Source organism: Plecotus auritus, assembly GCF_963455305.1.
Source record: "Plecotus auritus genome assembly, chromosome: 6".
Taxonomy (NCBI): Eukaryota; Metazoa; Chordata; class Mammalia; order Chiroptera; family Vespertilionidae; genus Plecotus; species Plecotus auritus.
Genome location: NC_137773.1, coordinates 18,611,883 through 18,745,549, shown reverse-complemented (window position 1 = coordinate 18,745,549; position 133,667 = coordinate 18,611,883). Strand labels below are relative to the sequence as shown.

Below are 133,667 nucleotides of genomic sequence, written 5' to 3'. Positions count from 1 at the left end.
AAATCAAAACCACAATGAGAATCACCTCACACCTGTTGGAATGGCTATCACCAAAAGACAAGAAATAACAAATGTTGGCAATGATGCAGAGAACAGAGAACCCTTGTACACTGCTGCTGGGATTGTAAATTAGTGCAGCCACTATGGAAAACAGTATGAAGAGTCCTCAAATTACCATATGACCCAGCTATTTCTTGTCTGTGTATTTATCTGGAGAATATGAAATAGTAATTTGAAACGATATTTGCACACCTATGTTCACTGCAGCATTATTTACAATAGTCATCATATGGAAATACTAGTAGCCCTGGGTGGGTAGCTCAGTTGGTTAGAGTGTTGTCTCTTTACACCAAGGTTGTGAGTTCGATCCCCGGTCAGGGCACATACAAGAATCAACCAATGAAGTAAGTGGAACAACACATCAATGTTTCTCTCTCTCTCTCAAATCAATAAATTAAAAATTTTTGTGAAAGATATGTAAATAACTTAAGTGCCCATCAACAACTAAAGATAAGCAAAGTATGGTCTATATACTATTACTCAGCCATAAAAAAGTGAAATCCTGCCATTTATGACAACATTGGATGGACCTTAAAAAAGTATTATACTAAGTAAAAGAAGTCAGATAGAAAAAGATTTCACTCATATGTGGGATATAAAAACAAAGCCAAATGAGCAAACAACAACAAAATAAACAAAAAGCGAACTTACAGAGGCAGACAACAGATGGTGGTTACCCGAGGGGAAGGGGGTGGAGGGAGGGCACAACGGAAAGGGGGTCACCTGCAGGGTGATGGGTGGAAGCGTGACTTTTGAGGTGAGCATGATGCAGCATATACAGATGTTGAAGTATAATGTTGTTATAAACCAATCTTACCTCAAACATTTTAAAGATTATTTAATTATAAAGAAGGAAGGAAGGAGGGAAGAAAACATTCTGGGACATTGTTCAGACATAGATCTTAAGTGGAGAGGACAAGGAGGTGCCAGACATGAGAATGTATTTTGCCTTTTTTTTTTCTTTCTTTTTTTTTAATTCTCACTTGAGGATATGTTTTTATTGATCTTTAGAGAGATGAACAGAGAGAGAGAAAAACATTGATATGAGAGAAATAGCATTGATATCAATTGGTTGCCTCCCCTACATACCCCGACAGGGATGGAACCTGAAACCTAGGTATATGCCCTAACCAGGAATCGAATATGCGAACTTTTTTGTGTATGGGACGATGCTCCAACCAACTGAGCCACACTGGCCAGGGCTTGCCTTTTCCTTCTTTTTTTTTTTTTTTAATATTTTTTATTGATTTCAGAGAGGAAGGGAAAGGGAGATAGATAGAAACATCAATGATGAGACTCATTGATTGGCTGCCTCCTGCATGCCCCTACTGGGGGGTTGAGCCTGCGATCCGGGCAAGTGTCCTTGACTAGAATCAAACCTGGGACCCTTCAATCTGCAGGCTGGCGCTCTATCTACTGTGCAGTACCGGCTAGGGCGGGCTTGCCTTTTCTTTAAATGAACTTGGACTGGTGTTGACTTTGGCAAAGAGCTTCCCTCCCCAGCAGTTCCCACTCACCTCTGCAGTGGGCTGCTTCTCAGCTCCTCCAATGTCCGGGCCACAGCTCAGGGCTGCTTTCTCTTCCCCTTCAGCCCCTACCTACCCAGGCGGCTGCAGTCGCCTAACCCTGTGTTGTTACTGGAGTGGGTCAGGAGGCTGGCCTTGGAGATCTAGTTACACAGCAGCCCACTCACTGGCTTGAGCCAGGCACGTGACAAGAGAAAAAAGTCTGCGTCTGTGTGGACTGGAGACAGAAAGTGCCCTTCCTGCCAAAGAACATCTCCTTAAAACCCAGAGGAGATCCGCAGTTCAGGCAGGAGCTTGAAAGAGGGCACTTGGCCAAACTTTGGGCTTTTGTTTTCTTTTTAAAAACTTTCTTCATCTTCCTCAACTTAAGAAATTGTTGCTGTCCCATAGGAGGCAGTTTCAGTAAGAGATGTGGAAAGCAGAAGGCAGGCAGTCCAAGCAGATAAAAAGGTTACATGGACCAGAGAAGCTCATTCTCTCTCTCTTTTTTAATTGCTTTTATTGCTGGGGAGGGCAGGCAAGGGAGAAGAGGTGCATGTGCTTATACTAGTGAGTGGTGCCTTGAGAGGTGACGTTTACATGTTGATTGAAACAGGTGAAATTAGGATCCAGGATCCATGACATGAACTGGTGAGCACCTCTGAAAAGGAACCGAGCTTTTATTTTTAAATTTCTAAAAATTATTTTTGAATAGGCAATATGTGCATCTGATACGAAATACAAAAGGGGCAAAAGAGTGGACAGGAAAAAGTCTTTTCACTCCCTCTCCCCAACCCAGTGTTTTTTCTATCTGTCCATGGCTTGTTTATGTAAATACAAACGTATGTCTGCCTCTCTTCTTTAGAAACCGCATACACAGGTATTCTGCTCCTTGCTTTTTTGATTTAACACTCAAATGTGGAAATTGTTTCATATAGTACCTTTAAATGATATCACATTCTTTTTAATGTCTGCATGCTGCCCCGTTGTATAGGTGTGTCATACTGTATTTGGCTAATAAAGGACCATGAATGCTTGCTCACAAATTAATTACATTTTGTACAACTTGTTCATGTTTTTCCTCATCTCTCCTTTCAGAGGTACCCATATTGTTTTTCATTATTCCAAGTATTTATGTAATGTATATATTCCCTGGCTGAACAAGTCTATCTTGTGTACTGATCAAATTTTGCTCCCTGGAGAGACAACCAAGATGGCGGCATAGGTAAACACCTGAACTTGCTGCTGCGCACAGCCACATCAAAACTACAACTAAAAGACAAAACGGACACCATCCAGAACCACAGGAAGGCTGGCTGAGTGGAAATTCTACAACTAGAAGGAAAGAGGAAAGCACATTGAGTCCGGTAGGAGGTGCGAAGGCATGCGCAAAAGGGGCTGGCAACTGGGTATGCTGTTGTCTTTTTCAATCGGGAGCGGGATACAAGCTCCCGACTGCTCTGAACTCCAGTTCCGGGCGAGACTCCGGGGACCCAGACTCATACGGGGAGAAACTGGACTGTCTGGCATTGGGCCAGAACGCGAGGGCAGCTTTCTCTCAGAGGTGCTTGCAGCGATCATTGTTCCAGCACGGTGCCTCGGGACACAGAAACCCGGGGGCCTCTTCGGGGCAGGGCTGACGGGCAGCCATTGCTGTTTGCTCCACCCTGGTGATTCCCTGAGACCCCGCCCCACCCAATTTACAACCCCACCCAAGCTGTGCACAGAGGCTTTTGCATATGAATGGCCTGGCCTTTTGCAATTTAAAACCTAACAAACTGCAGCTTGGTCAGAGAGCCCCAGAGCTTCCAAAAGAAGGCCAAAGGCTGGACAGCAGCTTGCACTGCTTCACAGCTGGGCCTCATCTGGGCACCTCCAAACCCTAAACCAGGGCTCCTCAAACTTTTTAAACAGGGGGCCAGTTCACTGTCCCTCAGACCGTTGGAGGGCTGGACTATAGTTTAAAAAAACAAACTATGAACAAATTCCTATGCGCACTGTGGGCCCAGGACGAGTCGGCTGCTAAGCAGGACAGGCAGCGGCACCCGGCGGGCCGCATGTGGCCCGCGGGCCGTAGTTTGAGGATGCCTGCCCTAAACAAAGAGGAGGAATCTGCAGATCTCTCCGTAGCTCCTGCTGGGTGGCCTCAGGCAGTGGCTGACTTTGCACCTCCTTGGAGAACCAAGAGGCAGTGTACCCAGTGGTCAGAGTGAGACCATCCAGATTACAACTCTTCACATCCATAAGAGATACACTCAGGGGGCAGACTCAGTGAGTGCCAAAGCCCCACTGAAGCAAGTCCTGCCCCATAAGGGTGTCTCCAGCACAGAAGTTCTCCCATTGTAGACACAACTGGTCCTCACAGCCAATTGGCCTGGAGGTCAATTCCTCCGAGTGATACCAACAGCAATCAAGGCTTACTTACAACAAGACTGTGCACACAGCCCACAAAGGGGTGCACCAAGAGTGTCCACCTCAGGTAACTGGGGAGGCTGAGCCACTGGGCCCTATAGGACACCTAGCACATAAAGCCACTCTATCAACACAGGGAAGCAGCCAAAATGTGGAGACAAAGAAACAGGTCACAAATGACAGAAATGGAGGAAAGCAAACTACTGGATATAGAGTTCAAAATCACGGTTATAAGGTTACTCAAGAATCTTCTAGAAACCTCCGAGAAATCTAGTGAGGCCCTCAAGAATGTGAAAAAGGACCAATTAGAAATTAAGCATACACTGACTGAAATAAAGAATAATATACAGAGATCTAACAGCAGACTAGAGGATCCCAAGAATCAAGTCAAAAATTTGAAATACGAAGAAGCAAAAACCACCCAACCAAAAAAGCAAAAAGAAAAAGAATCCGAAAATATGAAGATAGTGTAAGGAGCCTCTGGGACAACTTCAAGTGTACCAACATCAGAATTATGGGGGTGCCAGAGGAAGAGAGAGAGCAAGATATTGAAAACCTATTTGAAGACATAATGGCAGAAAACTTCCCCTACCTGGTGAAAGAAATAGACTTACAAGTCTGAGAAGTGCAGAGAACTCCAAACAAAAGGAATCCAAAGAGGACCACACCAAGACACATCATAATTAAAATGCCAAGGGCAAAAGACAAAGAGAGAATATTAAAAGCAGCAAGAGAAAAACAGTTAATTACCTACAAGGGAGCACCCATACGATTGTCAGTTGATTTCTCAACAGAAACTATGCAGGCCAGATGGGAGTGGCAAGAAATATTCAAAGTGATGAATAGCAAGAATCTACAGCCAAGATTACTCTACCCAGCAAAACTATAATTTAGAATTGAAGGGCAGATAAAGAGCTTCACAGATAAGAAAAAGCTAAAGGAGTTCATCACCGCCAAACCAGTATTATATGAAACGAGAGGCCCGGTGCACGAAATTCGTGCACGGGGTGAGGGTCCCCTCAGCCCAACCTGCACCCTCTCCAATCTGGGACCCCTCGGGGGATGTCCAACTGCCTATTTAGGCCCGATCCCACACACGGATCAGGCCTAAACAGGCAGTCAGACATCTCTTCCACAATCCGGCACTGCTGGCTCCCAACTGCTCACCTGCCTGCCTGATTGCCCCTAACTGCTTCTACCTGCCAGCCTGATCACCCCCTAACCACTCCCCTGCCAGCCTGATCGACGCCTAACTGTTCCCCTGCTGGCCCGATCGTCCCCAACTGCCCTCCCCTGACAGCCCGGTCACCCCCAAATGCCCTCCCCTGCATATTCCCTCTTTACTAGATAGGGTTTTTTCTTTAACATATTGGACAGTGTACCTGCCGTGGTCTTGACAAACCAGTAAAAATGTAAACCCAAACTAAAAGTGTCATAAAATAAACAGGAATTTCATGAGACCTTGGAAAGGTGATATCATGTGGTTGTTTCTTCCTTTTTTCCTTCTCTTTCTTTTTCTTGATGTTTCATCTTTTGTCCTTTCTTTTTTCCTTTTATCCCCTTTCTGTCCTCTCTTTCTCTTAACTTTTCCGTTGGTAGAATCGTCAGTACTTGAATCTGTCTTGCTTCCAGAAGATGAAGAAGAGGGAAACACACCGTCATCTGAAGAAAAAGATGATCTATGTGGGGATCGGTGGTGTTTCTGGTTTTGCTCTTTTCCCGGTTTGTTTGTCATTTCTGCGGGCCCCGGCATCTTCAGGACTTGTGCGTGGGCACTTCTTATTCATGTCTACAAAACCTCCCTGCCTTGGTGAAAACTGTAGGGGAAAAGGCCTTCCTGAGTGGGCTCAAGCCCTGCCCAAGGTGCTGAGGAACCAGGGTGGGGAGCACCCACCACCGCCCCTGCAGAACCAACCTCCGGACCTCGGGGTACTCTCCAGTAATGTAACTGCAATGTCCCCATTTGCCTTCAGAAATTAGTTGCAAGTTACTTCCGATGTGAAACCCTACCTCAGACATTCCCATTGCGGTTTCTAAAGATTTTAAACAAAACCCATTTACCTCCCTAACCTGGTCAGAAGTTTCTACCCAATGGGAGAGGTTTGCTGGGCAGCATCGTCCAGATACCACCTCCCCCCATCTCCAATCACTCGGCTGGGGGCAAGGGAAGTTCCAAGGCTATAGGTGTGTATGTGGGGGATCACTCCATGGGGGCGCAGGCCCTTTGGAGGCTGACACCCCAGGCTGCCGCTGGGAGGGGATCGCTCTGGGGGGCGCGGCCGCCTCCCAGGCCTACACCCCCGGCTGCGGATGGGAGCTGATCGCTGGGGGGTGGGGGGCGCGGATAGGCGGTGTGGGAGCCTTCCAGGCCCATAGCCCAGGCCGCAGCTAGGAGTGGATTTCGCTAGAGCGGGGGTGAAGGGGGGAGGCGCGGGCGGGGCCGCAGCTGGCAGCGGATCACGCCGGGGGTGCGCAGGCGCCTCGCAGGCCACCGGCCCAGGCCACGGCTGGGAGAGGATCGCGCTGGGGGGCACGGCTGCCTCCCAGGCCAACAGCCCGGCCGCACGCTGCCTGCTCTCAGCGGCAGCCCTCCCTGGGACTGGGGGACTCCGGCGGGCCTGAGAGGACTGGGCGCTGCCATCTTGTGTCTATGGGCGCCACCATTTTTGTCGTGGAGTGACGGTTAATTTGCATACTAGTCTTTTATTAGATAGTATGCTGAAGGGTATTCTTTAAGAAGAGGAAGAAGAAGAAAAAGGTAAAAATAAAAATTATGAACAACAAAGTGACAACAAATACATATCTATCAACAAGTGAATCTAAAAATTAAGTGGATAAAAAATCTGACGAACAGAATACACTGGTGAATAGAATAGAATCAGGGGCATAGAAAGGGAGTGGACTGACAATTCTCAGGGGGAAGGGGGTGTGGGGGGTGCGGGAAGAGACTGGACAAAAATCGTACACCTATGGACAAGGACAGTGGTGGGGGGGGTAAGGGCAGGGGGTGGGGTGGGTACCAGCTATGGGGGGAAAAAGAGGAACAACTGTAATAACCTGAACAATAAAGATTAAAAAAAATTTTGCTACCTGACTTCCAAGGCCCACCTTAATCTAGTTGCTCTCATGTAACATTATTCCTCACTTATACTTTCTAATGCTCCAAGCATCACTATCAAGCACAAAAATTATTTTTCACTAGCCATGTGCAGGCATTTTTAAAAAAAACTTGACTTTAGAGAGAGGAAGAGAGTGAGGGCGGGGGGGGGGGGGGAGAAAAATTGATTGATTCATTATTCCACTTACTTATGTATTCATTGGTTGATTCTTGTATGTGCCCTGACCAGGGATCGAACCCATAACCTTGGCATATGGGGCAACGCTCTAACCAACTGAGCAACCTGGCCAGGTCCACGAAGTGCTCTTGAGGGGTCCTGAGGCCCTGCAAGAGGCAGGTCTGAGTTCCACCTGAGAGCGGACACCACCAGCTTTGTGAGCTTGGTCTCTCTCAGTCTGTTTCCTCATTTGTACAATGAGTGAGATGGGTTAGTGGATCTCTGAGGCCCCTCCCAGTTCTAATGTCTGATAACCTGGAGTTGAAATTTATAACTGTGTTTAAATTTTTCTGGAATACATCCCCTATCCCAAACCCCAAACAAACACATTTGGCTAGAAACTTCCGAGATATTCTGAAGCCTTTGGGTCCCATTGTTTCTAGAACATTACAGAATGTTAGAGAAGTTCAAAATAAGATTTTCAATACTGGTATATAAAAAAAAAATCACAGATTTTTTGAGATCTGGTTGTAACAAGAGAGATGCTGGGTTTGATGTATGTAATACCAGGGATTGGGAGAGACGAAGGGAAGAGAAGTTTAAAACTGCCTACAGAGTCCCAAAAGACAAGTTTTACTTTTTTTTTTTTTTTTTTTTTAAATATATTTTATTGATTTTTTACAGAGAGGAAGAGAGAGAGAGGGATAGAGAGTTAGAAACATCGATGAGAGAGAAACATCGATCAGCTGCCTCCTGCACACCTCCTACTGGGGATGTGCCCGCAACCAAGGTACGTGCCCTTGACCGGAATCAAACCTGGGACCCTTCAGTCCGCAGGCCAACGCCCTATCCACTGAGCCAAACCGGTTTCGGCAAGTTTTACTTTTAACGCTTTCCACTGGCCTGTATTTTTATTTGCCTACCTACAGGAAGGGTTCTATAGCAGGGATCACCTTTCTTCTTTGTAAAGTACTGAATATTCAGTTAGCAGCCTTGGAGAGTTCCACAATAACAATAATCAAAAGGATGTAGTTGCCCTAGCTGGTTTGGCTCCGTGGATAGAGTGTCAGCCTGCAGGCTGAAGGGCCCAGGTTTGATTCCACTCAAGCTCCATCCCCAGTTGGGGGTGGGGGTGTGCAAGAGGCAGCTGATCAAAGATTCTCTCTCATCACTGATGTTTCTATCGCTCTCCCCCTCTCCCTTCCTCTCGGAAATCCTATATAATCCTATCTAATAAAGAGAAAATATGCTAATTGACCCTCACACTGTTGCAAAGATGGCGGCACCCATAGCCAATAAGGAGGGAATATGCTAATTGACTGTCCCACCTTCAAAGATGGCGGCACCCACAGCCAATAAGGAGGGAATATGCTAATTGACTGTCCCACCCTCAAAGATGGCGGCACCCATAGCCAATAAGGAGGGAATATGCTAATTGACTGCCCCACCCTCAAAGATGGTGGCACCCACAGCCAATAAGGAGGGAATATGCTAATTGACTGTTTCACCCTCAAAGATGGTGGCACCCACAGCCAATAAGGAGGGAATATGCTAATTGACTGCCACACCCTCAAAGATGGCGGTGCCCACAGCCACAAGATGGCGACTCCCAGTCCCCTCAGCCCCCAAGCCACCCAGGGCCGCCAGAGGCTCAGGTAACCAGGGCCGGCCGAGGCTTGTGCTGCTGGCAGTGGCAGCAGCAGAGGTGTGATGGGGCATCGCCTTCCCCTGATGGCTGGGTCCCCTCCCGCCCCTGTGGGCTCCCAGACTGTGAGAGGGGGCAGGCCAGGCTGACGGACCCCACCCTCCAGTGCATGAATTTTCATGCACCGGGCCTCTAGTTAATAATAAAAAAAAAGGATGTAGTTAATGAATTCTCAATCAGAATCACCTAGTAAAATTACCTAAATTGTTACTTAATATTTCCATAGGCAACATTTACCATACCTGGGAGAGGCTTTCTTTTTAAAAAATCAAATTCAGTGTAATTAAAAAAAAAGTTAAATGTTTTTGCCTTTACTCCATTCTCTGTCTGTAAGAGTCAAAGTAATCTTTAAAAACATAAATCAGGTCAGGAAAATCCTTCTGGTTTCCCAGTGCCCTTTGAAGAGTATAAGTCTAAAGCCTCCCACACCTTGGCTCACCCGGGGTCTCTGTTTTCCTCTCCAGCCTCACCTTGAACTACTTTGCCTTTGCTTCACCTCTCCGAAGCCGCCCTGGCCTCCTTTTACTACCTCTTACACATAAAACTCACTTTTCCTCTGCCTGAAATTTACTGCTCCCATTCCTCATGCCCCCTTTCTCTCTGATCCCGTCCTGATCTCTGCCTAACTGCATCTTCCTAGAGAGGCCTTCTTTGACCTAAGTAATTCCCCCTATCTTGCCCCAATCCAGTTATTCTGTCACTTTACCCTATTAGTTTCCTTCACGGTAGTTATCAGAGTTTCTCATTATCCTTTTGTTTATTATATTACTCAATGCTTATTTACGTGCTTATTGTCAGTCCCTGGCACCAAATGTTAAGTTGTACAAGGCCAGGAACCATGTCTATTTCATTCACCAGTGTATCCTCCAGTGTCAGCCTGGGCTTCTGCCCCGATCAAATGGCCCATGAACAAAACTGGATGAACACCTAATCTTATATTAGAAGATTCAAATCCTGGTCTTATCTCTGGGAGCTGGGTGACCTTAAATTATTTAATTACTTTCCGTGAAATTAGGGGAATGTATTCTTATTATTGTTAGTAAATTTTGAAGTGTTACTTTAGTAGACTTTAACATCAAAGAAGATCAAATAAGATATGAATAAAATAGATTTGATATCTATTTCTGGATTTAAAAAAATAAACTCTGATCTCATCAGAGATCTGAAGGCTTTTCAGGTTGTAATCAAAAGGTCAAAATAATACTCAAATGCATAGTCATGAAATACGACCTTTGCTTTATATTCAGGGGAAGTTTGATGATGTGTTGATAATTTTCAAGTCAGAAGGTTTTTCTATTATGTAGAAAGAACAGGGACAACATACTGTGAAAGCAGGAAGTTAATTCCAATGATACCAAGAAAAAAACGCCAGCTGGGTGCATTTTGCCGTTGAATGTAAAGATAAATATATAATGTGATAAAAGACATTATACAAAGTGACAGACCTTGTTTACTTTGGAGGTGGGGTGAAGGGAGCACTCCAACAATGGGATTAGTCAATTGACAGGCATCTATACTAAGTGTTTGAGACTTGGGCTCAGAGGGTGATTTACAATGGTACTGTATGCCTGGACATATTTACCTTCTTCCCCATTTTAAAAATATTTCAAACCTATTTTTATTACATTTTATCTTGGCACACACATTACACTTTAAGAAACGCACCCTGTTAGATTTACTTAGAACTGGGAATAACAGAAAGCCTAGCTGGCCAAGGATAGCACCCTGACTGGGTCTTAGGGAGATCCATTTACAACTAGTGTTTCTCAATTTTTTTTTAACCTATACGCTCCCAGCTGATAAATTATTATTAAGTCTTACTTTCTATACTTCGTAGTTCAAAAACAATCTATTAAAAAAATAAATATAGCCCTAGCTGGTTTGGCTCAGTGGATAGAGCGTCGGCTTGTGGACTCAAGGGTCCTGGGTTCGATTCCAGTCAAGAGCACATGCCCGGGTTGCGGCTCGGTCCCCAGTAGGGGGCATGCAGGAGGCAGCCAATCAATGATTTCCTCTCATCATTGATGTTTCTCTCTCCTTCTCCCTTCCTCTCTGAAATCAATAAAAATATATTAAAAAAATAAATATAACATTGTGCTAATGAAAATATTCCCCAACTGCCCTCCCATTTGTTTGGGGCCTTTCTCCCAAAGAGAATCAGTGATTTTGTTCTAATTTTGAACTAGCATAAGTGCAGCATAAAATCCATTGTTTACAACAAACACTCCAACAGCTCCTGCAATACACACCCATCGTGTGTTTTTTTACATTTATCTTCAATAACCTGAGAAATAAACACCATGCTCTAGGTGAAGGTGTGAGGGGGGTGGAGATGTTTCCTGTTGGATTGTTTCAGTGCACACCAGGCCTGAGTGCTGCAGGAAAAAACAAAATTCCAAGGAAGGGTTGTGAAGGCCGCTGCTCTGTGAGAGGGCTCTCCCCTCCGGAGCCTAGCTGTCAGTGGGTGAAAGGGCATGGGAAACCCACGGGACAAGGGGAAGGGGGTGTCCCGCCTGGCTGTTCCATCACAGCATTGCTCAACGGAATGGATGACTGCTAAGTCTGCCGCAGAACTAACAAACCTGGACTGGCTCAGGATTGAGAGACCACCAGAAACATTCATTGAACACACATATTTTCCTCAGCGCGGGGTACTTTTTCCATTTATTAATACAACCGCCTTGTGAGATGTTAGTCACATCTCTTTGTTACAGACAAGGAGGCGACACTCATTTGTGGTGAAGAGTTCAGAGAGTGCCTGTGATATGCTACCCTGGGGGTTGGGGTGGGGGCGCACCCCTGGAGAAGAGTCTGGCTATCTGGTTGGACACTGCTGCTGAAGGCCAGCTCTGCGCCCAGCTTTGGAAGTGGACGTAGGGTTTTGGAGGCTTGCCTTAGAGGGAAATGTTTAAAAGTGGGGAGGCCCAGTGACTCGGTGTGAAAGCCTCCAGGACTAGCACGGTGCTCGTCTCCTCTCAGGAACCGGGAATTGGTGGCCGCGGGCGGGATGTCAGCGCTTTGTCTTCCTTCTCCTGCTGGAGGCCACGGGCAGCGAGGCATCCCGGCCCCGTTAACCGCTACCGGGGCCAGGCGTTGGCAAAAGCCTTTCCAAACAGGATTTATAGGGAATTCAGGACCTCCTAGGCTAGGCCCCTCGCTCTCGCAATGGAAACCTGCGGAGCCTGCCTCGCGTCCACCAGGTCCACGGAAAGCTAGCGACGCCAGGCTCGCCCCAGCTTTCCCAGGGGAGTCCGCGTGCTCTTTGTAACTCGAGTAGGTTCTGGTGGGCCCATTGCTATGGTAACGTTTCTCGCCCGGCTCCCATAGGCTGGGAGGAGGAAGGCGGGCCTCGGCGGACGTCACCCACGCTCGGTTTGGGGGTGCTGCCCCACCCCTAATAACTGTTTGCCCGAAAGGAGACCGTAAGGTAGATCCTTTGTTGAGGGGCCCAGGGAAGCCCATTAATACAGAGTGAAACGTCAGGATCACGCCCCACCAACCTTCCCCAAAATCCGCTCCTACCAAAGATTTGAAGATCCTTCAAATTAGGGAGAAGTAAGCGTTGTAATTTGGGATGTGGTATGGCGGGCCACCTCCTTTGGTCCATCCAGGCCCCGCCCACCAAGGAAGGGCTAATTCGAGACCACGCCCCTCCCTGGTGCAGGGATGGAGAACCAAAATGGAGGAGTTGGGATCAAGATTAAATTGAGTCAGCGCGACTAATCTCGCGAAGGCCTAGGGCGGCTGTGTTCCGCACGCGTCCTCCGAGGCCACCCCGCTCCGCCATTTTCTTAGTTTTGCGCCTGCGCGCTTGCTCCCGCGAGCTCAGCGGTTGGGCTTTAGCGGGGGCGCGCCGAAGGGGAGGAGAAGGCTTGCCCGGCGCGCGCGCGTCGGGAGTGACGCGAAGGGAGCAGGCGAGTTGGGAGGACCGGGTGGATAGAGTGGCACAGCCAGGGCGTTTGTTGGGCGGTACGTAAGGTCGCTCTGGGTACGAGGGCGCTCATCTCACTGGCCCGCTGGATCCTAGGAACAGATCCGGGGCAGAGGGAAGAGAGCGCCGGGTCAGGGGCCGCAACCGCCGCTCCCGCGGAGTCTGCCCGCCAGCCCGCCAGCTCTCGCGGGCCTGCCTGTCAGGGTAAGCGTGCCCGCGCCGACCAGAGAGGAACGGGAAGCAAGAGGGTGTGGGAGGCCCTCTGGGCCTGTGGGAGGAAGGGGAGCAGGGCGTATTGAGAGGCAGGGTGAGCGAGACGAGAAAGAGGCCCATGGGATAGTAGTAATATAAACAGCCTCTTCCTCAGGACAATAATACTCTAGTGACGTGTGCCAGGACTTTACAAAGCACCTTCAATAGGCTCCTCCACTGCAGTCTTCCGAGGTGTATGCTGTTAAAGCCATTGTATAGGATAGGTAGACTGAGGCATGCCGGAGGTTAAGTGATTTATGCAAAGCCCCGTGGCTAGTCGGTGGTGTGGCTTCGAACTTAGGTCTGTCTGCCCCTTCGGCCTGCAATTTGAATTGCTTTGCACAAAAAGGGGGGAGGGTTGAGGAGGAGGAGGTGAGGGAGGAGTGTGAAGGGGGTGGGTCATCCAGAACGGGAGGAGAATGGTGACGGGCCGTTGTGTAGAAGAAAGGACCGAGTTTGGAACCTTGCAGGCTGCCCTGCCCCCCTTCTTGGTTCTTGTGGCCCCGCCACTTTCCCGGCCGTGCTATGGCTTTATGAGCCGGAGCTGCGGCTCCGGAGGAGCCGACGCTCAGATCTGGCCTCCGCGGGTGGTTTTACTGAGGTTCAGTTCAGGGTAAGTTCACTTTGGGGGGAAGGCCGAGGAAGGCGGCGGCGGAGACGACCACCGACTGTGGTCGTTTATGGAGAGGACCCTCTTCCAAGTTGCTGCCATCTCTTCTAACGTGCTTCTGTTTCCTTTTCCATCGTAGGCAAAGGCCGCCAAGCCTTTGTTCAGCCTCTAGCGGAGGGTGGGGGGGATGTGATGTTTATTGTTTTCTTGCACACTTAGACTTAAAACAAAACCAGAAAAACCAAGCATTCTTTTCCCAAGCTTGCTCTGGATTGCTTGCGGAGAAAGCTTTCAGGTGGCTGTATCATTAGTTGCTCTTCAGAGCTTTCCTGGGTAAACAAGCTTTGTTTTGGAGTTGTCTTACTCTACAGGTCCTCAGGAATGATCTGAACAGATTGTACTACAGATCAGCACAGGGCAGGGACCTCAGTAATTGAGAGTGTGTGTGTGTGTGTAAGAGAGAGAGAAAGAGAGGGACCTTTTATTGTACAGTCTAGTGCTGGGAAACAACAGGTATCAATTAGTGCTTGTCTTTTGCTTTCTTAGTGGAAGTAGCTCATGTGGAGTCATTTTAAAGTCAGCCTGTGAGGCAGACATTGCATGCGATCAAATTCATCCTTCAAAATTCCTTAGGGACTTGTATGCATGCATATAAGCACAACCAATGAACACAAGACACGGGGCGGGGGGGCGGGGGTGGGGGAGGGGGGGGGAAAGAGATGAGGGTATGTGCCAGGGGTAAGGGAGGCTGGCGGAAGGTCAATGGGGAATAAAAGGAGATATATATACTGCTATTTGTAATACTTTAAACAATAAAATAAAATTTAAAAAAATTACTTAGGAAGTTGCAATTTTGGAGATGGCAGGCCTGTTTCTCAGTAAATCCAGCAGACTCAGTTTTTCCTTCAGCTTTGAAACTCGTTACTCTTTCTTTGGTCCTAAACCAGATAAAGTACTTAGGTTACCTTTAGGGACTGTATTGCACAAATAGATATTTGAAGAACCTAGTCATTCTGCACTGTGGAGTGTATTTTGTGAGATGCAGGTACTGAGAGGCTTAAAAGGAAGAAGACTAACCGAGGGGAATATTGTGTCTGTGGTTCCCATATTAGGCTCATTCAGGAGCAAGTCCTGACTGAATGGAAAGTGGCAGGCAGAATTGCTGGCACTACTACTTATTATTATTATTATTATTATTATTATTATTATTTTTCTTTTTGGCTAGCATACCCAGTAATTTATGCTAAGGTAAAGGTGCATAATATGATTCCTCTTCAATTTTTTTAAAATGTATTTTTATTGATGTCAGAGAGGAAGGGAGAGGGAGAGAGAGCTAGAAACATCAGTGATGAGAGAGAATCATTGATCAGCTGCCTCCTGCATGCCTCACACTGGGGATCGAGCCCACAACCCGGGCATGTGCCCTTGGCTGAAATCAAGCCCGGGACCCTTCAGTCCGAAGGCCATCGCTCTAACCACTGAGCAAAATCGGCTAGGGCTGATTCCTCTTCAATTTTTGAATGGCACTACATTTAGGGGCTTACATTCTATTGTCTATTTCCCAACAGTTTTCCTAGATAAGGGTTTGGTGCAAGAATGTCTTAACATATTTTGTCAATAGTCTGCTTTTGTGTTCCCCATTTGTCAGGTATGTGGTTAGCTTTTTTAAAAAAAATTCTCTTGCAAATGAAATCATGCTGCTTTTTTTTTTTTTAAATCCTCACCCAAGGATATGCTTTCATTAATTTTTAGAGAGAGTGGAATGGAGAGAGAAAGAAAGAGAGAGAAACATTGATGTGAGAGAAATATTGATTGGTTGCCTTCAACTGTGGATCCAGCCCACAACCTAGTTATGTGCCCTAACTGGGAATCAAACCTGCAACCTTTAGGTGTATGGGACAATGCTCCAACCAACTGAGCCACTCGGCCACGGCATGATGCTGCCTTTAATGTCTCTGAATTTCAGTTTCTTATTTATAAAATGCAGAGGAACACAGCATTGCATAAAGTTGAGAGGCGTTTTCTCCACTGTTATTTTGAAACAACACCATATTTAGTACCAATCATCTATATTTAGCATTATCTTTAAAAGATAAAGACTCATTTAAACATCATGACCACAATATAATGTAACACCAAAAAAGGGGGGTTGGGGGAACCCTCACAAGAACCCAAAACAAAAAGTAAAACCAGCCAGTCATTGTTAAGACTTATAATGGTCTCAAAAAATGTGAGAGCTTACCCCCCCACCCCCACCCCCACTCCACCCCCAGCTGCAACAATAGTTTGTTTAAAGCTGGATCCAACTAAGATCTACACATTTTGATTGGTTGATAAGTCTCCTGAGAGTCTTTTACTATTTAAAAAGTAATTTTAGCCCTAGCCGGTTTGGCTCAGTGGATAGAGTATTGACCTGTGGAGTGAAGGGTCCCAGGTTCAATTTCGGTCAAGGGCACGTACTGCAGTTGCAGGTTCCCCGGCCCTGGTCAGATGTGTGTGCAGGAGGCAACACCTATTCAATGTGTCTCTCTCACATTGTGTCTCTTCTCTCTTCCACTTCCTCTAAAAATCAATGGAAAAATATCCTCGGCTGAGGATTAAACAAACAAAAAATGTTTTCTAGAATTTATTTATTGATTTTAGAGAGGGGAAGGGAGAGAGAGAAACATGGATTTTTTTTTCAAGAAAAATGATTTTGAATATAATAATGTTACATGCAATAAACCTTAATATTTCAAGAAAAATGGTCTTAAATATGTTACATGCAATAAACATTAGTATTTCAAGAATAAAAGGATTTTAAGTGTAATATTACCAAAACTGTACTAACATAGTATGATATCACAAAAGTTGTAGGAAATATTAAAAATCTGCAAACACCAGGATTATTTCTATTCTAGAATATTTTTCCCCTCTGGCTCTATTTTTGTTCATCAGTTTATGTTGTTCATTATATTTCCCAAATGTTGTTGTGGCACTTATTTATGGATTCATTGGTTGATTTTTAAAATATATTTTTATTGATTTCAGAGCGGAAGTGAGAGGGAGAGAGAGAGAGAAATATCAGTGATGAGAGAATCACTGCTCCGATGCCTCCTGCAGGCCCTCTACTGGGGATGAAGCCTGCAACCTGGGCATGTGCCCTGGCGGAATCGAACCCTGACCTCCTGGTTCATAGGTTGACGCTCAACCTTAGAGGTTGAGCCACGCAGGCTGGGCATTGGTTGCTGCTTGTTTGTGCCCACACCAGAGATTGAGCCTGCAGTCTTGGCATAAGGGATGACGCTTAAACCAACTGAACTACCTGGTCAGGGCTATTCTTACTTTTATTTCTTGCAATTTGTTGAAGAAGTTGGATGGGTCTTTAGATTTCCACAGTAGTTTCTTTCTTTCTCTTTCCCTCCCTCCCTCCCTCCCTTCCTCCCTCCCTCCCTCCCTCCCTCCCTCCCTCCCTCCCTCCCTCCCTCCCTCCCTCCCTCCCTCCCTCCCTTCCATTTCTATTGTAGAGAGGAAGGGAGAGGAAGAGATAGAAACATCAATGATGAGAGAAAATCATCGATCAGCTGCTTCCTGCATGCCCCACACTGGGGATCGAGCCCGCAACCTGGGCATATGCCCTGACCGGGAATCGAACTGTGACCTCCTGGTTCATAGGTCGATGCTCAACCACTGAGCCACGCCGGCTGGGCTCCACAGTGGTTTCTGTATTTTGCTGATTGCTTTTCTTTTTCTTTTAAACATCAGTTTATTGTTGCTCTTATGCATTCATTGGCTGACTCTTATATGTGCCCTGACTGTCAAACCGTAACCTTGGCGTATTGGGATGGCACTCCAACCAACTGAGCCACCCAGCCAGGGTGCTGATTGAACTTCTGTGGTGTCATTTAACTTGTTCCTTTGTCCCCTATATTTCCTGTAAATTGATAGTTAAATCTAGAGTTGTGGTCAGATTCAAATTAGATTCCTCCCCCCACCTCCCCCACAAAACGATAGTCATGTGCAGCATAATATTTTGGTCAATGATGGATTGCATATACTATGTACTATGGTGGTCCTATCTATAATAATAAAAGTGTAATATGCTAATTAGACCGGACATCCTTTCAGATGAAGCCAGGGCTATGAGGGAAGCCCGGGTCCCGGGTGCCTGCCAGTGGCTGGAGGGAAGCCCAGGTCCTGGGTGCCAGAGGGAAGCCGGTGCCGGCAGCTGGAGGAAGGGAGGCCTACTCTTCCACGAATTTTGTGCATCGGGCCTCTAGTAAGATTATAAGTGAGCTGAAAAATTTCTACTGCCTAGTGATATCATGGCTATCCTTACATTTAAGTGAAACACATTATTAATGTCTTTGAAGTGATACTGGTGTAAATCTACTGCACTGCCAGTCATATAAAACTGTAGCATATAGCTTTGCCTGGGGGGGTGGGGGTGGGAGTGGCGGGGGTGGGGGGCTCAGTTGGTTGGAGCGTTGTCCCGCACACCAACAGGTTGCAGGTTCGATTCCTGGTCAGGGCACATCATACCTAGGTTTTGGGTTCTATCCTTGGTTGGGGCACATATGGGAGGCAACTAATTGATGTTTCTCACATTGATGTGTCTGTTTGTCTCAAGTAATAAAAACATATCCTTGGGTGAGGATTAAAAAAGTATGGCATACAATTATGTACAGTACATAATATTTTACAATTATAATAAATGACTATGTTACTGGTTTATGAACTTTTTGTGTTATTTTAGAGGGTACTCTTTCTACTTACAAAAAAAAGTTTGCTGTAAAATAGTATATGATGTTACACCTGCAACAGCTTCATACATCTGGTGCTTACTGAATCGTCTTTCTTAATTGCATCCTTTTCTCTTGTGCTTGATTCATTTTGTGTTGTTTTGTACAATAACATATTGTACAGTTTTGTAGCCTGGGAGCAATAGGCTATATATTATCTAAATAAATAAAAGCCCAGCCAGTGTTGCTCAGTGGTTGAGTGTGTACCTATGAACCAGGAGGTCACGGTTGGATTCCCAGTCAGAGCACATGCCTGGGTTGTAGGCTTGATCCCCATTGTGGGGTGTACAGGAGGCAGCCAGTGATTCACACTCATCATTGATGTTACTATTTCTCTCTCCCTCTCCCTTCCTTTCTGAAATCAATAAAAACCTATTTTTAAAAATAATAATCCTAATATATAAAAAGAGGGGCTGTTACGACCGAAACAACCACATGGACGACCGAACAGCAGGCTGCGTGGGGCGACAAGGCTGGCAGGGGGGTTAGTGAGGGGCGACCAAACGACTGAACAGAGGGCTGCGTGGAGCGACCAGACCAGCAGGGAGGTTAGTGAGGAACAACCAAACAACTGAACAGTAAGCTGCATGGGGCGACCAGGCTGGCAGGGGGGTTAGTGAGGGGCGACCAAACGACTGAACAGAGGGCTGCGTGGAGTGACCAGACTGGCAGGGAGGTTAGTGAGGAACAACCAAACAACTGAACAGCAAGCCGCATGGGGCGACCAGGCTGGCAGGGGAGCAGTAAGAGGCAACCAGGCCGGCAGTGGGGGGCAGTTAGAGGTGACCAGTCCGGTGGCGGGAGGGGGGACAGTTAGGGGCGATCAGGCAGGCAGGCAGGCAGGCAGGTGAGCAGTTAGGAGCCAGTGGTCCCAGATTGTGAGAGGGATGTCCAAGGGGTCTCAGATTGGAGAGGGTGCAGGCTGGGCTGAGGGGACCCTACCCTGTGCACCTGGCCTCTAGTATATTATAGTGAAGTGTGAAGTGGGCTATGTGCCATCTAGGTTTCTGTACGTGCACTCTACAATGTTTTTTATAAATACGTTTGTGTGTGTGTGTTACTCCTCACCTGAGGATATTTTTCCATTGATTTTTAGGGAGAGTGGAAGAGAGAGGGAAAGACAGAGAAACATTGATGTGAGAGAAACACATTGATTGGTTGCTCCTGTGTGTGCCCCAACTAGGACTGGGACCGGGGAGGAGCCTGCAACCAAAGTACGTGCCCCTTACTGGAATTGAACCCTGGATCTTTGCTCTATCCACTGAGCCAAACTAGCTAGGGCTGAATATATATTTTTACTGACTTTAGAGAAAAAGGGAGGGAGGGAGGGAGGGGGAGAGAGAGAGAGAGAGAGAGAGAGAGAGAAACATCAATAATGAGAGAGAATCATTGATTGGCTGCCTCCTGCATGCCCCCCACTGGGGATCGAGCCTGCAACCCAGGCATGTGCCCTGACCATGAATGGAACCGTGATCTCCGGGTTTCTAAGTCTACACTCAACCAACTGAGCAATACTTCCGGGCTATGATGTTTGCACAAGAATGAAATTATGTAATGATGCATTTCTCAGACGTATTCTCTCCTTAAATGGTGTGTGACTATTTCATAGCAGTGATGTGTTTTGTTAAGAGACACATGATACCTTGTTGCTTTTTATGATAACAACCATTGTGATTATTTTAACAAGTTTCAAAGCTGAAGTATAATTTACATGTTATAAAACTTGCCCATTTTAATTTATAGTTCAATGATTTTTGGGAAATTTACTGAGTTCTGCAATCATTGTAATTGAGTTTGGGAGCAATCTTCACCTCAGGAAGATACCTCATGCCCATTTTCCATTAAACTCCTATCCTCATCCCACTACTGTAGCCTACTTTTCTGTCTTCATAGATTTGCCTTTTCTGCTTATCCCATGTAAATGCCATTATGATTACTCATTAGGAGTCACATAATAATGATAATTCTATCATTTCATATTTACTTGTTAGCTGTATAACTTCTCTGAAGAGAAACCCTCAGCTGTGTGATTGCTTCGAGGTACAGCTTATATCAGAAAGATAAGATACAATTTTGATTCACTAGCATTCTCCACTGATGACCAATTAAGTTTATTTTCTTAGTTCATTATGAACTAATGGATATAAACCTCTCTGAGAAGTTTTAATACACTGTAGTAATTATTCATAATGATGTTCATACTGTCCTTGACCAGAGGGAGCCTCTTCAGATTGTTTTTTGAGTTATTTTGGTACAAATATAAGAGTATCTTAGCTGGGGAGCCTGGTTCTAAGGGTTTAGTATACATATCTTGCTTTTTACTGCTTGGAGGCCAAAGGCATTTTCCCCTGTGGGTCCCTTTAGTTGCTTTTGCTTTTATGGAAACATCTACAGGACTGATACTTCCTCTACAGTAATTTACGGTTGTGTTTCAAATGACACCAAAAAGGAAGTGAATGGTTTCAGTTAGGGAAATAAGGAAGCTAAGTGGTATTGATTTGACATTAATGGGCTTAGAAATGGCTTAAAGCCCTTTTGCTGGGGAAAACCTTAAGCATAGTTTAGAACCTAAAATTCTGAGTCCTGACATATTCTTTTTTTTTTTTTTTAAATATATTTTATTGATTTTTTTACAGAGAGGAAGGGAGAGGGATAGAGAGTTAGAAACATCGATGAGAGAGAAACATTGATCAGCTGCCTCCTGCACACCCCCTACTGGGGATGTGCCCACAACCAAGGTACATGCCCTTGACCGAAATTGAACCTGGGACCTTTCAGTTCGCAGGCCAACGCTCTATCCACTGAGCCAAACCAGTTAGGGCCTGACATTTTCTTAATTATGATTAGGCTAGTGGCCCGGTGCACGAATTCGTGCACATTGAAAGGGAATTAAGAAGAAGAAATATTTTAATATCGTTATTCTCCCTTTCTCTATAATAGAAGTGTCAACCAAATTCGTGGTCAACAATGACAGATTGAAACACATGTGTGCAACTGGCACCAGCAAGTGCTTTATATGTATTGCGCATGTGCGTATCAACTTAGCCTTTTATATATATAGAATAAACTTGCTTAATTAGACCTGCTTTCTGATGTAGCTAAACTTTTTCCAGCCCATTGAGGCACCCCAACTTCTCTTTCAGGTAATTGTCAGCAACACAGCAGTAAATATCAACACGAAGCAGATTATTATTGTAGGTCATGCAGGGAGAACAAAGGGTAAAATATTTAACTGCAGCAGTATTTGACTATATTCTGCGCAGTGAGAAAACCTGAAATCATTTTCATGGTCCACCATTTCTTCTTTTCAGTCGGGTTAAGTTTCTAAACTTTCTAAATCTCCATTTTCCGGCTAATGAAAAGAAAATAGGATTCTACGGAGTCTCCTATCTACCTACTCCAGGACTTCTGTGAGGATCAAATGAGATGAGGCACAGGAAAACGCTTCACAGACATTTGGTTAAAGTGTGAAATGTTTCCACCTGATAATAAAGCAAGTCATGTTCCTGGGCTGAAGAAACTCCATGGAGGCTAGTCGCTAGGGAGAGGAAGCCAGGCGTTGCTACGTGACATCATTACCTGGCGCCCACAGCGACCGTTTCCAGAATGGGTTGGGCTGTGGGCCACATTTTGCACTATGGGGTCTTGGCAGGGTCGGCTGTAATTTGGTGGGGTGTCGCTCTGAGGTGGTGGCGGGGCCTATGTCCCACTTGGGGGAAGCTGAGTGTTGCTTTGTTGGCGCCAGGTCTGTGGTGCTGTTTCTTTGTAAATGGCCAGTGCGTATCATGGCAGCCCCTGCATTGAGCATCTGCCTCCTGGTGGTCAGTGCGCGTCATAGCGACCAGTCGGACGGTCACTTAGCATCAACTTAGCCTTTTATATATATATAGATAGTAAAGCCCACATTCAGTCTGAGCTTTTGCCCTTTTCTGATGTTTATTTGTTCATTTGCAAACCTGTTATTCATGCCCATTGTGTACCGATTGAAAATGAGAAGAATGGGTTCTGCCTTTAAGGAGTGTCCACCTATATTTGTTAGGTAGATACCACAGTCTACGTAAATTTCAGAATACTTATGGAAAGTCTGCTGTGATTTTAGAGAAGCACCTCAAAGTGTAGTGTGCCTTAAATACATGGAATCTTTGAGGGTTACTGACAAACCAACAGATTAGTTTCTTAAAAGTTTCTCAGAGAAATGATGACACCTGAGAATGCCAATTTTGTTTTCCAGATTCTTACTGTAATTTGAAAGTAGAAAGCATTTTTTCCTTGCTTTTTTTTTATATATATATTTTATTGATATTTTGCAGAGAGGAAGGGAGAGGGATAGAGAGCTAGAAACATCGATGAGAGAGAAACATCGATCAGCTGCCTCCTGCACACCTCCCACTGGGGATGTGCCCGCAACCAAGGTACATGCCCTTGACCGGAATCGAACCCGGGACCCTTCAGTCTGCAGGCCGACGCTCTATCCACTGAGCCAAACCGGTTTTGGCAGTCATGTGCATTTTACTGTTTGTAGGAATTTCATTGTATATTCAGGGAGAAATTCCTAGAAACTAAAATGCATGTGACCATCTTATATTGAGGATCCATGTGGTGGGGTTGCCTTTTAAGTAAATGCTTTTATGATAACTTCCTTTAGTCTTTTTATAACTAAGCATCTTACGTTGCGTTTGCTAAAGTAACAGCATACTCTGAGGCTGAACCATGTGGAGTTTTATCTTGCATAATACTGTCCCCTCCTCAGTTTCCTCCCAGAATATACACCATTCTGGTTTTGGTCGAATTTATACCTGCTATCTTCTCTGTCTTGATTGTTGAATTGCTGCTTGGTTTCTTTAAAATACTATGTGTTTAAAAGTAGACATTAATAACTCAAATTCAAATTTTTCTTGTGATTATTAAGGTTGAAATTAGCAAGTGTTTTACAACTTAAATCACTATTTGCACAAATCTGAAGAGGCACTATAGCCTAGCGGATGTGGCTCGGTGGTTGAGCATCCACCTATGAACCAAGAGGTCACTGTTGGATTCCTGGTCAGGGCACATGTCCTGGTTATGGGCTCAATTCCCAGTAGGGGGTGTGCAGGAGGCAGCTGATCAATGATTCTCTCATCATTGATATTTCTCTCCCTCTCCCTTCCTCTCTGAAATCAATAAAAATCTGTAAAAAAAATAAAGAGGCACTATATTGTTAGTTAATTGCCTCTACTTCTATTTGACTTTTGAATAGTAGGGAAAAAGAATTTCCCTGTTTTGGGAGGAAGGGGGAGAGTCCCAGATCCATATTCATCATATAAGTGTAAAGACTTGAAGTGTGAGAATTTAGGTCCACATTCTTTCAAGCTTTCAGAGCGTCCAGGTACATTTAAACTGGCTAAAGTGATTTCTTTAGAAAAGTTCCCATTACGTGATATCTGAGCAAAGTGCTGTGAAAGTTACAGATAAGGGCATTTTTGTGGTCACGGGACTATTTCAATCTGTAGGTGTTGTAGAGAGAGCTGAAAGCTGGTGTAGGGTAGTGATTTTTACTTCCCTTTTATTTAAAAGGGAAGCCTGGGAAAAGTTTCTTCAGGTTTCTTAATAATTTTAGTTTCTTTAGGTTAAAGAACTACGTGTGTGTGTGTGGAGTAAATAATATGACAGTCTCAATGTTTTAATCAGCTTAACAATAACCCACAACTGTCAGACCAACTGACAGTCTCAATGTTTTAGCTTAAACTGGTAAGTGATGATAAAATATTGTTTTGATGCCTTTGTTTTATTGACATCTTATGCCAGCATGTAAATTTATGTGATTGCACAATGTGTTTTTGAATTTAGGTCAGATCAACCATTGGCTTGCCCTCTATCATAGTCAGCTGAAAGTGACTTCTCAAGTTTCTTCAGGATGCCTGCGGCACTTGTGGAGAATAGCCAGGTTATCTGTGAAGTCTGGGCCAGCAATCTAGAAGAAGAGATGAGGAAGATCCGAGAAATTGTGCTCAGTTACAGTTATATTGCCATGGTAAAGAGCTCTATTCTACTCTATTTGACTCATCTCTGGTATGGATTTAGGGAGTACTTAATTAGAGATTTTGAAATAAGTGATCACACTAAAGTGATGGCATATTAAACATGATAGAAGGTTATATTGCTTTTATGAAACAAGGGTAGCCAGTGTGTCTGAGAAGGATGTAACCTTGATGTTTTGTAATGTTACTCTGTGTTTGAAAGTCTTTAAAGCCATAGGGCATATCTATCTCACAGATATGGTACATTTGTATAGTTTTTAAAACAATTTTTAAAAATTCATTGTCAGCATTTAAGAATCAAGGGACCTACTTAAATTCCAGATTTTTGCCATCTCTGGAAAAATTGGAAAGATCTGGCAGTATAGGGGCCACGTACCTGCCTGACATTGAGTGGCTGAAGAGGGACATGTGTGTATCATGGTGATACCCAGGGCCTCTTTTAAAGGAGGCATGAAAGCACCCACAACTCCTAACCATTTTCATACCCAGTTTGCTTTACTCCTTTTTCCTGATTGGCATTTTCACTTCCCTGTTTCTATATTTTTATTTATATATTGTTCTCAACTTAGAATGTTCTTAATTGCCTATATATCTATCTATAGTTTATCACCTACTTCTATTCATGTCCTGCTAGGATCTCCAAGTTGTTGTGTAAAGCTTTGTGATTTTAGTGCTTCTGTAGATGTCAACAAGATAAGTATTTTAAGATAGATGTTTTTTTTTTGTTCAATCTTGGGGCTTGTCACATAATTTTTATAAATTGAGGTAAGAATTTTGTTTATGAATGATCAATTCAGCATCCACTATTTAGTGAAACCTTATGATGATTTTTTTTTTCAGGACACAGAATTTCCAGGTGTTGTGGTGCGACCAATTGGTGAATTTCGTAGTTCCATAGATTACCAGTATCAGCTTTTGCGGTGCAATGTTGACCTTTTAAAAATTATCCAGCTGGGCCTTACATTCACGAATGAGAAGGGAGAATACCCTTCTGGAATCAACACTTGGCAGTTCAACTTCAAATTCAACCTTACGTAAGTGTCTGAGATACTTCTGAGTATTATTCTTAGGTTTGCTATATTTGTGCAGATTGTGATTTCTAATTGAATTTATTAATTTTAAGTTTTATTTCCACCAAACCCAGGTAAGGGTTGGACAGAGCAGTCAAGCAGAGGATGAAATAAATAATCTCAAAGTAAAGTCCCCCTTAAAGCTCTCTAAAAAGTCAACAGTAAGAAGACAAGTAGTCCAATTAGAAACAGGGAAAAGATCTGAGTAGACATTTCTCCAACGAAGAGATAAAATCTATTTTCCATATATGCAGTGTTCCCTCAAGAGTTCGGCTAGAAGACCAGGAGTTCTATTGCTTGCTATGACATGTGCTGACCACCAGGGGGTGGCAGGGAATGAAGGAAGGCCCCGGCTGACAGCCGGAAGGCTCCGATTAGCCCTGATCGCCAGCCAGGCCTAGGGACCTTACCTGTGCATGAATTTTGTGCACCGGGCCTCTAGTGGCTAATAAACCCATGAAAAGTTGCTCATAATCGTGTCATTAGGGAAATGCAAATAAAAACCACAGTGAGATACCACTTCATACCCCGAGATGGCTAAAATAAAAAAAAACATAAATGTTGGGAGGATGTGGAGAAATTAGAATATTCATGCATTGTTATGGGAAATGTAAAGTGGCACAGCCTCTTTGGAAAACAAATAGTCCAGTTAGAAAGGCTATTTCTCAAAAGATTAAACAGAGTTACCATATGACCCAGCAATTCTACTCATAGGCATATGTCCAAGAGATTTGAAGAACCAGCAGTTCTACTCATAGGCATATGTCTAAGAGATTTGAAACCATATCCATGCAAAACCTTGTATGTGAATGTTCATAGCAGCATTATTCATGAAGGCATTATTTATGAAGTTGAAGCAATCCAAATATCTGTGAACTGACAAATGGATAAATTAAACAGTATATCCATGGAATTGAATGCTATGGAGCAGTAAAAAAGAATAAAGTATGGATATATACTATACATGGATGAACTTTGAAAACATGCTAAGGGAAAGAAGCCAGACACAAAAGTCCACATATATGATTCTGTTTATTAGAGATGTCCAAAATAGGCACATCTAGAATCAATTAGTGGTTCTGGAGCAGGGGGTAGGGAGATTATAGGATAATGGGGAGTGATTGCTTAATGAGACGGGGTTTCTTTTTGAGGTGATGAAATGGTTTATAATTGGTGGTGATGGTTGCAAATATGTGCTTTACTAAAAACTATTGAATTGTGTATTTTAAATGAGTGAATTGTGTAGTATGGGAATTATATCTCAATAAAGCTATTTAAAGTCAAGTCACTTTCCCAGTTAAGAGATCAGTATTTGAATTTCTGCCATTTCTTTACTGGTTGACGTTGGGTCAGTTATTTTCCCTTTTGTAATTCAGTTTTCTTATCTGTAAAAGAGGGTTAATAGTATCTTTCATAATAAAAATAAGATACAGAGTGGGTGCTAATCAAAGGTAGTTGAAACAAGCCTATTTGGTAGTGGTAAAATTTTGATGTAATTTAAAAAATGTGGTAAAAAATAAAATTTACTGTCTTTGCACTGTTGTGAAACAGACCTCCAGAACTTTTTCATTTTGCAAGTCTGAAACTTTATACCTATTAAATAACAATTCCTTTTTTCCATCCCCTTAGCTCTTGTTAACCACCATTCTACTTTCTGTTTAAGTGGGACCCTACAGTATCTATTGTTTTATGAGTGGCTTATTTCACTTAGTATAAAGTCATCAAGGTTCATCCATGTTGTAGCCTGTGGCAGGATTTTCTTCCTAAAACTGAATAATATTGCATTGTATGTATATGCCACATTTTGTTTAGCCATTCATCTGTTGGTGGACGTTTGGGTTTTCACCTCTTGACAATTGTAAATAGTACTGTTGTGAAGATAGATATGCAAATATCTCTTCAAGACCCTGTTTGCAATTCTTTTTGATATATGGTAATTCTTTTTGATCATATGGTAATTCTCTTTTTCAGTTTTTGGGGGTAATGTAAATTTTAAGGGGCATGTTGAGGGGAGACTGTCACTTTGCTGATTGATTGAGGTGGTGTTACTGTATTTATTATTAGGCCCCAGTAATTTTAATTTTTAAAATGTTTTTATTGATTTTTAGAAAGAGAGGAAGGGAGAGGGATAGAGAGATGGAAACATTAATGAGAAAGGAACAACATCAATCAGCTGCTTCCTGCACCCTCCTCCTGGGGATTGAGCCTGCAACCTGGGCATGTGCCCTGAACTGGGAATCGAACAGGCCATCTCTTGGTTCCTGAGTCAACACTCAATTACTGAGCAAGACAGGCTGGGCAGCCCAGCTCTTTTTTTTTAATCCTCACCCGAGGATATATTTTCCATGGATTTTAGAGAGAGGAAGGGAGAGAGAGAGAGAGAAACATCGATGTGAGAGAAACATTGATTGGCTGCCTCCCATACACAATCCCTGGGGTTGCACCTGCAACCTCGGTATGTGCCCTGACCATTAATTGATTCCATCAGCTTTCAGTGTATGGGACGATGCTCCAACCAGCTGAGCCACACTGGGCACAGCTAGGCTCCAACACAGCTTTGTTTAACTAGGCACCAAGAGTATTTGATAGCTCAGGAATAATTTTTTTATTGTTGTCCATGTGTTTTGAAGATTTCTTTGACTTTCAAAGAATTATTTTAGGAGATAATCTGGATTGTTCCTTTAACTGCATTTTTCTAGTCCATTGCCCAAAGCCTGTTATTTGTAACACTAGAGGCCCGGTGCATGAAATTCGTGCACGGGAAGGGGGGTGGTGTGTCCCTCAGCCCAGCCTGCACCCTCTCCAATCTGGGACATCCCTCTCACAATCCAGGACTGCTGGCTCCCAACTGCTCTCCTGCCTGCCTTCCTGATTGCCCCTAACTGCTTCTGCCTGCCAGCCTGATCACCCCCTAACCACTCCCCTGCCAGTTTGATTGAGGCCTAACTGCTCCCCTGCCAGCCTGTTTGCCCCTAACTGCCCTCCCCTGCAGGCTTGGTCACCCCTAACTGCCCTCCCCTGCAGGCTTGGTCACCCCTAACTGCCCTCTCCTGCAGGCCTGGTTCCCCCGCAACTGCTCTCCCCTGCAGGCCTGGGTCTCCCCCAGCTGCCCTTCCCTGCAGGCCCGGTTGCCCCCAACTTCCCTCCTCTGCCGGCCTGGTCACCCCTAACTGCCCCCCCCCTGCAGGCTTGATCGCCCCCAACTGCCCTCCCTTGCAGGCCTGGTCCCTTCCAACTGCCCTCCCCTGCTGGCCTGATTGCCCACAACTGCCCTCCCTTGCAGGCCTAGTCCCTCCCAACTGCCCTCCCCTCCTGGCCATCTTGTGTCCACATGGGGGCAGCCATCTTTGACCACATGGGAGCAGCCACCTTGTATGTTTGAGAGATGGTCAGTTTGCATATTACTCTTTTATTAGATAGGATAGAGGCCTGGTGCACGGGTGGGGGCCAGCTGGTTTGCCCTGAAGGGTGTCCTGGATCAGGGTGGGGATTCCCTTGGGGCGTGGGGTGGCCTGGGCGAGGGGCCTGTGGTGGTTTGCAGGCCAGCCACGCCCCCCCCCCCCCCCCCCCGGCAACCCAAGCGGAGGCCCTGGAATCTGGGATTTATTTATCTTCTATAATTGAAACTTTGTAGCCTGGAGCGGAGCCAAGCCTCCTGCTCGCTCCATGGCTGCAGCCATTTTTGTTGGGATTTATGTATCTTCTATAATTGAAACTTTGTAGCCTTGAGTGGAGGCCTGGGCCTGCCAGGGTGTGCGGAAAGCTTGGCTTCCTCCATTGCCGGGGAAACCCAAGCCTCCTGCTCACTCTGTGGCTGCAGCCATCTTGGTTGGGTTAATTTGCATACTCGTTCCTGATTGGCTGGTGGGCATGGCTTGTGGGTGCAGTGGAGTGATGGTTAATTTGCATATTACTCTTTTATTAATAGGATAATGATAATATAATATGCAAAATAATATAATATTTTTATTGCAGGATTTGTTTGTATTTAAGATGTTTATATAAGGTAAAGCAAAAGATTGTAATTCAATACCAGTTTTAATTTAGTGAAAAAAATTAAAATTGTGGTTTTCTTTCCAGTTATCTTGCCTAAATTTATGTGAAAAACAAAAGAAAGGAAAACAGTGAAATCTAATGGAAAATGAGTTATTTCCCTTCTTTTGTGTTATTCTAAATATTCTTGTGTTTAAATTGAGGGATATATCTTTACAGTGAAATATTATGCTGGAGTTACAAAGACTGTGATACGTCTGAGTATTGATCTGGAAAGATGAACTGTGTTATAAAGATGAAGGGATGGAGGTGTGTATGTGTAGGCAGAGAAAATAGTCTGCAAAGATATATAAACTGAGTTGTTAACAGTTATTATTTCTGTGGGGGACTATAAGAACACTAGGGGCCCAGTGCACGAATTTGTGCACCTTGAAAGGAACTGTGTGCCACAAGGCTGAGGAGGGCACAGGGGCAGGTCTCAGACCATCCTTCACGCCCCCACCCAGCCTCTCCCACCGCAACCCCTGGTCCCCTGTCTGCCGGCAGCCCCCGCACCTGCCGCTGCTCCCATGTGCTGACAGTGCCGGCCCTGCTTACAACTGATGGCAGCATGGAGAGATTGGGGCTGGCACCAGCATGAGCAGCAGCTGCTGCCCCAATTGCCCCTCAGGAGCAGGGGGAGGTGGAGAAGCCCTCAGGGGTGATTGGGGCCGGCGCCGGGTGCCAGCAGCGGGTGCAAGCGGGGCTGGCAGCAGGTGCAAGTGCCTGGCAAGACTGCGGCATGCGAGAGCAAAGTATTTTCAGTAACCACCAGAGGCTCACCCCGATGACAGCGATCGGCACCCCGCCTTGGTCTGGTGTCCCCGCTCACCTGCTCCACCATCCTGCCACAGCTGATACCTGCCATGTTCCGCATGTGCCCCCTGGTGGTCAGTGCACATCATAGCGACCAGTTGTTAGGTTGTTCCACCTTTCAGTCTATTTGCATACTAGGGTTTTATATATATAGATTAATTTTTTTCATTTCCTTCTATTTGAGATTTTTCTTTAAACAGTGGCAAAATGTGGATATTTTATAATTAGGACATTTATTTTATGGCAAAAATCGCATTTTTTTTATCTGTTAGAGATAAGATCATCTACTTTTTATGCTTGCTGGAATACTGGAAAAAAGGAATTGTATTCTTAAATAAGGAAAGCATTTAAAGAAAACTTGTTCTATGATAAGTGTGATATACTGTTACCCACTATTTCTGCTACATTATCCATCAACTAAGACGTGAACACCTTCTTTTTTAGAGAGGACATGTACTCTCAGGATTCCATAGATCTCCTTGCAAACTCAGGACTGCAGTTTCAGAAGCATGAAGAGGAAGGGATTGACACACTGCACTTTGCGGAGCTGCTTATGACATCAGGGGTGGTTCTCTGTGACAATGTCAAATGGCTTTCATTTCACAGGTCAGCTCCAGAGAATGTGTAGCTCTCGGTTTGGGAGCAGGGAATTGAATTCTTATGCTCTCTTCTGTTGGTCACTAGCAGTTATGAAGTTGAAATGGTAACTATTACTCATGTTAGATTTTCAAAAAACAATTTGGAGCTCATATTGGTTTGTGTTACGCAGTAATGGGCTCTATCATGTAGCTGCCAGTGGGTGTATTCCGAGTGGAAAGTGGTGGGTGGAGAGGATCGAAGCACTTGGTTGTTTATTCTTACTATTTTTTAAATATATTTTTATTGATTTCAGAGGAAGGGAGAAGGACAGAAACATCAATGATGAGAGAGAATTATTGATTGGCTGCCTCCAACATGCCCCCTACTGGATTGAGCCCCCAACCTGGGCATGTGCCCTAACCAGGAATCGAACCAGCAACCTTTTGGTGTATGGGATGATGCCCAGCCAACTGAACCACACTGGCCAGGTCTATTGGTTGATTCTTGTATGTGTCCTGAGTTGGGGATGGAACTCGCAATCTTGACGTATTGGGATGATGATCTAACCAACTTAGCTACCCAGCCAGGGCCAGTACTTCTGAATTTTTCATGAATAAAACACACATTTATATATAAACCTTTGAGTTTTCTTCCATATTAGTTTGTGTTGTTTTTCAATGGAATGTTCAGATCACAGTAGGATAAACTGCTTTGGAATACTGAAAGGTGGTAGCATCATGAATTTTGTGAAGTAAAGTTTTGAACGCGGGGGCCTAATAACTGCTGCTTTTTCACTTAGTGCCTCCTCTCTCCTTGCAGTGGCTATGACTTTGGCTACATGGTAAAGTTACTTACTGATTCTCGTTTGCCAGAAGAGGAACATGAATTCTTTCATATTCTGAACCTTTTCTTCCCATCCATTTATGATGTGAAATACCTGATGAAGAGTTGCAAAAATCTTAAGGTACAATATGTTTTTTTAAACTAGTAACAACAACAAAAAAAGCCAAAAAAGCAGACTTATCATCTTGCTTTGTTACTTGTTCAGCATGCATTCTTGAGTACCTGCTAGATGCCAACATTGTACTAGACAGGTTGTATATATAGCTAATTGCCACAGGAATTTATGTGGTTATTGTCTTTAACCTGGGCCTGAGGGAGCTCTCTGCTTCTCTCATAAGGCAGGCTTTCTTCACTCAAGGCCTATACCAGTTGGTAACAGGCGGTGTATGTGCAATTTGTCAGGAATGGGGTCTGTAGTGTACCAGACTCTCAGAGGAGTTCTTAACCCTAGACCAGCAATTTTCAACTGGTGTGCCGCAAAACATGTAATACCTGACTATTTAGTTAAAGGCATTGACATCTTTTCCCTTAGACTGTCAAATAAAAAAAAAGACAATAGCCAACACATAGCTGTCCAATGTGAATGCCCTGTCTAGAACCAGGAATATATAGGTCATATAATAAGCATTGCGTTTTATTGGTCACGGCACATAATAAGTTAGTATCTGATTGATTAACTCTTGGTACTAGGTATCCTTATATACAATTATAAACACTTGATTTTTGAAAAAGTCACTTTGGAGCCAAAAGGGTCAGATTGACAAAAAAAATAGTATGCTGCATAATTTTGGCAGTTAATTTGTGTGCCATGAGATGAAAAAGGTGGCTTCTCTAGATAGTTTAAGAACTCACTACCCTAATACATTATTGATATGAGGTTTGCTGATTTGAATTAGATTGGCATTTACTACTACTTTTTTTCTTTTAAAATAATTTTTATTTGACCTTAGAGAGAAAGAATGAAGGAAGAGCAAGAGAAAGAGAGAGAAGGAGACATCGATTTGTTGTTCCACCCACTTATGCATTTACTAGTTGCTTCCTATATGTGCCCTGACTGGGGATTGAACCCAAAACCCTGGTTTATTGGGATGATACCCAGCCGGGGCTGGCATTTACTATTTCTTAAGCTTTTTTTTTTTTTTTAAAGGAGTTTGCCTTTTTATTTTATTTTTTTAATATTTTATTGATTTTTTACAGAGAGGAAGGGAGGAGGATAGAGAGTTAGAAACATCGATGAGAGAGAAACATCGATCAGCTGCCTCCTGCACACCTCCTACTGGGGATGTGCCCACAACCAAGGTACATGCCCTTGACCGGAATCGAACCTGGGACCCTTCAGTCCGCAGGCCGGCGCTCTATCTACTGAGCCAAACCCGTTTCGGCTTAAGCTTTGTTTTATAGCAATTAAGATTTCATGGAGAAGAGATCTGACAAAATTAATGATAAAGAGAAAAAAGGAGTGAAAAATGGAACATAACACAATGTATCATTTGGAGGGCTGGGGTAAGGCCTGTTAAGTAAATGGCCTGTTCCATCACCAGAAGAAATAAACTCAAGAATGGACTTCATTGACTTTAGTAGGGGAGTGTTGGGTCTGTAATATTGTCTTTGTTTTCCTTACATCTCCAGGGAGGTCTTCAGGAAGTTGCTGATCAGTTAGATTTGCAGAGAATTGGAAGGCAGCATCAGGCAGGCTCAGACTCACTGCTGACAGGAATGGCATTCTTCAGGATGAAAGAGGTAAGGCAAGGAGATGGATGACCTTTGTGGGCTGAGGTTTGTTGAAATTTATAGTTTCTATTGGAAGTTGATGACTACATTGAGAGCAGTTTTTTGTTTCTGTTTGTTATGATGTTCAATATATTAAATATAGTTTGGAAAGCAAAGAAGCATTCTGAAATGGAGGCCACTCAGCATGCCCAAATCAAAAGTATATTTGGTGTTCCTAGCAGCTCTAATTATTTGTTTTTCTTCTGATTTCTATAATATGAACACGTTTGTTAGACCACCCACTTATCCTACAGCTGACATCATAATCAACAGCTCTAAGGTTAGGAACAAGACAAGGATGCCCACTCTTGCTACTTTTATTCAACATGGTATTGGCAGTTCTAGCTAGGACAGTTGGGCAAGAAAAATAAAAGGCATGCAGATCAAAAAAGAGGAAGTAAAACTCACTATTTGCAGATGACATGATATCTATGGAAGACTTCACCAAAAAACTGTTAGAACTAATAAATTCAGTAAAGTTGCAGGATACTAGCCCTGGCAGGATAGCTCAGTTCATTAGAGCATCGTCCTGATATGCCAAGGTTGCAAGTTCAATCTCCGGATAGGGCACATACAAAAAGCAACCAATAAATGCATAAGCAAGTGGAACAACAAATCAATGTCCCTCCCTTCCTCCCCTTCCTCTCTCTCTCTCTCTCTCTCTCTCTCTCTCTCTCAAAATCAATTTTAAAAAAAAGTTACAGGATGCAAAATCAATATACAGAATTCTATTGTGTTTCTTTACACTAATAATGAACTATCATAAAGAGAAATTAAAGAAAAAAAATCCCATTTATAATTGCATCAGAAAGAATAAAATACCTTGGAATAAATTTAACCAAAGACCTGTACACTGAACACTATTAAGACATTGATGAAAGAAATTGAAGATGACACAGATGAGTGGAAAAATAATCCGTGCTCATGGCTTGGAAGAGTTAATATTGTTAAACTGTCCATACTATCCAAAGCAAAAATTCCAATGGCATTTTTCACAGAAATAGAGCTAACGATCCTAAAATTTACATGGAACCACAAAAAAATTTCAAATAGAGCAATCTTGAGAAAGAACAAAGCTGACAGCATCATTCTTCCTAATTTTGTTCCCCAAAGTACTCTTTGCAGTGTCTGGAGACATTTTGGTTGTCACAACCTGAGGGTTAGGCTGGAGGGGGCGGTGTGCTACTGGCCAGGGATGCTGCTACACATCCTACATTGGACAAGCCACCCGCACCCCAACGAAGTCATTCTGCCCAATAGTGCCAGGGTTGAAATAATGCTCTGTTATAAGTGGTTAATGTCCATTATCTCACTCATGACAACCTATTATAATATGACTGTTTTATAGATAGGGAATTGGGGCTTAAGTGAAGAACAGAGTTGAAGTGACTTTCCTAAGGTCACACAGGGAGTCAGTCTGTAGAGCCCAAGCTCTCAACCATTGCACTGCCTGCTAAAGAGAAAGGACGAAATGGGACACTTGTACTTAAACAGCAGCAGCACAGGGATCCTAGCAGTAAAAGAACTCATGGAAAATAGGTCTGTTCACAAAGGAGCGTGGAAAGGCTTGGAACCTTTCTGTATGGAATTGATTTCTAGTTGGTCAAATTTTGAGGGCTCTAAGAGAGCCGGGAAGTACTGATGTGGTGGTATTGAGACTTGGCATGATTCTTACGACGGGTTCTCTGTCCTATTCTGCAGTTGTTTTTTGAGGACAGTATTGATGATGCCAAGTATTGTGGGCGGCTCTATGGCCTGGGCACGGGAGTGGCCCAGAAGCAGAATGAGGATGTGGACTCTGCCCAGGAGAAGATGAGCATCCTGGCGATCATCAACAACATGCAGCAGTGATGGTGGCGAGGCTCTGCGGAGCGGGCCCACCCCAGAATGGTGCTTACTGTGCTGACTGTATACTTATCTTCCTCCCCAAGAGAAACCGCTACTTTTGAGCAAGCTGTACTTAACCATCTCCACCGAACAGAGAGACTTTTGTTTTACTAAAGACAAAGAAGTCTTTTAGATCCAGAAGAGGGGAGTTTGCTCTGAATTTGTAAACAAGTCTTACCTATTCCTCATCCCTAGGCCTCTTCTCCAGTTGCCTCCTGCCACCAGCATCCATGGCTCATTTGACACCTTTTTAAATACCCAGGACGAGTGAGAAACAAACTAGTAAAATGTATATAACTCTTACCTGTTGTCATTCTTTTTCTTTTAAATTTGTTGCTAATCTCTGATGAAGACTTACTATGATTCTCAGCTGAGCTGAGGGCTTCCAGGAAAAGTAGAACAAAATGGTATTCTTGTTAAGTGTGGGTGATAGGTGTTGAGTCTATTCCTTTTTTTTGACCCTTCTCGAGGACATTTGCTTTCCTCATGGAAATGAATTACATGCTCAGTGCTGAAATTTGAAGACCAGGTAATGATAACTTACCTTAAAAAATTCTATTGAACTTGTCTACTCTTTATTCATAAGGAACACCAGAGTGGGCATTAAGTTAGCCACTTAAATGTCTTTATATCCTATTGTGCCACTGAAATTTGCTGTCACACGTGCATCATTTGAAATCACTTTATGTTTTCATGTAACAAAATCATAGATTTGATCCTGAAGGAAATTAGTTAAGATCAGATTTTTGGATCGTAAGTCTGTTGTGATTTCAGATGGGCATTTGTATTCCCCCACCTTTCTCTTTTCCGCTTTTCCTTTTAGCAAACCTGAGAGGTTAGGGAGATGGATTAATTTGAGTGCCAGAAATGTGAATCTTCAAAAAGTTTTAGTAGTTCATATAAACAGGGCAGTAAGGAATTTGCTTTATAGAGTTCTCGTGGAGTAATATCCCACAACTGGGGTAGAAAGCTCAGGACTGTGATTTTTTCCCCAAAAAAACTAGTCATTTAAAAAGTACACTGTATTTTTTTTTTCTTAAATGACAGTATGGACAATTTTGAAAACCCAAAAAACCCATTTGCAATGGTGGAAATGAAACTGGTAACTCACTGAAGTGGATGAGTAGTCTTGCATTTTAAAAGCTTATAGAAAACTCAATTTGAAATGATTAAAAAATGTCAAGTATTATAAGCTGGTATTTAAGATGCTTGTAAATATATTTATGTTTTTAATTTTGTATAATAAAGATTTCTTTTTAACTACTGGCATGCAGGTTTGATCTTTCATAGCTATGAATTCCTGGCTCTAGAAATGGACATTAGCGGTTGGTAACAGAGCATCTTGTGTATCCCCAAAGTCTTGCCTCCATTTTCCACAAGGTGGCTCGCATACAGGAGGCTTCACTTTGAAGGAAGCTTTTTAATGAGCAGCTGTGTAAGTGGAACATTTCACACTTGTTGCTGATTATTTGGCCTTACTTGGAAACCAGTATTAACTCTATTTCCTGGGACCACTCATTATATATGTGGTGAATTAGCATGTTAGTGAAATTCTTGCAGAAAAGCCATGAATCAGTTCGGTTATTGGGAAAGAGTGCTCCTCGTCAACCCCACCCAGCTGTCTAATTATTATGTTCTAGCAACTGGGATATTACGGAAACATCTGTTCTGACAATGTCCAACTATTTAACCAAAGAAAAGAACAGGCCTCAAAAGAATGCTCATTAGTTTAAAAATAAATAAATACAAGAACAAGGGTTTGTAATTAATTAGTATGTAGGGTCCATTATGCATGATCCAAAAGTCGGAGTCCAATGATCCAAAACGTACATATACAAAATTCAGAAGGAATATGCATTTTTCTTGGAAGATCATCTGTGGCTTCAATCTAATTCTCCTGTGATCCAAAAAAGATTAAGAACAACTGAAACAGTAATTTTCTGAGCTATTTTGATCACCATCAAAATTGAAGGGCTAAGACTCATTTGAGTTAGTTATTTGTTCTTCGAACACTTTAGTAAATGATTTGTTCAAATAAGCAATTACATGAAACAATAAAACCAAATTTTTGACCTAGGATAAAGACTCAACATGATGCATAAGGCCTGTTTCACATTCAGTAGAAGTAGTAGTTAGTAGTAGAGTAGAAGGGGAGAACCAAAGTTAACAAAATTTAAAAAATGATACCAATGGTCATAAACTACAGCAATTCTATCTCAAACAAGAACGACATTGTTTACGATCAGGGGAAGCATTTATAAAGGTAGCTTGTGTATAAGAACATAACACTTTGGACAAAAGTTTCTCCTCTTTGGATGAAATCTACATAAGGCTTTAGAGATGACCAACAATTACTCTTGCAGGTGTTCTAACAACTACTGCTGGCTTTTGAAGATCCTTTAGTAGGGAACCACAACTGAGTCCAAAGTCAGATTCTGTTTTTAAGGGTAGAGTTGATTCAAACTTGACCCTCGTTTTGTATTATTTGGATCACTGCAAAAACATCTAGGGATCAGAGCAAATGCCTAGCAGAGTTCGTGAAAGGTGTCAGACGTTTTGAATTTGATGCAATTTATTTTAAAGGTCCTTGGACGTTCACGTGCAGAAGGTCTGGCAGTGTCTTTGGTAAACTTTAGTGCCGCCGTATTTCTGAAGCAGCTCTTGGGCCTGTTGCTGCATTTCCTGGGTCACGCTGCCAGGACACTGGGACCCGATGTGAAGCAGGACCAGGCAGCACTCCAGCACATCTGGGAAGGGCCAGGTCTGAAAGATGAAAGTGAAATGAAGCATTTGCAAAAGAGTCACAACACCTGCATAGAAGGCACCAGTAACACAGAGTCTTTCCTGACACTTCTCAGGCACAGCTGGGCCATTTCTCTCACGATGTCTTGTGAGAGAAGACAGGCAATGTCTTGTTATTCATCAGTTAGTCTAAGGCAGTGGTCGGCAAACTCATTAGTCAACAGAGCCAAATATCAACAGTACAACGATTGAAATTTCTTTTGAGAGCCAAATTTTTTAAACTTAAACTTCTTCTAACGCCACTTCTTCAAAATAGACTCGCCCAGGCCGTGGTATTTTGTGGAAGAGCCACACTCAAGGGGCCAAAGAGCCGCATGTGGCTCGCACCAGGGCCACATCCAAATACATTTATCCATCTGTAAGCTATCAAATACATGACACTAACTTTAATTTTACTTTACCTTCCAGTTAGAAAATTTGTTAGATTTCTCTGAAGATGAGGTATAAAACTGCTTCTGTTGTCAATAATTCTACTCTCACAAAACATTTCAGCTAACCAAAGGCAACTAGATTCTAACTTATAAGCACATTTCTGGAATGTGTAGAGATTTCAGAAACTGAAAAGCAGATGATTTTAAAGAATTTGGTTATAGTCAATTGTAATGTTTTACCAAATGAACTGCTATAAATCTTACCTTAACACTCTCAGGAAACTTAGCTATTCTCTCATTCGCCTCCGTAAGCCTTTTGGTTAATTCAGGTAGAGAAAGTGGCTCATTTTTCTCTTCTTTACTGGTGAATAATAATGAAAAGTATAAGTCATAAATGTTTTGCCCTAGGTAACTTTTATCCCAATTGCGTATAAATAAAATTCATTTATCACCTGGGTCTTTATCTCCCATCTTTAAAAAAGTTTAAGCCCTGACTAGTTTGGCTCAGTGGATAGAGCATCGGCCTGCGGACTCAAGGATCCCAGGTTCGATTCCGGTCAAGGGCATGTACCTTGGTTGCGGGCACATCCCCAGTGGGGGGTGTGCAGGAGGCAGCTGATTGATGTTTCTCTCTCATTGATGTTTCTAACTTTCTATTTCTCTCCCTCTCTGTAAAAAAATCAATAAAATACATTAAAAAAGTTTAAGAGAAGGCAATTTAATATGATGTGACAAAGTTTTCAAAATGCAATATTATTCCTTATATTCCAAATCCCCACTCCTTAGACATCCAATGAAAATACAGGACTCTTAGGGGGTTCAATCTGCAGCCAAGAGCAGAGGGCCTAGATTTATTTGGGGAATGGTTAGAGCTGGGCTCATGGAGTGTATGTATGCACATTTTTCCTGGAAGAGTGTGTTAAGCTTCTCAAAGGGTCCTATGATCCAAAGGGTAAGAGCTACTGGGTTAGAGAACTTTTCAGTGTTTTTGTTATTAAAACCAAACCTAAAGCTGCTTAGAGTGTGGTAGTTTATTGGAGAAGTAATTCAGAATTCTGAATCAAGATTTCAGTGGGAGTATTTTTAGAGCAATTAGTATAAGGACGTTAAAGCTTCTTAATTTTAATTTGTAAAGTTAATAACAGCTTTAAGTTGATCAGTATTCTAATTACTATGTTTTAGGCACTGTGCTGGGGGACATAAGGTAAAAGGCACTCATCAGAATAACCAATCAATAACTTAATCACTGCAAACACCCATAGCAAAGTGCCTTATAATAATGCAAGCTCTACAGTGATTGGTGACAGGCTACTGTCATCCATCTGGTCCCTCTTTTCAATGGAAGTGATTAGGATCCTACAGCATTTGATCATTTGATTTCTCTCAGTTCGTGAGCAGTTCTGTGTACTACCCTCTTTGTGTATTTTTTTGTGATAGTACAGAACAACTAAATAGTTTTCATTAGTGATGCAATAATACATCTCATTTTACATGATTAATTTTTTGGGGGGGAATCTACTTATTAATGCACAAAGGTGGTATTTTACTGTACTACTGTTAATAATAATTTTGTGATTTCATTTAATTCTTAAGCAAAGGTAGGAGTTGGTATTCCTATTTATAGACGAGGGACCTAAAGCTCAGAGACAGACTCTTGCCTGAGGTCACAGCAGGGACAGGACTAGAACCCACATTTGACTCCAAAGCCTGTGTGTTCACCACTAAATCATGCTGCTTCCAAGTGTCCTGATCAATCTCGTCATGTATTGATTGTGCTGTGACTCTGGGAGAACCCAGGAGGGTATTTTTAATTCCATCTTGTATTGACTCAGTACTTACCCCAGGCTCTGAGGACTAGAGAGGGGCTGTTCGGCTTCCTGTTCAGGGTCATTTTTATCAGGACCATTCGCTGTGGATTTGCAGAATTGACTCTTCTGGTGTCGGCGGATCATTTCTGCCAAGGTCTCCTGAACTTCAGCAACAGTTCTCTGTGAGTTTTGGAAACTGGCGTGCTTTTCTGAAAAAAGCTCCTTACAAGTGTTCAGCATTCGCTTACTTTCTTCTGTGAGTCTCATGTCTAGTCCTGGAGGCTTGCTTGGCTCTGGCTGAGGAGCTTGGGGGTCAGTTTCTTCAGAGCTGGCATCATCCAACCGCTGGCTTTGTTCAACAGAGGTTGTCCGTCTATGAGCAGCCCTTACCCAGACACTAGATTCAGGGCAAGGCCTGGAGAGAGACCACCAGAATTCATACAGACGCCCATAGATAAAAAAGGCCTCCAAACTTTTGAAAGCTGGTGTGGCAGGGGACTGATGGACACCCAGCTTGTCTCTTAGGTGATCACAGCCTAGGAAAAGAAGGAAAGGACGTGGGGTTGTGCATTTCTGTATCGGCCAGAAATCTGGCCTCCTACCTGCATGTCATTTCCTATCGCCTAAGAGACTCCAAGAAAAGGACAGCAGTGATCTACCTCCCACCAAAAGCCAACCAAAGCTAAACATTTACTGGCTCAGGACAATGTTCTTTTGCTACAGGCTACGGTCATGATATAAAATGTATTCAATCTGTCCGACTGAAGGCTCTGGGGATCCTATTGTGTCTGTGGAAAAAAGTCACAGTGATTTGGTTCAGTGACTATGCAACTCAAGTATGTCTATCTGTTTTTATAATCCTCACCCTAGGATATGTTACTGATTTTAGAGAGGGGGTGGGGCAGGAGAGAGAAACATCCATGTGAGAGAGAAACATTCATCAGTTGCCTCTGTACATGCCCTGACTGGGGATCGAACCCACAACCTAGGTATGTGCCCTGACTAGGAATGGAAGCTGCAGCCTTTTTGGTGTGTGAGACGACACTCCAGCAGAGCCACCCAGCCAGAGCAAGAAATGTCTATCTTTTGTGCTTCTCCAGTCTTAATAATTTATGAGTATAATGCTATTTCTCTTGCTCTTAAACCGTGTAGAAAGTAAGTAGGAGGCGTAAGGTAGGGCCAGGTAAAGGGCTCAGACATTCTGGCTGTGTCTCTTAGGAGTCTAGGTAAGACAGCTCACACTTTCTACTAAATGACACAACCAGCCAATAAGCACCCCAGAGCCATCTCTCAGTGGTGTGCGTGGGGCATTTACCCTCAGGAAGAAAGGCTGAGTGCACTTCCTGCATGACGGTGAAGTTCCCCGAGTCGTAGCTCCGGACCACAGCCCGAAGCAGAGCTTCCACAGCCTTGTCCCAGGAGGCCACCTGCTGGCTCAGCACTGCCAAAGTCAGGTCATGGCAAATGTGAAGCAGGAGCTGGAGGGAGAGGCCAGAGTCTGTTAAACATCCCCCCACAGGAGGCACTGGGACGACACCTCAGTGTTCCCATTAACTGCACTTGGACAGAAGTACACACCGTCGACATTTAAGAAAGGTCCTCCTTCCACCATTCATTTTTGCTTCCCTATCTGAAGCTTTCATATCTAGCTATACAACAACGTATACTGTCTGAGTAAAAGTCTACTCATGTTAAGAAAATGCCTTCACATTTGTGTGCAATTAAAACAAAAAGTGCATTTCTGGAACTAAAATCTATAATTAAAAACAACAAGAAGCAAATCTGAACTATAAGAAAAATTATCAATTTTCAGTGAGCAGTTTGACGAGTGTTGATAAATATATCCATATCCATATAGATATATATGCTGTAACTACAACAAAAATCAAGACAGGACATTTTCATCATTGGAAAATATTTCCATGTGCCCTTTGCAGCCACAGTTCCCTCTCCCCAGCCCCTGGCAACCATTGATCTGGTTTTTGCCACTATAATTTTGTCGTTTCTAGAATTCATATAAATGGAACTGTAGTCTTTTGTGTCTTGGTTCTTTCACATAATGCTTTTGTGTGTTAGTAATTTGTTCCTTTTTACTGCTGCACAGTATAGTATTCCTCTGTATGGATGTACCACAGCTTGCACATCCATTCACCAGCTGATGGACATTTGGGCGGTTTCTAGTTTTTGGCTGTTGTGAACTAAGCTGTAATCATTTGTGCACAAGTCTGTGTGGACACCTGGTTTTGTTTCTTTTAATGAAATATCTAGGCAGTAGATTGCTGGGTCATTGGGCACATGAATGTTTATAAGAAACTGCCACACCGTTTTCCAAAGTGTCATATCATTTGAGGAAGTCTCGTTCATCAATAATATAGTAATGTCCCCTCATTTTCAAAAGAGAAATAGGTAAATTGAGATGTAGGTTCATAGGACGGGTAGAATAGTTACAGTGAATCAATTGGATCTCTGGGTAGATTTGACAAACAATGGTCATTGCAACAATCAATGAACAAAATGATACACATGTTCTGATGTAGGGGCTGTGTTCGGTGCCTAGGTTAGGGAAGGGGAATGGGACTGAGGAACAGAACATAAGGGATTTCAACTGGATTGTATTTCCTTTACCAAAAAACAAGCAAATACAAAACAACCCCCCAAAATATTATGAAACAAAAATGACAAATGTGAACATTTGTTAACTCTGGTTGAACATTATTCTCTCTGCTTTCCTATATATTTAGACTTATTTTTTCCTTTTAAAAGGGAATGTCAATAAATGGTGTCACCCCTGTAAATAAAAAAAAAAAGGGAATGACGATTTAAATCTAACTTCAAAGCTACAGAGCTTTAGTTAGTCTGAAGGGATCTTTCCAGGTTCCTGGGCCTGCCTTAGTCTTTTCTGAAATGCAAACTGGCATCGGACTTGTTTCCTTATTATAGTAGGCATTGACGAAGGAATTCCTACAACTGAGTGATTAACGTGAGAAGCTCATGCAGATGGGTACCTGTTTGAAGGGAGTGTTATTTGTAGCAGATGGGTACTTGATTGTCTGCAGCTGCTGCAGTGCTGCCTGATACTGCTCAGGGGTGTCCAGGCTGAAGGCGCTCCTCCATACTGCAGTCACCCTCTCCGGGAGGGGCCCTGCGATGCCTGTGGACCAGGTGTTGTAAGACGAGGGAGAGCTTTCACCCTCTGACAGCTGCCTTTCCTCCCGGTGCTTAGAGAGCAGCTCAAGAAGGCAGAACACCAGTCTCTGGCCCTGGAACCCAACAAAGGAGAGGAACTGTTATGCAGGCAAAGTGCTTGACTAGACAGCCTCCCTGTTTCTCAGTGTCCCCTTGTAGCAGCCAGACCCCCTTAGTGACTGCCTGCCCAATGTGAGTTGTACCTGAGGGGGAAAGTGATCAAGCAGACAGCTTTTCCAGATACCCTTTGGAGGAATTCCTTCCATAGCCCTTGGAGCCCAAACAACCATTTTTATAACGTGGAACCCCCACTATAGCCCTGCCCACTGCAATTTAAGACACAGATCAGCCAAGATTTGTGCCCCTGTCTGAGAAAAGATGGTCTGGGCTCATCCGTTCCTTCTCTTGCCCAAACTTGAAAAAGGGAGTACAGAGAAGAGCCTAATGGGCAGAAGGTGCGGGAGCAGACAAACGGTGTAGATCGGAGCTGGAGCGGTGGGTGGGGCCATGTCCAGACATTTAACAGAGAGAGTCGCTGGAACAGAGCAGAAAGCCAGAGAAAAGCCTGGGGAAATTTTTGCTGGTTTTTAGTTGCCACGAGATTCCTTGTGTGCCCCTGTAAACACTACTTTCTCAATGACGCGTGGGAAGGTCTCTGTGCCACGCTGCCAAGATAACCCTTATCAGAACAACATGTAGCTTAATCTTACAGCACCTAGGTGAGAGTGCTGCCTTTAAAGTCATCTCAATTTTGATGTGTCACAAAAGGCAGAGGAAACACACACACACACACACACACACACACACACACACACACACACAAGGGCAGTGGAAGCCAGTCATCTTTAACCACATGGGCACAAAACATTTACCCAAAGGTTTCAGTCTCACACTCCCTGGTGGCATACAGCTGAAGAGGGAGCCACAGGCAGAGCACCATGATTTCTGTTGGAGCCAGTCCCCCTTCCTCTTCAGAGACCCCCCTCGTCACTGATGTGCTGATGACATCAACGAACAACCTCTACGCTGCCAGCCCAGGCAGGGGCTCAGTTGACGAGTCTATTCATGGGTGTTGTACACAAACTGATGCGCAATGGGAATTACTGTGAATGACCACATTATCTCCTACTTTGCATATGGCAACTGACAAGCCAGGGTACTTCGGTGGGATAGTATGTGCAGGACACCTGCCAATGAGTACAGCTTGTGTAACTGGGCTGTTCACCCGGAGTTTGATGAGAAAAGGACGTGGGGCCCTTTCTTCTTAAATATCTGAAGATGCAATAACAGACTGACCTGCAGACTTCCATGGAGCTGCAGGGCTTCCTGGGCTCCCACCCAGTTCCTGGCCAGAAGCAGCTCTTGGGCACATCTGAGAGCCAGGGACGCAGACAACTCATCCTCTCCCACGATGGAAGCCAACTCTGCGGCCGTTTTAAGCGATGCTGCATCCCCCTTTTTGGCCAAAACTTTGGCTGCATCATAAGCGGAAGCGGCCCCTAAATAGCTATAAACAAAACTCAAAGTGTCATAAACAGATCTCCTATTCCTCTCAGAGGGTCAAATCATTTCTTTCTGTGGGCCTTTCCTCGCCCCTGTGCCTTCCTGTGGTCCCAGGTAGCCATTGTCGCCGGCTCTCAGCCGAGTCCAGCCAGCAGAGGAGAGAGCCTTATATGGATCAAGGACATAAAAGAATCTTAATACTTGCTGAATTGAACCCAAGCAAAGGAGTCATTCTCTCCCGTTTTTCTTAATTGATGGTGCAAGATGTCCCTAAAAGAGATTTCTTACTGCTGCTGGGGTTTTGTGAATAGTTAGGATGCTGTACATACCTACCAAGGAGGTAGATCTTGATGAGTCTTACAAAGCTGATTTAATACATATGTGCTTTTTTGTTTTCTAGACACTTGACCTCCACCTCTAAGCTGACCACTCTCATTCTGCTCTTCTGTGACAGCTCTTCTAGGTTTGGTGCACTCCTGTCTCCCCCAGGCTTACCATTTAGCAGCGACAGCATAATGGCCATCTTTTTCAAGGATGGCTCCCCAGCTGAGGTACAGGTCCTTCAGGATCGGGTCCTCAGGGCGCAGGCGGGCCTTGGCAACTGCAATAGCCTCCCTAGAGGCAAGAACAGATAATTAGCCAATCTGAAAAGAAAAGGCTTCTCTGTAAGGGGCCCCTAGGAGGGGCTGCAAGATAGGACAAACCATCCCTTTTGAGGTGTTCCTACTTAAACCACATGCTGGTGCTCAATTCTTCTCCCAGGTCAGCAGATTCCTGGGGTCCCCAAGGCCCTTTTGGGTGGATGAGGTCAAAACTATTTTAGGGGCTGGTCTGCCTGTGGAGTGGCCTTACTCTCTGTCTCACTGCTTGCTTCACTAACAAACTCACTTTTACTTTAAGCCCTAAAAAAACCCCCCCAAAACCCACCTGTTTTAATAATAATGATGCTAAGAGGTTATTTGCCTTTTCTCCCTGTGTTGACATTTGCACTGATTGTGCAAGAGCAATGGAGGATAACTGCTGGCATCTGAGCAAGAATCAAGGTAGTGACCCTTGTAGTTTAAAAAGAGAAAGGTCCATGTCCTTGATGAAGCAGTAAAAATGAGTTAGAAGAGATCAAACAACCGGAACTTAAGGGGAAGGAAGAAGCTGTCCAGAGAAAGAGCTCCAGAACTTCCTTTAGGGATCCTATTGAGTCTTTGGCTAAACATAAGGCCATGCATGTGTGGGAACCTCCTTAAGGCTGGACAAAGAGAAGTCAGGGAATAAATCCCTGAGCTTACTCGGGGACTGGGGACTTTTGAGTTTTGACCAGTCAGACATGAAAGTTCTGATTTATTGAACATACGAGGCATTCAGTAAAGACAGCAGAAGGTAGGAGGACAAACTAATTCCAGAGTATGGATTTCTTTAACCTGTCCTAAGGAAAGCTTCAAAAAAAGCCTTGAAAAGATCAAGCTGATTCACAAGCAACTTTACTGATTGCCAAAACAGAGTTCAACACTCCAAAGGAAGAAAAATGAGGAGGGTAAACAGAAGTCCCACCAAAGCCATCATATCAAATGGCTTAAAATCAGTGATGGAGAAAGTACTGAAAATAGAGAAAAAATACATAGTTCCTATATAACAAAGATAAGAGGAGGATGAAGGGGCCAAAATGGGTCAAATATATGGTAATGCAAGAAACTAGAGTACATAATGGATGTGGTATTTGAAGTTGTACAGTTGAAATTTATATAATGTTATGAACCAGTTACCTCAGTAAATTAAAAAAAAAATGCAGTAGAGTCATGTCAAAAACAATGCAAGCCAAGAGAAAACAGAATGACAGCTTTGAAGTACTGACACACAAAGCTGTGGATGGAATCTGTCACCAGCAGAACCACACGACAGAGAAAAGGTGAAGTTCTTTAAGCGAAAAAGGAATTGATAGCAACTGGAAACTCAGATCTACATAAAAGAATGAAAAGTGCTGGAAATAAGTATGTGGGTAAATGTAAACAATGTTTAAAAAATGATTTAAAAATGTTTCAACAACAAAGAGTAGGAGGAAGGAAAGAAATATGGTATTTGTGAGAAGTGGTATATTATTTGAAGGTAAACTGTCATAAATTAAAAATGCTTATCCTAAACCCTTAGGTAATCATTAAAAAATTACAAAGGAATATAACAAATAAGCCAGTATCCTATATAATAAAAGCCTAACATGCTAAGTGTCCAACCAATCAAAGCGTAATATGCTGATATGCTAAGGCTGCTCAACTGCTCGCTATGACAAGAACTGACCACCAGGGGGCAGATGCTCTGATCGGTAGGTTAGCTTGCTGCTGGGGTCCGGCCGATCAGGACTGAGATCAGGACTGAGACAGACGGGATGGACACGCCCTGGAGCCTGCCTGTGGTCCCTCCCCAGCTGGCCAACCTCCTCTGTCCCTCCCCGGCCCCAATTGTGCACCGTGCACCAGTGGGCTCCCTCGGCCTGGCCTGCACCCTCTCACAATCTGGGACCCCTTGGGGGATGTCAGGAGAGCCAGTTTTGGCCCAACCCCACAGGCCAGGCCGAGGGACCCCACTGGTGCACGAATTCATGCACCGGGCCTCTAGTTAGAGATTAAAAACAAACAAATAAACAAACAATATTCAGTTGATAAAAAACAAATGGGAGAAAAAGAAATAACAGCACAAATAGCAAGATGGTAGATTTAAATCAATCATACCAATATTTATATTAAATGTAAATGGCTAAACATTCCAATTTAAGGAAGAGACTATCTGACTTGATAAAAAAACAAGATCCAACTATATGCTGCATCTAAGAAATATTTTGCTCCTTTTGTTTGCTGGTACTTACATATGTACAGTCTTGCGCCACATAATGATGTTTTAGTCAACGATGGACTGGAGATATAATGGCGGTTCCATAAGGACCATAATTGCCTAGTGACACTATAGCCATTATAAAGTCATAGTGCAATGCATTACTCACGTTTGTGGTGATGCTGGTGTAAACAAACCTACTGCACTGTAGGTTGTTTAAAGTATAGCACATACAATCACATGCAGTACATAATACTTGATAATGATATCAAATGGCTGTTACTGGTTTATGTATTTACTATACTTTTTATTATTACTTCAAAGTGTACTCTTTCTACTTATAATGTGCTTGATTTAATCTCGTGTTTTGTATAGTAATGTGCTATACAGGTTTGTAGCCTAGGCTGTACCATATAGCCTAGTAGATGTGTAGTAGTAGTAGGCTATACCATCTAGGTTTGTGTACATGAACCTGATGTTCACAAAATGATGAAATTGCTTAATGATGCATGAATGTCTCCCCTGTTGTTAAGCAGCATGACCTGGACAGGAAAGATTTATACCAATCTCAGGAAAATGGTTACTTCTAGAGAAGGGATGAGGACAGAATTGGGGAAGAGCAATTCAACTAAATCTTAAATATTATACTTAACAAACAACCACAACAACTGGGACATATGGAGAGCTTTTGGGGTGGCTGGGAAATTCTGTCTCTTCATATATGGAGCTAAAGGGAGTTCTTCTTTTAATAATCCATTAAGCAGTTCATTTGTCTTACGTTGTCTTCTCTATTTGTGTTAAAGTAACAAAGGAGCTTACAAAAGTAAAGTTTAAAAAAAAGATCAGTGGCGTACATTGATAAAAGTTAACATTTGTTAAGTATAGGTGGTAGGTGCACTGATGTTTGTTAAGCTAGTATACATATATTTCTGTATGTTTCACACGTTTAATTACTGTAAAGGTTTTATGCTAGAGCTGTTAAGTAGATTAATTTCATGGTATGTCCAACTATTACTTCAACTGTAGGGTTATACAGACCTGTAGAAATGGTGTGACTTGAGCAGCTCCACAGCTTCATACACTTTGTGAATAGAAAGTAGGTGAGAGGCAGCCTTGACATACTGATCCTGAAAACACAACTGTTTGGCAAAAGCTTCCACAGCCCACAGCCACACATGGTAGCCAGCTTAAAAAAAAAAAAAAAAAAAAAAAGTGGTCAAATAAGAAGCAAGTTTAAGGAAAAAAAAGAAAAGCATGTACATATGGGTTGAAAATACCTTTTTAGTTACTGTATTAAGCAGAACATTTAGATAATTCAATCGCCACTATAGATCATTTGCTTCACCTACTCCTCCCTACACCCATGTAAACTGTTTCTTTGATTATGTAATAACACAAAACTAAAAAGGTACCAAAAGTACAGAAGTCAGGGTAGTGGTTACTCTTGTTGGGGTGTGTGGATACTGATGGAAATGGAGCACGAGAGAAGGGTGCAAGTAATGTTATGTTTCTGAATGGGTGCTGGTTACAAGGGTGTATTCAGTTTGTGAAATCCATGATACACTTATGTACTCTCTGTGTATGTGTGTGGGAGTGTGTGCATCTATCTAAATATATAAGAGCCTAGGCAACCGGCTGACTGGCCAGTAGCTATGATGCACACTGACCACCAGGGGGCAGACGCTCAACGCAGGAGCTGCCCAGTGACAGCAACTTTGCAGAGTGCCCTCTCGCACCCCACAACCCCTCAGGGGATGTCAGACTGCTGGTTTTGGCCTGATCCCTGCAGGCCAGGCCGAGGAACCCCACCGGTGCATGAATCTGTGTACTGGGCCTCTAGTATTGAATAAAAAGCTAAAAAGCTGGGCATGGCATAAAAGGTTTCCTTGTTATCCTAGCATCTTCCCAACCATATCATCCAATCCTTTCCTCAGAGATAATCATTATTACTAGTTTCTTTTGAAACCTTTGGAAATATAGTCTATGAATACACAACCATACATCTATACTAATAAAAGCTTATGTGGTTGTCATGCCTTCACGACGTGAGGCCCTCACACTGTAACAGTCCATCACCAGGAGGCTGGTGTGTAGCAGCTGCATGTGGGTGGGTGGGGCTGCGTGTGCGGCGAGGTGCACGTGGTGGGCGGGGACGTGACACTGCGTACGCAGAGCCACGGAGGCGGGTCCCGGCAGCTCCGTGCAGTGTGGAGGTGGGACCCCTGACTCTGGCCTACCTCTTTGGGGCAATCCATCAAGGAGCCCCAGATGGGTGGGCGGGGCCTACCTCTTTGGGGAGATCGATCGTGGGGCTCCCACACTGTGAGAGGGCACAGGCCAGGCTGGGGAACACCCCCCCGACAAGTGCATGAATTTCATGCACCGGGCCTCTAGTGTATAAATGTAAATGACAAGAGTATTAAATATGCTTTTGCGCATCTACACCTCGCTTCTTTTCACTTTCTATATTCTGGAATTCTGTTCCATATTAGAATGCATGGAGCTGCCTCATTCTTTTGGTATCTGTAGGAGTTTCTACTGTATAGATGTAACCAGTCTCTCACTGATGGACACAGGTTGTTGTGATCTTTTGCTATTACAAATAATGCTGCAACAATAGTCCATGAATATGTATCACGTTGTGCATGTGCATACAGTTCAATTCTTACAATTAGAACGGCTGAGTTGAGGGGGATGTGCATTTTAAATTTATTAGAAATGGTGAAATTATCCTTTAAGACACTATCCATCTTTAGTGGGCATCCTAGAGAGGATAGAACTTTAGTTGAAAAGAACATACCCACTGGTGCCATAGCCACGAGATTGTCTGTCAGCTCCCCTCTTTCCACTGCAGTCTGGAGAACACCTTTTAGGTCTCCTTTCCAAAGCATAAGCTGGTGATATAACTCAGGGTGGCCATTTTCCAAATGACCCTTTCCTATATGGAAGAGAGATAATGTTTGGAAGCTGTTTCAGCAACACCTGTCTACACTAACTTCTACAAAAAGAAGAAAGGCAGGATAAAAGAGCAACAAACTCCTAGAATACGAAGTCACTAGCTAATGGGGAAGTCACCTCCCAGAGTGTTCACAATGGGGCCAGAAGCCCACTCAGTCACTTGTCCACCCATTCACCTTTACTCAGTCACTCAGTGAGCACTGTATGTTATGTTTAGGGTCTTATGACAGATGCAAGGGATCTGTAAGTATGCAAATTGGGGAGCCCAAAACCTAGTTAGCTGGCATGTAAAACCAACCATTCAAGGCCCCAGGATGGTAGCCATAAAAGAGGTGTGTGCAAAGCATTAGGGAATCATAAAGCTGGAGGGGACTGTGTTGACTAAATGTGCCTCACCTTCAACCTCCATCATTCTGTACAGGGTAGCCCTGTCTGTGAAGAGTCCCAGGTGAAATCTTTCCTCAAGATCAGCAGACACATCCTCATTTAGCTCTGCTAATTCAAAAAGACAAAGAAAAAAAAAATCAGATGAAGTGATTACACAGGTTACTGTTTTCTGCCTAAATACTTCCGAATGTTATGCCCAGACCCTGAGAAAGAGTCCTATGCCCTTGTTTACCCTAACAGAGACAAAAGTAGCAAAATAGGAAAATATATACAGTTTGTTAAACTTAGCTTGGGCCAATCCAATGAGACAATTTAGTTTATAGATTGCTCAGAGAAAGATTGGGGGGCGGGGAGGAGGAGGAAGTAATGTAAAAAGCCAACCCAAAATTTAATATGTATTTAAATGCAGTAAAAACAAAAAAACTATCAAGTGAAGAAATGCCCTTCATGATCACCATGATCTACCATAAAGGAATTCAGTATTCATTCTCTGTTTTTAAAAAAGTCAACTTGAGTAATTTCCCAATAAGGGAAATAATGTAAAACTATATGGTTAAGCCCTAGCTAGTTTGGCTTAGTGGACAGTTTGTCCCGGGTTTGATTCCAGTCAAGGGCACATGCCCGGGTTGTGAGCTCTATCCCCTATAGGGGGTGTGCAGGAGGCAGCCGATCAATGATTCTCTCTCATCATTGATGTTTCAATCTCTCCTTCCTTCCTCTCTGAAATCAATAAAAATATATTAAAAACAATCAAAATAAAACAAACTATATGGTTAATTGTGTAAGTTATAAGAAATCATCAAAGTTCCAAAATGGGGGCTATGTATATAATAAGAGCATAAAATAAGAGCATAGAAGGAGACAAAATGATAGTAATGTGGCCTTGGGGAGAAATGGAGGAGTGGGTGTTAGAGATGGGAGCCAGATTTATTTTCTTTTTATACTGTGCATTCCTTTTTAACATGTAAAATTAAAAACATACAACTGCTGCAATATCAAAATAACAGGCATTAGATGAAGGCTTTGGAAAATTAAAACCAAAAAATATTCTGTAAAAAAGGTCCATTAATTTTTCTTTTTCTTTTTTTTTTTAAAATATATTTTTATTAATTTTTTACAGAGAGGAAGAGAGAGGAGAGGGATAGAGAGCTAGAAACATCGATGAGAGAGAAACATCGATCAGCTGCCTCCTGCACACCTCCTACTGGGGTTGTGCCCGCAACCATGGTACGTGCCCTTGACCGGAATCGAACCCAGGACCTTTCAGTCCGCAGGCCGACGCTCTATCCACTGAGCCAAACCGGTTTCGGCCATTAATTTTTCTTAAAGGAACTGCCATATTGTGATATTTCCAATAAGCAAATAATTTTGTTTCTACATGAAGATGCTGTTCATTCATGCTGAGATATTTATTTCATTTTTATTTTTTAAAAATATATTTTATTGATATTTCACAGAGAGGAAGGGAGAGGGATAGAGAGTTATACACATCATTGAGAGAGAAACATCGATCAGTTGCCTCCTGCACACCTCCCACTGAGGATGTGCCCACAACCAAGGTATATGCCCTTGACTGGAATCAAACCTGGGACCTTTCAGTCCACAGGCCGATGCTCTATCCACTGAGCCAAACCGGTTTCGGCCATGCTGAGATATTTAAACCATCATACCAATTCTAGCACACAGATGGCTGGTAACAATCCTATATAATAAAAGGCTAATATGCAAATCGACCGAACTGCAGAACAACTGGTCGCTATGACACACACACTGACCACCAGGGGGCAGGCGCTCAATGCAGGAGCTGCCCCCTGGTGGTCAGTGCACTCCCACAGGGGGAGTGCCGCTCAGCCAGAAGCTGGGCTCATAGCTGGCGAGTGCAGAGGCAGTGGTGGGAGCCCCTCCCGCCTCTGTAGCAGCGCTAAAGATGTCTGACTGTGGGCTTAGGCTCGCTCCCCGTGGGCTTAGGCTCGCTTAGCTGTCAGTTGGACATCCCCCGAGGGCTCCTGGACTGCGAGAGGACATAGGCTGAGCTGAGGATCCCCCCACTCTGTGCATGAATTTCATGCACCAGGCCTCTAGTTTGGTTTATAACAATAAAAGCAGAGCACTGGGGAGTGTTGACAGTGGTTAGGATTAGGGTTAAGGTTAGGGTGAAGAAAGGGAGCTTGGCAATGGGGTATGGGGAGGGAAGAATGGAAAAGAATATAGAAATACAATTTTGGATATTTGTTTACACATTCATTCAACAAATAAGTGCCTCTCTGTGCCAGTTCCCAGAGGACTACGGATGGGCCAAGGAAGTGTATTTTTGTACCTTTGAAGTGTTTTGCAGTCGCTAGTACCAAACAGTCCTGATGAAGCTCCTCTTTGGACCTGTGGTCCAGGCTTGTACTCAGTGGAAGCATGGAACGGGCTTTTCGCTTCTTGATTACTAAGGCTTCTGAAAAGTAATAGAAGTACAGACTGTCTGAAGAACAGCAGATCAGAAACACAAACCGAATGCCCACTTGTGTGAATGTAACCTACTGGAGGATACCACTGGGCAAAGAAAGTCCCTACTATTATAAAGAAGCTTTCAAATTACATTAGCTCGAGGCAATGTTCACAGCACACACAAACATGACCCAGTGAACATGTGTGAAGAAATATCAACTGCAAAACGACACTTCATCAAGTACTAAAAAATGTTTTAAAAAGTATGACCCTTCCTGGCTGGTGTGGCTCAGTTGGTTGGAGTGTCATCCCGTGTACCAAAGGGTGATTGGGTTTGATTCCAAGTCATTGCATGCGGGAGGGAGGCAACTGATGGATGTTTCTCTCTCTCTCTCTCTCTCTCTCAAATCAATAATCAATCAATAAATAAGCATGACTCAAGATTGAGATATAATTAAATAACACTTGTAAGTATTTAAAACTTAAAAACAACAACTAAAACCCCACACTTTTGAATTTTCAGTTGCATGTAACATTTGATTGAGGACATTTTAACAAAGTATTTTAATTAGTAAATACCAACCTGGCTTGTCCTTAGGTGGTTCCTTTTTCAGTAAAGTGACTTTATTATTAACGATGACTCTTGGCTTTTCTAAGCCTAAGGAAACTGGAGGGCATATTACTGGTTCTCTAGAAACTACATCAAGAAAAAAAGTTTGGATGAGAACAATGCACAATCTAGTTCTTTTTGAAAATTAAGAACTATACCAGGCTTAACAGTGCAATTTTCTCTATTACCCAAAATGTGAGATCAAATACTCTGGAAAGGCAGCATGGGTGGTTTCCCTTTCTCAGCTCACACACTGTGTTCCAGAATTTTCTAAGTTTGTTGCTTACAACTTTGACTAATTAATCTAAGGAAAAGTTATATAAGCTTGTAGCTTCCACAACTTTACAACCATAAGCTCAAAAGTTCCCAAACTTTGCTCAGGTGACAAAGGATATTACATATTTAGATAACAAAGTACTAACTGCATATTTAACTATACAAATAAGGAACAACTTTACTAATAGAAAAGATTCAGGGTATGTGATATGGAGTCACAATCCTGAGCCTACCACAACCATGAATTTAAAACAAGCTGCTGATCTACAGGGGTAAAGGATGTTTCTTGTGCAGTAATTTTGCAATAAAAAGGTATTTTGATGGACCTAAAAAAATAAATCCATTATGCTTTTAGCTCTTTATTTATCCAAACCACAGGTCCAACAGCCACGCCTTGGGATGGAGAGGGTCAGGGGTGACTTTGTACCATATATTTTAGCCACTTTAATGCTTTCACATCAAAATACTGTTTTAGAGTTAAACATGATTCGCAGCTTCTATTTATATTGTCATTTAGTCATTCATTTCAACAGGTAACAGGCTCCAGAGCTTGAAGGTAAATATATAAAAGAATTAAAGGGCCAAAATGATATTCATTGACCTTTTCCCCGTCAATATCTGTGGTAGACTGCTTTGTTAGAAATTAGTGATGGAACCCAGAAAAACAGTTTGTAAGAAATCTGAGAGCTGTCACTATAACTTAACAGACTGAAAGAACTTCATCATCATTCATAATTTTCTTAGGAAAACACCACCAGGTGGAAACAAGTTCCCAGAGTGGTGGTAGCTTCCAGGTCAGGCATTTGTAACCAACAGTGGTGTCTTTCAATAAATGGATGACGATATCAAATTATTAGAACTTTTCCCATGTGAGTTTCTATGTAAATACTCCCGGGCTCTGCTCTGTCCCACAGGCGTACCTGCCCAAGCTGGGGAGAAGTTTCTCTACAGAACTTCGCTATTTCCACACCAATCATCCACTAAACCCCCTCTAACACTTCAAAGGTGTTGGAGGCTTAAAGGACCCTTTGACAAACCTAATGTGGTTTTCAAGGGCACCATAAATACTACCCAACCTAAGGAGCTGGGAAACCATGTAGGTCACAGGCAGAGAAGTTTCTGGTCACGACTCTTTAGTCCTAGAGAGTGGGTGACATGGGACTCCGGCACATACCTACGGAGGCGACACCACAGGGTAACTCTGGCTCCCGGGCTTCCTCCTCTCCCTCCTGGTCGGACACGCTGCCATTCTCAACAGGCCCCACGCTCTCCCTTATGCTCTCTTCTTCATTCCCATCATACAACTCCTGCTTTACGGACACTCTCGAGGTGAGCTTTTTCTTCTTTTTGGGCTTTGGCTTAGGTTGAGAGAGCCTTTTTTTCTCTAATTCAATACTTTTCTTGCCTAGAGGAATAGCAGAAAAAGCAAAAGTGAAAAAAGGATACACTAAAATTATATTGTTGGTTAAAAGCACTCTAAATCATCTCCAAACCCTCATTACTCTTTTTGGGTAGCATTCTTATCCTTTCCCTTCCTTCACAATGAATTTTTAGTTACATTATCCAAATGTTAACCTTTTGGGATGTAATTAAATCAGAAATACTATGGTCCATTAACCCTGAATACTTTAGTGTGTGTATCCTACAACCGTGGACGTTCTCCTACATCATCACAGCACAACTACTCAAATCAGGAAATTAACACTGATACGCTCCTACTGTCTACGCCGCACCTTTCATTCAGGTTTCATTAGTTTTACCAAGAAGGTCTCTTACAGCAAAAGGCATCACACACTGTACTTGCTTGTTATGTCTCTAGTTTCCTTCAGCTTGGAACAGGCTCAGATTTCTTCTGACTTCAAACTATTTTTTAAAGGCTTTTTATTTTTTGAAATATATTTTTATTGATTTCAGAGAGGAAGGGAGAGGGAGAGATAGAAACATCAATAATGAGAGAGACTCACTGATCGGCTGCCTCCTGCACACCCCTTACTGGGGACGGAGCCCGGAACCTGGGCACGTGCCCTGACTGAATTGAAACATGACCTCCAGTATTTAGAAATCAAGACCTGGGTGCCAGGAATACTTGTGACTATTTGGGTGCTGTCCTCAGGCTCCCCAGGGCTGCCTTCCTTGCATAGGCTCCAGCACCCTGCCATACCGTTGCAGCTGCCGCGTGTGAATGTCTTCCTCGCTTGCCCCTGATCAACTCAGTTACTGAGGAAGGGAGGTGGGGAAGAAGGTGAGCATTTCTGGGCTCCAAGTTCTCACTGACCTTGGGGAGGCCGGGAATGTTCTTGCATTGAAACGAGCCATTTGTACACACAGAAGTCATCTGCCCCTGAGTAGATGCAGTCTGGATCCAAGGGGGACCAAGCCACGCAAAGCAGCCGACCTCGATGTCCTCGGAAATTGCATAGAGGCTCTTCCTGGAGAGCATCCCACACCTAAAGCCAAAAGTCACATGACAGAATAGGCAATGTCTAGTTATTCTATTGTTCTGGGGGATAAGAAAAATAGTATTTTAAAGATCTGTACATACTTATTTCCTCTTGTGATTTGTAATTTCCTCTTAAGGGTTCAATTTCAGAGAGTGCTATTTCCTGTGGGGGTGATTTTGAGTAAGCTTCTAAAGGTGGCCTACGGATTTCACCATCCTGGAATAGTACTGTATATTATTTATAAAGAGAATTCTAACTCAGCCCACCCTGCACGTGTGTGCATACTTGGGGTTCTAATTTCTCACAGGTGATTCTTTTGTCCCCAAGTACCTGGGCAACTGATCAGTGTCCTACCTGCTTCTTTAAAAATTTATTTCAGAGAGGAAGGGAGAGGGAGAGAGAAACAGAAACATCAGTGATGAGAGAGAATCACTAATAGGCTTCCTTCTGCACACCCCCTACTGTCTCAACACGGAGACAGACATCCACCCCAGATATTGCCCTCCAGTTCCCAAGGTCTGTTTTGGTTCTGATACCTGAAACTCCTACCTCATAGTTCAGGCTTGGCAGCTCATCTTTACTTTTTACAACTTGGAGATTTCTGACTTATCATTTTATTATTAAAAATTGTTTTCACATAAATTTATAAGTCCATCATACTGACAGTGATAAGTTAGAATGAAATCTTAAAATTAGAATTTAACTAGTTTCTATTAATACTTTCGTTTTCATCTAAATCAGTGGTTCTCAACCTTACTAATGCCGCAACCCTTTAATACAGTTCCTCATGTTGTGGTGACCCCCACCCATAAAATTATTTTCGTTACTACTTCATAACTGTAATTTTGCTACTGTTATGAATCGTAATGTAAATATCTGTGTTTTCCGATGGTCTTAAGCTCTATAGCAACGGTTGTCAACCTGTTGGTCGCCTTAGACCATCGGAAAACACAGATATTTACATTACGATTCATAACAGTAGCAAAATTACAGTTATAAAGTAGCAACGAAAATAATTTTATGGTTGGGGGTCACCACAACATGAGGAACTGTATTAAAGGGTTGCGGCATTAGAAAGGTTGAGAACCACTGATCTAAATAAAAAACAACAATCCAATCAAAGCCTGACAAGGGCCTGGAATAAAACTAAGATGCCTCCTAGAACTCAGAAAATCCCTTTCTGTAGAAGATAACAGTGAGGGAAGGGGGACGCACACAACTGGGGAAAAGAGGAAAGTTAGAGTATACAGTGAGGAACCCACTCCCAGAGACACAACAGTACCTGAGCTGTACCATCATAGGAAGCAGATACCAGCCTTCCGTCATGGTGTGGGCTCCACGCCAGACTGGTAATCTTGGCAGTGTGCCCTGAGAGGGTCCGGTAGGGCTCTGTAATGGTCACTGGAGATTCAGGATTGCTCTCTACAAGATGAGGGGAAAATGAGGATAACAAAAGCTACCTCACAGGGTTGTGAGAGTTGGATGCAGTGAAACATGTGAATGGGATGTGCGTTGTGTGTAAAATACTCAAACACTACAGGAAGAGGGTATAAACTGGAACAGTCTTTTTGGAGAGCCACTTGGCCAATAACCAATCTTTAAAAAAATCTGGAGAAGCTCTGGCCACTATGGCTCAATAGTTAAAGCATCAGCCTGAGACTGAAGGGTGGCGGGTTCAATCCCTGGCCCCAGTTGGGAGGCAACCAATTGATGTGTCTCTCACATTGATGTTTCTCTTGCATGCACGCTCTCTCTCCTCTACCTCCTTCCCTTCCACTCTCTCTAAAAATTAATGGGAAAAATATCCTCCCGTGAGGATTAACAAAACAAAAAATCTGGAGAAAACATTCAGCAAACTGGTAACACTGATTATTATTGAGGGATGAGATTATGGGAGGAACTTTACTTTCTTAGTTACCATATATGTCATATTTGAAATTTTTCTTATTTTAAATAAGATGAATGTATTACTTTTGAAAACAGAAAAAAATAAGAATAACATTTATTTTAATAGTAAAAAGTAAAACGGTATAGAGACTGGAATGGAAAGTAGCTAAACAGAGGATCGCACCCCAGTATAGAAGAAACCAAAGTTACCTATGACTGCCTTCAGGTTGTGCACATAAATGACGGCATTGTTGGACCCGGAGGCCATCAGATAGCTCAGCTCTGGCTGGCTGCCATGCTCATGATGCCAGCTAATGGTATTCACAAGCTTGTGATGCTGCTGGATGGTGCAGATCAGTTTCAAGTTGGGAATCTGAAATATTTCTATTGATCTGAAATAATAAACACATCAAGATATGAAAGATGGACAATAAATGTACAATTAACGCAAACAGGTATCTCCTTCACTCCCTCAGTCAGGGAAAGGTGAAGTGGAATAGGATAACCCTATCTATCACTCTCTTAAAACCAGGGACAAAAGGTTGTCTCTCAAACAAATATTTCAGCTTTAAAAAAATCCCCAAACTCTTTGAAAAGTGTTTGTCAGGCTCTTGTAATAGACAGTGCTAGAGAGAAGCTAAAAGAAGAACGAATGAACCAATGGCTGAATTAGGATTGTTACTCTCAACAACATGGAAAGGGCATGGTGAGACCTAAAGAGGACTTATGCCTGGGCTTCATTTTAAAAAATGAAGGGAAATTTAGGCAGTTCAGTGCAGGAGATGAGCATTTTGCAAAGTATCAAACAGCCAAACACTGAGTAGGCAAACACTCCTTGGAATGAAAATATCCAACTTTGCAATTTTCAAAGATGCAGAGAGCTCCTGGATCATTCACAGACACCAAAGATAAATCAGAATATCAAATACAACCGGACTTCCCCAGCTAACATTACAGATGGCATCAGCCAGCTTGCAATCAAATATATGTGCAGTTACAAAGTGTTGTTATTGTTTTTTTTTTAAAGAAACAAACACATACCCATCTTCATTGCCAAGAGCCATGATTTTGCCATCTGCTTTCCAGCTGATCTCTGTGTGTACAGGTAGTTTGTACTAGAAAGCAAAATAAACCAATCTTGACTAAAAACATTGTTCTTCTCTGCATAGCTTACAAACCAATGATGACAGCACTAGAGAAAAAAATCCCTAGAGTTTAAAAATCTTCCAATTATACAATAGCCATTCTTGTAAATAATCTACATAATAACCAAAGAATTACTAAGAGCGAATGTTCTAATTATAATTTCTTAATTGGGACAAAAAGAGGCCAGTAAACACTAAATGTCTACAATGTCTAACCTTGTGAAATGAGCTTCATTAAAATAATTTTATCCCACAATGAAGAATGAAACATATCTGCTGGCTTTGACAACATAGGGGTCATGGTCTCCTTAACAAAAACCATACACCCTGCCCTTGCTTTCTTCCTATCCCTTTTGTTTCTTTTCATGTTGGTCCCCAAGGCTGCCTGGACCCTCTTCTTATCTCTTTAGACCACCTCATACATGCCCACAGCTGCTTTTTTTTTTCTTTTTATATATTTTTAAATGAATTTTTTTAGAGGAGAGGGATAGAGAGATAGAAACATTGATGAGAGAAGAACATCATCGATCCGCTGCCTCCCACACACCCCCTACTGGGGATCGAGTCCACAACCTGCACATGTGCCCTAAATACGAAGTGAACCAGTGACCTCAACCACTGAGCCACACGGGCCAGGCACCCACAGCTTTTTCAGCAACCATTCCTGTAAAGGGATTCTAAATTTCTATTTGCAGCCAAAACTCCTTGTATGAGCTTCTGATCCATACACTCAACTGCTACAAAACCCAAAGCTCACTGGGAACAGGAATCTGGTCTCTGTAATCACTGTTGAATGTTAATGTTCAGATAATATACAGAAGACAATGGAGGAATGTAGTCAATAAAAATAATTCAGTTTATGATTAAATGTTGTTTTTATGCTAGCCATACAAGAATAATGAGCAACAATAAAAAATGCTCATTTAAAAGAATAAGGAAATCTTAGCATTTATGATTTCACTTCAAAAGATAGTTCTGGCATACAGATATACTGATAAGGTATAAAGCAAATGTGATTAAATGCAGGAATCTGGGTCAAAGATAATGGAATTATTTTTGCAGCTTTTTAATAAATCTATAATTACTTCATTAAAAAATTAAAAACAAATGACAATTCCATCTTGAGCAAAATACCCCGCAGCCACATGTGGATGCCGTATTACCAAGTTATTTTTACCAAGGCCTCAGTCTGGAGGAACTGGCTGGCTGGAAAAGAATGCTCTATAACCAAGATCTGAAAGTTTACGATAAATCACCAATGCAACTGAGATAAGTTGTTAAGTTCTTTGCTTTACTCAAGGATAAAGAATTCTACGATACATGTTATAACTTATTAATTCACTGAGTTTTTATTTTTTATTTTTTATATTTTATTGATTTTTTACAGAGAGGAAGGGAGAAGGGATAGAGTTAGAAACATCGATCAGCTGCCTCCTGCACACCCCCCACTGGGGATGTGCCCGCAACCAAGGTACATGCCCTTGACCAGAATCGAACCTGGGACCCTTCAGTCCGCAGGCCGACGCTCTATCCACTGAGCCAAACTGGTTTCTGCTTCACTGAGTTTTTAAAGAACATCTAAGAAGTCTGAGCATAATGGATATCTCTAATAATGGCATTTATTATGAAAGATGGAAAATCAAGATACAGAGATCAAGAGAAGACTTTAAATCGTAAGAACTTACTTTGATTGAATTGGTGTCCCTGATGAGTTTGTTTATGTCAAAAGCCTCTCCATTAAGCTTCCAGGGGTTATGCTGTAAGACAAGCCCCTCCCCTCCACAGCTGTATAAAGTGAGGGAAGGTCTGTCTCCTTCTCCTCCTATATGAGACAAGAAAGCTTATCAGTTTTGCATTCTACCAGCCAAAGCACCACCATATCATACTATCAATTGTTTTAATACAGTGTAATAAAGCCACAGTTCTTTGCGTCTGAACCTAGTTGTTGGGAGTAAAAGTAACAACGGCATACTAATAATTCTACATTAATATCTATAATGTAACATATTTGTTTTAAACATTCTTCTGTCATTCAAAATGGTATGGGGTGCCAAAGCTGGAATCAGAAAACATGTTCTCAAAGTTTTTGAATTTTTATGTTTTCTTTCAAAAATAAGTACTCCACCCTGGGCATTTAAATATATGGAGCTGCAGGACTTTCTATGACTAATTATAAGGAGATTTCCTTAGTGTTACAGCAATCCTCTTGTTGATTTTTAAGACGCAAACAGTAGTTGTGATGGCTTTCTGTAAGGGCAAGTTTTACTCTCACCACTGTTAGAACTCTGCCTGGCACAAATCAAGGATCCAGTAAACATGTGTTGAGTGAATGAATGAAAGATGATTGCAATGCTGTTTGAGTTCTGATGATTTACACTATTCTCTCTATGTAATGCAGTTACTATGGAAATTTACAGATGTTTCATTATAGAAAAACCAAAGATTTTTGCTGAGCACTCATTTTGAAAGATATTCCGAAGGAACTATCACTTTAGGAATAAGAAAAAGATAGACGAGAGAAACGAAGATGGCGGCATAGGTAAACACCTAAACTGCTGTCTCGCACAACAATTTAAAAACTACTACTAAAAGACAAAAGGGACATCATCCAGAACCACAGGAAGGCTGGCTGAGTGGAACTTCTACAACTAGAAGGAAAGAGGAAAGCACACTGAGACTCAGAGGAGCTGCATGAGTCAGAGGTACTGAGACGCGCATGCGGAGACTGGCAACTGAGTGCGCGCTGGCTTTCTCAAGTGGGAGGGAGACAAAAGCTCCCGACTGCGCTGAACTCCAGTTCTGGGCGAGGCTCTGGGGACCTAGACTCATAAGGGGTGAAACTGGACTGTCAGGAAAGAGAAAAGCACACTGAGACTCAGAGGGACTGTGGAAGGCAGAGGTACCAAGGCGCGCACATGCGGAGAGGGCGGGCAACTGAGTACACGTCTGGCTTTCTCAAGTGGGAGGGAGACAAAAGCTCCCGACTGCACTGAATTCCAGTTCCGGGTGAGACTCTGGGGACCCAGACTCATTTGGGGAGAAACTGGACTGTCTGGCAGCGGGTGGAACTCAAGGGCGGCTTTCTCTCAGAGGTGCTTGCAGCGATTACCATGGGACACTGAGACACAGGGGCCTATTAGGGGAGGGCTGGTGGGAAAACAATGCTGTCTGCTCTGCCCTGAGACTCGGCCCCATCCAAGCTAAGCACAGAGGCTTTTGCAAGCCTTGTCTCATAAGGGTGTCTCCAGCACAGAAGTTGTCCCAGTGTAGACACAGCTGATCCTCACAGCCATTTGGCCTGGAGGTCAATTCCTCCCAGTGACACCAACAACAATCAAGGCTTAACTACAAGACTGTGCACACAGCCCACAAAGGGGTGCACCAAGAGTGTCCACCTCAGGTAACTGGGGAGGCTGAGCCACTGGGCCCTATAGGACACCTAGCACACAAAGCCACTCTATCAACACAGGGAAGCAGCCAAAATGCGGAGACAAAGAAACAGATCACAAATGAAAGAAATGGAGAACAGCAAATGACTGGATATAGAGTTCAAAACCACGGTTATAAGGTTTTTCAAGAATTTTCTAGAAAAGGCCAATAAATTTAGCGAGACCTTCAAGGATATGAAAAAGGACCAACTAGAAATTAAGCATACACTGACTGAAATAAAAAATATTATACAGAGATCTAACAGCAGACTAGAGGATCGCAAGAATCAAGTCAAAGATTTGAAATATAAAGAAGCAACACTCAACTGGAAAAGCAAAAAGAAAAAAGAATCCAAAAATATGAAGATAGTGTAAGGGACAACTTCAAGCGTACCAACATCAGAATTACGGGGGTGCCAGAAGAAGAGAGAAAGCAAGATACTGAAAACCTATTGGAAGAAATAATGACCGAAAACTTCCCCCACCTGGTGAAAGATATAGAATTACAAGTCCAAGAAGCGCAGAGAACCCCAAACAAGAGGAATCCAAAGAGGACCACACCAAGACACATCATAATTAAAATGCCAAGAGCAAAAGACAAAGAGAAAATATTAAAAGCAGCAAGAGAAAAACGGTTAGTTACCTACAAGGGAGCACCCATACGACTGTCAGCTGGTTTCTCAACAGAAACTGTGCAGGCCACACGGGAGTGGCAAGAAATATTCAAAATGATGAATAGCAAGAACCTACAACCAAGATTACTCTACCCAGCAAAGCTATCATTCAGAATTGAAGGTCAGATAAAGAGCTTCACAGATAAGAAAAAGCTAAAGGAGTTCATCACCACCAAACCAGTATTATATGAAATGCTGAAAGGTATTCTTTAAGAAGAGGAAGAAGAAGAAAAAGGTAAAGATAAAAATTATGAACAACAAATACATATCTATCAACAAGTGAATCTAAAAATCAAGTGAATAAAAAAATCTGAGGAACAGAATAAACTGGTGAATATAATAGTATCAGGGGCATAGAAAGGGAGTGGACTGACAATTCTCGGGGGGAAAGGGGTATGGGGGATGCAGGAAGAGACTGGACAAAAATCGTACACCTATGGATGAGGACAGTAGCAGGGGGAGGTAAAGGCAGAGGGTGGGGTGGGAATCAGGTGGAGGGGAGCTATTGGGGAAAAAAGAGGAACAACTGTAATAATCTGAATAAAGATTATTAAATTAAAAAAAAAGAAAAAAAGAAAGAGAAAGACAAGGCTGAGGGACTAGGAGAGGAAAAGCATCAGAATACAATGAAAGGCAAAAAGAGATCCCTTGAGAAAGTCTCAGTTGCTTTAGAGTTTAGGGAGGCTTATTCTGGGTGAATGGTTTCTGACCTATCACCTAGCACTTTGCCCTCATAGACCCCTGGCTACATAGCAGCCAGCATAAGCAGTCACTGCACTAGAATATTTAGGACTCTCGAATATCCTAGGATTAAACTGTAAGAAAGAGAATACTCTGCATTTGTAAGAAAATGGCTCAGACACTTACCAAGTGACAGGGAAGGTATTGGTGGTCCCCAGGCTAAACTATACACAGTCTTCTTATGATATGTGCTGGAGATCTGTGGAGGTCTAAGAGGAAGGGGATTACAAACAGAAAGATTTAAACAAAAAGGCATAGTGGAAATAACACACTTTTTCCCTCTAAAAGGCACTTATTATAAACTTATTTGCTGATATAAGAGAAAAACAATTTAATAGTACCCTTCTCCAAATAGCTGATTTGTAAAGAAGCAAATACTTAAATGACATACCATGTAATGATATCTACTAACAAAATGAATAAGTCTCAAATACACTTTAAACACAGAAAAAATGTTATCTCCCTCTCCCCACCCAAACCAACCCGCTCATCTGGTCAGTTTATAAACATTTTCCCCATCTCTCCCTCTGAGCTGCCCACTTTATTTAAATGTCCAATATTTTAATATGACTGTAGTTATATAGCAGTGTAAAGGCTATCACAATGAGAGACAGACAGCACTAGATAGAAAATGCAGACTGCTTAGCACAGAACTAAAGTTACTGCTAAGCATGCACTATCACCATGCAAACGTCTCCACCTCATATTCAAGTAAAAGACTAAATGTCATTTTAGGTTTACCCTGTCATTAATACCACATTCTTAAACTAAGAGAAGATTTTAGATAGACTTTAAAGTTTTTTCTTTTTTCTTTTTTAAGAAACCTTGGTCTCAAAAGTGTTTCTTAAGGCTGCTGTGGTGGTTAATAATATGTGAGGTGTTAGTCAAAGGTAGTGTGGTTATTAACTTCAGTGCATACTATATTCTTTGTATGACTTTAGAATTCCAAGATTCCGGAACCTATGGCTGAACTAGCTGTTGACTTATTTACTTCCATGTGTCTGACATATTGATTGTTATTATTCTAGACAATAAACCAAAATTTCTTTGGCTAAAAGAAACAGAATAGCAGTTATGGCTGAATGCTTAAGAATAATTTGTCCACAGCAACATCCTTCCCCCTAATTCATTCCTTTTCTAGTGTTATATTGTTTCATTTTCTTAGATGTTTCTTTGAAATAGTTTTGTTTGAGAATTAAAAATGGGGGGAGGGGGAATTGGAGCCCTGGCTGGCACTGTCCAGTGGTTAGAGCATCGGCCTGCACACCAGAGGGGGTGTCACAGGTTCAGAGGCGGGTGGTCACAGGTTGGATTCCACAGGTTCGAGCCCCACCCCTAGTCAGGTTAAGTGTGGGAGGCAACCAATCAATGTGTCTCTCTCACATCCATGTTTCTTTCTTCTCTCTCTCCCTCTCTCCTCCCCTATACTGCACTCTACCCTTCCACTGTCTCTAAAAATTAATGGAAACAATATCCTCGCTCTTTGGGTGAGGAAAAAAAAAAGGAGAAAAATAGTTAACTACATGTAGATTATACATAAGTACTTAAATAATTGCAAAAAGGTTAACTCCACAGTATAATAATTCTCACTTGAAGCAAATAATGTACAATAGAGGTAGGCAAACTTATCTTGCAAAGGGCCAGATAGTGAACATTTCAGGCTTTCTGAGCCATGCTATCTCTGTCACAATTAGTCCACTCTGCTGTGGTACTATGAAAGCAGCCCCAGACAAGATATAAACAAATGAGGATGGCTGGGTTCCAATAAAACTTAATTTAATTTGTATGTGGCTGGACATTAGGTCATATTATAGAACTACTGTTTAAAAAATCAAGGGAAAAGAAATACTTTATACTCCCACAGGTCAGAACCACCATTACCTGAAAATCATTTATTTACTTATTTTTAAAAGAGAGAGAGGGAGAGGGAGAGAAAGGAGAAACATCGATGTGAGAGACATCTATCGGTTGCCTCTAGCACACACCCCGACGGGGGACCGAACCAGCAACTTGGGCTTGTGTCCTGCACGGGAATCGCACAGGTGACCTTTTTGTGCACAGGATGATGCTCAACCAACTGAACCACGCTGGCCAAAATACATTTTTAAAATTAAACCTCGAGTTTCAAGCCTCAGTCTCAGAGCCAAACTCCTTTTATTTCTTTAAATATAAAATAGTATATAGTAAAGATTGTTCTTATTATAATGGCAAATTCTGGAAACTGTAACAAATAACAGTCATTGAACAGTCAATCGGTCATATTCCTAATTAGGAAGAAGTTCAGAATCAAACCCTTAAAGATGTTCCCAGACCAGTTTTGATGCACGTCCGGGTTTCTGAACTCAAACATCATCACTGACATTTTGGTCAATGGCCTAAACAAAGAATCATCTCTCTCTTACTTGTTGGAGTAGGTGTCATACAATCCCACTTTTCCGTCATCAGTTCCAAAAGCTAAGCAGCCTTCCTTGGTTGGGTGCCAGCACAGCTACAAAAAAAAAAAAAAAAAAAAGAGAGAGGAAAAAGACAGATTGTAATGGGAATTCTCAGATTATCCTTCAGGCGTTTAAATGGAAAACTTTCTTGCTCTTGGTGTCTTCTAATTTTACAAGTTCTCGTTATTTAAAAGAGAAACAAGGAAGTATGTTACTTGTAATCTTACCCCCAAAACACCCATTGCCAGTACTGAATTTTTTGGTGAATAAGCTTACGATATATACAATTGTAAAAAGGGTTCAAACATATAAATGATGTACATGATACACTGTTGAATGGGGATAAAAAATGCCAGAACAATTTAGAAAATATGATTCTAATAATAATTAACAAAATTTTGAAAGACACATCACAAACTGTCAACAGTATTTCAATGGATTATGGAAATGGGTGAATGGAGTGGAGAAACATTTATTGCTTTTAGATTAAATGGCCACAACAGAGGTCTCACTTTGGAAAAAAACCAAAAAATTTATACATGTGGTTTTGTAATGTGCTTTCTGTGTTTTGTCATTTGCATTCTTCGTGAGTCATTACCATCTTTTCACAAAAAAATAAAGATCTGCATTGTCATTTCTAATAGTTTGATACCATTCCATGTGGTTATAATAATAATTGTCTTCCATGAATGCACATCCAGGTTATTTCTAATTTCTTACTATTAGAAAACATGATGACTTGAACAAAACTTTAACTTGAAATCCTAAATTTGGAGATAATAGTTTTTTTTAGAAAGAATTCTTCACTTTTCCCCGTTTCAAACTTAATTGAAAATACCCTGTGATTCCCAACAGAGTTCATTTAAATAAAAAGGTATTCTCTAAAAGAGAATTACTGACTTGAAAATAAGTTCATAGTAAGCTCAAAGAGAGCATCCGTACCGCTGTAACCTTGGACTTGACACCCTGCCAGAAATTTTTCACATCATAGTTGTTCTTTATGGAGATTGTATTCCATACACGGATCATGCCGTCTCCAACGCCTATGGCCAAACAGCCTGTGTCCACAGGAGAGAAAGCCAGACTGTAGGCAAAGCCACCAAGGGAAGGCAGGGTCCAGCAACACTCCAGGGTGGCCATGTCCCAGCATTTTACCTGAAAAGATGAAGGGTTAAGGCCTAAATATGAAAAAGATCAGAGAAACAGGAAAAGGAATCAACATTTCAAACAGGATGGGTTTAGAGAGTAAACAAGGATATGTAATTTAACTATTCTACTAGGAATCGGAAAAAGCATGTCTTAGAAAAAACACACCCAAAAAAACAATAATAAATTGTAGAGCTCAAAGGGATCTTAGCATACATTTATTCCCAGAGATGTCAAGTGAATTCTGAGCCATACAATTAATAAACCAGAACCAGGCCTGCCACTTACAAGGTCAGTGGCCTTTCTACTCTATTGGATTAGCACATTGGTAATTTCCTCATTTGGCAAACTCTAAGCAATAAAGATGGTCTCAAGATACTGGAAAAATCAGTGTTATCTCAAAAAGCAAAATATCATACTGATGGGAAGAGCAGTGCTAAGTTTTTAATTGTAACTTGTGTAACAGAGGGACTTGGGAGAAAAAGTCTATCAAATGAGTCTAGTAGTTTAACTGCAAAAGAGTAAGGCCATAGACTCTTAAGCCAATTCTCCCTTAGAGAGAGTTCACCAAGAGCAGATGATTCTGCTACCTAACTATAGACAAGGATATAATAAAGCCAAAGCATGATGACCTCACATATCCTTCCCTGGACACATCGACTCTTCTTTATCACATCTGCTTAACAAAAAGGCATCTTGGTGGTTCCTCCCCTTCGCCCTACCTCTCTGCTGTTCATGTATTTAGTGCCAATCGGTAACAGTAACTGAAATAGGAACTGGAGGTAAGAGGGGGTATGAATGGAACTGATGGCTGGTTTGAAAAAGCCCTCTAATCCCATCTAAGTCATAAACCATCGCTTTTCCGTGCTGAACACAGGAATAAGCTGTCCTTACATCTCTGTCCATTGATGTGGAAAGCAGCAGCTGTTTGTCATCCTCAGTTTGCAACGGACATAAATTAAACACAATTCTTGAATGATTCTGCCCTTCTGCTGAAGCGCTAAAGAGGGTATATTTCCGTCTCCAAGACTGAGTGAGATCCCACAGCAGCAATTCACCTCTGCGAAGGAAGACAGGCGTTAGTTCTCTTTCACAAGCCATTTGGAAAGAAGAGATTCTGGGCCAGAGCGTGGGTCCAGTTGCAAAATAATTTCTGTTCATTGTTCCTTTAAGTAGAGAAAAGCTGAAACATGCAGAGTATCTCTGGAAGCACACACAAAAACAAGGAATCGGTCCTACAGGGAGGAGAACCAAGTAGCTGGAGGAATCAGAGGCGGAAGGGTACTTTCATAGCTTTCCTTCTTTCTGGACCATGTGACTATACTGGACTGCTTTTGAACAGATTTTCCTAACAGCTTTAATTAGGAAATGCCACAATTTGCATAGCCCCAAAGGCTTTAAGATATAATATCTCTCTTATGGGTGAGGGTGGCGAGGGTAGGGCCATGATTAATGTTTTGGTGAGATTTCTATATGCTTTACCTGTATTATTTCATTTAAAAGCAGGACCTTTTCTGTTAAATTCACTTATTATCTCAAGCAACTAAAAGCTGATACTCAAATTTTGTTTAATGAATGGCTCTAATCATCCTAAGAGATAGGAGATACCTCCTCTTTTTATATGTGAAGTAATTGAAGCTCAGAAAAGTGAAGGGTTTTACTCATGAATACATAGCAGGTAAGTCATGGACTGATTCTGAAATTCAATTCTGCCTGACTTCAGAGTCCATTCTTAACCACCAGGCTATACTTATTTGATCTTTTCACAACTCTCTTATTACACAACACAGATATTGATCCCATGATTTTTCCAATACAAATGGCCTATCATAATATAAGCCTCAGCCACTGCTTTTTCCATCTTCAAGTCTAGGAATTCCTGAGGCTAGAGAAGAAAACAAAATATGTCAAAGGGCATGACCAGGAAAAAAGACTGACCCAAAACAGCTAGATACCAGCTGTGTTGGCTGATCCTTGGGCCAATGGAGTGTCAACCAAAGGCGCTCTTTAATAGTTGGGTCCACACCTCCTCTTCTCTTCAGAAAGGGCAATTTCAAAGTCATCACACCTGCAGATTGAAAGAAGGTCCATGGGTGCATAAAGTCATCAGCAGCTCACAACACAGTGACCCCCTTTATCTGTGGTTTCAGTAACCTGTGGCACCATGGTCCAAAAACATCAAATGGAAAATTCCAGACATAATTTTAATTTGCACTGTTTTAAATTGCACTGTTCTGAGTAGTGTGATGAAATCATGTGCTGTCCTGCCCTGAACACGAATCATCCCTTTGTCCAATGTGTCCATGTTGTATATGCTTCCCACCCGTTAGTCACTTAGTGGGTGATCTGATAAGATTACCGTGGTCTCACAGTGCTTGTGTTCAGGTAATCCATTTTACTTAATAATGGCCTCAAAGTCATTCATATACTTATTACAGTACTAGAGGCCCGGTGCACGAAATTCGTGCACAGGGGAGGGGGGGTATCCCTCAGCCCAGCATGCATCCTCTCCAATCTGGGACCCCTCAAGGGATGTCCAACTGCCCGTTTAAGCCCGATCTCGGTGGGATCAGGCCTAAATGGGAAGTCGGACATCCCTCTCACAATCTAGGACTGCTGGCTCCCAACTGTTCACCTGCCTGCCTTCCTGATTGCCCCTAACCGCTTCAGCCTGCCAGCCTGATCACCCCCTAACCACTCCCATGCCAGCCTGAATGATGCCTAACTGCTCCCTTGCCAGCCTGTTTTCCCCTAACTGCCCTCCCCTGCAGGCCTGGTCACCCCCTCCCCAACTGCCCTCCCCTGCAGGCCTGGGTCCCCCCCAACTACCCTCCCCTGCAGGCCTTGGCCCCCCTCCCCCCACCCAACTGCTCTCCCCTGCAGGCCTGGGTCTCTCCCAACTGCCTTTCCCTGCATGCCTGTTCGCTCCCAACTTCCTTCCTCTGCCGGCTTGGTCACCCCTAACTGCCCTCCCCTGTAGGTCTGGTCCCTCCCAACTGCCCTCCCTTGCAGGCCTGGTTCCTCCCAACTGCCCTCCCCTGCTGGCCATCTTGTGTCCACATGGGGGCAGGATCTTTGACCACATGGGCGCAGCCATCTTGTGTGTTGGAGTGATGGTCAATCTGCATATTACTCTTTTATTAGATAGGATAGAGGCCTGGTGCACAGGTGGGGGCCAGCTGGTTTGCCCTGAAGGGTGTCCTGGATCAGGGTGGGGGTTCCCTTGGGGCGTGGGGCGGCCTGGGCGAGGGGCCTGTGGTGGTTTGCAGGCCGGCCACACCCCCTGGCGACCCAAGCGGAGGCCCTGGTATCTGGGGTTTATTTATCTTCTACAATTGAAACTTTGTAGCCTGGAGCGGAGCCAAGCCTTCTGCTTGCTCCCTGGCGGCAGCCATTTTTGTTGGGATTTATGTATCTTCTATAATTGAAACTTCGTAGCCTTAAGCGGAGGCCTGGGCCAGCCAGGGTGTGTGGAAAGCTTGGCTTCCTCCATCGCCGGGGGCAACCCTAGCCTCCTGCTCTTTCCAGCTCTGTGGCTGCCGCCATTTCTGTTTGGGTTTATGTATCTTCTATCATTGAAACTTTGTAGCCTTGAGTGGAGGCCTAGGCCGGCAAGGGCAGGCAGAAAGCTTGGCTTCCTCCATTGCTGGGGAAACCCAAGCCTCCCTCCTGCTCTCTGTGGCTGTAGCCATCTTTTACTGTGCCTAATTTATAAATTAAACTTTATCACAGGTATGTATGTACAGGAAAAAACGTAAGTCTATATAGGGTTTGGTGCTATCTGAGGTGTCAGGCATCCTGTGGAGCTCTTGGCACGTATTCCTCTCAGATAAGAGGGAACTATTGAATAGTTTGTGGTTTAGAAGTTTGTTAGTTTGGTTACTTAGGATTCAGACCTAATTTTCTCCTGGTAACACTATTATGCAGAGTGGTTAATACTAGTCTAGCTAATTTAAATCAAAGCTTTTACAGGCCGAGAAAGTGAGTTTCTGACTAGAACTGAGCACCCAGGTGGTAACACAATCTGATTCTCCAAAGTTGGCAGGACAGAGGGTAGGGTTCCTTCTTCTAGCTGTGAAGAAATCCAATGAAGGGGACAAAGCTGGCATTGACATGTGACAGGGAAGTCCCTCCACCCCTGACATGCTACTAACCGGTGGTTCTTAGTCTCTACGGTGTATCAGAACCACTGGTGGAATTTCTAAAATTCATAAGCCGGGGCCCAACCCCAAGAGATTCTGATTCAGAAAAATTGAAGACGGTTGTGCATAAGTGTATTATTTATTTATTATATATTTTGTATTCCTCAGCATCATTAAAGTTTAGAGGTTACCCTTCTGGATGGATTCGTAGCTTGATGTTATCCCTACTTGGGAGAATCAGCCAAAGTATGTCCAAAAGCCACCCACAAATCCTAAAACATTCTGTTTTCCCAAATTATGCTAATAGCTACCACTGACTAAGCCCTAACTATGCTACTTGCTTTACATGCACAAATGCATTTGGACAGATGGTAAAACCTGTATCGTTTAAATGAAGAAAACAGACTGCTATAAAGGGAAAGGTTTGATTTGTACTATACAGGTAACATCCACTCTGCCTGGATCTTCTCTCAATCTATGGTAAAAGTTCTGCTCAAAGAAATGCTTAGGAAAGCTGAATGACTGAGCTTTTACATTTAAATATGCACGTCTTTAGTGGGTGTATATTATTTATTCTTCATTTGTGCATTAAAAGTTCTTACTCTAGTCCTGGCTGATTTGGCTCAGTGGACAGAACATCAGCCTACGGACTGAGGGGTCCCAGGTTTGATTCCAATCAAAGGCACTTGCCCAGGTTGTGGGCTCGATCCCCAGTATGGGGTGTGCAGGAGACAGTCAATCAATGATTCTTTCTCATCATTGGTATTTCTATCTTTCCCTCTCCCTTCCTCTCTGAAATAAATAAAAATATGTATTTTTTAAAAAAGTTCTAACTCTAGTGATCTTTTCCATTCCTCTGATCAAGGCCTTGCCAAGTTCCAGTATTCCCAGTCTCAACAAACATCTTATCCCCCATGCCACATAGTGACCCTTCTATGAATGTAACAGAAACCCTCACCTCCAACACCAAAGCCAGATGTTAGGAGCACAGAGTTCTCTTCTAGGCTAGGTTGGGAAACAACTTTCTGCATAGAAAAGTACAGGAACTGCTGTTGACAGATGATATACTCTCAGTACAACAAGGCAGAATAAAAATCCTTATGCCCCTCTTGGATCAATATAGGTTATATTGCAAAAGAAATTATTAGACATCAATCTTACCTCGGCCTCGAGAGCAGCTCCAGATTCGAATGGTCTGATCTTTGCTTCCAGTGGCTAAGTAGCAGCCTTTTGTTACTGGAGTTTGTGCTATAACTTTCCCATTAGGAAGTTCAGGTTCTTCTAGGATAGAGATGGTAATTCTGTTACACGAAACAGGCACTTATCTCAAAGTAAAAATAGTTTGCAAGGGTTCCAGGATCTTAGCTCTAGCTTTCATAGACCTGATCTGCAAAAGTCACATTTTAAATATAATTCAAATGATACAATTCTACACATTGTGTTCTTTAGCCTTAAAGAGTACAGAACCCTCCCTTAAATGCCGGCTACCTGAATTTTCCTCTTGATTTATGGATAAACAGTCTTCACCAGGCAGAGGACACCAGGCTATGGAGTGGATCTCATCATCATGGCCCCGAAGCCTGTGAATAACTTCTCCTTTCTTGCTGATGTCAATTATTACCACTATGCCATCCTTATAGCTGAAAAACAAGTTAGAAAACATTTTGTTTTCCAGTAAAATTTTGCCTTGGGAGTTATTGTGCATTTTTAAAAGTTAAAAATGGGGGTTGGGGAGAAGACAAGAAATAATTAACTTTGTCCTTTTTCTAAAGTGTTCAATCATGCTTCCTGATTTTTCAGATCCTCCTCCATGATCAATCTTGTAATAGAAATAGTGCACATGTTACCTGGCACAAAGCTCAAACTGGAGCATGCTTAAGTTCTAAGTTCTTATAGGGGCCCAGCAGTTCCTCTAATTATACTCAAATTGTTTTAATATACCCAAAAAATTCCTTCTTTATACCAGCAATCCTGCTTTTCCAACTAGAAACTTAACAAAAGCTGCAGAACTCTTAATTCAAGATCTGGATATTCCAAGACTATCATTCAGTGAGTACAAAAGAGGCTGAGAAATTCTAACAGCTTTTTTTTTAAGTGGTAAAGTATTTCAGACACAAAGTATCTACTCCTCAGACTAATTACCAATACAGTTGAAGTCCTCTGTATATCTCACCCAAACTCTGTCCCTCTCTTCCCCAGAGGGAAATTGCTATTTGTGAATTTTGGGTTACATCATTCCTAGCCTTTCTTTGTTTACATTCCTAAATAAGATACAGAATTATTTTATATACTAGAGGCCCCGGTGCACAAATTTGTGCATGGGTGGGGTCCCTCGGCCTGGCCTGCAATTGCCCAGTCCTGATTGGCCCCAGCCAACTGGGTGGGGCGGGGGGGAGGAGGGACCACGGGAGGTTGGCTGTGGGAGCCCACTGACCACCAGGGGGCAGCTCCTGTGCTGAGCATCAGCCCCCTCGTGGTCGGTGTGCGTCATCACAACCGGTCAACCGGTCGTGCGGTTGATTAGGCATATATATATATATATATATATGTATTTTAAAACTTCATATAAATGATATGTGGTCTTTTTCTGCAGCTTGCTTCCTTCACTCATTCTATTCGTCAGTCAGCCATGTTGGCACATGTAACTGTTCCTGGCCAGACATTTATACTGTTGTGTAGTCCTCCATTATCTGAATATACCTCAACTTTTTTATTCCTTTTCCTTTTAAAGGGCTTACATTTTTAGCTATTACAAACAAAAAATGCTGCCAATAATGTTCTTATATACACCTGAGACAATTCCGGTTTGATGCCTAGTAATGCAACTGTCAGGATGTAAGATATGCACATCTTTGCTTTACTAAGAAATGCAAAGCTGCTCTCCAATGTGTGTGCACCTATTTGCATTTCCTACATGACAGATACTTCTACAGGGAAAAATACCAGTAACAGCTTTATTTACTTAGTTTTCTCCTTTTATAAAGTTTTTCCTCATTACAGCTTTATTAAAAAATTAAATCATAGAGTTTGTTAATCTTCAAAGACATGGACTTTGAAAACCACCAAGTTCTGTAACCTAATAGTCAAGCTATTAAGCTCTCAAGAAATAATCACCATTTTGAAGGTCATTGGAAAACAATCATTCTCATTCAATCCGGTGTCTGACTGTACCTGAAAGACTCTTTTCTTCTTGTGAATTCCAGCTCATCTTTCTAGGTCAGTTTGGTTTCACCTTCTCTGACCCCTACCTGCTACCCTTTCTGCTCCCTCTCTAGTATCCTCCTCCCCGCAACTGCACAGAGACTGCCGACCCACAGACCCCTTCCATTTTCACTATTATTCACTCCTTAAAAAAACCCTTATCGCCTTGTCCCCTCTCTCTCAGGGGTATTTACTCCACAAAACCTCAAACCTGATTGAATTCAACCATCTCCTTTCTCAACCAGTGTGAATAGTTTAAAGTCATGACCATGATCCTTAGCTTGGCACTCAACAGGGACCATTGAACCTACAATTTTCCTCGTTCATTTTCCTACTAGTGACCCGGTGCACGAAATTCGTGCACATTATATTAGAGGAAATAATTTAATATTGCTATTTGCCCTTTCTCTATAATAGAAGTGTCAGAGGTGAAAGAAAATTAGTAAAATGTATATGAAAACCTTCCTCCTGTCAGAGTCTGGGGCACACCACCTGACCCAGAGTCAAGTCCCCGCCCACCCACATGTGCCTCAAAATCGTGTGAGACCCAGTCCTGGCCAGCCCCCCCCCCCCCCCCCCCCCCCCGCATTGGGCTAGATCCAGACCTGACCAGTCCCACCCTTGTCAAGCCCTGCCGGGCAGGGGTGTAGTCTCAGGTCCCCTGGCCCAGTGCCAGGATGGAGGGTGTGGCCTGAGTTCCCCGAGCCCAGACTGGGGGCATGCCTTGAGATCCTCCATCAAGCCCCACCAGGTGAGGGACACAGCCTGAGGTCCCCCGTCAAGCCCCGCTAGGCGTGGGGGCACAGCCTCAGGTCCCCCGGCCCAGCACCGGGAGGGGGGGTGCAGCCTCAGGTCCCCCATCAAACCCTGCTGGGTGGGGGTGCGGCCTGAGTTCCCGTCAAGCCCCGCCAGGCAGGGGGCACAGCCTCAGGTCCCCTGGCCTGGTGCTGGGGGAGGAGAACAGCCTGAGGTCCCCTAGCCCAGCACCAGGACAGGAAGCACACCTTGGGGTGGGGGTGTGGTCTGAGGTCCCCCAGCCTGACACCAGGGCAGGGGGTGGGGCCTGAGATCCCCTGTCAAGCCCCATGGGGGTGGGGGAGGGCATAGCCTCAGGTCCCTGCTGATTGCTTGTTAAGGCTCCTTATGGGAACTTGGCCTCAGCTGTGGGTGTAGCCATCTTTGTGATGGAGTGATGGTCAATTAGCATATTCCCTCTTTATTAGATAGGATTCTCTGAAATGACTGTTTTCATACCTTATTCCTGCATCTAGTCCCATCCCCACCATGAACTTGACTCCATCTCCTCTCTGACTTATGCCTCACTGAGAAAATCAGAAGCCATCAGAATGAAGCACCCTCTCCTTGCAACAGATCTACAAACCTACCTGCACTATTTCCATAGTCTCAGCTGCTCTTTCTACTTGTGACCAATACAGATAGAATAGTACTTACCCAATGGCTACTAAGTCTTCTGGACCCATTCTCCTCTGGACTTCTCCACGTCACTCCTGTATTTATCACGGTTCACCCCTGTAAAAAGCTCTCTCTCTTCTGCCTCATTTTCATCAGCATAAAAGCATGCCCTTGCTATCTTCTGTCTAATACTCCCTTGACCCCCAGATACCTCTTGGCTTCATGTCTATACACATTTTTGGGAAACGAAGTGTGAAAATGTAGTCTCTCTGTATACTTTACTACCTTATACTCCCCTCCCCTGCCTCTTGAATCCTCTCCAGTCACTTTCTAGTGCTTATCCAGTCTTCAAATCAGAGTAAATGGACATCTTTGGGAGAGAAGTAAACAGAGTGGTGAGGGAAAGGGGAAGCCCACTCAGGCAGCTCGCGTGAAACAACCTTGGTGATCAATAAGGAGACAGATCCCAATGCCAGATCACTTTCCCAACCTAGAGGGAGAGCTGAGAACCAGAGAGACAGAGCTGAGTCATTTGATTCTCTGAGAGTAAATGTTATATCCAAGGGCAAGTAAAGGCAGAGAAAAAGGTGAAGATGTGAAGGATGAGGAAAGTAAGCTATCGTAGAAACCTAGGAATTAACAACAGAGAGTGGAAGAGGCAGTAGGACCTGGAGATCACAGGACTAAAGGACACCAAGGGCTCAGGGGAAGTGGTTAACACCTATAAATGGGTTCCTTTGAGGAATAAATGGACAGGAGAGGGTAAAGCAAATGCAAAATATGATCATAAGCAAAAATAAATGACCAATACAGACAGAACAGTACTTACCCAATGGCTACTAAGTCTTCATGATGAGGTGAGCAAGTAAGGCAGAAAATTGTCCTGGGTTCTATAAAGAGGTGCTGGCTGTCATTTCTGTTAAGCCAGTAACAGAAAACCACTCCTTTTTCATCTCCAGATACTATTAAGTCCTTTACCCGAGGAGACCAATGCAATGCTGATATTGTATGCTTTAAAACAAAACATAAATATACTTGCTTCTCATTTGTCAATGTTTAATTTTCACTTAGTTTTTCACCAGTATAATGAGGCACATTATAGGTACCTAATAAATACTATTAGTCCCACTTGTGTATCAAGACTATACTAACCAAATGGTAGGAGAATTTAGGCTATTGAGGATCAAAGAACCATTTAAAATAATTTCTTTAACAGCTTTAAGGCAGAGTTCTTACTAAGATTAAGTTAACTGTTTTCCTTTCCTACATTCTCTCAAAAGACAGGTAAATCAAGTTTCATTTACGGATTTACAGTTTATATCAGCAGTCTAACCAGACAGTAAATATTTTAGATTTTGTGGGCCAAATTTTCTCGGATGCAACTATTCAACTCTGCGAATGTAGCATGCAAGCAGCCAATACTGAAGTTGTGAACAATACTTAAATGAATGACTGGCTATATTACAGTAAAACAATTTGCAAATGCAGGCAGCAGTGTAGCTTGCTGACCTTTGGTTTATAAGTATTGCCTTCCAAAAATGTTTCTGACAACATAGAGCTTCTTATTTAATTTATAAACACAATTGTAAAAGTTAACTTGCACAAATGAGCTAGCAAAACTATACTTGAAACAAAAGAACCCTTGGCATAGATAGATAGATACATAACAACAGTCTGAGAAACCAGTAAGCCATGGTACCTGATGGAGTGCATGTTCTGTCACAACTGCTTTTGTCTCTACATCCCAGATTTTCACAGTCCCATCATCAGAGCTGGTGGCACAAAGGTTGTATTGACCCGGATGATGAGAAAACGTGAAGCCAGAGACTCTTTCGGTGTGTCCCACCAGCTCCCCTATGACTTCAAGCAAAACCAGACTCCAGGTTAAAGTGCTACCTAAGATTTCTGGCTGGCCCTAACCGGTTTGGCTCAGTGGATAGAGCGTCGGCCTGCGGACTGAAGGGTCCCAGGTTCGATTCCGGTCAGGGGCATGTACCTTGGTTGCGGGCTCCATCCCCAGTAGGGGGTGTGCAGGAGGCAGCTGATCGATGTTTCTCTCTCATCGATGTTTCTAACTCTCTATCCCACTCCCTTCCTCTCTGTAAAAAATCAATAAAATATATTTAAAAAAAAAAAAAGATTTCTGGCTGAATCATGCTGTTGTTAGATGAGTGGTATCTCACTTATTCCATGATATAACAAAAATATCCGGGGACTCACAGTCAAAAACTCCAAGTGTGGGTACTGGCTCTGCCACGTGACTTAAGACAAGTTCATTTTATTTCCTTGAGCCTCAGTCCTCTCAACTGTAAAACGCTGTTGATATTCCCTGATGTGCCTAGTTCACAGGCTGAGAAGCAGCCCAAACGAAGAACGGGATTCTTATTTAGGTCTGGTCAGAGATCGTTTGGTGTAGACTATCTGGCATGCCATACCCCAAGGTATAATCAAGACCTAGTTTGGAGCCTAAAAGCATCTGGCTCAATTCATTCATCTTACAGAAATGAGTATCATATATTTGTAGGGTCTTGCTTAGGGCCTGGAGCTGTAGGCAACCCCAACCCCAAGAAGGCTCCTAAGGGATCCGCGTGCAATGGGTCGGGGAGGGAGGCCATAATGTTAAAAATTTCTGGGTCTGGACAGAGATAACTTTGCGGGTAAGCGGGCAGTCCCTCGTGAGAGCGCCGGGAGGCGGGACCGCTCATCCACAGCGCAGTGTAGCTTAATATTGGAGACCGGGACGCGACTCAGTTTAGGGGTTGTGAGCAGACTCTTCCCCCTGCCTGGCCCTCAGTTTCTCCATCCATAGAAGGGGGTGGCTGAAGACGCACACTCGGCGACTCCAGGGAACGCTAGAAGTGCAGGAAAGGTGGGGGCAGGGACAGGGAATTACCTCGAAATGGGGGCGTCCCAGGGATCGCGCCTGCGCCCGGGCCCACGCGGACAAGGAAGACGGAGGTCCGCGCCGCGAACCCGAAGAGGCCTCCGGGGACCGCATCACTGCATCGGGCGCAGTACCAGTTGGGGGAGGGCGGCAGCGTGCGCGGTTCCTGGCCCATGATCACGAGCCACCAGGGAAGAGGTAAGAAGCGACTGGGACAAACCGTTTGCAGCCCCACGCCGTAGCCGGGAAGGGGGCGGGGCTAACTCGGAGCTCCGCCCCCCCGGGGCCGCTGCTACGGCGCGCGCCGAGGCCCAGGCCGCACCGCGCTCTCGCTCCCGGAGCCGCAGGGCTGGAAAAGGCGGGGCGGCGTTCGGGGTGCTCTGCCTCCCCACCTCGCCCGCGGCGGGGTCTGTCGCTGCCCGAGCCCAGCCCCGGGGTTAGGCTTTCTCGCTTCCTACAGTCAAGGTACTTAATTATCGGGTTAGACTGGTAGAGTCATCTTCCCGCACTGCCGGTTTAACGCCGCCCCATCAAGTAGTTTTTAAACGCTTCGTGCCAGGGCACTTTGCTAACTCTGGAGATGCTTTAAAGCAGAGATTTTCAACTGGTGTGCCGAGATAGCAAGAATTTTTAAAACACGCAGTACCTGACTATTTAGTCAGGGGCACTGACCTCTTTTCCCTTAGATTGTCAAATAAAAAAATAAGGACAGCCAACACAACAACAGCGGCTTGGTATGAATGAATCAAAATTATACCTTTTTTTTGTCAGATTGGCAAAAAAATACATTTTTTTGGTGTGCCACAGGATTTTAGTAATTAGTTTATGTGTACCATGAGATGAAAAGGTTGAAAGATAGCTACAAGGATATATCTAAAGATATCTAACAAGTAAGTAAAAGTTCCAATCAGAACTCAAAAAGGAAAGAGTTTGTGATATTGGGTGGAAACTCTGGCTCTGGGTTCTTGGTAACTCAGGGAGAAGAATAATAGAGTGACTCCATTGATTGAATGCCAACTCTGTGAAACTATGTGCTAAGTGCTGTGGAGGAAAAAGAACGGAAGTTTCCTTCCAACTCAAACAGGCTAAGGTGCTCACATTTCTGCACTACACTCTCCTACTCCTGTATTGCTTGTTTGCATTGGGTATCTGGCACTCCGGCGTATGGAGCAAAGGAAACCCGAGATATCTTCAGTCAGAGAGGTAAAACGCATGTATCTGGATATGGGTAGGGGTACTAACTTTGGAGGCATAAAGTCTTAGGTTGACTACTGGTTTTTGCCAGTTGTTACCAAAGAGACTTTAGCTTATCCTAAGTCTCTTTCTTCATTTGAAGAAGGAAAATGATAATCTATGCCTCGTTGCATTGCCGTGAGGAATACTGAGATTTGGTGAAATGCTTGCTGGACATATACAGTAGCAAGTGCCCGATGATAATTAACTTTTATCTCTTGTAGGTCAACCTGGAGATTAACAAGGATTAGGACATCATACTTTATATTTGAACTGTTTGTTTTATAAAAGATCTTTCCACGTGATCTACAGTGGAGATCTTAAAACAAAATTGCTGTAAGGATAATTATTCTGTTTTACTGGCTAGAAAACTGAGGCCCGTCCAGGTTAGGTGGCTTGTTCAAGGTCTCTGCTTCCCTATTCCTTTCAGACCTTTTGTGAGGTGAGGTTTCATAATTCTTCTGGATCCCGATGAATTTCCGGAAACTGACTAGCTTTCGGCCTTTGTTAAGTCATTCATTCCTTAGCAAGGTTGGCTGACCACGCCTTAAAATTATGTACCTTGGCTGCGTATTGGTGGTCTCCATGACAACACCGCAGGTGTAGGTGCTGCCGGGTTTTCCGCCGGGGGCGGGGTAGGGGTCGGGGAGAGGAGGTGAGTGGGGAGGAGCGGAGAATCGCGCATGCGTTCTGTCCAGACGCTGACTGAGCTCGGAGGCTTCCGTAGAGGGGAGGAGAAAGATGGCGGCGGCTGTACTGGACCGTCTAGGTGAGGATTTTAGTGGTTAAGGGGCGGTAGAAAGGAGAGGAGGTGGGAGTTTGAGTTGACGGGTTGTGTTGCTGTTGCAGGTGCGTTATGGATGCAGAATCTGAGGCGGAAGCTGGCGCTGGGGTAAGTGGCTCGGAGTTGCAGAAGGGCCACGGCCTTACTAGTCCTTCAGTTACTAGGAGCCTCTGTGCGGGCTCTGTTTTAGGCTCTGAGTCTAGGGCCATGGAGGTGACATTCCGCCGCCTTATTACGCAGCCCTCAGGGAATCAGGATTGCCTGCAATGTCTTTTCTTTCTTAAGAATTTCTTTATTGACTTGAGAGAGGAAAGCCGCCGTGACCTAGCCGCCCGCCCTGGTGTGAGTGGCCCCGAGTGGGCAGCGCGTTCCATCAGCGGCCGGCCCGGCACACACGCATGGAGGTGAAGTCACTGGCGCCTGCTTTCCCACAGGCCTAAGCCCCTGAGCAGCCGGGGATGAGATGGTGATTCCAATGGCCTGAGAGGGAGAGAGATAGAAACATCAATGATGAGAGAGAATCATTGATCGGCAGCCTCCAGAACTGTCCCTTACTGGGGATGGAGCCCGCAACCTAGGCATGTGCCCTTCGCTGGAATTGAACCTGGGACCCTTCAGTCCGCAGGCCAGCGCTCTATCCACTGAACCAAATGAGCTTGGGCTGCAATGTCTTTTCTAAACAGTCCCTTCTGATCTTTCTGAACATGGTCAGACTCTCCAACCATGCCGCAGTGCCCCGCTTTCCTAGTTCCCCCTCCAGTGCCCTGCTTACACCTGCAGGGCCTGTGTGTTCCAGACAGTGTCGCTGACCTCGCACCTGGGGTTGTGTTTCTCGCTTTTTATGCATTATCTCGTTCTTGTACCATCCTATGTAGTGTACGTCCCCATTTTTCAGACAAGGAACTTGGAGTCCTCCAAAGAAAAAACTTGCTTAAGGTCCCTCAGTTATAGGAGGTTTTGAAGCTTTATACTGTACTAGAGGCCCAGTGCATGAATTTGTGCACCAGTGGGGTCCCTTGGCCTGGCCTGCGGGATTGGGCCAAAACCAGCTCTCTGACATCCCCTGAGGGGTCCCAGATTGCGAGAGGGTGTAGGCCAGGCTGAGGGACCCCACCTGTGCACAATCAGGGCCGGGGAGGGACACAGGAGGTTAGCCAGCCGGGGAGGGGCCACGGGAGGGCTCCAGGGCATGTCCGTCCCTTCTCAGTCCCCATCAGCCGGACCGGTCGGAGCATCTGCCCCTTGGTGGTCAGTGCATGTCAAAACAAGCAGTTGAGCGTCTTTAGCATATCGTTAGCATATTATGTTTTGATTGGTTGAACGGCCAACTGACGACCGGACACTTAGCATAGTAGGCTTTTATAATATAGGACTGGAGGCCCAATGCACGAAATCATGCAGGTTGGGTCCCTAGGGCTTAACCTCCTGCTATCAGGGCCATCTTCTGCCCGTTCGCTAGTTCCCAGGCCGAATGCCACTTCTGCTCCCGGGCTTTCAGGCCTTTGGGATCACCAGCTCATCCCCAGCTGCTCAGGGGCTCAGGTCTGCGGGAAAGCAGGCACCTGCGACTTCACCTCCATGTGCGCGTGCGGGGCCAGCCCCTGATGGCATGCACAGCCTGCTCGGGGCCACTCACGCGGGCACCACGGCCGCTGCCACTGGGGCTTGAGGCGCTGATGGAAGCTCTGGGGAGTGCCCGTGACCTAGCCGCCCTGGTGTGAGTGGCCCCGAGTGGGCAGCGCGTTCCATCAGCGGCCGGCCCGGCACACACGCATGGAGGCGAAGTCACTGGCGCCTGCTTTCCCACAGGCCTAAGCCCCTGAGCAGCTGGGGATGAGATGGTGATTCCAATGGCCTGACAGCCAGCCCGGTCCTCCTGCCACGCACCCTGATGCCCCCGTTCACCATCGCTGATCCATTGGACCCTGCGGGCCGGGGACAGGGACCAAGAGGTCAGCTGTTCAGCCTACTCGCCAGTCCCCAGTCCTGCCCCGCCCCGCTCTGCTGGCTGGCCGGGGGTGGAGGGAGGAACCGAGAGGTGCTCAATGCATCTCATGGTGACTGGTCGTTTGGTCGTCACGGACACTGGCTTTTTATATATATATAGATTCTCCAGTGCGTCCTTTGACCTTAGGACCAAAGCATTCCTTAAGGTTAGGGGATGCAGTTGCATCAGGACTGGCAAGAAGCCTTCCCCCTCTCCTTTCGAATTGTTTCCCCTCCCTTTTTTTTTTTTCAGTACAGCAATTGATATTTGGAGATTGATAATCTGATTGTAAATTTTCTGATCAGCCTTTATTTTGGTTTATATAGGCTTTGGAGACAGAAAAGTTGGGTGCAAATCTACTTTTTAAGTGTGTGATTTGGGGGAAGTTACTTTATCTTTCTAAGTTTCAGTTCTCTTGCTATGAGAGGAATAGTAGTACCTACCTCATATATTATTTCAAGAGGATTGAGATAATGTTTAGGACAGTGCATGTTATATAATCATCCACCCTAAATTTTAACTGCCATTGCTGCTTTTATCATTATAAATGATTACTGAGTTCCCGTTTTTTGTTGTTTGTTTTGGGTTTGTTTTTTTTCTCTCCATCCTAGGTTCTTGTTTCAAGAGGATGAAGAGGTGGGCTAACGAAGAAAATAGGGGGCACAGCCCTTAGGGTTTGTGTACACTTTGCTTTCTTAGGTTTTCTTCTCTTACTCTACTGCAGCCATGCCGATTAACCTACCGTCTTCTGAATATGTTGTGCATACACTGCCTCTGGGCTTTTTCATGCTGTGCCCTCACTTCCTGTCTACAACAGCAGTCCTTACTTGGTATTTAATTCCCTATTCACATGTTGCACCTTCAGAAGGTTTTCTCAAGTCTCACTAAAAATGAAAGGCATTAATTTCTCCTTCCTTTTAGCATGTGTGCCTTGAGTAGTCAGTTCATGTGCATGTATCTAGGCCAGGGGTGGGCAAACTTTTTGACTTGAGGGCCACAATGGGTTCTTAAACTGGACCGGAGGGCCGGAACAAAAGCATGGATGGAGTGTTTGTGTGAACTAATATAAATTCAAAGTAAAGGAGCGGAGGGGAGAGCAAGAGAACCGGATAGAACAGCCGGATCCGGCCCGTAGTTTGCCCAAGGCTGGTCTAGGCCCTTTACTAGCTGTGAACCCTGGACAGATAGGGTCAGTTCTTGTCTCTCTTTGTAGCTCCAGCATTGGGTCCTGAACAAAGTAAAGATTTTATTAATGTTTGTTGATTTAATTGTCCTGCAGTGATTTATATTGGGAAGATCTGAGCCAAATAACTTAGTTTGGCTTCAGTCTTTTCATCAATGTCATACAAGATGGTTGGAATTTTCTAGATAATCTCGTAAGACTCTTTCTAGTTCTGAAATTATATAATTCTATGAATCCCTATTCTGGACTTTCTAATGGGGAAATGATCATATGAAAACTAAGTAGAAGAGGTATAAATACTGCCCTTGATAACTGTAAAATCTTAGGGATCATCTAATTCAGTGTTTGGAAACTAATTGCATATAGGTGCTAGAAATAAATTAATTAGGAGAAGTGGTTTTTGTAAAATGAGAGTGTGTGTTAGGGCCTGTGTCAATTTAGAGTGCATTCCTCATCTAAAGGCTTTGACCAGATGAAACCTTTCCATAGGCTGTATTTGGTAGCAAACGGACATTTTCCAACCTTTGAATTCCAAGTCTCCCATTTCACTGGTGGATGCATTTGAGAAATTTTGTGACTTACGAAGGTTATACAGTTAATACATGGCAAATCTAGGATCTTAACAAAAAATCCTCTGGCTTTATTTTTTTTTTATTTTTTTTAATATATTTTATTGATTTTTACAGAGAGGAAGGGAGAGGGATAGAGAGTTAGAAACATCAATGAGAGAGAATCATTGACCAGCTGCCTCCTGCACACCCCCCACTGGGGATGTGCCCGCAACCCAGGTACATGCCCTTGACTGGAATCGAACCTGGGACCCTTGAGTCCGCAGGCCGACGCTCTATCCACTGAGCCAAACCGGTCAGGGCTCCTCTGGCTTTAAATAGTGTCCTGTCACACTATGGGAAGGACAGAGTGATGGGCACAGAAGAGGTTTGTCAGGAAAGTTTTTTGGGAAGAGGTGACTTAAGTTTGAAGTGAAGAGTACATTTTGGTGGTAGAAAATATCTCTGTTTTTTATTCATCCCTGCTTTCAAGAGTTCTGATTGCATGACCAGCAAGATTTGACAACCACACTGATTTTGTGCTCTCTTAATTAAATCTTACCTTGTGACCCGAGGGGTTGTGATTTCTTGCTTTTTAAAACAATGGTTCTTAAATTTGAGTCACAGACCCATTTGAGAGTATGAGGAAACCCACAAAGCATCTTCCCAGAAAAATATGTATTACACTCATAGTTGTGTTTGTAATTTAATAGTCCTCAAGCTAGGAATCTGCACTGGGACATCACACCTAAACATAAGCATCTGTTTGTGATGCATGAGGTGCTGTAATGCTCACTATGCAGTGAGGACACAATCATGACTAGTGCAGTACACAATAGAGTTTTGCAGCAGTAGTTAGAGGACTTGGTTAGAGGACTTGGTTAGGGGAGGGTTGGTTTGAAGTTGGGAGACTATTTGAGTTTATTTGTTTGCTGATGGGAGTGATCCAACAGAGAGGAAAACATTTCTGATAGAAAGAGGGAAGAAAGAAGTGCCTGAGCAATGTACTTGAGTACTAAGTGGAAGGAATGGGATCTAGGGAGAAGGGATGAGAGTGGTACTAGCTAGGGCGTAGACATTTCATGCATAATAACGAGAGAAGGTAGTAAGTATATATGGACATGGATGTGGGTAGGTATATGGATTAGGTGGTGGGAGCTTGTGAAAATTATCTTCCAATTGTTTGATTTTTCTTAGCTAAATAAGCATTGTTAACAGTTGAGATTGAGAGTGAGAGAGGAGATATGGGAGATTTGACTAGCAAGAAAAGGTATGATACTTGTTTGTAGGGGCTAGGAGATGAAATGAACAAGGGAAATATAATAGGAATGCCAGGCAGCCTTAAGGGTCCACTTGGGGTTTATGAATAAAAATGTAAAATTGATGTTTCTATCTCTCTCTCCCTCTCCCTTTGTCTCTGAAATCAATAAAAATATATATTTTTTAAAAACATAAAATTTAGGCTGGCCAGTGTGGCTCAGTTGGTTGGAGCGTCGTCTCGTACACTGAAAGGCCAAGGGTTCAATAACAGGTGAGGGCACATACCTGTTGCAGGTTTGAGCCCCAGTCGGTGCGTGTATGGGAGGCAGCTGATGGATATTTCACTTTCACATCAATGTTTCTCTCCCTCCTTCCCTCTCCCTTTCTCTCTCTCTCTCTAAAATAAATTAAAAAACCTAAAAGACATATCCTCGGTTGAAGAATGTAAAATTTAGGCATTTAGCTAGCATTGGCTTACATAGAAAATCTGGCTTACTAACCACCCACATATGTACGACATAATAACAAGAACCTTTCGGAACAGACAGCTCATGCTCCCTGTTTTGCAAAAATTAACTGTTTGTTTTTGGCTGTCACTTTAGCTAATAGTGTCTTTCTGCTGGGGGCAGTTTTGCCACCCAGGGGACATTTGGAGACATTTTTATTTCTTACAGCTGAGGCAGGGTTTGTTACTGGCATCTGGTGGGTAGAGGTGAGGGATGCTACTGTACATCCTATAAGGCACAGGACAGCCCTCCACAACAAAGGCCCAAAATGTCAGTAGTGCGGAGGTTGGGAAACTTTGAAAGTTGCTGGAATTTTACTTTTTTTGTTTGCTAAGCTGTTTCCTTGTTTGATTGTCCTTGACTTTGACAAAGTAAGATTATACTGAGTTATGAGAATATGCATATCACTTCAGCCCTTTATTTTAGATTTAAATGAGGCAAGAGGGAGGCTGTTCTTTTATTCAGTCTCAAGTGTAGGATTAACTTAATGTTATCAGAAGTAAATTTGGAACAAAGAATTTTTTCCTTGATGCATATAGCATGATATTATCAAGATTGAGCCTGAGGCCAGTATTATCTTCGCTTGGGACTTGGGTATATCTTGTTCTGAATTTCAGAATGAACTTTGAATAATAAATAGGAAGTATTAGTTCTTTCTTTTAATTGTGACTTTGGAAAGTTTCAGAGTCCCTGTCTTATCGGAATTAACTCTTAATTCTAAAGTTTGGCTTATATCTAGTACTCCTCAATGCCTAAAGACTGTGGGTAGAATTTAAAAAGTGATACTTAAACGTAATCCTCAAGTATCGGGAGACAGGAAACACCAGAATAATGAGAGTAAGGAAATGCTTCATATGCTAGTGTTAGTCTACCACCTGCTTTCTGTGTGGCTCTGGCAGTCTCACCTTACTGCGGGCCACCTGTGTGCATGTTGTGTGGACAAGCACTCTGGAGAGTTGGTTCACCTACTTACAGTGAAGTTAACAGGATTTCAGATTCCTAGTAAATGAAAAGCTATTATTAGTGATGATACTTGAATTTCAAAATGACAAAAGTTGATCCTAGATGTCCTTTACTGGTTAAAAAAAAAAAAAAGGTTTAACAGCTCTAGCTGGTGTGGCTCAGTTGGTTGAGCACAGTACCATGCACTGAGAGGTCACAGGTTCAATTCTCAGTCAGGGCACATGCCTGGGTTGTGGGCTCAGTCCCCAGGGCGGGGCATGCAGGAGGCAGCTGATCTGTTACCCTCTCACATCCATGTTTCTCTCTCTCCCTCTTCCTCTCTCTCTAAAATCAATAGTAAAAACATATTTTAAAAAAAGATTTAGCTTACTTTGATTCTTTAGAATGCTAACAGTAAACTGGACCTCCAGGCAAACTAAAATTTAATGTTTGCCCTGGCCGGTATGGCTCGGTTGGAGCATCATCCCATACACTGAAAAGTTGTGGGTTTGATTTCCAGTCAGGGCATATACCCAGGTTCAATCTCTGGTCGGGGTGTGTTCAGGAGGCAATTGATTGATGTTTCTCTATCACATCAATGTTTCTCCTCTCTAAAATCAATTTTAAAAAATTAATGTTTGTTGGAAAACAATAGCAATAACCCATGTCATTTTCTTGAGTTTGTTTTCTCGAGTGACCCTTCATAGGCTTTCTCATATAAAAAGGTGTTATAAAAGCCTCAATTTTGAATTAGTTTTTTTTCAATTCTACCTTATGATTACCTCATTTTTTTTTTTTTTTAATTTAGTGTTATTCTAACAGCAGGCCAGGAGAGGGCACATAAGAACTTTGGATTTAATACACTTCTGAATTAAGTACCCAATTTGGAATAATGATTTAATTTGATTACAGTAGTTGTGTTTTTACTTGATAATTCATTTTATGAACCATTTGAGCACTGAAAGTATTGTAGGTGGTATTCAGAAAGCTGTGTCATTATTAATTCATAATGTGTTTAATTTATTTTGGTTATCTAAATGACCAAATGTATATTTCTTATGTATATTTGGACTGGAAGCAGAATTAAGGTTTGGAAAGATCCTAAAGATGATATAGTCCAATTGCTCTTTTCATAGAGAAAGAAAATGAAGCCCAAAGAGGTGACAAATTTCGTGTACCCCAAGTTAATTACAAGTTTGTAGAAACATAAATGATGTGACTTAATGTGGGAAGATTTGAAAGGATGTAATATAAAGTTTACAGGTCATGGGATTTATATTTTTGGAGAACAGGAAAGAATTAACGGCTCAGAGGGCCTAATTTAAAATTAATATTAGCTATCAGTGTTTATCATCTCCTTGATACTGTAAGATACAGCACATTAATTATTAATCTACCAACAATTGAGTGAGGTAGGTATTCTTCTCCTCAACCTAAAAATAATACCTACTATTTACTGAGCCCTATGAAGTGTCAGGTTAAGTATTTAACTTACAGTATCTCATTTGAGCTTCTGCAGAAGCCTATGAAGTAATTACTATTATTACTCCTTTTACTGTTGAGAAACCTGAGATCTAGAAAGTTATGTGGCTTCCCCAAGGCCATTCTCTTAGTAAATTAGAGTTAGAATTTAGACCCAGGTCTGCTTGACTCCATACTCTCTGCCCTCATCACCTGGCTTATAGTTTCATTAGGAAATCCTGCCCTCTAATATCATGTATCCTACTTTCGTACTTTTCATTTAAAACGTTGGAACCTAAATGTGGATGGCAAAGGTACAGATTTTGTCAGGTACTTAGATGGCACTGATCTTAATATTACGATATAAATGGTTACTTGAGGTAGAGTAGGAGAAATGAGCCACTGGAAGAGTCGATTTAAAAAAAAATTATTTAGCCTGAATGGTTTGAGGGCTAAAAGCAAAGGTGTTGCCAAGCATATCATCCAATTGCATGTATTGTGTGAGAATATGCCAATATACAACAACTTTGGATATTGAAGTCTGGGTTAAATATTTACTCATTATCCCTATGCTAGGTGTTGTCCTTGGTGCTGGAACACAAAGGATGTCAGACTTGCCCTCGATGCTCAAATCTATATCCTTACTACAGGAACTCATTGTACCACAAGTACAGTAGTCCAGCTTATTGCTGTATGGCTGGCAAGAGCAAAGTACTGAGATAGTTGGGGGAGCGGTTGTCTGGGAGATGGACGAGGTGACTTTTGAGGTAGAACTTTAAACAGGATAAGCATTTCTCAGGAGATGAGGGAGGAGAAAACAATATTAACAAAAATGTAGAGATATGAAAGTACGTGCCTTATTCAGGGAACAAAACATGTCTGTGTGGCTAGGCCATAAAGTGAATAAGCTGAAAGGCCTGGTTAGGGTTAGGTTATGAAAGGCCTTATGTGTCTTGCTAAGGAGTTTGGACTCCATATTATAGGCAGGAAGGAAACACCGAAGTTTGTTGTGTTACTTGGATATATCCAGATATACACAAAAGTAGACAATATGATGAACCCAGCGCCCAACTTCAGCAGTTATTAACACATGGCTAGTCTTGTTTTAGCTATAGCCTCTATTCTCACCCATCATATTTTGAAACGGATCTCAACCACTATCTTATTTCGTCCATAAATATTTCACTATGTAACTCTTTAAGAATCAAATGTCCATTTAATGTTCAAATTTCCCATGGTTAAGTAGCTGTCATACTTCTGAATAATAGTCCACACATTGAAATTATTTCTATTACATCTTTAATCTGTAGGTTCTTAATTCAGCTCTCTTTTTCCCCTTAGAGCTTATGTGTTGAAGAAAATGGGTTGTTTGTCTTGTAGAGTTTTGTACAGCTTGGATTTTGCTGAGTGCGTTCTCTTGATGTTGTTTGATATGATCCCCTGTCTCTGTATTTCCTGTATTGAATCTAGAGGCTTTATCAATTTAGGTTAATTTTTTGTGGAAAGACTACTTCATGGATGGTGGGTGGCATGTTCTTTTATCAGGAGGCACATCATGCCAACTTTATCCATTAACTTCTTAGTGTTTATAAAATAATGTTATTAGTCTTCTTACCCAACAAAGTTGAGGAAATCCACACATCACGTCATCGATGCCTTTAAATCTGCTGTAGGACTGGGCTGACTTATAATACAGAATCAGTATTTATTGGTCAGTGAGAGCAAGAGATCTTGGGTGAATATTTATTATTTGACTTTATTCAAGTTATTAAATTTTCATTCTTCCTAGCCTTTGATAAACTAGCTCTTTGAGCTTTTTTATGTAAAAGCAGTCTCTGTTAATGAATATGTATAGAATGTTTCCATTTGTGATCCTTACATAGTTTCTGTCAAAATGGAACCGGTATGGTTCAGAAGACGTATAGGCTCTGCAAAAAGATGCTAAATGTCTGTTGTTTTACAGGCTTCTTCCATCTCAGAGTGTTTTACCCCAATCACACATCCACACAAGTGCTTCTCTTGACATTTCTCGAAAATGGGAGAAGAAGAATAAAATTGTTTATCCTCCACAACTGCCTGGAGAACCTCGGAGACCAGCAGTAAGTTTGTGATAGAACCAATTTCTAAATTTTGATAAAGCTCTCTCTTCTGTGGCTGGCAGTGATTTATTATTCCATGTTAAGAAAAGAAAAAATTATACAGTAGTTGGCATAATCCTTTAATTGATAAAGAAAATGTACTGGATTTATCTCTTTGGAAGTTTTAAAAGATGGTATTTGTTTGCCTTACATTATTAACCTCCTGGATAGGGGCCTTAACTCTAAGCTAGTAGTTTGAGATTTACTGATTTTTTTATTTCAAGGGGTTTGCTAATGAATTCTTGATAATGGAGCATGAAGAGTGGGCAAGAATGACTTAACTATTGACCAGTATTTAAATCATACATGGTTTTCCAATGTTTTATATTTGAATATAGACACACTTGGTTGTTTTGTAATTCACAAATCTTTGAACATAAGGTTTGAATTTAATCGAGTTTTATCTTAATATTTAGCTGCTCAGAATTCTTTCACTTCTCTTCAAATTGCTTGTGATTGCTTGTCTGAGATATGACTGATATCCAGCTTACTGTGAATTTGCTGTGGAATATATTTACATCTGTTTAAAAGTTTATGCCCGACTGGTGTGTTTCAGTGGTTGAAAGTCAACCTATAAACTAGGAGGTCATGGTTCAATTCCCAGTGTGGGGTGTGCAGGAGGCAGCCAATCAATGATTCTCTCTCCTCATTGATGTTTTTTTTCCTCTCTCTCTCCTTTCCTCTCTGAAATCAATAATAATAATAAAAAAAGTTTAAGCAAGTAGTGATAGCATAAACAAGAAGGGAACATTTGAATCCTTAAGTTAATAAACTGAAGTAAGTACTTTAGAAATAGAATTACTATGTTAATTATAAATAATTCAGTTCAGCTAACTTCTTTTAAAGGCCTTTGGGATTTAAGGCTCCTGGATAATCCATATGGTCAAAATATTGTTATTTGCTTATTTTTTATATGAACTTGACCGCATACATTTTATTAAGGTTCAATTGCTATCTAAGTATTGATCTGAATTAATACAGTTTTATGTTTTCTTTTTATTTTCTCATTTAAGGGAGTTAAATTTATTGATTTAAAGAATTCCCACCTGATTGGGAAATATGAGGAGAAAGAGATGCTAATAGTTTAAACAAATTTTTAATTTTTATATTTTTTTTTGCCATCACAATTTAAAATTAGATTTGTAACAGAATCTGTACTATTAAGTATTTTTTCTCTTTATTTTATTTTATTTATCACCATTTATCCCCTCTATACCCTCCTCCATCTCTATTACTGAACTATTAAGTATTGACTCCATTTTGTAATTAAACAAAATTTACAAAATGTTACACATTTGCACAGTTTATCATAAATCACATATTTCCTAGAATTAATGAGCTTTCTTTACTTCTTACTTCAGCTCTTTGAACTTATATGTTAACTAGAGGCCCGGTGCATGAAAATTCATGCACTGGAGGGGGTGTCTCTCAGCCAGGCCTACCCCCTCTCACAGTCCGGGAGCCCTCAGGGGTGGGAGGCGACCCGGCGATCAGGGGAAGGTGAAGCCCCCATCACACCCCTGCTGCTGCCACTGCCTGCAGCACAAGCCTTGGCTGGCCCTGGTTACCTGACCCTCGGGTGGCCCTGCGTGGCTGGGCAGCTGCCATCCGAGGCTTGTTTGCACCTCGGGCCCGCCCTGGGCGGCTGGCCAGCAGCCATCCGAGGCTTGCCTATGCCTCGGGTGGTTCCTAGGCGGCTGGGGGCCTGAGGGTGGGTCTGGCTGCACCGTGCGCCTGCCGCTCCCCCTCCCCCACCAGCTGGGCTGAAAGGACTGGGGGACTCTGGTGGGGCTGAGGGGACTGGGCGCCAACCATCTTTGTGATGGCGTGATGGTCAATTTGCATATTTCCTTTTTAGATAGGATTGGAAGTAAATAAATCATAATAATATTTGTCAGGTCCAGAATCTAAGAGCAAAATTTTATATTTTGTAGCATTAGTCTGTTTTGGTTACTAAAAAGACAATGTATTCCAGGATACATCCCAAATGTCAAAATTAGAATAGTTAACAGTAGGTCATTTACTTAACTTTAGCAAAGGAAGAACAATGCCAATCCACTCATTTGTTATGTATTGTATTTCCTGAAACTATTTTGATTAACTTTTTTTATATCATTTATAGTTATTATACAAGTGCCTGTATGAAAACATTTGGCTTGATTTTATATAGGCACTTTGAGAAACCTAGTTTAATTTTCTGTGTTGTACAGATTGTGTTGAGTGAGTAAACCTTTTGGAACTTTTGGTGTATCACTAATACCTGTTATGACTGAAATATTAATGCCCTTCATAAATACCTACTTTATTAATAGGGGATAATTTGCTCATCGAGCCACATAGTTCCTGCACTGTGACATTATGTGCAGTGTCTCTTAGGCTTACCAATCTGCTGGCTGCAAACATTTTAAAAATTAGTTTTATTTCTAATTTAACAGAGGGAGAGATAATATTTCCCATTCTACATCATTCTGATCTTCAGCATTGGAATATGTAGTTAAACAAATCATAGTGGATGGGGTATTGAGTACATCCTATAGCAGTAAGTTAAAAAGAATGTCACCAAGTTAGGCATGTTTTAGGTCACTCCTTTTATTTTAAGACTACCTGCCTAATTTAACTAGCACACATTTCCAAACAATATAGTTTCCTATGTAGGCTTTATCTTACATGTGGGTTCATCATGGTAAAGAAAATGAGCCAGAAAGAAATTAATACAGTTTCCTTATAATAGTCATACTTTGTTAATTTGGGCTTAAGTTTACTTTTGAAGTATCTTTGATAAAAGTTATTTTAAGTAAATTAAAAGTATACTGAGACTATAAGGTGGGGAAAAGTAGGTTTACAGTTGTGAGTATTTGAAACAGCTAATTCTTGTTTTATTATTTATTAATTATTGTATTATTTGCCCCACCCTGTAGATCAAACTGTTTAAAAAACCATTTCTATAAGAGCCAAATTTTATTTATTTTTTGTTTATTTTTTTAATTTAATAAATCTTTATTGTTCAGATTTTACAATTGTTCCTCTTTTTTCCCCCCATAGCTCCCCTCCACCCAGTTCCCACCCCACCCTCTGCCCTTACCTCCCCCCGCCACTGTCCTCATCCATAGGTGTATGATTTTTGTCCAGTCTCTTCCTGCACCCCGCACACCCCTTTCTTCCCGAGAATTGTCAGTCCACTCCCTTTCTATGCCCCTGATTCTATTATATTCACCACTTTATTCTGTTCATCAGATTTTTTATTCACTTGATTTTTAGATTCACTTGTTGATACATATGTATTTGTTGTTCATAATTTTTATCTTTACCTTTTTCTTCTTCTTCCTCTTCTTAAAGAATACCTTTCAGCATTTCATATAATACTAGTTTGGTGGTGATGAACTCCTTTAGCTTTTTCTTATCTGTGAAGCTCTTTATCTCCCCTTCAATTCTGAATGATAGCTTTGCTGGGTAGAGTAATCTTGGTTGTAGGTTCTTGCTATTCATCACTTTGAATATTTCTTGCCACTCCCGTATTGCCTGCACAGTTTCTGTTGAGAAACCAGCTGACAGTTGTATGGGTGCTCCCTTGTAGCTAACTAACTGTTTTTTTCTTGCTGCTTTTAATATTTTCTCTTTGTCTTTTGCTCTTGGCATTTTAATTATGATGTGTCTTGGTGTGGTCCTCTTTGGATTCCTTTTGTTTGGGGTTCTGTGCACTTCCTGGACTTGTAAGTCTATTTCTTTCACCAGATGGGGGAAGTTTTCAGTCATTATTTCTTCAAATAGGTTTTCAGTATCTTGCTCTCTGTCTTCTTCTGGCACCCCCATAATTCTGATGTTGGTACGCTTGAAGTTGTCCCAGAGGCTCCTTACACTATCTTCAAATTTTTGGATTCTTTTTGCTTTTTGCTTTTCCAGTTGAGTGTTTTTTGCTTCTTTGTATTTCAATCTTTGACTTGATTCTTGCGTTCCTCTAGTCTTCTGTTAGGTCTCTGTATAATATTTTTTATTTAAGTCAGTGTATGTTTAATTTCTAGTTGGTCCTTTTTCATATCCTCAAGGGTCTCGCTAAATTTATCGGCCTTTTCTAGAAAATTCTTGAAAAACCTTATAACCGTGGTTGTTGTTTTTTTTAAAATATATTTTATTGATATTTTACAGAGAGGAAGGGAGAGGGATAGTTAGAAACATCGATGAGAGAGAAACATCGATCAGCTGCCTCCTGCACACCTCCCACTGGGGATGTGCCCGCAACCAAGGTACGTGCCCTTGACCGGAATTGAACCTGGGACCTTTCAGTCCACAGGCTGACGCTCTCTCCACTGAGCTAAACTGGTTTCGGCATAACCGTGGTTTTGAACTCTATATGCAGTAGTTTGCTTTCCTCCATTTCTTTCATTTGTGACCTGTTTCTTTGTCTCCGCATTTTCGTTGCTTCCCTGAGTTGGTAGAGTAGCTTTGTGTACTAGGTGTCCTATATGGCCTAGTCGCTCAGCCTCCCCAGTTACCTGATGCGGACACTCTTGGTGCACCCCTTTGTGGACTGTGTGTACAGCCTTGTTGTAGTTAAGTCTTGATTGTTGTTGGTATCACTGGGAGGAATTGACCTCCAGGCCAATTGGCTGTGAGGATCAGCTGTGTCTATGCTGAGAGAACTTCTGTGCTAGAGACACCCTTATGGGACAAGACTTGCAAAATTGCAAAAGCCTCTGTGCTCAGCTTGGATGGGACGGAGTCTCAGGGTGGAGCAGCCAGCCTTGGCTTCTCGTCAGCCCTGCCCTATGAAGCCCCTGGGTCTCAGTGTCCCTCGGTAATCGCTGTAAGCACCTCTGAGAGAAAGCCGCCCTTGAGTTTCGCCCACTGCCAGACAGTCTAGTTTCTCCCCGAATGGGTCTGGGTTCCCAGTAACTCCCTGGAACTGGAATTCAGTGCAGTCGGGAGCTTCCGTCTCCCTCCCGCTTTAGAAATCCAGCCGCGCACTGAGCCGCCTGTGCACTTAGCAGTCAGTTCTCTCTGTGCGCGCGTGCCTCCGGACCTCTGCCTGCGCAGCTCCCCTGAGTCTCAGTGTGCTTTCTCTTTTCCTGACAGTCCAGTTTCTCCCCGAATGAATCTGGGTTCCCAGAAACTCGCCTGGAACTGGAGTTCAGCCCAGTCGGGAGCGTCCATCTTCCTCCCGCTTTAGAAAGCCAGCCACGCACTCAGCCGCCCATCCTCTCCACGGGCTCGCGTGTCTCCGTACCTCAGCCTTTTGCAGCTCCTCTGATTCACAATGTGCTTTCCTCTTTCCTTCTAGTTGTAGAATTTCCACTTAGCCAGCCTTCCTGTGGTTCTGGATGATGTCCATTTTGTCTTTTAGTTGTAGTTTTGAAGTTGTTGTGCGTGGCAGCAAGTTCAGGTGTTTACCTATGCCGCCATCTTGGTTTCTCCAAGAGCCATATTTTATTGATAAAAAGCCATGCTTATATATTATTAGTGTGGATTCCCATAGGCTCTTTTTATTTTTTAAAAAATATGTTTTATTGATTTTTTACAGAGACGAAGGGAGGGGGATAGAGAGTTAGAAACATCGATGAGAGAGAAACATTGATCAGCTGCCTCCTGCACACCTCCTACTGGGGATGTGCCCACAACCAAGGTACATGCCCTTGAGCAGAATCAAACCTGGGACCTTTCAGTCCACAGGCCCACGCTCTATCCACTGGGCCAAACTGGCTAGGGCTCCCATAGGCTCTTGTAAGGACTTTTATTAGGTGACACTTTTTCATCATCTTTAACAGTTCCTGGTTTTCATGTTTCTTAATTTAGACTTACTTTTACTTCATTAGATAACTATTTTGTGCATTATATTCTAAGTTTACCTCATTTACCATGTGGTTAGTTAAGTAAATAAACTGAGATAAGTACTTTAGAAATAGAATTACTATGTTAATTATAAATAATTCAGTTCAGCAAACATCTTTTAAAGGTTTATCTTAAGAAAGTATCCTTAGGCATGGCACCTGCCTAAAGTAAATGTAGAGCTTTTTAGTTTTAGAAGAGGAGGATTGAATAACTTTCCTCTTTTTTGTAAACTCTTGATTCCTCTTATCCCATGCCCTTGCCAGGATTACAATATCTTTTTTACAAAATTTGAAGATAATTATCTACAATTCAGGTTTAAAGATAACCCACCATGAGGTACCAAGAATTGAAATGTTTTTATAGAAAATATTTTTTTGAGTGTATTAATTTTTGCAAATTAATATTATCAGTCATGACAGTTCTTCTTTCCTCTCTTGTGGTCCCCAGGACACTTTATTGCTGTAAATGTAATTAGGGTATTGCTACAGTTTTCAGCCTGTCAGCTTCTATTGCAACTGAAATGAAATGTGCTACAGATTAAAAGATGGCCACTTGAGAAAACTGCTGTTTCTAAGGCATTTGAAAATTTCCTGCAGGAGTCAGAATGTTAGAAAATTCTCAGGTCTCCTTGTTATTGCTTGCCTTGACACATTTCCTACATTTTTTTAAAGTGGTAGTATGTAGCTACTGGCTTACCCTATCTAATAAAAGGGTAATATGCAAATCAACTGTCACTCCGTCACAAAGATGGCAGCACCCATAGCTATAAGATGGCGGCACCCAGTCCTCTCAGCACCTCCGGAGTCCCCCAGTCCCGAGGGGGCGGCTGCTGAGAGCGGGCAGCGTGAGTGGCCTGGTGGAACGCTTGCTTTGTCGCCGGGGCGACGAGGCAAGCGTTCTGCGCCCAGCCGTGGATGGGCCTCTGGCCAGGTTGCGGTGGTGACGAGGCAAGTGTTCCGTGCCTGGCCGCAGATGGGCCTCTGGGCCGCAGAGAGCCTCTGGGCAGCGGGCATGGAGCAGCCAGGCCCCACAGAGAGCTACTGGCGCATGGATTCATGCACAGGGCTACTAGTGTGTTTCATAATTTAGATCTCCTCTTGCTTCCTTCAAATAACTATTTTGCACATTATATCCTAACAAATAACTTTACGTCATTTACTGTATAGGTGAGGTAATAGTATATAGTGGTGGAAAGAATGCAGGTTTTAGAGTCAGAAGGGGAACTTCAAAGATATATCTGCCAGACATTGTATTTCTCTGGTTTTCACTTTGTAAAAGGATTATAAAATGTTTCCTCTCCCAACTCATAGAGTTAGATCAAATAAAATTTGATAATTGTTTTGTGAACTATAAATTGTTTAATGGATGATTGATTTAAAAAAATTAAATGGGGGTCAGGGGGAAAATGGGAGATATCTATAATACTGTCAACAATAAAAAATATATTTTAAAAAATTAAATAGGATGTACCTACCACTGTAAATAGAAGATATCAAAAACTAACATTTACTAAGATCTTACCATGTGCTAGGCAATGTGAAGTGCTTTTTTTAAAACATGTTATTTTATTTCATTCTTATAGTTTTATGAGGTAGGTAATATTATCTTCGTTTTAAAGAAGTAGGAATTTAGGCCGAGAGAGGTTAAGTAGCTTGGGTTCTGTAGTTAGTAAATGGTAGAGCTAGGATTCCAACCCAGGCAGTCTGATTCTAGAACAGCCGTGGGCAAACTACGGCCTGCAGGCTGGATCCGGCCCGTTCGGCTGTTCTATCCGGCCCGCGGAGCTGAAAGAGCGGAGGGTTCTCTTGCTCTCCCCTCCGCTCCTTTACTTTGAATTTATATTAGTTCACACAAACACTCCATCCATGCTTTTGTTCCGGCCCTCCGGTCCAGTTTAAGAACCCTTTGTGGCCCTCGAGTCAAAAAGTTTGCCCACCCCTGTTCTAGAATCTATGCTTTTGACCAAACACCTAGAATACTGGTAAAAACAGTTATTTTGTCCATTTCACATTGTTCTCTTCACTAATAGGAAACTTTTTTCCTTGTTATTCTTTTTCTTTTGTCCTTTTAGCCAGCTAAATGTTTTAAAAATACTTTCATTTAAATCTTTTACTATTCCTCTGGATAAAAATATAGCATATATTGGCACAAACTAGTCATTTTGTACTTTCTATTTTTCCCTTAGTAATTTTTTTTAACAGAGTCAGACTTTGGAAAATATATAATTTTGTGTAGGGAAAAAGAATCTGCAAATCTTAATAATGTTTTTATTTCTTATGACAGAATTTTCATTAGGCATAGAAAGTCAAAACTTTATTAACACTGTGTTACTGTCATTAAAAATTTTTTTTTAATTGATTTCAGAGAAGAAGGGAGAGGGAAAGGAAGAGGGAGAGGCAGAAACATCAGTGATGAGAGAAAATCACTGACCAGCTGCCTCCTAAACACCCTTCATTGGGGATTGAGGCTGCAACCTAGGCATGTGCCCTGACCTGGAATCGGGAATTGAACTGTGACCTCTTGGTTCAACCACTGAGCAACACCGTTATTGTCATTTTGGTATAAACTTGCTAAAGTTTTTTTTTTTCTATTTGTAAGGAAATCTACCATTGTCGAAGACAAATAAAGTACAGCAAAGACAAGATGTGGTATTTGGCAAAATTGGTAAGCTAAAATAACTATTACCATGTAATACTTTAGTTAAAGAAGCTAAGCTATGACTTCTCCACCAGGATTTGAAAAATCAAAAAAATTTGCCTCTAAAGGGTGAGGAATATAATTGCATTTCAGACAGTTGGTAGGTTGTCCAAAAATGATTGCTCAGAGATGAGTGATTTGCTTAATTTTTACCTTTCTTCTGAGAAACTGTGTCACATTGGATACATAGATATTTAGAACAAAGGCATCAGGAATCTGGCTATAACCAGAGAATCCAGAAAACAAGTTTATTCACCTGTAAGAGTTGATTCAACCTGTTTCAAAACTGATGCTTTGTATATTTTTTCTCTGGAAAATGAAATGTAGGTATGAGAGGAGACAAATGCAGCAAATATACATGTAATGCATTTGTCCTGTAGGAGAAAGAGATGCCTTTATTGCCTAGTGTGGTCCTAGCCCACCTGTGATCTCTCTCTGTCATGTCTGCTCTCTCTTTTAATGTTATTGAAACTATTAACAATCTAGGTTTTTATGGTTAACATGTCTAAGCTTGATTTTGACAGTGGTATTCCTTCTCAAACTTTTCTTTTGCCTGCATTTAGTTAGCTATCTATATATATATAAAAGGCTAAGTGACTGACTGTCCATCCGTCCAACTGACTGACCAACCGGCTGGTTGGTACATTTGACGCGCACTGGCAATTTAAAAATAAACGTTGACTCGTGCATGCGTGGTATTTGTCCCTTTCTGACACTGGCCTCCCATTTGAATAAACTCGAAGACAGTTTCCCGTAATGCCAGCATTTGTGATGACTATTAATAAATCACAAGAACAAACTCTATACAGAGTAGGAATATTCCTACCTGAACCCGTTTTTGGACATGTTCAATTACATGTTGCTTTCTCTCCATTTCCAAGAGCGTGTGACGTTAAAGTTGTAAATACTTCATCACAAGGGAAATTAGTCAAGCACTCTGAAAATGTCTTTACTCTTAATGTGGTATACAGGGAGATATTAGAATTTGTTTAATCAATTTATCAGTCATTGTTTTTATCAATGTTTTTATATCGTTTTGTTGTTTTTATGTCATGTTTTTGTTGTTTTTATATCATGTCTTTGTTGTTATGTCATGTTATTGTTTATTTATTAATCAATTTATATATTACTTTCATATACATTTTACTAATTTTCTTTCATCTCTGACACTTCTATTATGAAGAAAGGGCGAATAGCGATATTAAAGTATTTCTTCTAATTAATTTCTTTCAATGTGCACAAATCCATGCACTGGGCCACTAGTTTTAATTTAAAAAATTTCCCCCAGTTTTATTGAGACATAATCAACGTATAACTACTTAGCTATTTTTTAGAAGTTATTTAGATTATGTAAGACTTTTGAAGGACTTGTATGCATGCATATACGCATAACCAATGGACATACACAGTAGGGGGATGAGGACCTGTGCTGGGGAGAGGGAGCGGGTGGGAGAGGTCAATGGGGGAAAAAGGAGACATATGTAATACTTCAATAATAAAGAATTAAAAAAAAAAAAGACTTGCTTTTTCATTGAAAAGAGAACATTGATTTTGTAAATTAATTTGTTTATTTTCTCTTGTCTGTCACCCCTTAATTCTAGATTCGAGGAATGTCCATTGACCAGGCTTTGGCTCAATTGGAATTCAGTGACAAAAAAGGAGCCCAAATAATTAAAGAGGTAAACTAAGATTTGAGGTGAGGGGTGCATAGCTGTCTTGTAAGTGTTAGTAAGCTCAGCCTAAATTCTGAATTCCCTGGTGTTAATGCCTAGTTTATATAATACAGATTTAGGATGCTCAGTTTCATTAATGTCCTTATACCTTAGGAATGTCATGTGCTTTAAGCATTTTTTCTTGTGATGCGTTTATTTGCACCAGACATTTATATTTGAAGTGATAGTGATAAATCTTATTTTTAATGATTTGGGGCTTGATATATTTTTTATAAGATTTTTTTGGTCAATTCCACAACTGAGAGTTTATGATTTTCTAACTACTTGAGTAGAAAGAGCATTGGACTGGGATTCTGGAGACTTGAAGTCTAGTCCTTTTTCTCATATTTCTATTGTGATAATCTGTCTGGTCCCATTTTTCTTGTTTGTAAAATAGGTGGGATTGGATTAGATGATCTTTAAAGACCCAGCTCTAAGTGTAGCTGATTTACTATGTATAAATGGGCTGATGGTAAATTCACTGACTCTTGTTTCAGAAAGCTGGTTTGAGGATATCCAGGGATATCAGCATTATTTCCTATACTTCAGTTAAGTCTCTCACCTAAAGTCAGATCTTATCTTTTCAGTTTAGTAGGTGAATAGTTAACAATTGATGGACTCAGACTTCTAAGAGGTTCCATATAATCCAATGCCAATATTTAATCCAATTCAGAATGCAATTACTGAACGTCTGTTGTGTACCAGTTTTGTACTATATTCTTTATCTAAAGGAGTGAAAGATCTGATTTCTGTTATTTCTGACAATTTTCCTGTTTCTAAAAATGTGCTCTGGGGGAAGTTAATTCAAAATATGTATGAAGTTTAAATGTAATAATTCCTAAAGGAAAATTTCAAGTATGTTTTTTTCTACATGTCTGATATTGTTAATGGTTACTGTGGCTCTGAAGTTTAAGTATTTTCAATAAGATTTAGTTCTTGAGCTTCTTGAACTTTTTGGCAAGTCTCAGACTCAAAGACATGATAATCATTATGAAGGGCACTGCTGCAAGGGCTGCTATCTGCTCCTTCACAGCTCACACATTCCATTTAAAACCTGGCCGGATGGACTGTGTTCCTTGCATTTGCAATTCTTCTCTGAGGAAGGAAAGCTCACTGTACCCCTTCTCCTTGGCACTGTTATCATTTGATATTCTCCTTTTAAAATTGACTGTAAAATGGAGGCATGTGATTAGCAGTCATAGAGATAACAAGAAATGAGAAACTTCATTTCACTTTAGTTCAGGGTCAGTCATATGAATGCCTTTCTTTTCCTTGTTTAAGATTCTTTTAGAAGCACAAGATATGGCAGTGAGAGACCACAATGTGGAATTCAGATCCAATTTATACATAGGTAAGATCTTTAACATTTTTAGTGTTGGAAATCTCTTCTGATAGCGATGTCAGGTTCTTTATCCAACAATAGTCTTTGATATCTAATTACTTAGGGCTGCGTTTGCCAGTGAAAATTGCTGGTAATAGCTCTTCTGTCTTCAGCGTGCTCATGTTAACCTGTTGTAAATGGTAATAACCTTACTGCTTTATTGTTACCTGTTCTGTAATGAGACTGGGATTATGAAACCTATTGCCAATAATTATTGAGTAATGGATACCAAGGTAGTACATAGAGTGGTCCTTTAATCATAATAAAACTAAGAAAGAACATAATTGATTTTGTTTTAAATGAATTATTTGTCAACCCAAACGATCATAGGTGGACTTAAAAAAAGTCTTTATTCATAATGTGCCAAGCCAGGTGCCTAACCCATAAAGGTGTCCTGTAGATTAACCTTCCAATGACCAGAGTGGAAGATCTGTTGAATTGTAGAAGCCAAGGGCCTTGGAAGACTCAGGTGACCCAGGTGTGTTAATTCCCCTTTAGTATTACATCCTGAAGCATTATCTTCGGTTTTGCATGCTTTTTCCACATCAAATTAAACTCATGTAAGTGAAATGCTTTGGGAAGCATTTGTACAAAGTGTGAGGGATTTTTTTGTAGTATACCTTCACACAGCTCTTTTTCCAGAAAGAGATCAGTGATTATTACAAAGTTCTCTTGCCTCCTCCCAACACCACAGTAAAGTGGAGCAGTAGCTGGAGTTAATGTTTTTTTCTCACTTCAGCAGCAGTTACTCCTAACTTCAGCAGTTTTGTAATCAAACAAAGATGCTGATGTCTAAGCAGAATTTTCTTCATCTGCTAAACCTACATATAGGGAGGATTCTTTTATCTAAAGACTAGAGGCCGATGTACGAAATTCATGCAAGAGTAGGCCTTCCTTCCCCTGGCTGCTGGCACCGGCTTCCCTCTGGCACCTGGGACCCGGGCTTCCTTCTGGCTGCCAGCAGGCACCTGGGACCTGGGCTTCCCTCCCAGCCTCAGCTTCATCCGGAAGGTCGTCCAGAAGGACATCCAGTCTAATTAGCATATTACGCTTTTATTATAGATATTTTAAATTCAAGATATGGGGGAACTGCTACTCTTCAAATTGAGGGAAAAGGGCTGAATTATTATGGGGAAAATTTGTTGTACCTTATAATTTTTCAACAATTAGAGTAGAAAAAATCATCTGAATTCCTCTTTGTCACATAACCTTTGTCCTAGTGGAGATACTTACTCTGGTTCAGTTGAAATCTCACTTCAACTCATCTGGAATTGATGCTGAAACCACACCTACTTCTGAAATTCAAATGAGTTAAGATTCTCAATGGAAATATCTTATTTTAAAGCTGAAACTTTAAAATATATTCTGATAACATGCATGGATGCAGAAGGAAATCAATCTGGTAACTTAGAAGATACAGGGCTGCAGTAGTTAATCTTAAGCATTTTCCTCCGGGAGCAGCATGAATAAATAATACTGGGAGGGCCCAGAATTATTGGAAGAGGTGAAATGGATGAAGAGGAAGACCATTTGCTTAAAACCTCTTGGTGACCTTTCCTGTGCTGTGCTGAAAATAAAATCAGATTTAATCAATGTTATTCAGTTTCATAGGAATGTGTGGGCTTCTTAGCTGATAGACAACACTTGGTAATGGAATTCAGATACAAATGAAATAGAATTTGTCTTTAATTCCATTTTAATAATTGTAGTAGAGAGAGAGAGATAGGGTGAGGAGCTTAATCCTGTCCCCCCAAATGAATGAGCAAAGTCCATTGTTGCCACTGAGCAAAAATAAATTTAACCCGTCTTACATGAATGGGCCTTTAATTCATTGGTCTCATTATGCACATTTCTGTTGAAAAACCTCTGCCCTACCTGCACCCTCTTTTCATCTAATTCTGTGTAAAAAAAACCTTTTAATTAGGGCTGGTAGTTTGGATTTGTCATATAATTTTCTTTCCTTATTTTTTTCTTAATCCTCACCCGAGGATATTTTTCCCATTGATTTTTATTTTTTATTTATTTATTTTTAAAAATATATTTTTATTGATTTTTTTACAGAGAGGAAGGGAGAGAGATAGAGAGTTAGAAACATCGATGAGAGAGAAACATCGATCAGCTGCCTCCTGCACACTCCCCACTGGGGATGTGCCTGCAACCAAGGTACATGCCCTTGACCGGAATCGAACCTGGGACCCTTGAGTCCGCAGGCCGACACTCTATCCACTGAGCCAAACCGGTTAGGGCTCCCATTGATTTTTAGAGAGAGTGGAAGGGAAGGGGGGAAGCGGGGAGAGAGAGAGAGAGAGAGAGAGAGAGAGAGAGGGAGGAACATCGATGTGAGAGAGATACATTAATTGGTTGGCTCCTGCACGTGTCCTGGGTGACCAGGGCCAGGGATTGAACCTGCAACCCAGGTATGTGCCCTTGATTGGGAATCAAACCCAAGACTCTTCAGTGCACAGGCCCGCGCTCTAACCACTCAGGAACATTAGCCAGGGCAGGATTTGTCTTATGATTTTAAAATTTCATTTGTTAAGTATTTTATTGCCTAATCCCATTAGGAATGAAAAAGAGATTAGTGGAAAATGAAATATCTTACCATGACATATCAGGCATTTTATCCTTGTATTTGCCAAATTTCCCCGATAAGAATCATCTGAGGTTCTTAGTAAAAATACAGATTTTTAGGCCTCACCACAGACTCACTGATTTAAACTAGGGGAGAGGCCTGAGTAAGTACCCTGGTGATTCTTACTGATAAAATGTGGGAAACTGATTTATTTTATTGTATTTTTGGAAAAGGCTTAGACATTTTATTCCATAGACTTTTAAGATTTGAAAGACTAACTACTTGTTGGCTACCATTTCATGTCAGCAGTCACTTAGAATAGGTAAGGATAGGTATTTAAAGGAAGTGCTTTTTGGTAGCATATGTTCTCGTTATACAGTAATTCCTTCAGATGCCTGACATCAGTCTAAAGCTAATACCTGGTGTTGCATGACCACAGACTTTGAAAGTTCACTTCCCTTTCAAACTTATAATGATGACTAATGACACTGTGAATAGCCTTAACAAGTGGACATGGACTAATAAAATGTCACTGCTTAATGAATCATGGCATCTAAAGTGATTCACTAGAGAAAGTGATCGACTGACTTTGTAAATCAGTCTTCTGGGCTAAGAGTGATGAAGTGGGGAAGGGAGAGTTTCTAATGTTAAAATGTCAAGGTTCTCAATTACCTAAATGCTAGTGATCGGAAATATTGACATTATTTTAACTACATGGTACCTATTGGACATTACCTTTAGGAGGTTGTTCCTATTTTTGAGATGTCTTAATGTTTTCTCTTTCATTCAAAAAGTATCTGAGTACCTTCCATGTGCACACTATGCACACAGTTAGTGACGGTGTGTCTTAGTAGCAGTTTCAAACCTTTAGCGCCTGTCATTTTGTTCTTCGGCAGTAGTAGCCCTTTGGAAGGATACATGAATCGTTCTTCTGAGTTGGAACAAAACTGTGTACACTGTTAGTATTATATGTTCTTGGAAAACTTTGAATCCTATTTTATAATTTGAGCAAACTTACCAGAGATGTCTATTGAAAATATTATATTAGCAGAGTATGTATTATAAAATCATTTCTATTTCTTGTGGAGCATGACTTTCTGGGGCATTACAGAAGGACTAGAAGTTTGGTTGAAGAAGTGACTATACAGGGGAAACATGAACACTTACACAAGATAGCATATGGTTTGGGACAAAAAGGAGTAATATAGATAAATGGTATTGGAGTAGAGAAGAGGTCAGTATGGGTTAGAATAGTCGTGGAGATTTTTCTAGAAAAATTAGATTTTGAAGATAGGCTTTTGAAAGAGTGTTCATGAGAAAAATTGTCAAACTAAGGTAATGGCATAAGCAAAGGCACCTAGGTTGTCAAGTGCATACTTTGATATAGTTCCTGTATCGATAAAGTTATGTCACAGTAAGAATATGCAAATGGAAAGTACTGAAGTGGGTGAATTTGATATGTAGTCTATAGATTTTGCCTTTTTAAAAGGCTTATTAAATTAAAAAAAGTAATTAAGTAAATTCAGAAAATAGGTGGTGGTTACTACTCTGATTTACTATGGGTGAACAGATTTCTTTTTATGAACTATTTAAGAGATTTCTTCAAATTTTACAAGGTCAAACTTTGCCATGCAGTGTGGGGGATGGGAGTTGAGGGGCAGCTGTAATGCAGGAGTTCCTAAAACTGGCTGGAAATCAGAATGGGGCCCGTGGGAATGGTGATGTTTGCTCAGGATGTGATTTCCAAGCCCACCTCAAATGTACTAAATTAAAATCTCCAGGGGTGGGGTCTTAGCATTAGTATTTAAAATAGAGTCCCTAGGTTAGTTTGATGTAGCTAGCCAAGAACCAGCGTTTGGGAACTATTGGTTCCAGGGGCTTTCATCACAATTGGAATAAAATAGAAACTCCTTACCTCACTCTACAGGGCTTTATGTAATGTTGCCTTCTGGTCTCTGAGCTCTTTCCCTTGTTTGTTCCACTTGTCACCTTACTTACTGTGCTTCAACAGGCTGGTCTCTCCGTTCCTAAAACAGGCCAAACGCAATGCCACGATTGGACCTTTGCACGTGCTGTTCCCTCTGTCTGGAACACTTTACCCGTAGACATTTGCCTGGATGATTCATTCTGATCTTAGATCAAATGTCTCTTCCTCAAGGGTGCCCCTTGACACCCCCTTACGTAAAGTTGCCCCCCAATACCCCATCAGTTTTATTTTGCTCATAGCACCTGTCACTAACGGAAGCAAGCATGTTTATGTTCTGTCTCCTCTGTAGTGTATACTGCATGGAGGCAGGGTCCTTGCTAGTCTCATTCACTCTGTTTTCTCCAACACCTAGAAGAGAGCCTGGTCCTTAGTACTCAGGAGATATTTGCTTTGAGACCAGCCTGCTCTAGCCAGCCAGAAAGCTCATGTAGTCTTATAATCCAGTCAAGGAAAGGGCAGAAATTGCTCAAATGATCAAGCTAGAGTCCCGTGAGTACAGTCATTTCCTATAATTCTCTTTTTTCTTCCCTGTCTAGCCGAGTCCACCTCAGGCCGAGGCCAGTACCTGAAACGCATTCGATACCATGGCAGAGGTCGCTTTGGGATCATGGAGAAGGTTTATTGCCATTATTTTGTGAAGTTGGTAGAAGGCTCTCCACCTCCACCTGAACCACCAAAGACAGCAGTCACCCACGCTAAAGAATATATTCAGCAGCTTCGAAACCGGACCATCATTCACACTCTATGATGGCGGAATTCAGACTCCACAGTGTACATAGTTTGCCATTTATTTCCTAAAAACAAACAGTAATTAAAGACAGATGCTTTTTATGACTTGTAATTGAATTATTGAAATACGAAGTACAACTGCTATTTTTGTCTGTGTATAAGATTGCCCATCTCTCTGAGCCTCTGGGTATGTTTTATGCATTTGCAACTTGGAAGGGGAAATCTGCTTTAGACATAGTAACAGACTGGAATTCACTAGGCTTTTTGAAGGGAATATTAACTTTCCAACTAGTGAACTACAGGTGGAAGTTTGATACTGAACATGAGTAGGTTACAGGATAAGAAAGCTTGTCCTTATTTCTCTCATTTTCCCTTGGGAATGGAGGGAGTGTGGAGCTGAGCATACCTGCATGTTGTTTTATTGCAGTATTTTAGGGCATTCTGTGGTTCTGTTTTTCCTTTCACTGTTGGTATAGGCCCGTGGTCGGCAAACTGTGGCTCGTGGGCCACATGTGGCTCTTTGGCCCCTTGAGTGTGGCTCTTCCACAAAATACCACGGCCTGGGCGAGTCTATTTTGAAGAAGTGGCATTAGAAGAAGTTTAAGTTTAAAAAATTTGTCTCCAAAAGAAATTTCAATCGTTGTACTGTTGATATTTGGCTCTGTTGACTAATGAGTTTGCCGACCACTGGTATAGGCCAATGGAGGAGGGATTGTATTTTCCTTTACTGTTTTAATAGTATCTTGAAATTATAGGACTACATATATTTAATATAAAACTCCAAAAACCCTTAACTCAGAAAGTTTTCTTCTAGGTATTAATACTGTTTTCATGTTCCACTCTAACAATGCTTTCTAAAGGTTGGATATCTTATTTAGGATTGATTCATTTTTTTCAGAGTAAATTCAATTACTGAGAGGAATTGAAGCAATCTCAGCATTCCATTCTAAGCAAGGCAGTAGGTGGTGCTCACTTACCTTTTGTGAGCAGAAAATTGTTAGTATTAAGTTAGTGCCCAGTGCTTCCTGGCTCTCAGTGATATACTTGCTTTCATTGACAAGAAGCTACTCTGTTCACAGCCCTAGTTCAGTGTTTCTCAAACTTTCGTATGCAGAGGAAGAGTCTGGTGCTTGCTCGTTGATGTAGAATCTCGGTTTTGCTCCAATGATTCTGATTCACTTGGTCTTGTTAACTTTTTAAAATTAAAAACCATTTTTTTTTATTGTTAATGTCCTCCAGCCGGAGACCACCATGAACACAGCTGCAGTTGAACAGGTTCAGTTTGTTGTTGTGCCAAGGGAGAACACACACCATGGGGAGCCATGGTTGTCTCAACAAGAAGGTGTTAGAACTTCTGGGTAGGATGATTTGTGGAGTCCAAGGAAGCAAGGGGTTGCTCTAGGTTGGGTGCTGTTGGAAAGTGTGTGTGGCGGTGAGAATTCTGTGATTATCTCAATAAATCTTATATATTTGGGGTGGGCAAATGAGGGTGAGAAAAGAGGCATAATTGATAAAGAATTAATAGTCACTCATTTTAACCAAGAGAGGGGGATGTTTGGTATTTTGTGGGTGGCACAGTGACCCTATTTTTGTCTGTGCTTAGACAAAATTATGGATGGTATGGACTCGCTTTACCTCATTTCCTCACGTTCTCAGAGTGGCCTTGTCCAAGTTGGTGTTCTGTGAGACAGTTTATGTCCAGCATGGAGGACTGCATGGCCTAGTTGTGAGTGCTTTTTTCTTTCTCAAACTGAAAGGGGGTTGGAGTATCTGCCTCAGGTATCATCCTACTTAATGGTAAAGCTCTGGTGTTTCCCACCAAAGTCAGGTAAGGTCAGGTGTGCCCACTGTCCATGGTCACTTAATATTTCCTGAAAGTTTAGTCAACACAGCAAGTCAAAATGAAATAAGAGAAAACTTTTTGGCAAGGAGGAGACAAAATATTACTTGTATATACTTGTCTACCGAGGAACTCAAGAAAATAAACTGAAAAATTATTAGAAGTAAGGAGAGTTCAATAAAGCAGTTGGGTACAAAATCACTATATAAAAATCAATGCTTTAAGACAACAAATATCAGCAAATACAAATTTTTAAAAAGGCATTAAAATAAAGACAAATATAAAAAATATCTAGGAATAAACTTGACATAAGAAATGTATATAGGACCCATATAAATAAAATTGTAAAACTTTACTGGGGAACTTGAAGATTTAAATAAATGGTAGGGCATACCACATTATTGGATGGCACAACTCAATAATTCAGCCAGTTCAATTCTAATAAAAATGTCGAAAGTATTTTTTTTTTTAACTAGACAATATAATTCTAAGGTCACCTGGGAAGCTTAATAAAAGGCTGAAGAATTTTTGGAAGATTGAGGGGTGATTTACACTGCTAGAAAGATTTATCAAAGCAGCATGATTCTTGTGGAAGAATAAAAATAGCTTCCTACAGGTTCAGGTGTACATTTGCTATAGGATAAAGGTGGGTTTAAATGCTTGTATGCGTCGTCTTAGGATATGGACAGCTGCTCAGCACATCATTCCTGCCCTAACATGAGAATAGATAGACTGCAAAATCATTACTTTGTTCAGCCCATGAGAAAGATGAGTTTGTGAGGCAACCAAAGAGAGGCCCCTCGGAGGAGAGCTGAGCTACGGAGTCTCCTCTCTGGCAGAGCACAGGAAGCAGAGGCAGCACCACTGTCCACAAGGGTGAGAAGCAATCGGCTACACTGTAACAGACTATAAAAATCCTCACGTGGGTTCTGGAATGCTGAGATAGGGCAGGAGATCGCACTCAGCTGCAAACTCGTCCCCAGACTTCCACCAAGTGCCCACAAGAACTCTTGGGGTCGGGTAGGGGACTGGTTCTCCAGCTCTCTTCTGAGGCACAGGCAAGGGGAGACAATCAATGGTTGTGAGCACAAATGCCATGGAATTCTCTGGGTTCTTAGAAAACCAGTGGACGTAAAAAAAAAAATCAATGGAGAGCAGCTATTTAGAATGATATTCAGTGATGGTAGTGTAAGTGACAGGATGTCTAAATGAGATAAGGTTTCATGACATGGGCCATCCTTGGTGTGCAGGTTCTAATCTGAGCAAAACTTTTCTGACCCAGCCTGCTCATCACAGATGTTACGGGTCCAAAGAGAGCTTGGCACAAGGCGGGGGTCAGATGGAGAGCGCAGTGGGAAGCTTTGGTTAAGTCGCAGAAGCATGGGAAGCCCGGTCCCCTCTTCCCAGCGAAGAGAGAGGATGAGAGAGGGGCCCTTCTGGGGTTTGTGCTGAAGCTGAGCTTGACCTGACTGCAGCTAGTTACTTTATATCCAGTTCCCTGTTCTGAGAAGGTGTTGGTGCAAGGTGAGAGTGTTAAATGTGGCATTTCCTTCAATGATTTGTTTTCCCTTAAGTCAAAGTGTTAATTATATGTGTTAATGGAGAGGAGAAAGCCCATTACTGAGTGAAATATACAGATATCTATGGGCCTAAAACCATATAGCTCAGTGTTTACTCTTCTCCCATCTGTGCCACCTTCTCTAATATTTTCTCCCACTGTTGACAACCCTCCAGTGACCTTCCGCAGGCTTCAGGACAAAGTTCTAGCTAGGTACCCCAGAGAATTTGACTGGCATATTCCCTCTGCTTAATGTCTCCAAGGTTCATCCATGCTGTAGCAGGTGTCAGAACTTCCTTTCTAAGGCGGAATAATATTGCAGGCATATACCACATTTTATCTACGCCTTCGTCCATCGATGGGCATGTCGGTTGCTTCCCTCTGGTGGCTGTTGTGAATAATAGTTATGAACTTGGGAGTACAAATACCCGTTCCAGTCCCTGCTTTCACTTCTTTTGGGTATAGACGCAGAAGTGGAATTGCTGGATCACATGGCAATGCCACATTAAGTCTTCTGAAGGACCACCAAACTGTTTTCCCCAGTGGCTGCACCATTTTACGTTCGCATCCACAGTGCACAAGTGTCCCAATTTTTCCACACCCTCACCAACACTTTTTGTTTATTTATTTGATAATTGCCAGCCTAATGGGTGTGAGGTGGTATCTCGTTGTGGCAAAACGGATTTTTAGATGAGAGATTCACATGGCACTGTCAAGTAAGTGCTCGGCTACGTCAGGCAGGATTTCCAAAGAGAGGTCTTTCTGGCCCACAGGCCAGTGTACATCCCGCAGCGGGTTCTGGTAAATGCCTCGCCCGGTGGACCTCCTGTGCTTGTTGAGGTGTCCAGCCCTCCCCGCCCCCCCCCCCCCCCCCCGCCCCAGGCCTATTGTTTGAGGATGTGAGCAGCTGGGCTTTGAGTTCACTTTTGGTGAACAAATACCATCTTGTATCTGGTTCTCCCTAATCCGCATTGCAGCTCCAGTAGAAATGAACCAAGAATAACGAAATCTGAGCCTCAAATAGAAGTGGTGGAAAACCTCCAAAAGTGGGACTTCATTGTCAGGGTTTTGGAAGGTATATCCAGCTGAAACCAAATAGATCTGATGATCTTTTAGAGTGAATGGCAGGCATTTTTGTTTGTTTTTCCTCTTAACAAAGAAAATGCAGCTTTAAAGTGTTTTTCAATTTCTTTCTCAGCTCCCTTTCATTCTCTGATTTCTTTACTCTTAATGGGATAACATAAACCAGTTTTCTGTCGTCTCTTACTCATCAAAGCTGTCAATTTAGCCTGAACAGAAAGAAGGCAAGGATGTTATTAAAATAAAACAACTTCCAATTGAGCTGCTAATGCTGAAATGCATCCACATTTCTCCTATTGATTATCTCCCACCGACAAAGGCAGACACAAGCTTGCATCGCATGCTGCCCGTGGAAATGGAAGATTTAATTAGATGAAAACCAAAGGAGCTGGAAGATGAACTGCACTCGGCCATCCGATGATTGTTATTCATAATTGGCTGTTTGCAACGCCCTGCTTCTTGAGCCTTTTTTACTTAAAAAAATTCCCTGCAGTGCACTAAGGTGAACACAGTCATTAGTAAGTCCCCCCAGCCAGCCCCATACCCCTGCATTTCACAAGCTCAAGGTTCTGGGCTAGACTGAGCCCTATCGGGCCATAAATCAGGTGTAATAGAACATCTTGAAATTGAGAATTAGCAAGAACAGGAAGGCAGCAAATGCTGAAGGTGGGAAAAGAAGTGCTTGCTGATGGGGAGGACTGAAGAAGAGGTCCGTAAACTCGGAGTGGAATTGTTTAGAACTCATCAGCTCTGAAGTATGTGCCTGTAAAGTTTAATGTCTGGTAAATACACTGATGTTTAGTGATGGGAGTGTATTTAAAAGTTGGTATTGCCCAGCCAGTGTTGCTCAGTGGTCGAGCATTCACTTATGAACCAGGAGGTCACGGTTCTATTCCTGGTCACATGGCCGTGGTTTGGGCTCAACCCCCAGTAGGCAACTGATCAATGATTCTCATCATTGATGTTTCTCTCCCTCCCTCTCCCTTTCTGAAATCAATAAAAACATTTTTTTATATGTTGATATTTACTTTTTTAAGGTTGGTATTCACTTTGCCAGGAATGTTGCAATCACCTGTCAGGTGACCTTTTTAAGACACGGTGGACAAAGAGAAGATGGACAGAAATCACTGCCTTTGGCAGCACGTGGCAATTAGCCTGTAAGATATTACTTTTTGGAAGCCTGAGCAAGGTATTACCACTTGAAGATTTTGTTTTCTCATTTGCACAGTGGGATATTAATTGTACCCATTTCATTGATTTGTTAGGTGGATTAAAGGAGACAATGTCGACAAGGCTTTTAGCACAGATACTGGGCCCTAAATGAATATGAGCTGTTTGCAATAATAATTCACCTTCCACATCTGCAAGGCACTGAAGGGAAGACATTGCGTCTTCTATTGTATTTCCCAGTGTCTAGCTCAATGCCTAACACCCTGCTCTCAATAAAAATTTTAGTCTGAATTCAAAGAAGTGTCAATATCTCAGACTTGAGGTTCTTACAGATTTAGAGGGGAGTTGACAGCCATTCAATCCATGTGTATTTAACATCTTAAATTGCTTTAAAAATAATATTTCGTTTTTCTGATTACGAAAGAAGTAACACTCCTTGGCTGAGGTGGCGAGAGTGGCTCAGAGGGCAGGTGCTGGAGCCACACTGCCTGGGTGCACGTTCCTGCTCCCCCATCCCCAGCATGATCCTACTCTATGAGGATTAGATGAGTGAAGATGCCTAAAACACTGCAACAGGGCCTAGCACATAACATGTGCTCAGTAATACTGCCTGGTACTAATAAAATACAGTAAGAAACAATTAGAAGGCTACTCACTCTATCACCCCGGGATAACCACTAAGACATACTTGCTGAACGTGTGCTTAGGGATTCACACAGCGGCAGGCATTGTGGGCATCTATAATAATAAAAGGGTAATATGTTAATTAGACCCGATGTCCTTCCGTATGACCTTCTGGACAAAGCCACAGTGGGCGGGGGCGGAGCCCCTTGCATGAATTTTATGCATCGGGCCTCTAGTCTATAATAATAGCCCATTTATGGAACCCTTGTTGCCACCAGGCACTGCACTTAGTGCTTGGCACATATTGTCTCATTTAATCCACACGACAATCTTACGAGGTGGGCGATAGTATCCCCTTTGTGAGATGAGAAAACAAGACCGGTGATGTTAGGTAACTTCCCAAGGTCATACAAGTGGTCAGGGATGAGCTAAGTTTCCAACACAGGTCTCTGGTTCCAAGTTAACCTTTATGCTGCCCTATCTCAAGAAGCCCGAAACTGAATTGACACCAGGCAGCCCATATGAAAGAGACAGGCATGATCTAAGTGAGGTGGGAGAGCGGGTGGAGGGCAAGAATACGGGGAACTATAATTTGCTCTATGCTGTGACTGGAACTCTTCTAGCCAAGCCTCAGACTATTTCTCAACCCAGTAGTTTGGAAATTAGCACCAAGCTGGCACATGAGACAAAACCCTTCTGCATCCCTAGCACAATGCTATCATTAAACAGGGACTCAGGGCCCCCCGATGTGTGTTTCCAAGGCTTTATTGAGCTCTGACCTGTTGGGGCCTGATTCTTGATGTCATATTGCACTGAGTTTATGTTACACCACAATCTCAAGCTAGACACTTTCTTTACCATCTGGCCCTCTGTGGTCACCACTTCTGTTTAAAAATACTGTGGTGTGTTCCTGTTTCTCAGGTGTAATTTGGAGTCAATTCGAATAGATAAACACTGTCAATAAAATATCTTGTAGACACTGCTAGGACTTATCTGTGTAGAAAGAAGAGATAAAGGACACATCAATGTTTAATTTTTCTTGGCGTGTTAATCTAACCACTGAACACCCTTGGTCCCCAAGCAAATTAATTGTCACAAAAGGAGTAAATGACATGTATCTGTACTGAGCTGTCTGTCGGAGCAGCCGCCCCTCGGCGTGGTACCATGGAAGAGGCGAGTCTCTGCAGGCGCAGCTGCGCTGGATGGAGCGATTAGAAGACTCATCAGGAAACTAGCCTGAGGTTGGTTCTCCGCGTGTTTGTGGAGTGAAGCTCCCTCTCCCTTGCAGAGGAGGTCCGGAGCTGGTCTCAGAAGTCCGGACGTGGAGCGAGCTTCTCCAGTGAGTCACAGCTGCTCCGAGCGTTACTTGGTTCATATGCAAAGTAGAGCTGTGGCTAGGATATATGTAAAAATTAGCCACACATTTTCTGTGGATAGAATTTTACTTTTTAATTGTGCCTGCTGCGTAGTGGATGTGGCTCGCCGGAGCAAGAGTGGAGGGAGGGAGTTAGGTAGCTAGGCAGGGGCTTGGACTTGGAGAGGGCCCTGGAGCAGAGGGAGGGAGACTGGTTGGGATTCAGAGTGTAAATGAAGTAGGTCTGACTATCCCCCTCACCTACAGGTGAGGGAGGCTGTTGAGGCAGGATTGCAAGTTTGGCCTGCATGGCTCTGCTGCTCTGCTCAAGGGCGAGGGACAGGTGGACAAGGGGCAGGTCTTGATCTTTGAGACTGCAGAGGTCGTTTAGCCCCTGATTCTCACTTTGCAGCAGGGGCAGGAGGGAGGAGAGCCTAGGATGAAGAGGCCACTTTCTCCCCTCCCTCCTGCATTCTTCCCCAGCACTGATTCTGCCTGGGACTCCGCACCGAAGATAATCTTACTTGTTCCTGGTTTTATTTGAGTAAAATCTTGTCTCCTCCATGAAAAAAATATTAAAAAAAGAGTGCGTGCTCTTGTAAATTGTCAGCTGTGACACCAATAGCAATGGAAGCTCCAGAAAGGGGGTGACCTTCGTTCTGTGTGATCCGTGGGCTGTAAGGAAAGAGCTTTGGGATCAGCCACACCTGGCCCTGAAGCTCATTCACAGCTGAGCCTCGTTTGGTTTGCCCAAGCCGCCCGCTTACTTGCTGAGAGTTTGACAAAGCCGAGGGCATTGCGAGAGAAAATGTGCCTGAGGCTAGTAGCGTCCAATAAATGTGGTTCCTTTTAGGGTCTGTGGATCTTTTAGGCTCCAGCCTGCTCTTAGCGCTGTCTTTTCACCAGTTAGGGTCCCCGATCTTCCCAACATTCTCCACCCCCTCCCCTTGCCTGCTTCCACCCTGCCACGGTGTCCAGAGCCCACATCTGGGCCTAGAGGGGAAACTCCAGGAGGAGGGGATCAGGAAGGCCCTTCCACCCATGAACCTGTTCTCTGGCATTGGACTATGAAAGAGTCGTTTAAGTCCGGTGAAAGACATTGCAAACTGGATGCTCGCGCTTAGTTCCAGAAGCACACCGCTCATAAGAAACAGATTAGAAATGCAAGTTTTCCCCAAGTGCTGTAAGGGGTGTGTACCAGCTGGAGCTGGTCTTTCCGTGGGTCAGTTAGGCTCTCCCTGAAGCATAAATGTAGATAAGAATGGTTATTGCTTCTGATGAGGCTGTCAGAGCTCTGTATCAGAAATTTGGGAAAGGTATTTGAAGTCCTATTTATTGGAATCTTTCATAAACACACTCTGTAAGATGTCTGGTTGCTCTCGGGGAGGGTTGGGGGAGGGAGCAGGTTTTTCTGGGTGGATTTCAAATGTAGGAAGGACTCATAAGGCCGTGGGCTCACGGCAGAAGAGCCCTTGGGAACCTAGGGGAACTGTTCTACATTTTTTTTAATCCTCACCCAAGGATATGTTTTTTAAAAAATTGATTTTAGAGAGAGAGAAAGGGAAGGAGGGAGGGAGAGAGAGAGAGAAACATTGATGTGAGAAACGTAGATTGGTTGTCTCCCATACACCCTCATCAGGGATCGAATCTGAAACCCAGGTATGTGCCCTGACCAGGAATCAAATCTGCAACCTTTTGGTGCACAGGATGATGTTCTAATCAACTGAGCCACCCGGCCAGGGCAGGAACTGTTGTTTTTAGAGGTAAGGATACTGACGCCCAGAGAGGGCTGCTTACTTGCCCAAAGTCACACAGCTTAGCTCAAAGGTAAAGTATAGAAGAACCTGGGTGGGCTTTGGGGTCAGAGAGAGTTCGGTTCAAATCTTGGATCTATTATTACAGTCCTTGGGTAAGTTACTTAATTTTCTAAAGCTTCAATACCTCACTTGTAATATGGGGGTAATAACAGTTCTTACTTCATAGGGTGATCATGAGGATTAACAAGAAAATTCACGTAAAATAGCTGCACAGAACTTGGCACTTAGTAAGTGCTCAGTAAATATTGGTATTTTGTGGTGTTGATGACAATATATATTTTTCGGTCCCAGGAACTGACAGGAGGACAATCTTTTTGTTGTTAACATGCCACAGGCTTCTGGTTGGGTCCTTATTAGAGGGTGTGGTGGGCGGAATTGTGTTATCCCGAAAGGTATGTTCCAGTATTCACTCCCAGTACCTGTGCGTGTGACCTTCCTTGGAAATAGGGTCTTCGCAGATGTAATCGGTTAAAGTGAGGACCTGCTGGAGTAGGGTGGGCTCTAATCCAATGATTGGTGTCCTTATAAGAAGAGGGCAGTTTGTACACAGACACACAGGGAGGACCATGTGAATACAGAGGCAGAGCCCGGAGTGGTTCTACCACAAATCAAGAACCATCAAGGTAACCACTCAAAGCTAGAAGAGGCAAAGGATTCCTTCCCAGCGCCTTCGGAGGGAGTGTGGCCTTGCCAGTGCCGTGGTTTTGGAATTTTAGCCTCCAATGTTGTTTTAAGCCTCTCAGTTTGTGGTAACTTGTCACGACAGCCCCGGGATACTAACACCGAGGAGATCAGTGGAGTGCTCTGGGCTTCCAGGTGTGTATCTAAGGGGCGGGTTGGTCGCTATACAACATCCATTTCCTGGTTTAGGAACGGCACCACGGAATAATAAGCTCCCGAAGAGATCCTGGGCACTCGCCTACTGACTCCGTGATGCTGGCGGTGTGTGCGTATTGGGTGGGGGTGGGGACCACTGGAACCACGACTGAGGAGAGCCAGGATTCCTCCTGATCACACGTGGATGTGCAAGACGGCAGAATGCCAAGAGCGCACCCGGGAAAGACAGGAGGGATGAGGTTGGACAGAGGGCAGAGGCTGTGTCTCATCTGTCCTGTCAATCATCCTCCTTTCCTGTCATGTGAATGTAGGTAGTTTTCTTGTTGGGCTGAGATGCAGAGAGATTGGAATAGATGTGGGAAATGGATTTCTAGGTCCTTGGTGAGTATCTCTTTCTTCAAGTCAGGTGAGGGCCCAGGGAATAAGGCAAGGGATGTGCCGTGTGTCCAATTGTTTTCCAAAGGCAGCCAGGTGGTCTCAGTCTTCATTCATGTTTCTGCAGGATGGTCCTGAGACATTAGAGGTCCTTTTCCAGTCCTGAAGCCCTTCATCTCCCGTTGACCTCTTTGGTCCTGCCTTCCCATCAGTCATTCCTCCTCTGCTTCTCCCGCCCTGCACCCTAGCAGCATCATTTGGGGTAGCTCCGAGGTTCTCCACCATCTCCAACCAGAAGGGAAAACACTCACAGGCAGGAATGATAACTCAGTCTCGCTGCTCACGACCATAGGGGTTACGGGAAGTACTAGAATTTGTTTGCAAAGGGGAGAGAATACATTATAAGGATGTATGCAGTTTTCAGAGCTCCCAAGCCAAGGGTGGAGGCTAATGGGAGTGGGAGCAGAGGCAACAGTTCAATCATGTGATTCATTTCGGATCCCTGTGCCACTGTTTGGACTGCCGGGCCCTAATCTAAATCAGTGCCACTGTGGTCTTGGCCCTCTGGAGCCAAGAAAGAAAGGGTTGAATCATTGGATTGCCTAGGTCAGTGGTTGGCAAACTCATTAGTCAACAGAGCCAAATATCAACAGTACAACGATTGAAATTTCTTTTGAGAGCCAAATTTTTTAAACTTCTTCTAACGCCACTTTTTCAAAATAGACTCGCCCAGACCTTGGTATTCTGTGGAAGAGCCACACTCGGGGCCAAAGAGCCGCATGTGGCTCGCGAGCTGCAGTTTGCTGACCACGGGCCTAGGTCATCTGCTCAGGAGGAGGCACAATTCCTAGCTCATTGGTTGGGAAGGCTGTTGTTTTTTTTTTAGAGTGAATGTGAAAGGGAAAGTAATGGGGGACTGGCCAGCCAAGGCCAAGAGGCAGCACAATGGCAACGGGGGAAGTCAGGGGAGGGTATGGAAGAATTCTCCCTGCTCTGCTTTGAGAACGCCTTTATCTACAAAATGAATGAGTTGTGAGAGTTGCTGTCACCTGGAGAGATCTCCTGGAGGTGACCCCATCTGTGTAAAATATCCAGAATAGGTAAATCCTAGAGACTCAGAGCAGATGAGTGATTGCCAGGGGCTGGGGAGGGGTGGAGAGTGGGGAGTGACTGCTTAATGAGGTTTCCTTTTGGGATGATAGTAATGTTCGAACTAGACAAAGGTGGAGGTTGCACAATATTGTGACTGTACCGAATGCCAATGAACTGTACATTTTAGAGTGTTGCATTTTACCTCAGAAAACAGAAACCATGTACCTCCTCCCCCATGGCTGTTCTTCCCCCTGTACCGCCCCCCCCCCCCCGCCCCCATCCCTTTCAACCACATTGATGTCCTTGAGGTGCCCTCTGGAAAGATAAAGATTGGCTGGGCTCTGAGCCTGGCAGAATCACCTGAGTGGGAGTGTAGGGCTCCTCACTCCCTCTGGCCTGCCCCCTCCTGGCCTCTCCTCAGAGGAACAGGGCTCCTTCCTGAGCCCACCAGTCAGGGCAGGCACTCCATCTCTGGGGGCAGAGAAGCCAGTGGAACGCATCCCAAATGGAAGAAAAGTCAGAGAGGGACAGAGGTGGCTTAATATTGGATAGCTATAGGCCCCATAAGAGTTGTCTCCATGGTGCCCTGGCCAGTAGCTCAGTTGGTTAGAGCATTGTCGCAATAATGCCAAGGTTTTGGGTTTAATCCCCGGTCAGGGCACATATAAGAATTAACCAATGAATGTATAAATAAGTGGAACAACAAATCCATACCTGTCTCTGTCTCTCTCCCCTCCCCCCATTCCTCTCTTCCTCTAAAATCAATAAATAACAAAATTTAAAAAGGGTTGTCTCTATGGCAAAGCAGGCTTCCCCATGGCCAGAGGCATTCTCACCTCTTCCCCACATGGTCTGACATGGTGATGGGCACTGGCTGGTGTCTCCTCCTTTGCATTCAGCAAGGAGTCCTTTGTTACAAAAGAAATATAATAGCAGAACAACCAAGCAAACAAAGAAAACCCCCTGGATACAGCCTCATTTCATCTAACTGGTAAATTATAGAATATCCATTCAATGGAATGTTAAGCCATTTTAAAAGGCTGTTTACAAAGGATTTGAAATGATGTGGGAATTAATTATATGGTAATGCCAGGTGAAAAAAATATGATACAAAATTGCACATATAATATGAACTCAGCTATATTAAAACCTCCCAAAGATTATGCATAGAAAAATGAAAAATTTAAGAGGAAATTTCCAAAACATTAACAATGGTGGTTTTTCTGTTTAGTTTTTTTTTTTCTTAAGAGTTTACAAATTTTTCATAATGAGTATGTGTTTCTTTTGTAATGGGAAAACTCAACTTTATTAAAAAATAAAACTATTTTACTATGGCGACAGTTACACATTATCAGTCAAACCAATAATTTAGAGCTTTATAGATTCACATGATTACAGCATGCTAATGCTGCCAGGGACTTCAGAGATTTTTCTAGCTTAAGGATTTTAAATCTTTTTGTTTGGGTCACAGATCCATTTGAAGATTTCCCAGAAACTATGGCTTCTCTCCTGAGAACATTTCACAAATAAACATACTATCACTTAGAGCTGCTCTTTGTTTTAAGTTATAGAAAGCTCCATTCAGAGCATCTTAAACAGTGGAGGAAACTTACTGGTTCATGTAACTAAAATCTTCATGGTAGTCAGGTAGCATTTGATCCAGCACTTTAACAATTTCTTCAAGACTCTAACTTCTTCCTTCCTTCCTTCCTTCCTTCCTTCCTTCCTTCCTTCCTTCCTTCCTTCCTTTCTATTTATTTCCTCACCCGAGGATATTTTTCCATTGAATTTTTTTTGAGATAGTGGAAGAGACAGGGAAAGACAGAGAGAAATATTGATGATGTGAGAGAAGCACATTGATTGGTTGCCTCCTGCACACACCTGGACCAGGGCCTGGGCCGGGGAGGAGCCTGCAACCAAGGTATGTGCCCCTGACCTGAACTGAACCTGGGACCCTTTGGTCTGCAGGCTGATGCTCTATCCACTGAGCCAAACCGGCTAGGGCAGTGGTCGGCAAACCGCGGCTCGCGAGCCACATGCAGTTTGCCGCTCTGTTGACTAATGAGTTTGCCGACCACTTGACTAGACTAAACGTTACCGTATAGTTGGAAGCTGTGAGGATTAGGCAATTGTGGCATATTGTGTGCAAAGAGGTAGAGGGTAGTATATGACAGTGGTCGGCAAACTCATTAGTCAACAGAGTGGCAAACCGCGGCTCGCGAGCCGCATGTGGCTCGTGAGCCACGGTTTGCCGACCACTGGGCTAGGGCTCTCATTTCTTTTTAAAAAAATGTTTTTATTGATTTTTAGAGAGAGAGGAAGGGAGAAGGATAGAGAGATAGAAACATCAATGAGAAAGAAACATCATTGATAGGGACTCCTAATGGGGATCAAGCCTGAAGCCCCGGCATATGCCCTGACCAGGAATCAAACCATGACCTTCTGGTTCATAGATGGACGCTCAACCACTGAGCCACTGCAACCCGGCAAGACTCTCATTTCTCTATGTCTCTCTGCTCTGCCTCCTACAATGTCAACTTCAGCCCAAGGCTGTCTCCCCTGTGGCTTCTAAGACAGCTGGTGGAAGTTCCTGGCACTTGGTTCTTACCTGCTTATGTCTGGCAGGAAGGAGTGTCTCTGTTTCAACATCCCCAGCAAGGGTTATCAGATGTGATCCGAATGTAAGGTGAAGGCACGTGAACATCTCTGAACCAATACCTTGGCCGGCAAACCGAGAGCACTGATTGTCTTAGTTGGGTCACCTTCTCTGCCATGGAGTTGACATGGAGTTAGTGTCTCTGGGACCACATTATTCTCTCAATAGAAACTGGGGACACGAGTGTCCCTTACACAACTTACCGCATATGATCTAGGCTTTGCTGAAATTCCCCAAGGCTTGCCATGTGCCCCAAGTTAAGAATTCCTGGTTTAGTCCAATCCCCTTACTTTAGAGAAGGGGTTTCAGAGACTAGAAGGAGGTCAGATGCTCAAAGCCACACAGTTGCCTCTCTGTCAGTCTCCTGCACAGCACCCCGCCGGACTCCCTCCTACTTCACGTGCAGCAGTAAGCAAGTCAGAGACGAGTAAGTAATAAACAGGACCCTTAGAAAATCCCTACGCTCCTCTAGGACCCAGGACAGATGTGTTTTGATGAAAACACTCCTGGCTAGAAGCCCCTGCTCTGAGAAAGCATGAAAGGGGACGGGGAGAGGGATGGTTATGTTATTCACGTCTGTATCTTGAAGATAATCATCGTAATTTCCCCTCTAAAAGCCCCGCTTGCTTGGAGGAAACGACTGTATTCTAACAAGCACTTGTTTATGAAACTCGCAGTAATCGGACCAGAATGTGAATTATTAAACTGTATGTGGGGCGGCATTTCGCGCCAGGTGTTTAACGATTATGCTCAAATGTGTGGGGCTGGCCTGTCAACTGGGAAGATAATACTCCCAGGAAGAAAGCAGTTTAACTCCGAGTCAGGGCGAGGGTGTCTTCACAGACTTCTAAAATAGCTGGGCTGCTGGGGCCCTTACAAATCACATCGTTCGGTTGCCTCATTTCACAGATGGGGAAACGGAGACTCACTCAGCATGGGATGGCACTTGCTGAAGGCTGGGCAGGGATTGCACTGACAACCAATTCTTCCTTTAGCATGTTCGTCATAGTCATTCATCCCCTGGGGGAGAATCCACAACCTGGCTTTCTCAACTGCCATTTCCTCTTTCTTCTAAGTGGAGAGATTGGCAAGCTAACCCATCTTTCTTGCAGTTAGGATTTCAGATACAAGAAAGTTCCACCAGTTAGTTGTCCTTGCAATGAGCTCTCTCTGCAGTGGGGCTGTGGGGAGACAAGGTGGTGGCGATGTGTTAAGAGGCAGCGTGGTGACAGGACTCAGCATTCCAATGGCAGGCCACCAGCCTCCAGGGCTTAAGGGACAGTGGTGGTGGGAGCTTCCTGACCTTGGAATTGCATCTATGATGGCATGAACTTGAGCTCCACAGTCTAAGGGGAGACCCCCTGACTCCAGCCCCTCCTAGCCTTCAATGCTATTTTTTTTTTTGTGTGAGTAATTCCCTGTATTAAACCTTTTTCTGCTTGATATACCTAGAGTGACTTCTGTTTCCTGAACTCACACGTCCCTCTATGTCAGCACAAATCACACTTATGATAGGTAATACTTTTTCTCCCCTGGATCCCGATCTTGTTTCCTGTGTCCCATAGAATATAGCTCCATTCATGTCATCCTAAAATATTAAGCTCAAGAAACCCAAAACTAATCTCATTTTTCCCCCAAAACATACTTTTCCTATTGATTTCCCTTTGTCCTACTTCCTCCCAATAACTCAGGTTTGGGGGTGGCTCTGATTTTCCTCTTACTGCTGTCACATACTTTTAAAATCTTATGATTCTGTTTTCTTTGTTTGTTAGGGCTATTGGTTTTAAGTGATCCAATTATGTGGATTAATAAATAGAATGTAATAATCTGCATAACTAGAAAGTGCAACATCAGGCATGGCTGGATCCAGGAGCTTGGAGACGGCCATCAGTACTTGTTCCATCTCTCCTTCTTCAGGCTCTGCCTTCTGCAAGACCCTTTCTAATGGTGGGCTGGGGGCCCTGACAGCTTTCGGTTTATATATTTTTTACATCAAACTGTGTGGGGTGAGGTTTATCTTTCCCATTATTTCCAGAAAAAGTTCTAAAAAGAGTCTTTTTGGGCAAAATTAAATCAACTGTGCCCTCTAAAAAGGGCACAGTTGAAGTCTCTGTACCTTAGGATGTGACCTTATTTGGAAACCAGAGGCCTGGAACATGAAAATTCATGCACTGGATGGGGGGCTGGGGGGGTCCCTCAGCCCAGCCTGCCCCCTCTCACAGTCCGTGAGCCCTCAGGTGCGTGAGGCGACCCGGCGATCAGGGGAAGGTGATGTTCCATCACACCTCTGCTGCTGCCACTGCCGGCAGCACAAGCCTCGGCCGGCCCTTTTTACCTGGGCCTTGGGCAGCCCTGGGCGGCTGGGCAGCCACCATCCAAGGCTTGCCTGTGCCTCGGGCCAGCCCTGAGTGGCTGGGGGGCTGAGGGGACTGGGTGCCACCATCTTGTGGCTGTGGGCACCACCATCTTTGAGGGCATGGCAATTAATTGGCATATTCCCTCCTTATTGACTGTGGGCGCCTCCATCTTTTGCAGTGGCATGAGGGTCAATTAGCATATTCCCTCTTTATTAGATAGGATAGTGTTGTTGTTGATAAAATTAGTTATGATGAGGACAGACTGGAATTGGATGGGCCATTAACACAGTGTGATTGGTGTCCTTATCAGAGGAGTAAGAGATGAGACACAGAGACACAGAGAAGGTGGCCATGAGGCAGAAATTGGAGTGATGCTGCCAACATTGGGGGCACAGACTCCAATATATAATTTGGTCGGGGAGGCACAGCTCAGTCCATAGCAGCACTTAAAACTTTCTATTGTGTTGTATTGATATTTATGTGCTTATTTTAACTCTCTTAGAAGACAGTAGGCAGCTTGAAGGTAGGAAGTATATCTTATTTGTTGTCCCTTTTATCTAGCATGGTGTTTAACATACTATGTAGACTTAGTAAATGCTCAGAACTTTTGTTGAATGAATCAATGGTACAGAACGTAATTCTTTTATTTATTTATTTATTTATTTATTTATTTATTTATTTATTTATTTAAAATAAATCTTTATTGTTCAGATTATTACAGGTGTTCCTCTCCCCCCCCAATAGCTCCCCTCCACCTGATTCCCCACCCCACCCCATGCCCTTACCCCCCACCACTGTCTTCATCCATAGATGTAAGATTTTTGTCCAATCTCTTCCCTCACCTCTCACACCCTCTTCCCCCTGAGAATTGTCAGTCTACTCTCTTTCTATGTCCCTGATTCTATTATATTCATCAGTCCATTCTGTTCATCAGATTTTTTATTCACTTGATTTTTAGATTCACTTGTTGGTAGGTATGTATTTGTTGTCATTTTGTTGTTCATAATTTTTATCTTTACCTTTTTCTTCTTCTTCCTCTTCTTAAAGAATACCTTTCAGCATTTCATATAATACTGGTTTGGTGGTGATGAACTCCTTTAGCTTTTTCTTATCTGTGAAGCTTTTTATCTGCCCTTCAACTCTGAATGATACCTTTGCTGGGTAGAGTAATCTTGGTTGTAGGTTCTTGCTATTCATCACTTTGAATATTTCTTGCCACTCCCGTGTGGCCTGCATAGTTTCTGTTGAGAAATCAGCTGACAGTCATATGGGTACTCCCTTGTAGGTAACTAACTGTTTTTCTCTTGCTGCTTTCAAGATTCTCTCTTTGTCTTCTGCCCTTGGCAATTTAATTATGATGTGTCTTGGTGTGGTCTTCTTTGGATTCCTCTTGTTTGGAGTCCTCTGCGCTTCCTGGGCTTGTAAGTCTATTTCTTTCACCAGGTCGGGGAAGTTTTCTGTCATTATTTCTTCTAATAGGTTTTCAATATTTTGCTCTCTCTCTTCTTCTGGCACCCTAATAATTCGAATGTTGGTACACTTGAAGTTGTCCCAGAGGCTCCTTACACTATCTTCAACTTTTTGGATTCTTTTTTCTTTTTGTTTTTCTGGTTGGGTGTTTTTTGTTTCCTCATATTTCAGATCTTTGGTTTGATTCTTGGGGTCCTTTGATCTACAGTTGAATTTCTGTATATTCTTTATTTCAGACAGTGTATGCTTAATTTCTGACTGGTCCTTTTCCATTTTTTTGGCATTCTCATTAAGGTCCTTGAAGGTCTCACTAAGCTCCTTGGAGGTCTCATCAAGTTTCTTGGAGGTTTTTAGAAGATTCTTGAGTAACCTTATAAATGTGGTTTTGAACTCTATGTCCAGTAGTTTGCTTTTCTCCATTTCTTTCATTTGTGACATGTTTCTTTGTCTCCACATTTTCCTATTTCTCTGTGTTGATGGAGTGGTTTTCTGTGGTAGGTGACCTATAGGGCCCAGTCATTCAGCCTCCCCTATCACCTGAGGTGGACACTCTTGGTGCGCCCCTTTGTGGGCTGAGTGCAAAGTCTTGGTGTAGTTAAGCCTTGATTGCTGTTGGTACACTAGGAGGAATTGACCTCCAGGCCAATTGGCTATGAGGACCCGCTGTGTCTATAATGGAAGAACTGCTGTGCTGGAGACACGCTTATGGGGCAGGACTTGTTTCAGTGGGGCTTTGGTGCTTACTGAGTCTGCCTCTTGAATGTGTCACTATGGATGTGAGTAATTGAAATCTGGTGTCTCACACTGACCACTATATACACTGGCTTCTGGATCTCCAATGGCATGCAGGTCAGCTACTCTCTGAGGCCACCCAGCAGGAGCTACAGCGAGAACTACAGTTTTCTCTTCTTTGCTTGGGGTTTGGAGGTTTTGTAGTTGTCTGACCAGAGCTGCAGTTTGTTAGGTTAAGCTGTGATAGGGCAGGCCATTTATATGCAAAAGCTGCTGCATGGAGCTTGGGTGGGTTTGCAGATTGTGCGGGACGGGGTCTCAGGGAGTCACTAGGGTAGGGTGTGGCAAACAGCGATGGCTGCCAGTCAGCCGTCTCTGCGTCTCCGTGTTTCCAAGTTCCCGCATCCTGTGCCCCAGCGTAGTAAACAATGATTGCTGGGTGCACCTCTGCAAGAAAGTCAGCCTCACTTTCTGACCTGATGGCAGACAGTCCAGCTTGTCCTCGTAGGAGTTTGGATCCCCAGCGTCTCCCCAGAATCTGGAGTTCAGAGTAATCGGGAGCTTATCTCCCTTTGTGTTGAAAAAAGCAGTGCACCCAGTCGCCCGCCACCAGCCCGATTCGCGCGCCTCCATACCTCAGCTTTTCAGCGCTTGTGCACCTCTCAATGCTCTTTTCTCTTTCCTTCTAGTTGTAGAACTTCCACTCAGCCAGCTTTCCTGTGGTTCTGAGTGATAGACGCATTGTCTTTTAGTTGTAGTTTTGAAATTGTTGTGCGAGGCAGCAGTTTAGGTGTTTGCCTATGCTGCCATCTTGGTTTTCTCCTTTTTTTTTTTTTTTACAAATAAGTCTTTATTGTTCAGATTATTACAGTTGTTCCTCTTTCCCCACCCCCCCATAGCTCCCCTCCATCCAGTTCCTCCCCCCCACCCTCTACCCTTACCGCCCCCCCACCACTGTCCTCATCCATAGGTTTACGATTTTTGTCCAGTCTCTTCCGCATCCCCCACACCTCTTTCCCCCTGAGGATTGTCAGTCCACTCCCTTTCTATGCCCCTGATTCTATTATATTCGCCAGTTTATTCTGCTCATCAGATTTTTTATTCACTTGATTTTTAGATTCACTTGTTGATACATATGTATTTGTTGTTCATAATTTTTATCTTTACCTTTTTCTTCTTCTTCCTCTTCTTAAAGAATACCTTTCAGCATTTCATATAATACTGGTTTGGCGGTGATGAACTCCTTTAGCTTTTTCTTATCTGTGAAGCTCTTAATCTGCCCTTCAATTCTGAATGATAGCTTTGCTGGGTAGAGTAATCTTGGTTGTAGTTTCTTGCTATTCATCACTTTGAATATTTCTTGCCACTCCTGTCTGGCCTGCATAGTTTCTGTTGAGAAATTCACTGACAGTCGTATGGGTGCTCCCTTGTAGGTAACTAACTGTTTTCCTCTTGCTGCTTTTAATATTCTCTCTTTCTCTTTCACTCTTGGCATTATAATTATGATGTGTCTTGGTGTGGTCCTCTTTGGATTCCTTTTGTTTGGGGTTCTTTGCACTTCCTGGGCTTGTAAGTCTATTTCTTTCACTAGGTGGGGGAAGTTGTCTGTCATTATGTCTTCAAATAGGTTTTCAATATTTTTCTCTCTCTCTTCTTCTGGCACCCCCATAATTCAGATGTTGGTATGCTTGAAGTTGTTCCAGAGGCTCCTTACACTATCTTCATATTTTTGGATTCTTTTTTCTTTTTGTTTTTCTGGTTGGGTGTTTTTTGCTTCTTTGTATTTCAAATCTTTGACTTGATTCTTGTGATCCTCTAGTCTGCTGTTGGATCTCTGTATATTATTCTTTATTTCAGTCAGTGTATGCTTAATTTCTAGTTGTTCCTTTTTCATCTCCTTGAGGGTCTCACTAAATTTATTGGCTGTTTCTAAAAAATTCTTGAAAAACCTTATAATCAAGGTTTTGAACTCTCTATCTAGTTGTTTGCTTTCCTCCATTTCTTTCATTTGTGACCTGTTTATTTGTCTCTGCATTTTGGCTGCTTCCCTGTGTTGATAGAGTGGCTTGTGTGCTAGGTGTCCTATAGGGCCCAGTGGCTCAGCCTCCCCAGTTACCTGAGGTGGACACTCTTGGTGCACTTCTTTGTGGGCTGTGTGCATAGTCTTGTTGTAGTTAATCCTTGATTGTTGTTGATATCACTGGGAGGGATTCACCTCCAGGCCAATTGGCTGTGAGGATCAGCTGTGTCTACGCTGGGAGGACTTCTGTGCTGGAGACACCCTTAAGAGGCAAGACTTGCTTCAGTGGGGCTTTGGTGCTCACTGAGTCTGCCCTCTGAGTGTGTCCCTTATGGATCTGAGGAGTAATCTGGATGGTTCCACTCTGACCATTGGGTACACTGGCTCTTGGATCTCCAAGGAGGTGCTAATTTAGCCTCTGCCTGAGGCCACCCAGCAGGAGCTACGGAGAGATCTGCAGATTCCTCTTCTTTGTTTGGGTTTTGGAGGTGCCCAGATGAGGCCCAGCTATGAAGCAGTGCAAGTTGCTGTGGGGCCTTGGGTCTTCTTTTGGATGTTCTGGGTCTCTCTGACTCAGCTGCAGTTTGTTAGGTAAGTTTAGATTTCAAAGGGCCAGGCCATTCATATACAAAAATCTCTGTGCACAGCTTGGATGGGGCGGAGTCTCAGGGCAGAGCAAACAGCAATGGCTTCCTGTCTGTCCTGCCCTAAGAGGCCCTCGGGTCTCAGTGTCCCTTGGTAATTGCTGCAAGTACCTCTGAGAGAAAGCCACCGTCGAGTTCCGCCCGATGCCAGACAGTCCAGTTTCTCCCCGTATGAGTCTGGGTCCCCAGAGTCTCGCCTGGAACTGGAATTCAGAGCAGTTGGGAGCTTGTGTCTCCCTCCAGATTGAAAAAGCCAGCCATGTACTCAATTGCCAGCCCTTTTCGTGTGCGTGCCTCCGTACCTCTGCACTTTACTTCAGCACCTCCTCTGAGTCTCCGTGTGCTTTTCTCTTTCCTTCTAGTTGTAGAATTTCCACTCAGCCAGCCTTCCTGTGGTTCTGGATGATGTCCGTTTTGTCTTTTAGTTGTAGTTTTGAAGTGGTTGTGCGAGGCAGCAATTTCAGGTGTTTACCTATGCCGCCATCTTGGTTTCTCCTGCCAGAATGTAATTCTTGATTCATGAGACTTTCTCATTTCCCACACTCTTGGTGTTAAGAAAGCTATGTGGCCCAGGCAGCATTGGACTTGATGTCAAAAACCCAGGTTCTTTTCCCAACTCTCACTTTCTAGCTGTGAGACCTTGAGCAAGTCACTCACTCTGGGTGTCCTCTGTAAAATGGGAATAATCCTGCCTTCCTGTTGGTTTCACAAGGTAGTTTATGACTATTAATGAAGTAGTTTAGTCATTCAGGAAACATTGTGTGACACCTGCTGTTCTGGGCGTGTGGTATAGAATGGTGAACAAGTTAGGCAAGGGTCCTGTCCTCATGGTTCTTTCTGGGACAGTGAACAAGAACATGAACACAGAAAACAATTTCGCAAAGTGCTATGTAGTCGGTAAATTGTCTACATGGACAATAAAGCAAGAGATGTCATTGTGATAGGTGGTGAGTGAAGGCCTCTCTGAGGAGGAGACACTTGAGCTGGGGGATGTGAATCACCAGGAAGACGTGGCTATTCCTGGGGGAAGAGCATCCCAGGCTGAGGGAGGAGCAAGACCCTGACAGGGAGACAGTGAGCGTGAATGCTCACCGAGCTAGCAGAGCAGTGACATTTAAAACCGAGGCTCTTGTATCATAGAAATATACTCTTAAATCCTGTATTAACCAATGTCACTTCAATAAAGTTAATAAAAAATACAATGTGAGGCTCAGTCACTGTGCAAGGTTTCTCGGGCATTGTAGGAAGGCCCCGGAGGTGGGGGTTTCGCCTCTGACTCAGCCACAGTGTACAGGTGGGACATTGCTCGGCACCTGTGCAGCCTTGGGCGCAGCACTGCCTCTGTGCCAGCACCAGGAGTGGCTCACCTGAGACCACTCAGGTGTAGGCACGTGGAAAATGCAAGGTGCAGTACAGTTCCCAGGAGGTATCATCATTTGAAAACATGTTTCCCGTGATTAAGGGATTTGGACATTGAATTTAGCAACTAGCTTGCTGATCAGATTTTTTAGCTGCAGTCATCCCTGTTTAGGGCTCAGAAATGCTTGTGTCAGGCTTTTCGAAGCAAATTGATAAGAATTAAGTAGGTGCCGCAGCAGTCATCTGCAAGCTGTGTTTGTAGGGGTCGAATTCCCATTTTCTTTCCTACCGAGGCTCTGTAATAAGGCCCGGGATGGCCAGTCACCTTGTCGGGCATTGGGTGCCTATGAAACTACCTTGGGGTCTGGTCACTCGCTGTGTCTGTGTCTGTCTGTGTGTGTGTTTGCACACACACACACACACACACACACACACACTGTTTTGCATTGCAATAGAATATTCCAGAAAAGAGTCTTCTACTCAGCTCTTAAGCACTCCCCGCCTGCCAGTGATGTGCTTGCACACTGCACACATATTTCTTGAGAGTGAAATTGCACCCAAGACACCTATAAATGACACAGTAACAGAGCATTCTTTTAAGAAGAGCTGATTACTTCAAAGTTCTTGGTAGTGAAGTCTATTTCCTTTGAACTTGTTCCCAGTCCCGCCCCTGCCCCCCATCCCGAGAACCACCTCCCTCTGCTTCCTTCCTCCCATTCTCGTCAGCCTTCATAACTTCAGCATCCGCAAGGGCACAGCGACTCCCACCTGGCTCACCCTGAAGGGTGCGGGATGCAGAGGCCTTTAGGGTAATGGCTAAGCGCCATGGAAAGATCGCGGCTGCTGTGCGGTGGAACTGTCAGGTACAGGGCACGGCTTCCTATTCTTATCTGTGGTGAAGGAAGTAGGAAGTGCCTGGGGATTTTACCAAGTCTTGAGTTTAGAAAACAACCAGGACTGTCTGAAAACTGTCCTGGCTGAAGCTTTGGGTGCTAGAGGCTTGAAGAACTCCTTCTCTCTCTGTGTGTCTATCTCCTTTGTCTCTGTGTCTGTTGGTGGGACTCTTGGTCTCTGTCTCCATTTCTCTGTCTTTATTTCTCTTGCTCTCCCCCCACCTCTCCGTCTCTTAATGATTTGCCTCATTGGAATAAAGTTCTGTTCAACCAGTGGGGTTTCCATAATTGTAGCTCTGGGGCATTGCAAATGGGACAGCTAATGGTGACTTTCTTTTTTCAAGGCAGGTTATCAATTAAGAATGGCCAGGCAATCAGAGATCAAAAGAGGCCTGTTTCCCCAAATGAATTAGTGGGTTTTAGAATGAGATGAAATGGAATAGAGCTAATAAGGCTTTTTTTTTTTTTTTTTTTTTTTTTTAAAGAAAAGGCTGAGGGATTTGGAGCTAGAGGTATGAAGCTCAGAATTGTGGAGGCTGCTTGCTCTGGCTCCAGAGTCTTGGGCAGCCTGTGTGCAAGGGTGTGTGCTATGGGGGAGGGTGCTGGAGTG

At 42.9% G+C, this 133,667-nt stretch overlaps 4 protein-coding genes across 11 annotated transcripts in view; 2 read left to right on the top strand and 2 right to left on the bottom strand.

Annotated features, from left to right (window-relative positions):
* The window catches only part of FAXDC2 (fatty acid hydroxylase domain containing 2), a 25,039-nt gene extending 23,335 nt beyond the window's left edge, over positions 1 to 1,704 (bottom strand). The window contains exon 1 of one of the 2 annotated variants that reach the window (XM_080671848.1): positions 1,578 to 1,704. The gene's annotated coding sequence lies outside the window, so the exon portion shown is untranslated. The remainder of the gene's footprint in view (positions 1 to 1,577) is intronic. The other variant, XM_080671850.1, reaches the window with a different exon arrangement.
* Positions 1,705 to 12,840: 11,136 nt separating this feature from the next.
* On the top strand, positions 12,841 to 36,812 carry CNOT8 (CCR4-NOT transcription complex subunit 8). 4 transcript variants are annotated; one of them, XM_080676244.1, is made up of 7 exons: positions 12,841 to 13,092; positions 24,358 to 24,541; positions 25,389 to 25,582; positions 30,911 to 31,072; positions 31,865 to 32,009; positions 33,518 to 33,628; positions 35,360 to 36,812. In XM_080676244.1, exons 2-7 carry the CDS (start codon positions 24,425 to 24,427, stop codon positions 35,507 to 35,509), a joined length of 879 nt encoding a protein of 292 aa, XP_080532370.1. In that variant the 5' UTR covers positions 12,841 to 13,092; positions 24,358 to 24,424; the 3' UTR covers positions 35,510 to 36,812. The 4 variants fall into 4 exon arrangements, with proteins under 4 accessions (XP_080532370.1, XP_080532372.1, XP_080532373.1 ...); XM_080676245.1 differs by lacking the exon at positions 12,841 to 13,092 and adding an exon at positions 13,542 to 13,753; XM_080676246.1 differs by lacking the exon at positions 33,518 to 33,628 and having other exon boundaries at positions 12,956 to 13,092.
* A 444-nt stretch (positions 36,813 to 37,256) lies between these two features.
* On the bottom strand, positions 37,257 to 80,474 carry GEMIN5 (gem nuclear organelle associated protein 5). Of its 4 annotated transcripts, none has more exons than XM_080676241.1 (28): positions 80,246 to 80,474; positions 79,052 to 79,212; positions 78,182 to 78,363; positions 74,227 to 74,378; positions 73,900 to 74,019; positions 70,535 to 70,664; positions 69,491 to 69,656; positions 68,393 to 68,605; positions 67,418 to 67,503; positions 65,142 to 65,224; positions 61,858 to 61,994; positions 60,069 to 60,142; positions 59,238 to 59,419; positions 58,423 to 58,562; positions 56,975 to 57,146; positions 55,874 to 56,104; positions 54,397 to 54,510; positions 53,695 to 53,820; positions 51,387 to 51,482; positions 50,833 to 50,970; positions 49,071 to 49,218; positions 45,711 to 45,830; positions 45,009 to 45,219; positions 43,532 to 43,786; positions 41,842 to 42,004; positions 40,558 to 41,062; positions 38,983 to 39,079; positions 37,257 to 38,308 (listed from the first exon to the last, which is right to left on the bottom strand). In XM_080676241.1, exons 1-28 carry the CDS (start codon positions 80,409 to 80,411, stop codon positions 38,141 to 38,143), a joined length of 4,536 nt encoding a protein of 1,511 aa, XP_080532367.1. In that variant the 5' UTR covers positions 80,412 to 80,474; the 3' UTR covers positions 37,257 to 38,140. The 4 variants fall into 4 exon arrangements, with proteins under 4 accessions (XP_080532367.1, XP_080532366.1, XP_080532368.1 ...); XM_080676240.1 differs by having other exon boundaries at positions 37,258 to 38,308; positions 51,387 to 51,485; XM_080676242.1 differs by having other exon boundaries at positions 37,258 to 38,308; positions 51,387 to 51,485; positions 73,900 to 74,016; positions 80,246 to 80,451.
* Positions 80,475 to 82,150: 1,676 nt separating this feature from the next.
* MRPL22 (mitochondrial ribosomal protein L22) lies at positions 82,151 to 111,633 on the top strand. Its single transcript, XM_080673170.1, has 7 exons — positions 82,151 to 82,238; positions 82,319 to 82,361; positions 92,104 to 92,239; positions 100,700 to 100,765; positions 102,400 to 102,477; positions 103,792 to 103,861; positions 108,987 to 111,633. The coding sequence occupies exons 1-7, from the start codon at positions 82,211 to 82,213 to the stop codon at positions 109,196 to 109,198; spliced, it is 633 nt and encodes a 210-aa protein (XP_080529296.1). The 5' UTR covers positions 82,151 to 82,210; the 3' UTR covers positions 109,199 to 111,633.
* Positions 111,634 to 133,667: the final 22,034 nt, after the last annotated feature.

Excerpts from the sequence above, each read along its gene's own strand:
- CNOT8 (XM_080676244.1), top strand. The coding sequence starts at position 24,425 with ATGCCTGCGGCACTTGTGGAGAATAGCCAGGTTATCTGTGAAGTCTGG. Across the intron at positions 24,542-25,388 it reads GTTACAGTTATATTGCCATG|GACACAGAATTTCCAGGTGT; the intron begins GTAAAGAGCTCT and ends TTTTTTTTTCAG. Across the intron at positions 33,629-35,359 it reads CATTCTTCAGGATGAAAGAG|TTGTTTTTTGAGGACAGTAT; the intron begins GTAAGGCAAGGA and ends CCTATTCTGCAG.
- GEMIN5 (XM_080676240.1), bottom strand. The coding sequence starts at position 80,411 with ATGGGCCAGGAACCGCGCACGCTGCCGCCCTCCCCCAACTGGTACTGC. Across the intron at positions 68,606-69,490 it reads CCACATCAATGGACAGAGAT|GTAAAATGCTGGGACATGGC; the intron begins GTAAGGACAGCT and ends TCATCTTTTCAG. Across the intron at positions 56,105-56,974 it reads ACATTCCCGGCCTCCCCAAG|GCAAGAAAAGTATTGAATTA; the intron begins GTCAGTGAGAAC and ends CTATTCCTCTAG.
- MRPL22 (XM_080673170.1), top strand. The coding sequence starts at position 82,211 with ATGGCGGCGGCTGTACTGGACCGTCTAG. Across the intron at positions 102,478-103,791 it reads GAGCCCAAATAATTAAAGAG|ATTCTTTTAGAAGCACAAGA; the intron begins GTAAACTAAGAT and ends TCCTTGTTTAAG. Across the intron at positions 103,862-108,986 it reads CAGATCCAATTTATACATAG|CCGAGTCCACCTCAGGCCGA; the intron begins GTAAGATCTTTA and ends TTCCCTGTCTAG.